Source organism: Macaca nemestrina, chromosome 20 (genome assembly GCF_043159975.1).
Source record: "Macaca nemestrina isolate mMacNem1 chromosome 20, mMacNem.hap1, whole genome shotgun sequence".
NCBI lineage: Eukaryota > Metazoa > Chordata > Mammalia > Primates > Cercopithecidae > Macaca > Macaca nemestrina.
In genome coordinates, this window is record NC_092144.1 from 2,882,213 (window position 1) to 3,011,610 (window position 129,398).

The 129,398-nt window shown below is 55.4% G+C and overlaps 1 protein-coding gene across 5 annotated transcripts; it reads left to right on the forward strand.

The window, feature by feature from the left end:
- The first annotated feature begins 10,643 nt into the window (after nt 1–10,643).
- On the forward strand, nt 10,644–121,101 carry LOC105485585 (nuclear factor I C). 5 transcript variants are annotated; one of them, XM_071085920.1, is made up of 11 exons: nt 10,644–11,107; nt 34,083–34,614; nt 77,963–78,034; nt 87,194–87,268; nt 87,958–88,081; nt 88,753–88,877; nt 103,956–104,081; nt 107,734–107,918; nt 109,017–109,170; nt 111,973–112,058; nt 118,455–121,101. In XM_071085920.1, the coding sequence occupies exons 1-11, from the start codon at nt 11,105–11,107 to the stop codon at nt 118,470–118,472; spliced, it is 1,500 nt and encodes a 499-aa protein (XP_070942021.1). In that variant the 5' UTR covers nt 10,644–11,104; the 3' UTR covers nt 118,473–121,101. The 5 variants fall into 5 exon arrangements, with proteins under 5 accessions (XP_070942021.1, XP_070942023.1, XP_070942020.1 ...); XM_071085919.1 differs by lacking the exon at nt 10,644–11,107 and adding an exon at nt 18,063–18,189; XM_071085922.1 differs by lacking the exon at nt 109,017–109,170 and having other exon boundaries at nt 10,652–11,107.
- The last annotated feature ends 8,297 nt before the right edge of the window (nt 121,102–129,398 follow it).

The following is a 129,398-nucleotide window of genomic DNA, read 5'->3' on the forward strand; positions in this document are numbered from 1 at the left end:
AAGAGTCGTGCTGCGGCCTAAGGCCAAAATAAACCCCCAAATCAGTAATACGTAATCGATCTTTTTGTTTGTTTTTTCTGTTTTTTTTTTTTTTTTTTTTGAGACAGAGTCTCGCCCTGTCGCCCAGGCTGGAGTGCAGTGGCACGATCTCGGCTCACTGCAAGCTCCGCCTCCCAGGTTCACGCCATTCTCCTGCCTCAGCCTCCCGAGTGGCTGGGACTTCAGGCGCCCGCCACCTCGCCCGGCTAATTTTTTTGTATTTTTAGTAGAGATGGGGTTTCACCGTGTTAGCCAGGATGGACCCGATCTCCTGACCTTGTGATCTGCCCATCTCGGCCTCCCAAAGTGCTAGGATTACAGGCGTGAGCCACTGCACCTGGTGTGTAATCAATCTTTATTTAAATATTGATATTTCATTCATTCTGGATCTTCTGCAATCACTTTTATCCTTAGAAAGTTTGTGTTAAAACATGAGTTATCAGTTGGGTAAGGTGGCCTCACCCACCCAGCACCCAGTGTCAACCCAGCATTTTGGGAGGCCAAGGCAGGAGGATCGCTTGAGGCCAGGAGTTCAATACTAGCCTGGGCAACATAGCAAGACCCTATGTCTACAAAAATTTAAAAATTAGGCCGGGCGCAGTGACTCACGCCTGTCATCCCACCACTTTGGGAGGTCGAGGCAGGAAGATCACTTGAGGTCAGGGGTTCGAGACCAGCCTGGCCAACATGGCGAAACCCTGTCTCTACTAAAAATACAAAAATTAGCCGGGTATGGCGGCAGGCGCCTGTAATCCCAGCTACTCAGGAGGCAGGAGAATAGCTTGAACCCAGAGGCGGAGGTTGCAGTGAGCCAAGATTGCACTGCTGCAATTCCAGCCTGGGAGACAGAGAGAGACTCCATCTCGAAAAAACAAAACAAAAAAAGAGAGAGAGAAAAAAATAAAATAAAAGAACTCCAGGCAGGGGAAAGGGCTATGCGTGTCTGAACTCTGGCCCAGCCTGTGGAGCTGCGCAGGGACGGAGGGGCCCCAGGCACAGTGGGGCCGGCTGGACTAACCTGGTCATCAGTCTTTGCTCCAGGAGCTTCAGCACTGAGTTTTCAGGGAACGCACGGCTGCCTCGGTTCCTTCCTAGTGCCAGAGCCCGCTCTCGGGGGCATGACCCCAGCAGATCCGGCCATGCCAGCGGTCCCATTGTGTGACACTGGGTAACCCATTTCCTTCATCTGACGCCTCCTCTATCAAACGAGGTAATAAGGGCTCCCCTGCCTGGCCTGGGGCTGTCTGTGCATGAAATGGGATAATTGCCGGAACTCGCGGCCTGACTACGTAAGCTGTTATTAAGGCTGCAGACCTACCTGTGGGCCTCAATTTCCTCATCTATAAAATGGGCTCATACCTGCTGCTGTTAACCTCTCAGGGTTCTGGAGGATCAAGGGGCACTGAGGATGCCTTGCAGAAGAAACGTCTGAAGGCCGAGCAAATTCTGCAGAAGTGGCCACAGCGGCTTTTCTTGTGAGGCTGCTTTCCCCCCACCCTCAATTTGTATAATGTCCCTTGCAAAAGTGTAGAGAAGGAGGAAAAAATATAACAAACAAACAAACAAAAAACAGCCAACACAGCCATTGTTGCAATTTTTTTTTTTTTGAAACAGTGTCGCTGGGCTGCCCAGGCTGGAGCGCAATGGCCAGATCTCGGCTCACTGCAAGCTCCGCCTCCCGAGTTCAAGCAATTCTCTTGCCTCAGCCTTCCAAGTAGCTGGAATTACAAGTGCATGCCACCACGCCCGGCTAATTTTCGTGGGTTTTTTTTTTAGTAGAGAGGGGGTTTCACCATGTTGATCAGGCTGGTCTCGAATTCCTGACCTCAGGTGATCCACCTGCCTTAGCTTCCCAAAGTGCTGGGATTACAGGTGTGAGCCACTGTGCCCGGCCCACTGTTGCAATTTTAACCTCTTTTCTCCTGTTCCCAAACCTCATCTGTCAGTTTCTTTTTTCTTTTTTCTTTTTTTTTTTTTTTTTTTGAGATGGAATCTTGCTCTGTCGCTCGGGCTGGAGGGCAGTGGTGCAATCTCAGCTCACTGCAACCTCCACCTCCTGGGTTCAAGCTATTCTCCTGCCTCAGCCTCCCAAGTAGCTGGGACTACAGGCATGGCATACCACCATGCCCCGCTAATTTTTGTGTTTTTAGTAGAGACGGGGTTTCACCATGTTGGCCAGGCTGGTCTTGAACTCCTGACCCCAGGTGATCCACCTGCCTTGGCCTCCCAGAGTGCTGGGATTACAGGCATAAGCCACTGCACCCGGCCATCCCTCACTTTCTTTTCCTGCCCTTTTTTGCTGCTAAGAGATAGAAGGTAGAGCCATTGGACCTGAAGATGGGCTTTGTGAGTCAACTTGCCCAAATTCAAATCCCAGACTTAACGTTGGCCGTGTGGCATTGAGAAAGTGCTTCAACTTCTCTGTGCCTCAACTTCCTCATCTGTAGACTGGGAATGATACTATTAGGTTGGTGCCAAAGTAATTGCAGTTTTGGTCAGGCACAGTGGCTCACGCCTCTAATCCCAGCACTTTGAGAGGCCGAGGTGAGTGAATCACAAGGTCAGGAGTTCAAGACCAGCCTGGCCAACATGGTGAAACCCTGCCTCTACTAAAAATACAAAAATGAGCCCACTGTGGTAGCACACGCTTATAATCCCAGCTACTTGAGAGGCTGAGGCAGGAGAATCGCTTGAGCCCTGGAGGTGGAGGCTGCAGTGAGCCGAGCTCATGCCACCGCACTCCAGGCTGGGCAACAGAGTGAGACTCCATCTCAAAAAAATAAGTAAATAAATATTTTTTGGTAGAGACGAGGTTTTCCCATGTTGGCCAGGCTGGTCTCAAACTGCTGGCCTCAAGTCATCTGCCTGCCTTGGCCTAGTTTTTGTATTTTTAGTAGAGATGAGGTTTCACCATGTTGGCCAGGCTGGTCTCAAACTCCTGACCTCAAGTGATCCGCCCTCCTTGGCCTCTAAAAGTTTTTACTTTTTTTTAGATGAGTTCTGCCTCTGTGGCCCAGGCTGGAGTGTAGTGGTGTCACCATAGCTCACTGGAGCCTCAGCCTCCCTGGGCTCAAGTGATCCTCCCTCCTCAGCCTTCTGAGTAGCTGGGACTACAGGTGCGCTCCACACCCACAGCTAATTTTTAAAATTTTTGTGAAGATGGGATCTCTCTAGGTTGACCAAGCTGATCTCAAACTCCTGCGCTCTGGCAGTCCTCCTGTTTCAGCCTCCCAAAGTGCTAAAATGACAACTATGATCCACCCTGCTGGGTTTTGGTTTTTTACATTGTTTAGCGGTTGAAAGAAGTCAAAAGAACGCTTTGTGACACGTGAAAAGTACATGTGATTCACATTTCAGTGTGTGTAAAGTTTTATTGGCACATAGCCACGTTTATTCATGGCCATGCCGTCTATGGTGGCTTTTGTGCACTAGGGCACACCTGAGCAGGTGCAATGGGGATGCTATGTCCTGCGAAGATGAAAATATTTACTCTCTGGCTCTTTACAGAAAAAGTTTGCACACCCCTGAGTTAATGTATCATGAGCACTTTGAACAATGCTGGGCACAAAATGTGCTGGTATTGTTATTCAAAATGTGTTTCAGGTCGGGCGTGGTGGTTCAAGCCTGTAATCCCAGCACTTTGGGAGCCTGAGGAAGGCAGATCACCTAAGGTCAGGAGTTTGAGACCAACCTGGCCAACATGGCAAAACCCATTTTAATCTCTACTAAAAATACAAAAATTAGCCAGGTGTGGTGGTGCGTGCCTGTAATCCCAGCTACTCAGGAGGCTGAGGCAGGAGAATCACTTGAACCCACGAGGCAGAGGTTTCTGTGAGCTGAGATCGTGCCGCTGCACTCCAGCCTGGGCGACAGAGCGAGACTCCACCTCAATAAAGACAAAATGTGTTTCAGGTTGGGCGAGGTGGCTCATGCCTGTAAACCCCACACTTTGGGAAGCCAAGGGCAAGAGGATCATTTGAGCCCTGGAGTTCAAGATCACCTTGGGCCACAGAGCAGATCCCACCTCTACAAAAAATTTTTAAAACATTAGCCAGGTGTGGTGGTGCACTCCTGTAGCCCCAGCTAGTTAGGAGGCTGAGGTAGGAGGATCCCTTGAGCCCAGGAAGACAACGCTGTAGTGAACTATTTTTTTTTTTTTTTTTTTTTTTTTTGAGACCGAGTCTGGCTCTGTGGCCCAGGCTGGAGTGCAGTGGCGCGATCTCAGCTCACTGCAAGCTCCAGCTCCCGGGTTCACGCCATCCTCCTGCCTCAGCCTCCCGAGTAGCTGGGACTACAGGCGCCTGCCACCACGCCCGGCTAATTTTTTGTATTTTTAGTAGAGATGGGGTTTCACCTTGTTAGCCAGGATGGTCTCGATCTCCTGACCTCATGATCCGCCCGTCTCGGTCTCCCAAAGTGCTGGGATTACAGGCTTGAGCCACCGCGCCCGGCCTTGTAGTGAACTATTAATGCATCACTGCACTTCAGTCGGTGACAGAGCAAGACCCTGTGTCAAAAAAGAAATGCACAAAGGTAAAAAAATTATATATGGTTCATACAAAAATGATATCATATGTTGTCCCCTATAAACATCCCATCATCATTATGTCTCCCAGACCACTGACAATTTTTGGAAGCCTCACTGTGCCATCTCGTGAAATGTCCTCCACAGTCCCCTACTGCTGGACACTTAAGCTGTTCCCAGTTGCTAAGATGGAGCTGCAGGAACAGCCTCGCGTTTTAAGCTAGATTTGCTTTTATGTAACAATCACTTTTACGTCATTCACTATGTGTTAAGTCCTATCTCTGGGCACTTTGCAAATATCAACTTATTTCATGCTCTCTCCAACTCCCATAAACTCCCCATTTTGCAGATGTGAAAACGGAGGTTCTGTAGGTTGAGGTGACTTGCCCAGGATATGAACTCAGGCTGGACAGCTCCTGTCAATGCCCTGAGACGCCTGTCTCCTTCCCTACAGTGGAGACCCAGGAGCCAAATCACTCTGTCAAAGGGGAACAAAAATTCTTGCTGGGCGCAGTGGCTCACGCCTGTCATCCCAGCATTCTGAGAGGTTGAGACGGGTGAGTTACTTGAGCCCAGGAGTTTGAGACCAGCCTGGGCAGCATGGTGAAACACCATCTCTACTAAAAATACAAATATTAGCTGGGTGTGGTGGTGCATGCCTGTAGTCCCAGCTGCTCAGGAGGCTGAGGTGGGAGGATCGCTTGAGCCCAGGAGTTGGAGGCTGCAGTGAGCCATGATCATGCCACTGCACTCCAGCTTGGGAGACAGAATAAGACCTTATCTCAAAAAGTAATAATAATAATTATTATATATGTACATATAATATATAATACATACATGAGATTTTTGAAAATTATGTTGTTTTTGCCTAGGCTAGAGTGCAGCAGTATTCATAGCCATGATCATAGCACACTATAATCTGGAACTCCTGGGCTCAGGTGATCCTCCTGCCTCGGCCTCCTGAATAGGTAGGACTACAGGCCTCTGCATTAGGTTATTTATTTATTTAAGACAGAGTCTCACTCTTTTGCCCAGGGTGGAGCGCAGTGGCACAATCTCAGCTCACTGCAATCTCTGCCTCCCAGGTTTAAGAGATTCTCCAGCCTCAGCCTCCCAAGTAGCTGGGATTACAGGCACCTGCCACCACGCCAGCTAATTTCTTTTTTGCACTTTTTTTTTTTTTGAGACGGAGTCTTGCTCTGTAGTCCAGGCTGGAGTGCAGTGGCCGGATCTCAGCTCACTGCAAGCTCCGCCTCCCGGGTTCACGCCATTCTCCTGCCTCAGCCTCCCGGGTAGCTGTGACTACAGGCGTCCGCCACCTCGCCTGGCTAGGTTTTTGTATTTTTTTTAGTAGAGACGGGGTTTCACCGTGTTAGCCAGGATGCTCTCGATCTCCTGACCTCGTGATCCGCCCGTCTCGGCCTCCCAAAGTGCCGGGATTACAGGCTTGAGCCACTGCGCCCGGCCTCTTTTTTGCACTTTTAATAGAGACAGGGTTTTGCCAGGTTGGCCAGCCTGGTTTCGAACTCTTGACCTCAAGTTATCTGCCTGCCGCATCCTCCCAAAGTGCTAGTATTATAGGCAGGAGCTACTGTGCCTGGCCGTTTTTGCCTTTTGCATAGCACAGTCATGAATATCCCGGGTCATATTTCCTGTGGATATTTATCTAGGAGAGCAAAGGCTATGTTATTTGGCACATGTATGTTCAGTGTTGTGGCTAATGTCAGTCTGTTTTGAGAGAGACTGCACTGTGGAAGAGATTTGTGTACCCGTGGCTTCTAACACTTGGTATTGTTGGACATTTTAAACTAACGGGCAGTGAAATGGGAGTAAAACGGGGCCTGTGACTTTATCATACATGTCCTGGATTCCTAACAACGTTGGACATCTCTTCATGTATTTGTCAGATGCTTGTGTTTCCTCTTTTCTAAAATGCCTTCTCAGGCTTTGCACATCTTTTTTTTTTTTTTTTTTTTTTTTTTTTTTTTTTTTTTTGAAGCGGAGTCTTGCTCTGTTGCCCAGGCTGGAGTGCAGTGGCACGATCTCGGCTCACTGCAAGCTCCGCCTCCCGGGTTCACGCCATTCTCCTGCCTCAGCCTCCTGAGTAGTTGGGACTACAGGCACCCGCCACCTTGCCCAGCTAATTTTTTGTATTTTTTAGTAGAGACAGGGTTTCACTGTGTTAGCCAGGATGGTCTTGATGTCCTGACCTCGTGATCCACCTGCCTCAGCCTCCCAAAGTGCTGGGATTGCAGGCATAAGCCACCTCGCCCGGCCTGCATATTTTTCTTTTGAGTGATTGTCTTTTTCTTATTGGAACTCCATTCTTTTTTTTAAGAGATGGGGGAGTGGGGGTCTCACTATGTTGCCCAGGCTTGTTTTGAACTCCTGACCTCAAATGATCCTCCTGCCTCACCCTTCTAAGTAAGGAACTGATTCTTTTTAAAAGACTGTATGAGATTCCATCAGAAGGTTTTCCTTTTCTTTATGGCATGCATTCTCAACAAAGGCAAAATTGGTTCTTGGCAGGGTGGTGTGAAAAAATCTTACTCTTTTAATGTACAAAACACAGCAAAACACAGATATACATATAGTATATAAGCAAATATACAGGACATCTATATTACTAAATTTTCATGTGGGGTGATTAGGAAAAGTCTGAAAAGATCTATGGGGTGATAATGACAAACAAGGTTTTTTTGTTTTGTTTTGTTTTGTTTTGTTTTGGAGACAGAGTTTCGCTCTGTCGCCCAGGCTGGAGTGCAGTGGTGTGATCTTGGCTCACTGCAAGCCCTGCCTCCCGGGTTCACGCCATTCTCCTGCCTCAGCCTCCCGGGTAGCTGGGACTACAGACACCCGCCACCATGCCCGGTTAATTTTTTTGTAGTTTTAGTAGAGACAGGGTTTCACCATGTTAGCCAGGATGGTCTCGATCTCCTGACCTTGTGATCTGCCTGCCTTGGCCTCCCAAAGTGCTGGGATTATAGGCGTGAGCCACCACACCCGACCAACAGACAAAGTATTTTTATACCAATTTTCATGAGTATATGGCAACAAACATTTTTAGGGGCATACATACATTTTCTTTTTTGTTTTTTGTTCTTATTTGGTTGGTTGGTTTTGGGTTTGTTGGGATTTTTATCTAGTTTATTTCTTTATTTTGAGAAAGAGTCTCATTCTGTTACCCAGGCTGGAGTGCAGTGGTGTGCTCTCAGCTCACTGCAACCTCTGCCTCCTGGATTTAAGTGATTCTCCTGCCTCAACCTCCCGAGTAGCTGGGACTACAGGTGCGTGCCACCACATCTGGCTAATTTTTGTATTTTTCATAGTGAAGGGATTTAGCCATGTTGGCCAGCCTGGTCTCGAACTCCTGGACCTCAAGTGATTCACCCACTCGGCCTCCCAAAGTGCTGGGATGACAGGCGTGAGCCACCACACCCAGCCCCTGCTGGTTTTTTGAGACAGGATCTCACTCTGTCGCCCAGGCTGGAGTGCAGTGGCGTGATCACAGTTCACTGCAGCCTCAATCTCAAGGCTCAAGCAATCCACCCACCTCAGTCTCCCACGTAACTGGGACTACAGGTGTGTGCCACCATGCCCAGCTAATTTTTAAAATTTTTTGTAGAGATAAGTTCTCACTATGTTGCCCAGGCTGGTCTCAAACTCCTAGCCTCAAGTGACCCTCCCACCTCTGCCTTCCAAAGCACAGGGATTACAGGTGAGCCACTGAGCCTGGCCCATATTTATGTTTTCTCAAGTTTAGAATAAGCTCCCAAAATTTAGACCGTAAAATCTGAGCCTGTCTTAGGCCTGTGCCACACAAGTCAAACTGCTTTTACAATTCATACACCCATTCAAGCACTGATGAAACTGCCTGTTTCAACACATCCTCACCAGCACCGGTTTTATCCATTTACAAATCTGCAGTGACTTTGAGGAGTGCCAAAACATGGTAGATTCTTCTTATTGTTTTTCCACCTTTCTTTGGTCTCTGTAAGGCTAAACCTTTTCAATATGTTTGCTCATCACGCTGTCCCTGGGGAATGTTCTAGAGTAGAACATCAAGTTGGCCCCTATGAAAAAGAGGGGGTCCCTTCATGTGGAGGGGCAGAAATTTAGCTGTGTTGTAGCCTATAGTTATGCAGAAAGTAGAATTTGCAAGCAGTGCACTTGGATATGTAGCCTAGAGGAATTTCCAGCAAAGTGTTGAAAGCACACGCTTCTTCTCTCTGCTTGTTATAAAATGTGAGAGGAAATAGACAGATTGAGGGAAGAAGTGTGAAGTAAAAAGGAACCAGGACTTGATAATCTGGGAGATTCTAAGCCCATGGAGATCACAAAAGATGCTAAAATTAGATGCTCCCGACCATCACCACTTCTCAACTCGGTGACCTCAGGCAAGTGTCGAAACCTCTCTGAGATGCAGTTTCCTCATCTGTAAAATGGGCTTGATGGTAATAGCACCCACTTCAGAGGGCTGTGGTGAGGGGTAAGTGAGTAGGTTCATGTCAAGCACTTCACGCAATGCCGGGCAGGTGCAGGGGTGACTTCGTAGGGAAAATGATGGGTGAGAGGCACTGCATCAGTGCTCCACTGTCTCTACACCCCTCATTATTTCCTGGCTGCTATCAACCCATCCCTCCTCTCTGCTCCTCACCCGCAGGTACCTAATTCCCTGAGGCAGGGGAGGGAGTGAGAATTCAAGCTGAGGATTAGTAGAGGCCGATTAGGGACAGGCGGGAGTAGGAGGGTCTCCAACCCACTAACCCTTCCCTTGCCGGTCCTGCCTCAGGTTTGCGGGAGGGATGGGGGCCTGCAGAACTTTGGTACCTGCCACACCCCTGGATAAAGCATTAGGCTCCCTGCTGGTTGACCCCAGGTTGACCCCTCTCTGGGCCTCATTGGTTCCTTCTGAACTATGGGGTGAAGACTGCAGAAATGAAATGGGAAAGCCTCAGCGTCTGAAGATGAGGGCACAGGGTAAATGCCTCGGGGCTGGCTGAGACATCCTTCGCGTAGACAACACTTACTGAGCACCCACCATGTGGGCAGAGCTGCTGGCATCACCGTCGCCTAGAACTGCTCAGCTCCCAGAGTGCCAGACTCAACTTCCAGAACCCCCAGACTCAGCCATCGCTCCGGAGGGGCGCTCCGGGGCCTGATCCTCCTCCTGGGGTGCCGCCTGCTCCCACCCTCACCCTGGGCCTCCTCCCTGGGGGAGCAGGGAACCACTCCCCCAAAGGGGTCCCTGAAATCTTGTATCCTCAGTGTGGGTGTGTGAGGGGGGAACTGGGGAAAGACAGACAGAAGGACCATAACAGAACCCCTTTCACCAGTCACCCCCTGCAACCTCCCGCAGCTGCGCCAGACGCAGAGCCGGTGGGGGGGAGGGGGCGGTGCCTACTCTGCGGCTGTCAGAGGAGGGGGACTGCGGGAGAGCGCTTGGGGGGGCGCTGCGGCAGGCGGTCCCAACCCGCAGAGACTCGCGCGGCAGGGGCGGGGGCGCTGACCCACCTTGGCCCGGCCCCTCCCCCGCTGCGGAGGCCTCGCCATTAATCCTGACCGGGGGAGGGGGCGCCCGCTGCCCCCACTTCCTACGGGGGCCGCTGCGAGCACTCCCCTGCCACCCCCCGCCTGGAGCCCCCGCGGGACCCCCAGGGGACCCCCGCCCCCAGGTCTGTCGCCCTCGGTGTCGGAGTCTGTGTCTGTGTCCCCGTCTGTCCCGTTTCCCTGCTGTGCGTGTGTGTAGCCGCGTGTCCCCCGGACACCTGCAGTCACCGGCCAGGGCGGCTGGGGGAGGGGTCCTGGGGGTCGGCGCGTGGGTCTCTCTGAGGTCTGGGTGTCTTTCTGGGACTGTGCGTCGGTGTGATCTCGGGGTGTCAGCCCCACAGGCTGCGAGTGTGCGTCTGTGTCGGCCTCCTGCAGAAGGTGTGTGTCCCAGATGCCTCACCGGCTTCAAGCGTGGGTTCCCGTGTACCCGGCGGACACCCACGGGCTGTGTGTCCGTCACACGCTGTAGGCGCCGCGCGTGGGGATCTCTGCGCGTGTCCGTGTGTGGTGTGTATGTGTCCGTGGCTGAGTCGAGGAGGCCCGGCCCGCCGGTGTCCCCGAGTCGCCTGCGCGCGAGTGTGTGTGTGCGCGTGTGTGTGCGCGCGCGCAGCGGCGAAGGTGGATCCGCTCGCTCCGCAGCGAACCCGGCCGGGGCCCCTCGACCTGCAACCGCCGCCGCCGCCGCCGTTCCCCGGGCCTCCCCTCGCGGGGGCCGGGCCGGGGATGGAGCCGCAGCCAGAGCCGCTACAGCCGGAACCGCGGCGCGGAGCAGCCTGAGGCGCGGGCGGCGCGCGGGACCGGGGGGAGGGCGGGCCGAGGGGAGGGTCCTGCGGGCCGGGGGGGCGGGCGCGGCGCGCCCCCTCCCTGGCGCGCTCGCTCCCTCCCCCGCGCGCCCTCCCTCGCCGCCTCCTCCCGCCGCCTGCGGCCCCCCCTCGCCGGGGACCGAGCGCGCTCGCTCCGGCGCCGGCCTCGCCTCCTCGCAGCAGCGCCATGGTACGTCGCCGCACCCACTTTCGTTTTCGCCCGGGGACTTTTTGGGGTGGTGCGTGGGCTCCGGGCGAAAGTTGCAAGGTCTGGGGGGACAAGGGGCGGGGGCCGCCCGGAGGAGGGGCTCAAGGCGGGGACCCCCAGTAGCCCGTCGCCGCGGGACCCCTACCCACGATCCCCCCCGACCCCGGCTGGGGGCGGAGCTGGCGCGCGGGGCGCCGCGAGAGACCCCAAGTGGGGAGCCCCTGGCGGGCGCCGCGGAGTTGGCGGGGAGGGCGGGGCTCCCCGGAGAAGGCCCCAGCAACCCCAGGCCGGGCCCCCGCCCCCTCCCCGGGCCAGACCCCTGGCGGGAGGGCGCGGCCCTGGGCGCAAGACCCCCGAGCGCGCAGTCCATGGGGGAGCCAAGGCCAAGGAAGGGGCGCACGGCGGGGCGGCGCGGGGGGCGGGGGTCGCGGCGGCCCCCGCGGGGTGCCCCGGCCCGGGCGAGCGCGGCGCGCCAGCTAGCGGAAAATGGCCGCTGCGGAGAGGGGCGGAGAGCGCGCCGCGGCCGCCGCCGGGCGCCTTGAACTTGGAGCCGGGCGGGCGGCCGCGCTCGGCGCCGCGCAGGAGCAGCCGCCCCTCCAGCTCTCGCCCCGCCCCCGCCCCGCCCCTCGGCAGACCCCGGCCCGGCTGCCGCGCACACGGGGTCCCCAGCTGGGAGGGACCCCTGGGACTCGGCCGGGCGCGCCCCAGGCCCGGGAGCGGCGGTGGCTGCACTTGGGGTTCCGGTGTCCGGTCGACTGGCGTCTGTGTCGTGCGCACCTCTAGGGGTGCGTGGGAGCCCCTGCGCTCCGTAACGGGCCGGCACTGGCGCCTGGGGGAGCGTCCGGGGTGCGCGCGACTCGGTGGTCGCATACCTGCCGTGGGGCCGCGGGTCCTGGCGTGTCGGTTCCTCCGCTTTCTGCGTCCGCGTGTGTCTGCACATCCACGTGCTGGCGTGTGTTGTTGTGAGCGCCGCCCGCATTGTGCGGCTGCGGGACACTCTTGTGTCTTTGGATAACTGGGCGACTGTGCGCGCGTCCCTGCGGGGCGGTGTCGTGAAACTATGGCTGGGCTGCGTGTCCGCGGGGCCGTGTGTCCCTGGGTGACCGTGGGGTGTCCCCGTGTGGGTGTGCGGCGGTTGAGGGGGGGTCGCCAGGGAGTGGAGAATTGTCGAGTGGCCGCGTTCCAGGGGACAGTTGGGTGCCGCTCGCTGTGTGCGAGTGACTGGCGCTGTGTCCCCCCAGGGAAGGGTCTGCCTTCCACCCCTGGCCTCGCCTCCCGCAGTTCCTTTTATCCTGTAACTGGGGACTGCCTGGGCGGCGGGGGAAGAGCGCTCCCTCTACCTTTTCAAAACTGTGTCCCTTTACCTCCTCCCTAAGTCCCCTCCACTTCCCCCAGTTTTCGGGGTCCCCCATCCGCTTGACCCAGGGGGTCCTGGCTGGAGGTTCGGGCACGAGGTGGCGCCGGGACGCGATCACGATCACTCGCCTCGCAGACGTCGCTCGCCAGGGGTTGCGCTTGCGCGGGGACCTGCCCCGAGGGGGGCGGGGCGGCGGAGGTTCCCCCCTCCCTGCGCGGCCGTGGAAGTCCCGAGGGTTGGGTGGTTACAGCAGAACAGGGGTTAGGACGGGCCCGGTGGGTGGCTAAAGAGACCCCTCTTATCCTATGCTAGGGAGAGCCCAGGGACGCCGGGACTGGTCCCGCAGTCCCGCCTCCAGCACTTGCCCCCAATGGACCAGAGGCTGTGGGCACAGAGAGCTGTTTTCTCACCTCCAGGGGAATCCCCGCCGCTCCCCACCCCCCCCACCACACCCCCTGTGCGTTTGATATAATTTTCTAAATATAAAAACCCCAAGGCCAGGGGGGTGTCTCTCGTTTTCTTCTTGACGTCCCATCATGGGGGGCTGTTTGGGATTTCAAGAAGAGGAGAAAACTCATCCCACAATGACACGGAGACCTCCCTCCACAACACTCAAGGTCACACTTGGGTCATCACCATCCCCCACACCCACTCCCAGCCTCAGACTCAGCACTCTCCCTCTGCACTCCTGGACGGACGGTGGGACGCCCTGGCCTTCAGCATGCAGCATGCACCTCTGTCCCCATTTTCTGTCCTGTGCACAGTGGGACACACGTGCATGCAGTCATAATTACACACACACACCCCCACGACACTCCCTCACGGTGCCTGTGTCTGTACGACTATGCACACACAACCACACAGAGACTCACATGGACACACAGGCCTGTCTAGAGACAGCTGTCACACACACACAGGCGTGCACAGACACACACGGGCGGACGCACTCACGGACACAAACACCGCACTTGCGGGGGGGAGGACAACCACATGTCACCCTCCTGCCCTTCCCTGTCCCCACCACGCTTCTGCAGGGCCAAGAGCCCAGCCCCAGGGAAGAGCTGGTTCGGGAGAAGCAGGGAGGTGGCGTGCTGTGTGTCATTGTGATGGCGCATATGTGACTCTGTGTGTGCCTGTGTGGGAATACCAGGAGGGTTCCACTTGTGGGTGTGTGTGCTTGTAAGAGTGTGTGGTTTGTGTGGAGTGTGTGTGTGATTGTGGACAAGTGCCCACGTGTTTGTGGTTGTGTCTGCACTTGTGTGGGGGCAGCTGTGTCCCTGTGTTGTGCTTGTAAAGAAGCGTCCTGTGGGGAGTTGGGAGGGTGTATTTGTGACTGTGTGTGCCATGTGGGCCTGTGTGTGTGTGTGTCTCTGCTCGCCCCTCTTTGAGGAGGTATTTGAGGTCAGATGTGGGGAAGGCTGTGATCATGTATGTATGGGTCTGTTTTTGTGTGAATCTGTGTGTGTGTGTTTGTGTCTTTGTATGTGTGTAGGTGTGTGTCATGTGGAGTCTGTGTCTGCAACTGAGTCTGCATGATGTGTGTCTGTGCGTCTCTGTGGGTTGTAGTGTGTGGTGTGTGTGACTCTGTGTGGTGTGTGTGTCTTTATCTGTACCAGCCTCAATGGCCTATCTGACTTTTAACTCACTTGACCTTAACATCCCTTTCTACAGCCTCAGTTTCTCATCTGTAAAATGGGACCATATGGGACACTTGCAAGGTTCATGGGGAGCTGACATTGTGAGCCCCTTGCTGAGTAGGTGTGGGGCAGGGGGAGGCTGAGTGCACACTGCACTGCTGTATAATCATTTGCCTGCAAGATTTATGTCCTTTATTCTCTGGGTGTGGTGGCTGTGGGGTTACCATGGGGGGCTGGGGTTCCTATCTACCCTACCTGAGCTGCTCTGTGAATTGCATTCAACTTTTTAAAAGTTTTCCTTTAATTACTGGAGCCATTAGTGATCATATGAAGACGATACAACTGTATCCAGAGGAAAAAAATCCAGTCTTTCTGATCACCCCCATTTCTGGGTGGAACCCCACTCCAGAATGTTACCATCTATAGTTGAAGCATTTGCAGGAGTGAGAAATACACATTCTTATAGAGGATACATGTGCGTATGTGTATATTTCCATAAAGGAGGTACTTGTGGAAATACTTGTGTATTTCCATAAAGGAGATATGTATGTGTGTGTGTGTATGTGTGTGTATATATATATATATTTTTTTTTTTTTGAGACAGAGTCTCGCTCTGTTGCCCAGGCTGAGTGCAATGGCATGATCCCAGCTCACTGCAACCTCCGCCTCCCGGGTTCAAGCAACTCTCCAGTCTCAGCCTCCCGTGTGGCTGACATTACAGGCACCCTCCACCATGCCCAGCTAATTTTTGTATTTTTAGTAGAGACAGGGTTTTGCCATGTTGGCCAGGCTGATTTCGAACTCCTGACCTCAAGTGATCTGCCTGCCTCGGCCTCCCAAAGTGTTGGGATTACAGGCGTGAGCCACTACACTTGGCCAAAGGATATATATACATATGTGTGTGTGTGTGTGTGTGTGTGTGTGTGTATATATATATATGGACACTGTATATATTTTTATAAATACATGTGTACTCTTTAAAACCCTAAATGAGATCTTGAGTTTCCTTGCTGGGTCTACAGCAGTGGGGTCTCAGCCAGGGGTGATTCTGTCCCCAGGGGACACTTAGCCATGTCTAAGGACATTTGTGGTTGTCACAACTGGGGGGTGCTCCTGGCATGGAGTGGGTTGAGGCCATGGACACTGCTCAGCGCCCTGCAGTGCCCTGGATCGCCCCAACCCAGAGAGCGATCCAGCCCCAGTGTCACAGTGCCAAGGGGGAGAGCTTGGTCTACAGCTTCCTGTCCCCCCGCTTGTCTCTTGGGGACATCACCAGTTGGGAGCCGCTGGTTTTACTCAGTTGCATAGTGTCCCGGCCTGTGCCAGGATTACTAAACTGGTCCCCCACAGATGGACAGCATGGCGGCTTCCAAACTGTGGGCATTAGTTTTATAGGTGGCAGTCAACTCTTTTGTGCTTCTGTATCTGGGACAGTTGCAGAGATGCCGAAGAGTGAAATAACTGTAGAGAGAGTGCTTTAAAAAAAAAAAAGTGAGCCAGATTGTGCTGGAAAGTGCCAGGAGCTAAATCATGCACCCATCTTCCGGGCCCTCCACACGCAGGTCTAAATCCACCAACTGCCTTTTTAAACTACGATGTACGGTTCCCTGCTGTAACCAGGGGCAGGTATTTGCTGACCCGCCTACAACCCAGAGAGTTAGGAGCTGGCGTCGCCCCATTTCACAGAGGGGAAAGCTGAGGTGCAGAGAGATGAAGCTGCTGGCTGGAGGAGACATAGACCCAAGTATGGAGCCTGCGCTGCACTGGCCTGCTGCGTGCATGTAGGGAACCAACTGTGTGTGCTGCGGGGGGCGGGGGGGGTCCCTTCCCACCCAAACTGGGATATAGGCTGCTGTTCATACACTTGCAGAAGCTTCTCCTTGTAGCCACTACCAATAATATTAACACACCCTTCCCACAGGCTAGACTCCAACCTTCCCCACCTTCCGAGATGCGCCCTGTTGCCATAGCCATTTTACAGATGAGGAAACCGAGGTTCCTAGAGGGGCAGTCTGTGCTCTCTAAACTTCACCTTCCAAAGGATTCTAAGCTACTGAATGAAGGTTGCAGGCAGGGTGGGTTGTGCAGGGGAGGGAGGGTGGAAGGCACGGGGTCTGGAAGTCTAGGAGGATTGTCTGAAGTCAACCGCAACTTTTAAACGTCTGTGAATTTTAGATTTCACCCTATATGTGTCCCTAGTGTGTTTTAATAAAATACTGCTTTACGTTATATTGGTAATGTGGATTTCCAGATACACTTCTCACCATTTAATTCAAATGCTCCCCACAGTTGCACGGTGGGTTTAAAACACAGACACAGACACACACACACACACACACACACACATATATTTATGGAGTGTTCGTGATGTGCTAAGCACCGTTTGAATAATGTCACCATCAGGCAGAGAGGAGTCTTGGGGGGGCAGGGGGGGTGCCCAGGGAACCTATGCTCCAGGAATTCTGCTGCCTCCTAGTCTACCTGTCGGGCCCTGGGCAAGTGGCTTCCGTTCTCTGGGCCTCAGTTTCCTCTCCTGCAACACCTGAGGATAATGGGTGCTGGTATCTTCTGTGCCCCTGGTCCTGGGGCACCTGTCCCAGCTTGGTGAGAGGGTATCATTTGTCCTTGGGAAGCTCGGAGAGATGAGGTGAAATGGCCAAGCTTTCTAAGAATATCTTTAGTGGACATGTGACCGAAGGTCAAGGCTCTGCTAAGGTCATTGTCCCTATCCCCAGCAGTCCTACAGGATGGGCACCTGTAAGCCACTTTATAGGGGAGACAACCCTTGGGGTGGGAATGAGAGACACAGCAACCTCTGAACAAGCCTGGGAGGATCCAGGGAGTGAACCGGGGGAGGGTTAGGGCCCTGTCACCAGATGCCCTGGGGGCTCAGACCGAGGCAGGCCAGGTCTCTGCCCTGTTATTCTAGAAGGAGAACAGAATGTGGGCTCCGGGGCCAGATGGCCTGGCTCCAAGCCCCCCTCGCCATACCTCAGTCTTGAGATCTGTGAAAAGGGCACGTGCACCCCTGAGGCAGGTGGAAATTATTGGATACCCAGGGGGAGGCTGCAAGGGTTTATCTGGCCAGCTGGAGAATCCGCCTGGACTCCGTCCTCTGGGGTGCTGGAGAGAGACGCAGGCGAGGCCACCCCGCCCCTGCCCCTTGGGTGCTGAAGAGAGCAAATTCTGGAGCCTCCTATGTTAGCCTGGGCCCTTCTCGCCAAGGAAGGGACGGCTGCACACAAGCCCCTCTAGCTGGGAACCCGCAGCCCCTGCCTGGCTCTGAGGGGAGAAGGGAGCGAGGGTGCTGTGGGACCAGCAGCTCACCATGCACCCAGAGTCGTACATCTTTAAGGGGAAAGAGGCGCGCTGGCCGGCCTCTGCGCACGTCACTTCTTCATTCCTTCCCTCCCCCCTGGCTCGTTCCTCCAACTTCCCGGCCAGCTCGGGGGTGATGGGGGGGTGGGGAGGGGGGGCCTTAAAAATCCACCTCTGGCCCCTCAATGTCCAGAAACAGCCGAGTACCCCCTCTCCGCTTGATCCGAGTGGGGGTCGCCCTGCAGTCCCGGGGTCCGGTCTAGTGCCCCTGGGCACTGCGTAAATTCGGGAGTGGGGGGTCCTGAGACGTCGGGGGAGGCTCTCCTTTCTCGCTCGCGCCCTTTTTTCCCTCGTTTCTTTGAAAGTTGGGTGTTGAGAAGTGGGAGGTTCGGGGTGGGAGGGGAGATAAATGGGGGGTGGGAGGGGAGAGAAATGGAGGAGGGAGGGGGAGGGTGTCAGAGGGTGGAGAGAGAGAGAGACAGAGACGGGGGAGAGAGGAAGAGAGAGACACCGAGAGAGACAGAGGGAGAGAGGGACAGCGAGCGAGGCGGGCGGTGCGAGAGAGGGAGAGCGGGAGGGAGGAGGAGGGAGACCGAGGGAGGAGGCGGCGAGGAGAGCGCGCCGGCCGCGGGAGGGGGGGTGGGGGGGGTGGTTTGGAAAAATGACTCAGTAACTTCAGCGCGCCCGCTCCGGCCGGCCCTGCGCCTCCCGCCGCGCCCGGGATGTATTCGTCCCCGCTCTGCCTCACCCAGGTACGGTCCTCGCCCGGCCCCCGCCCGCGCCCCCCGCGCCCTGGGCCCCGCGCCCCCCACATCCCAGCCCCGGAGTTTTGAAGCCGGAGGAGGCGGGACGAAAAAGGCGCGCGTCCCTCCCGCCATCCCTGCCCGGGATGCCCCCCGGCGCCAAGGGCTGGGGTCCGGTGGGGGGATGGGTCAGGCTGAGGGACCCCCACACACACCCCTACCTACCCTGAACCCCCTAGGCGGGACTCCCGCCCAGCCTCCCCACCCTCGACTCTCGGGACCTCTCCCGGATGTGGGGGCTTGGTCTGCAGATTTGCGCTCCCCCCTACTCCGACGTACTCCCCCCTGACACTCGGAAAGGTCGGGGTGGGGGCTGGTCCCCCTCCAGCAAGGGCTCTGCGGGAAGCCCCCCGCCTGCCTCTGAGAGGAATCTAGGGGGTCATGATTGGACCCTGGGTCTCCCCAGCTGGAGAGAAGGGGACCTCTCATGTGTCTCCCCCATGTCCCCCCACCAAGGTTGTACGGGCCGCCCTGGCCCTGGGCCGTCTTTCCCCCGTTATTGGCCCACGTGTGCGTGGAGGGGGAGGGGGCACGAGAAGTTGGAGGCCCAGGAGGGGGAAGGGTGCTCTGGCGGCCCAGCTCGGTCCCCCGCTTTGCAGCCCCCCCCCCAGCACCATCCTGATATTTTGGCTGCATCGATTCTGGATTCTGTAGCCGCCGCCGGGAGGAGCGGGAGGAGCGGGAGGAGCGGGAGGCCCGGTGCTCCGGGTCTGGCCCGGGCACTGCGGCGCTGCGGACGCCCTCGCCAGCCCGGCACCTGCCCCTGCCCCCTCCCCCTGCCGTAGCCTCTCACCCCTGGCCGCACTCCCAGACTGCCCCGGGGCCCAGCCTTGTGCAATGGCTGAGGGGGTGTATAGGGAGGGGGCGGCCCCCCCAACTCCTTCCAGCCCCAGACTCCCCGGGGACCCCGAGATCTGCAGGTTCCGTTTTCCAGATTGCTGCTTTCCTCCTCATGCTGTGTGTCTTTAGGCTGGAGAGGTTCTGGCCTCAGTTTCCCCTGAAGTGACGTGCGGCTAAGGCTGGTTCTGGAGAGAGGGGCGGTATGGCGGGCAAACTGTAAAGTCCGGGCATGTGGGGGGTGCGATTCCAGCGAGGGCCAGGCCAGTCTTAAGGAGCACTGTGTGGGGAGTATGTGAGTGCCCGGCTTCCGCCCCAGGGCATGGCGCAGTGAGGGACCCCCCCACGCCAGGCATGGCCCTTGGTAGGGTCTTTCTCACCGGCCCCCTGCAGCCGACAGGGAATGTGGGGGCTGGTGCTGAGGGGGTCTGAGGCCTGTCCTACCTATGATCCCCTGAGTGACCTTGGGTAAGTCCCTGCCCCTCTCCCAGCCTCAGTTTCCCTTTCTGAGCAGCTTTGAGGAGGGGTTCCCGAAGAAGGCATCTCTTTGAAGCTCTCCAAGAACAACCAGGGTTGAGTGGGCACGCTGTGTGACCTTGGGCAAGCTTTGAAGTCTCTGGGCTTATGGGGAGACTGAGGTGTCCCCGCTTTGTCCTCGCCAGCTGGAAGGAGCCATTTGGGAGGGCTGAGCGGAGGGGAGGCTGTTCCCAGGCTGGGGAGGTTGGAAGGCTGCCTGTGCACCCTGGAATTCCCCCATCAGGGCTGGTTGGGAGCCATCCTGGTTGCTGGGGTTGGGGGTAGTGAGAACCCCAGACCAGGCATTGCTTCAGAGAATTGCTAACTCAGCCTCAGTTTCTCCAGGAATAGGGCAAGGACCAACCAGGAGGGCTGTCTGTGGAAACCGAAAAATGGAGAGGCTAAAAACTAAAAACTATCCAGGGTTGCCGCGTGTAAGAGACAGAGATGAGAAGACAGAGAGGGGCAGAGAGACGGAGGCAAGAGAGCTCCCAGGCCAGGGTGGGGACAGCGAGTCCCAAGTGCAGGGGGCTCCCTCCTCTCCTGTGATTCTCCTCTCTGCCCCTCCCTCCACCCCAGCCCCAGAGTGGAGCTGGGGACCCCCTTTCGGGTTTCTCTTCAGCCTGAATGTAATCCCCACTGCTCCCCCAAGGCCCAGCCTGGTCTGGGGTAGCCAGCGGGGCGGGCTGAGGGACTCAGAAGGACCCTGAGTGTCCCATGCAGGACCCTCCCACCCAAGTCCTGGCTGCCTGACTCAGTTTCCCAAATCACATCCCCTCGTTTCTCTCATCTTGGTCTATTTTTGTCTATCTCTCTCTCTTTCTTTCTCTCTGTCTCGCTCTGACACTCTCTCTGTGTCTCTGTTTCTCCCTGTCTCTCCATCTGTGTTTCTCCCTGCCTCTGTTTCACTCCCAGTCACTGTTGGTCTCTTTCTGTCTCTCTTTCTCATCCTCTGTCTCTGATGTCTCAGTCTCTCCCTCTGTCTCTATCTCTTCATGTCTATCTCACCATCCCTTTCTCCTGTCTTTGTCTCTGCATGTCTCTCTGATGTGTCTCTGTCTCTCCATCTCTCCCTGCCTTTGCCCTCTTTTTATGTCTCTCCGATGTGTCTCTGTCTCTCTGTTTCTCTGTCTCTGTCTCTCTGCCCCCTTCCTCTCTGTCTCTGTGTGTCTCTCCCATATGTCTGTCTGTCTCTTCATCTCTGTCTCTCCGTCCCTTTCCCCTCTCTCTGTCTCTGCGTGTCTCCCCTTGCCCCCTCTCTCCCTGTCTCTGCATGTCTCTCCTTACTCCTCTCTCTCTGTCTCTCTCTGTCTCTGGGCCTCCCTCTCCCCCCTTTTCCCAGCTAATTTTACAACCTGAGCCCAACCGAAAATAGCTCCCTTTTAGCTGATCCGACCCGGATCCTTCTCGGGAGCCGAGGCTGGTGGAGGGTGGGGGGGCGCCTCAGTGCCAGCCCGCTCTGTGCCACCCAGGCCCTGCCCGCTGAGGGGGGGAGCGGGTGCTGGCGGCCCTGGGGCATTCTGGGAGCCCCGGGCCAGGCTCGGCGGTGACTCAAGCTCTTTTTCACTTTTACTCTTAAGAGGAACTGTGTGGAGCCCGCAGCTCCCATAAATCCTGCCGGCGGGAAGGCCGGCCTCCCCGTGTCTGCTCTGGGCCTCCCTCCCTGCCTCCCTCCCGTCGGCGGCACCGCCACGTTATTCTGGGTTTGGGGCCAAGTCCCTCTTGGCTGCAGCGCGAGGATTCCCCGGGCCACCTCCACCCCGCCGCCCAGTCCCTGCCTCATTCATTCATTCTTTCCTTCATTCCCTCGTCCCATGCCCTCTCAGAGTGGAACATGCTTTGCTGCCATTTCTGCAGCAGGGAAACTGAGGCTGGGAGGGGCTGTCCTCCCACCCCAGACCCCTGACCTTTGTTGGATTTTCTAGATCTTCCTTAAGCATCTCCTGGCCCCCGGGGATAGGAGAGGGTGGGGGAGGCAGCAGGGCCCAGGCCGAGTGTGTGTTCTTAGAGGGAGCTTGGGGGGTGCCTACCAGGAGCAGGGGGCCTGCAGCCCCTCAGGGCTGGGAGAGGGGCTAAGAGTCAGAGAGGGCCAGGGCCTGCCTGAAGCAGCACAGCGGGGCTGGCAGAGCTGAGATTTTCCCTCTGGCGGCTTGGGCAGGTGGGCGCTGTCTCCCTGTGTGCCCCCGACCCGGGGCCTGGTGCCCTCTGATTTACTCTCTACAAGGCGCCACCACTCTCCCGGTGTCTCACCCTGTCTCGGTTTCTCTGTGTGTCTCTCTCTGTTTCTCCCCCTCCCCTCTCTGCGACGGAGGTGCCTCTGCGCGCCAGGGCCAAGCGCCCTGTAAATCACCAAAGCTGGGATTCTGGCAGAGTCAGCATTCTCTCTCTCTCTCTCTCTCCCCCCCCCCACCTCCCTCTCTCCCCCTCTCCCATCTCGTTCTCTTCTCCTCTCTCCTTCTGTCTCTCTCCTCCTCTCTCCCCACTTCTATCTCCCTCTCTCCTTCTCTCTCCCTTTCCATCTTTCCCTCTTCCTCGCTGTGTCTCTCCTCCTCTCCCCTCTCTCCCTCTCTCTTTCTTCTCTTTCTCTGTCTCTCTCTTTCTCCCTCCCTCCCTCCCTCTCTCTCTGTTCCTCTTCCTCCTTCTCTCTCTCTGAGCTGGCCTCCCACCCTGTCTCACACCAAATGGATGAGAAGCGCTGCCTGGGCCTCCTGCCCCTGGCCACGGCCCACCCCCCACTCTCCTGCCTGTGTCCACACCCACCTCACCTGGGTGCCGGTCTGCCCTGCAACACATAGTGTGCAGGCACCCATGTCCTGACCAGGACACATCCATGACCACATGCTGGGCGCACACGCGTGTACACTCCCTGACACCCACATGGACAAGGACACAGCTCTGCCTCCCTCGGATCTGCCCTAACAGGGATCACCAACACATAGATCTGGAGTACCCCTCAGATCTGCCTGAAAATCTTGCTCAGGAGGCTCCAAACCCAATATAGTACCTGGTATAGAGTAGGTGCCAAATAATTGCTATAGAGCGGTGCCAAATAAGTGTTGCTGTGCTTGTGATTGTTGCTAAACTAATTCTCCTGTTTCCTGACTCTGGGTGGGTGACCTGCCCCCACCGCCCCCCCGACCCCAGACTGTTTCTTGCCCTGAAATGAAGTCAGCAGAAACCCCCACTTCCTCAGGACTGCTGCAGATTCAGGGAGGCAACGAAGTTCTTTTCGTTTGTTTTTTTTTCTTTTTGAGATAGAGTCTCGCTCTGTTGCCCAGGCTGGAGTGCAGCAGCGCGATCTTGACTCACTGCAACCTCCGGGGAGGCAGAACATTTCTGAAGTCCACGGTGCAGGGCTTGGTACTCAGTTGGTGCCCAATAAATACCTGTTGCATGAATGAATGAATGAACGAATGAATGAATGAACGAATGAATGAATGAATGAATGCTTTTGGTTGAGAGACGGGACTTTGGTCCTCCCCAGCCTCCCGTTTCTCTGCCAACATAAAATAAGAAACATAATGGCACTTTCCTCAGAGACATCACCTTAGTTCAATGCCTGGTACACAGTAGGTGCCAAATAAGCATTGCTGTGCCTGTGGTTGTTGCTAAACTAGTAATTGCATTAAACACCCCAGAGGCATTTTCCAATTTCCCTCCCTTCCCTCTGTGTGTATTTGCGCAGCATAAGCCGGGCTTTGGGTTGGGTGACAAGGACAATGGTGACTTGGAAAGGCACAGGCTTGGACCCTTCTCCACTGTGGCATTTCTGTTAGTCTTTCTTTTTTCTTTCTTTTTCCTCCTTCCTTCCTCCCTTCCTCCCTCCCTCTTTCCTTCCTTCCTTCCTTCTCTCTCTCTGCACCTCTCTCTCTCTCTTCTCTCTCTCTCTCTCTCTCTCTCTCTCTCTCTCTCGGAATCTTGCACTGTCTCCAGGCTGGAGTGCAGTGGCGTGATCTCAGCTCACTGCAACCTCCGCCTCCTGGGTTCACGTGATTCTCCTACCTCAGCCTCCCAAGTAGCTGGGATTACAGGTATGGGCCACCACGCCCGGCTAACTTTTGTATTTTTAGTAGACATGGGGTTTCACCATGTTGGCCAGTCTGGTCTCAAACTCCTGACCTCAGATGATCCACCTGCCTCGGCCTCCCAAAGTGCTGGGATTACAGGCGTGAGCCACTGCGCCCGGCTCATTTTGGTGTTTTTAGTAGAGACGGGGTTTCACCACGAGCCCGGCCTCTGTTAGTCTTTTCTCCCTGCCCAGCCCTGTCCAGGGTCTCCCTGAGTATGACCAGCCCTGCGTGGGTACCAGCCTTCTTTACACATGGGGGTGCATGGATTGGGGGGGGATCCCAGAGGCAGAGGATGGGAGCATTGCTTCAGTGGTCTGGATGCTGGAGATGCTAACAGATCAAAGCTATGCCCTCGTGGGACTGACAGTCTAGGCCGGGTCGGGGGCAGGGAGGAAACGAGGTGACCAGGACTCCTTGAGGATGTGGCGTGTAACAAACAAGGGGAAGGGAAGCATGTGGGACTTGCAGAGTGTGCACGGTGCAGACCAGGTGTCACTGGACACTCTGGCCCCACACTGTTTGCTCAAGGGGCCCAGGAGTGGGGGTGGGGTGTCAGGAGGCCCAAGGACCGGTCCCAGCTCAGTTCCTTCCCGACTGTGTGGAGGATTTCATGCCTCAGTCTCCTCCTCCAGGCAGTGGGCGCAATGATAGTCCTCACTTCATCGTAGGCTTTTTTCTTTTTTTAATGGAGTCTTGCTCTGTCGCCCAGGCTGGAGTGCAGTAGCACCATCTGGGCTCACTGCAACTTCCACCTCCCGGGTTCATGCAATTCTCCCGCCTCAGCCTCCCAAGTAGCTGGGATTACAGGCGTGCGCCACCGTGCCCAGCTACTTTTGGTGTTTTTAGTAGAGACGGGGTTTCACCATGTTGGCCAGGCTGGTCTCCAACTCCTGACGTCAGGTGATCCACCCGCCTCGGCCTCCCGAAGTGCTGGGATGACAGACGTGAGCCACCACGCCCGTCCCCCATTTCATGGTAGACTTGATAGCTCATCAAATGCTCAGCCTCTAAGAGGCACAGCCTTGCTCCCTGCCTCTCTCCCCCACCTCCTGGGCCCTGTGGCTCAGCCCTCATTGTCCTCCCAGAACATCAACACACAGAGGGAAGTAGGGGGACCCAGGGTTCATTTTGCTGACTCATTACTTTGGCAGGGAGTTTGAACCCTGTGGACTCGGTTTACCCAAATTCCTCACTGTGGCCCACAAGGCCCTGCCCAGCCTGTCCTTGTCCCCTCCCCAACTCTCCCCTCCTCTCTCTTTCCCCCTTGCTCATTCTGCTCCAGCCACATGGGCCTCCTCGCTGTTCCTCTAACACACCAGGGGTGGTCCTGCCCCAGGGCCTTTGCACGACCCATTTCTCCCTCAGAAAATTTCCTGGCCGGGAGTGCCATCTCTCAAGACTTTGTTCAGGTGTCTGCTCCTGGAAGAAACCTTCCTGGACCACCCCAAGCTAAAAATCACCCCCCACCCCAGAGATTCTCTGGTCCTTCAAACTCTTTTAAATTTCTTCAGAGCACTTTGCCCAACTTGACGTTTTATTACATATTTTGCTGCTGTTAACCATCCATCCCTGCCTCAGATCTGGATCCAGGTGAGGGCTGAGCCCAGGTCCCTGCCAAGTCCTCAGCACCGTACCTGGGGCGGGCATGCAGCAGGCACCCGCTAAATGTTTGTTGAGATAGTTGAACGGCCTCTCTGGGAGCCGCTCACATGTCCACGGGCCGTGATTCTCTGAGCTGGGGGAAGGAGCGGTCCAAGGTTAGAGCCTGATGCTGCTGCCGGATGGGCCTGGGATTGTCCCTGTGACCATGGACGAGTCATCTGACCTGGAGAAGAGGGCATTAGAACTAGGGCTTTGAAGGATGCGTAGGAATTTGGGATAAGTGCTAAGTAGGTAATGAGCAGATTCTCATGAAGGATTGTTGAGTCACTTTCACCTGGAAACTTTTGGTTTGGAGATTGGAGTTTCATGTCCTGGTTTGCTGGCCTGGACTTTCAGGGTGGGAGGAGCACAGGGAGGTGACTGAGGGGCATCGCCCAGTGCATGGCATGGTCCTTCACCAAGGGCTTGGATCCAGATGTCTCTCTCCCAGCTGCTGCTGCTCTCTTTGGCCAGGAAGTCCCAGTAGACTAAGCTGGGGTTTCCAGGAAAGACCTGGCCTTGTTCCCCTTCTCCCCATCACTTTGCAAGGAACAAGGTCACCAGGGCAAGGAATGAGCTCCCCTTTCTCCAGCAGGCTGCAGTATCCCTTTCTGCCCATTGTACAGAATGAGAGACTGAGGCCTATCTGAGGTGATCTGTTCCCTAGCCATTCAGACAGTGAAAACAGACATTACTGTCACCCAGCCACCTTCTCTGACACGGGGAGGTGATAGAGCTGGATGGTCCTGGCTAGATCTGGGAAACCCTGGGTTGAGAAGGAAAGGCTGCTTGAAGGAAGGGACACTGGAGATAGGGTGTTGAGGGATGTGTAGGAGTTTGGGAGGATTTTCAGCATCTAGCTTGCCTTGGTTATCTCTTTTGCTGGTTTGGGCCTCTGAGGGCAGTGGGAGGCCCCTGGAGAAGAAGTCCTGGTTATTGCAGGTCACATGGGACAAACAGAGTGACAACCAGCCAACCGGGCCCTGCCTCTCACCTGGTCTGATCCCCTGGGGAGGACAAGGGAGGATGGGGCAGCAGGTCCATGACCCAGTTACAAGCTGTTTGTCTTCCTGCCTCTGTAACTAGCCGGGGTCACCACTGACGTGGGCCCCCCCCCCGCCCGCCTCCCTGGCACCTGTCCCCGGAAAGGGCACAGAGAGGGGGAGGAACATAGAGAGGGGAGGGGCAGTTAGGGAGGAGGAAGGGAACTCAGATCTAGGAGGGGCCAGAATGAGAAAAGGAATTCGCAGGAGGGGGGCTCGGAAGTGGGGAAGAACTCAGAGAGAGACAGAGGTTGGGGAGAGAAGGAGTTGAGGGGGCAGTGATCCCTGCCTCCCTCGCGGACGCCTCCCCCGTCCCTTCCAGCAATCTCTTATCACAGCCCCAGTAAGCGCCAGAGCTTGGGTGGCAGCCACAGCCCCAGCTGGACACCATTGTCCGGGCCTCCTGCCCTCCTGCCATCCCCTCCACGGGCAGGTCCTGCGCCGCCATGGATCCTCTCTGCCGCGTCCCACCGTCACCCCACACACCGCCCCCACCACCCGGCTTCCCTGGCCAGACCATCTGGGCTCTGGTCCCGGCTCTGCTGACCGGCTGTGTGACACTGTACAAACCGCTCTGCATCTCTGGGTCTCGTCCAGGCAGGGGCAGGGACGAGGTTGGACAGGGCCTGGGCCGGGCCCCCTCCATCTCCCCTTTGCCTTAGCAGGTTGGCTGGGGAAGCGGGGGCAGCGGAAAAGGGCCCTGAGGTCCGGTCCCTGCTGCAGCTGTTACGGTGACTCACGCTTCGGGGGACACTGGGGTGGGGGAACGTCGCTGGTACAAGCTGACTCTGGTCTTGCTGGGTGGGAGGCTATTTTCAGAGCTTCAGTAATAGGTGAAATCTGATGTCCCGCCCCTCCCCCCGAAGCACCCCATGGCCGGAGGTGGCCCCAGGGGACGTGGAGCACAGAGCAGGGAGGGTGATCTGGCAGCGGCTGCTCTGCCCATCCTGGCCTGGAAATGGGACCGAGTCCAGCCACATCCGCTGGCACACACAGCGGGAGTCCAGGGTGAACATCTCCCTAACTTCCTGAGACCCCAGCCTCACAGAGAACGGGCTGTTCTGAGAAAGGGACCCATGCCTTCCAGGGGGTCAGGGCCCTGGTTCTTATCGTCACACCGGCCCCGAGACCCTGTGGGACCTCAGCCAGGTCTCCACCCCTCTCTGAGCCTTAGTTTCCATGCCACAGAACGCGCGGCGGGGCCTGAGGCTGTTCCCCGCTTCCTGGAAGATTGTCTGCGTCAAATGATGATCACAGCAATCGTGTCTGTAGTAATGGAAACACGCCAGTGTCTTGGAGGGGCTGAGGCGGGAGGATCGCTTGAGCCCAGGAATTCGAGATCAGGCTGGGCAACATAGCAAGACCCCCATCTCTAGTAAAAGTACAAAAATTAGCTGGGCATGGTGGCGCACCTGGAATCCCAGTTACTCGGGAGGCTGAGATACGAGAATCGCCTGAACCCAGGAGGTGGAGGTTGCAGTGAGCTGAGATCATGCCACCACCCTCCAGCCTGGGCAACAGAGTGAGACACTGTCTCAAAACAAAACAAAAAAAAAAACAAAAAAAAGGAAAGAAAATACCCCAGTGCCTTGGGAGGCCGAGGTGGGAGGATTACTTGAGCCCAGGAGTTTGAGACCAGCCAGGGCAACATAGTGAGTGAGACCCCATCTCTGCAAAAATAAAAATAAAAATTAGCCAGGCATACTGGTTTGCGCCTAGAGTCCCAGCTACTCGGGAAGCTGATGTGGGAGAATCGCTTGAGCCTGGGAGTTCAGGGCCCAAGTGACCTAAGATCGTTCCAGTGAGACTCCCATCTTTTGTTTTGTTTTGTTTTGTTTTGTTTTGAGACGGAGTCTCGCTCTTGTCTTCCAGGCTGGAGTGCAGTTGGCGCGACCTCGGCTCACTGCAACCTCCACCTCCCAGGTTCAAGCGATTCTCCTGCCTCAGCCTCCCGAATAGCTGGGATTACAGATACCCGCCATCACGCCCAGCTAATTTTTTGTATTTTTAGGAGAGATGGGGTTTCAACATGTTGGCCAGGTTGATCTCAAACTCCAGACCTCAGATGATCCACGCGCCTTGGCCTCCCAAAGTACTGGGATTACAAGCATGAGATGCCCATCTCTTACACCAGGCTGAGATGCCCATCTCTTAAAAACATTTTTAAAAAGTAATAAAAATAGCCCCGGTGGCCGGGCGTGGTGGCTCAAACCTGTAATCCCAGCACTTTGGGAGGCCGAGACGGGCGGATCACGAGGTCAGGAGATCGAGACCATCCTGGCTAACACGGTGAAACCCCGTCTCTACTAAAAATACAAAAAAATTAGCCGGGCGAGGTGGCGGGCGCCTGTAGTCCCAGCTACTCGGGAGGCTGAGGCAGGAGAATGGCGTAAACCCGGGAGGCGGAGCTTGCAGTGAGCCGAGATAGCACCACTGCACTCCAGCCTGGGCGACAGAGCGAGACTCCGTCTCAAAAAAAAAAAAAAAAAAAAAAATTGGCCCCGGCACTTTTTGGGAGGCTGAGACGGGCGGATCATGAGGTCAGGAGATCGAGACCATCCTGGCTAACACAGTGAACCCCTGCCTCTGCTAAAAAAAAAAAAAAAAAAAAATACAAAAAATTAGTTGGGTGAGGTGGCGGGTGCCTGTAGTCCCAGCTGTTTGGGAGGCTGAGGCAGAATGTCATGAACCCTGGAGGCGGAGTTTGCAGTGAGCTGAGATCGCACCACGGCATTCCAGCCTGGGTGACAGCGAGACTCCCTCTCGAAAAAAAAAAAAAAAATCCCAATAGCAGTGTAAGTTGTAATGACAACAATAATCGCAGCATTAATAACAATGTAGCCCTTTGAGAGCTAGTGGGAGGAGAACAGGTTTCTGTTCTAGGAAGGGATCACCCCTGTCCGAAATGCCCAGCCCAGCCCTGTCAAGGCAGGGAGATGGCAAGTCAGTTTTGCTTCTCTTTCTCTTCTTTCTCCTTGAATTTATTCCACCTTGAGGCTGAGAAACCAGGTCCCAGATGTTTTAAATTTATTTTATTTTATTTTATTATTATTTTTTTGAGACGGAGTCTCGCTCTGTCACCCAGGCTGGAGTGCAGTGGGGTGATCTCGGCTCACTGCAAGCTCCGCCTCCCAGGTTCACGCCATTCTCCTGCCTCAGCCTCCGAGTAGCTGGGACTACAGGCGCCCGCCACCACGCCCGGCTAGTTTTTTTTTTTTTTGTATTTTTAGTAGAGACGGGGTTTCACCATGTTAGCCAGAATGGTCTTGATCTCCTGACCTCGTGATCCACCTGCCTCGGCCTCCCAAAGTGCTGGGATTACAGGCTTGAGCCACCGCGCCCGGCTATTTTTTATTTTTTTAGAGACAGGGTCTTACTCTACCCCTAGGCTGGAGTGCAGTGGCACAATCACAGCTCACTGCAGCCTCAACCTCTGAGGCTCAAGTGATCCTCCCACCTCAGCCTCCTAAGTAGCTGGGATTACAGGCGTGCGCATGCAGCAATTACGCCCAGCTAATTATTTTTGTAATTTTTAGTAGAGATGGGGTTTTGACATGTTGTCCAGGCTGGTCTGAAACTCTTGGGCTCAAGTGATCCATCCACCTTGGCCTCCCAAGTAACTGGGACTACAGGCGCGCACCACAAAAATTATGCCCAGTTAATTTTTGTAGTTTTTGTAAAGATAGGGTTTTGCCTGCTGGGCGCAGTGACTCACACCTGTAATCCCAGCATTTTGGGAGGTTGAGGCAGGTGGATCACCTGAGGTCAGGAGTTCAAGACCAGCCTGGCCAACACGGTGAAACCCCATCTCTACTAAAAATACAAAAATTAGCTGGGCATACTGGTGTGTGCCTGTAGTCCCAGCTACTTGGGAGGCTGAGGCAGGAGAATCGTTTGAACCCGGGAGGTGGAGGTTGCAGTGAGCCGCAATTGTGCCACTGCACTCCAGCCTGGGTGACAGGAGTGAAACTCCATCTCAAAAAAAAGAAAAAAGAGATGGTTTTTTGCCATGTTGCCCAGACTGGGATTGAACTAGGCTCAAGTGATCCGCCCACCTCTGCCTTCCAAAGTTCTGGGATTGCAGGCATTAGCCACCGTGTCCAGCGGAGATCCCAAATGCTGTGCAGACTCAGTTTCCCTTGCTGGAAAATGGGAAGAATGGGAGGGGTCTGCCCACACCCGACAGGGAGCCAGGGGCCTCCCACTGCCCCACGTTGCTCTCCAAGGGGCTGCCGTTATTTTCGTGGGGAAGTCAGATATCTGAGTGCAGGTTCCAGTCCACCTCTGCCCCCCATGGCCAGGTTCCCCCTCAAGGCCTCAGTTTCCTCATCTGTAGCATGGGTTTTGGGGGGCTGCCCTCAGACACCGATTCATGATGATTTGGGAGTAGGTTGAAGTCCCAGCTCTGGCCTGGTCTCAGCGTCTCCCCAGCCCTCAGACTTCCCATCTCCAGAATGGGTCTGCAGGGAACGGGGTGGCCCCTCTCCCAGCTCTGAACCTTCGTGGCAGAGTGTCTGCTTCTCTGGTCTCTGTTTCTGTATCAGCACGGTGGGTTCATGGAAAGGGGAAAGGAAGGAGAGGACTCCACCTGGGATCTCTCCTCCCTCTGATTAATCCTGGTACCCTTTAATCTCGTATCTTTTGATGCAGAACTCCCCCACCTTTCCATCAGGCCCTGACCTCCAGGCGGGCCTAGTGTCTGCCTGTGGACCTCAGCCAGGCCTGTCTGTACATCTGCTCTGTAGGAATAAACTTTTGTACTCATTTTTTGTTTTCCCAAGACGGAATCTTGCTCTGTCACCCAGGCTGGAGTGCAGTGGCATGATCATCTCGGCTCACTGCAACCTCCGCCTCCCAGGTTGAAGCAATTCTCCTGCCTCAGCCTCCTGAGCAACTGGGATTACAGGCATGGCACCACTACGCCTGGCTAATTTTTGTATGTTTAGTAGAGACAGAGTTTTACCATGTTGGCCAGGCTGGTCTTAAACTCCTGACTTTATGATCTGCCTGCCTCGGTCTCCCAAAGTGCTAGGATTTTTTTTTTTTTTTTTTTTTTTTTTTGAGACAGTCTCACTCTGTCACCCAGGCTGGAATGTAGTGGTGAGATCTTGGCTCACTGCAACCTCTGCCTCCTGGGTTCAAGCAATTCTCCTGCCTCAGCCTCCTGAGTAGCTGGGACTACAGGCATGAGCCACCATACCCAGCTAATTTTTTTTTTTTTTTTTTTTTTTTTTTTTTTTTTTTTTTTTTTGAGACGGAGTCTCGCTCTGTCACCCAGGCTGGAGTGCAGTGGCCGGATCTCAGCTCACTGCAAGCTCCGCCTCCTGGGTTCACGCCATTCTCCTGCCTCAGCCTCCCCAGTAGCTGGGACTACAGGCGCCCGCCACCTCGCCCGGCTAGTTTTTTGTATTTTTTAGTAGAGACGGGGTTTCACCGTGTTAGCCAGGATGGTCTCGATCTCCTGACCTCGTGATCCGCCCGTCTCGGCCTCCCAAAGTGCTGGGATTATAGGCGTGAGCCACTGCGCCCGGCCCATACCCAGCTAATTTTTTGTACTTTTAGTAGAGATGAGGTTTCACCATGTTGGCCAAGCTGGTCTCAAACTCCTGACCTCAAGTGATCCGCCCACCTCAGCCTCCCAAAGTGCTGGGATTACAGGCATGAGCCACCGCACCCCGCCTCATTTTTTTTTTTTTTTTTTTTTTTTTGTGAGTCAGGGGTCTCACTTCGTCACCCACTGGAGTGCAATGGTGCAATCTTGGCTTACTGCAGCCTTGACCTCGTGGGCTCAATCGATTCTCCCACCTCAGCCTCCCAAGTAGCTGGGACTACAGGCATGCATCACCATGCCCAGCTAAGTTTTGTTTTTGTAGAAATGAGGCCTCACTATGTCATCCAGGCTGGTCTTGAACTCCTGGGCTCAAGCAGTCCTCCCGCTTTGGCCTCCCAAAGTGCTGGGATTACAGGTGTGAGCCACCATGCTTGACCACCTACCCTAGTTCTTTTTTTTTTTTTTTTTTTGAGACAGAGTTTCACTCTTGGCACCCAAACTGGAGTGCAATGGCGTGATCTTGGCCCACTGCAACCTCTGCCTCCTGGGTTCAAGCAATTCTCCTGTCTCAGCCTCCTGAGTAGCTGGGATTACAGGTGTGCTCCACTATGCCTGGCTACATTTTTTTGTATTTTTAGTAGGGATGGAGTTTTGCCATGTTGGCCAGGCTGGTCTTAAGCTCCTAACCTCAGGTGGTCCACCAGCCTCGGCTTCCCAAAGTGCTGAGATTACAGGTGTGAGCCACTGCACCCAGCCTTTTCTTTTCTTTTCTTTTTTTTTTTTTTTTTTTTTTTTTGACAGTGTCTCACTCTGTCACCCAGGCTGAAGTGCAGTGGCACCATCACAGCTCACTGAAGCATTAAACTCCTGGGCTCAAATGATCCTCCCACCTCAGCCTCCTGATGAGTTGGGACTATAGGTGCAAACCACCACGCCTGGCTAATTTTTGTTTTTTTTTTTTTTTTGGTTTTTTTGAGACGGAGTCTTGCTCTGTCCCCCAGGCTGGAGCACAGTGGCCGGACCTCAGCTCACTGCAAGCTCCGCCTCCCGGGTTCAGGCCATTCTCCTGCCTCAGCCTCCCGAGTAGCTGGGACTACAGGCGCCCGCCGCCTCACCCGGCTAGTTTTTTGTATTTTTTAGTAGAGACGGGGTTTCACCATTTTAGCCAGGATGGTCTCGATCTCCTGACCTCGTGATCCGCCCGTCTCGGCCTCCCAAAGTGCTAGGATTACAGGCTTGAGCCACCACGCCCGGCCATTTTTGTTTTTTTTTTGTTTTGTTTTGTTTTTGTTTGTTTTATAGAGATGGGGTTTTACCATATGACTCAGACTGGGTCTCAAGTTCCTGGGCTAGGCAATCCTCCCTCCTCGGCCTCCCCAAGTGCTGGGATTACAAGTGTGAGCCATTACACCCAGCCCAAGCCTAGTTGCAATAGGCAGAGAATAGGTCCATGACATCTTTGTTCTCCCAACCTCAGTTTTACCCGTCTGTACAATGGGTCCTCCATGAGCTTCCACTTGGCCCCCTTAGCTTGCTCCATCTGTGTACTGGGGTTCAAGATAGGTCCTCCGTGTTCGGGCAGGGTGGCTCACACCTGTAATCCCAGCACTTCAGGAGGCTGAGAGCCAAGGTGGGCGGATCGTGAGGTCAGGAGATGGTGACCATCCTGGTCAACGTGGTGAAACCCCATCTCTCCTAAAAATACAAAGATTAGCTGAGTGTGGTGGTGGGCACCTGTCATCCCAGCTACTCGGGAGGCTGAGGCAGGAGAATTGCTTGAACCCGGGAGGTGGAGGTTGCAGTGAGCCGAGATTGTGCCGCTGCACTCCAGCCTTGACGATAAGAGCAAGACTCTGTCTCAAAATAAAAAAATAAATAAAAATGATGGTCCTCCACAAACTTCTGCGGTGATTTGTGCCTCTCACGTGGTCTAAGTCTCAGTTTGCTTATCTGGGTGATGGGTTCTTTCAGGTCCCTGATAAACTTCTCCTGGGTCCTCCCCGGCCTTCTGTGTGCCCCCGGTGGCGTGCACCGATCTGCAGCAACCCCCTGCCCACTTCTGCCCAGCCCCTCCCACTCTGCGGGTCTGTCCAGGGCCCCTCCGACCTCAGCCTTTGGGGCCGGGCAGTGGGTCCGCCCTCCGCGTCCCTGGCACCCCTGACCTCTCGCCTCTCCGGCCTGCAGGATGAGTTCCACCCCTTCATCGAGGCCCTGCTGCCTCACGTCCGCGCCTTCGCCTACACCTGGTTCAACCTGCAGGCGCGGAAGCGCAAGTACTTCAAGAAGCACGAGAAGCGGATGTCGAAGGACGAGGAGCGCGCGGTCAAGGACGAGCTGCTGGGCGAGAAGCCCGAGGTCAAGCAGAAGTGGGCGTCGCGGCTGCTGGCCAAGCTGCGCAAGGACATCCGGCCCGAGTGCCGCGAGGACTTCGTGCTGAGCATCACCGGCAAGAAGGCGCCGGGCTGCGTGCTCTCCAACCCCGACCAGAAGGGCAAGATGCGGCGCATCGACTGTCTCCGGCAGGCGGACAAGGTGTGGCGGCTGGACCTGGTCATGGTCATCCTGTTCAAGGGTATCCCGCTGGAGAGCACCGACGGCGAGCGCCTGGTCAAGGCCGCGCAGTGTGGCCACCCGGTCCTGTGCGTGCAGCCGCACCACATCGGCGTGGCCGTCAAGGAGCTGGACCTCTACCTGGCCTACTTCGTGCGTGAGCGAGGTGAGGTGCGGCGGGCCTGAGCGGGGCGACCATGGGGAGGGTGTCTGATGGCGGTGACGCGGCCTGAGGAGGGTCTGAGGGAGGAGGCCAGTGCCTGTCGATGTGATGCGGTGGTCTGAGAGGGGAAGTGGGCCTTGGAGAGCATCTGACGGGGGTGACACGGGGCCAGGAGCGCCTGAGGGAGGAGGCCGGTGGGTATAGATGTGATGTGGTGGTCTGAGAGGGGAAGTGGGCCTTGGAGAGAGTCTGAAGTGTGTGATATGGCACAAAGAGAGTTGGAGAGAGGAGGCTGGTGCATATAGATGTGATCTGGTGGTCCAGGCGGGGCAGCAGGCCTGGGAGAGCATCTGACGGGGGTGACATGGTGCAAGGAGAGTCTGTAGGAGGAGGCTGCTGCATATGGATATGATGTGGTGGTCCAAGCAGGGAAGCGGGCCTGGGAGAGCATCTGATGGGGATGACATGGTGCAAGGAGGGTCTGAGGGAGGAAGCTGGTGCGTGTAGATGTGATGCGGTGGTCCAAGGGGAGAGACGGGCCTGGGAGAGCGTCTGACGGGGGTGACACGGTGCAAGGAGTGTCTGAGGGAGGAGGCCAGTGCATGCAGGGCCCAGGGTAACTGCTGATGGGATGTGGAGGTCAGATGGAGGAGGCAGGCCTAGCAGAGGTCTCAAGTGAGAGATGGTACAAGGAGGTTTTTTTGACGGAGGAGGCGGGTGGGCTGTGGTGCTCCAGTGGTAGAGGCAGGATCTCACCCTCACGTCTGAGGGAGGAAGCAGGAAGGCCCTTGAGGTCTTGGGGGATGAGAATGTCCTGGAGGGTCTTGGGTGCAACGGACGGCCTTGCTGGAAGCAGGGATGAGGAGAGGAGAAGGACAGACCATGCCAGCCCTCCAGGGAGAGCCGGGAGAGTCCAGGCACTGCTTCCTGTGAATGCTTGTTGGTTGATCGACTCTCAGACCACACCAGCAGAGAGGCCTGATGAGCCTGGCCCTGCCAGTGGGCTGTTTGCCGGTGGTCAAATGCCTGATGTTGAGACCAGCAAGCTTTGCGGGGGTGAGGAAATCCAAGCTGGCTTCCCAGAGGAGGAGGTGCAGCTGAGCTCAGCTCTGCAGGATGGCCAGGCTGCAGTGAACAAGGGGATGCCCCAGGGGGCCTGGCAGGATCATGGAGGTGGGAGGCCTGACGCCTGTGCCTCTGGTCCCGGTGCTAAGAGCAGGGTTGGTCCTGTAGCTTCTTGGCTGTGTGGCCCGCTTGGACTTCAGTTTCTCCTGCCTGCCAAATGGTAGAGATGATCAGAGTCCGTAGCTGGATGGGGCTATGGGAGGTTCCAGAAGATCATGCGTGTAGCCACGTGCAGGGTGTCAGCTGCACCCCAAGACCTGAGTGGGTGCACAGCACCCCTGCCATGCCCACCCAGGCTGTGTCTGGAGCACGCATGAACCCTCACACACCCAGGGGCTGCCAGAGCATGTGGGATGGGTGCACGCCAGACGCAGACCCATGCAGGTCACCAGCCCAACCCCAGCCCAGGCAGCACTCTATAGAAAGAGACAATTGCACAGCCTGAGAGGGAGGGGCGTTTCCCGGAACAAGGGGGACTCGGACCAGACTGCCCGTGCTCCAGACAAAACTCTTCTTCTCCCCAGCTGTATGGACACAACCCTTTTCTGTGCCTCAGTTTCCTCCTTGGTGCAATGGGAGTAACAGCCATGCCACCCTCTAGAGCTGGTGCAAGAATGAGACAGGATCACGGGCTCCCAGGCTCTGTGGTGTGTGGAAGGAGAGCAGGGCAGAGTTACCCAGTTTTTTTTTTTGTTTTTTGTTTTTCCTGGAGACAGGGTCTCGCTCTGTCCCCCAGGCTGGAGTGCAGTGGTGTCATCTCGGCTCACTGTAGCCTCCACCTCCCAGGCTCAAGTGATCCTCCTGCCTCATCCTCCCAAGTAGCTGGGACTACAGGTGCATACCACCATGCCCAGCTAATTTTTTATATTTTTTTAGAGATGGAGTCTTGCTATATTGTCCAGGCTGGCCTCAAACTCCTGGGCTCAAGTCATCCTCCTGCCTTGGCCTCCCAAAGTGTTAGGATTACAGCAGGCAAGAGCCACTGCACCACACCAGTTACCCAGTCTTTTTTTTTTTTTTTTTTTTTGCGGGGGGAGATGGAGTTTCACCCTGTTGCCCAGGCTGGAGTGCAGTGATGTGATCTCGGCTCGCTGCAATCTCCACCTCCCGGGTTCAAGCGATTCTCCTGCCTCAGCCTCCCCAGTAGCTGGGATTACAGGCGCCCGCCACCATGCCTGGCTAATTTTTGTATTTTTAGTAGAGACAGTGTTTCACCATGTTGGCCAGGCTGGTCTTGAACTCCTGACCTCAAATGATTCCACTGGCCTCAGCCTCCCAAAGTGCTGGGATTACAGGTGTGAGCCACCGTGCCCGGCAGTTACCCAGTCTTGATCTTGATTCTTTGACCTTGACCTTAGCATCTTTCTCCTCCCCCACCCCCACCAATGAGCAACAAACCTACTGGGGCTGGCTGTGAGGGGGCATTGGGGACGGTGGGGGCAGAGAGGTGGGCCGGGCGACTGCCTGTTGGGGGCAGGAGGCAGAGGCCACCGTGGGGGCGGGGGTGCTCATCGCCACGCAGGGCCAGACCTCTCTGCCACCACACATCTTCCTCGCCCGGCCCCGCCCCCACCTCCTCCACGCTGAGCTGATAAAATTTTGAAGCGAGCTTTCTGCTACAGTCAGCACAACCTCTGGGCACCTCCCCACCCCCACCCAGCCCCTCCCGCCTCTGCTCAGCAGGCAGGCCTGTGCCCCGGGTCAGGTTGGCCTCTCTGAGTGAGGGCTGCACCCTCCCTCACCCCCAGCCTGCCCCCTTCGTCCCCAAGGGAATCCCTGCTTCAGTTGGCCCCAGCAGGCCACACCCCCGCCCCCAGCCATGCCACCTGCCCACTGCGAGTGCTCCATCTCCTCATGGGGGTGAGAGCTGGGCCTGGACTCCAACCCCAGCTCAGCTGCCCACTGGCTGGGTGATCTGGGGCCGGTCACTCACCCTCTCTGTGCTTCATTTCCTTGTCTATAAACTGGGGGGCTCAAAAATGGTTGCCCTGTAGGAAATGTTGCGTGCCCAGGGTGAGGGCTCAGTAAACCACCATGAGGCACCGTGAAGACCAGGCATTAGGCATGGGGCTAGGGCCCTCCATGGTTATCATTACTAACGTTATCCTCTTCAGGATTGGTTGGTTTGTTTGTTTTTGTTTTCGTTTTTGTTTTGAGATGGAGTCTTGCCGTGTCGCCCAGGCTGGAGTGCAGTGGCGCGATCTCGGCTCACTGCAAGCTCTGCCTCCCAGGTTTAAGCAATTCTCCCGCCTTAGCCTCATGTGAGTAGCTGGGACTACACACGCCCACCACCACGTCCGGCTAATTTTTGTATTTTTAGTACAGACGGAGTTTTGCCATGTTGGCCAGGCTAGTCTCCAGCTCCTAACCTCAGGTGATCCACCCACCTCGGCCTCCCAAAGTGCTGGGATTACAGGTGTGAGCCACCACAACTGGTCTTGTTTTTTAGTTTTTGCAGAGATAGGGTTTCGTCATGTTGCTCAGGCTGATCTCGAACTCCTGGGCTCGAGTGATCCTCCTGCCTCGGCCTCCCAAAGTGCTGGGATTACAGGCGTGACCCCCTGCGCCTGGCCCATCCTCCTCATTCTGATTATAATCTCCCACTGCCAGGCCTTTCCTTATGCTGTTCCCTGAACATAGAATGTCTTTCCCATATGGAAAACCCCAACTCTGGCTGGGTGTGGTGGCTCATACCTATAATGCCAGCACTTTGGGAGGCCATGGCAGGTGACTCTCCTGAGCTCAGGAGCTCGAGACTAGCCTGGGCAACATGGCAAAACCCCGTCCCTACCAAAAATACAAAAAATTAGCCACCTGCCTGGCTAGAAATTCTTGCCCATTCTCACAGCTGCCCTGTGAGGCAGGGATCATTGCTGTATGTTTTTTGTTTGTTTGTTTGTTTGTTTGTTTGTTTGTTTTAGATGGGGTTTCACTCTGTCGCCCAGGCTGGAGTGCAGTGGCGCGATCTCGGCTCACTGCAACTGCTGCTTCCTGGGTTCAAGCAGTTCTTGTGCCTCTGCCTCCCGAGTAGCTGGGATTACAGGCAAGTGCCACCACGCCTGGTCAGTTTTTGTGGTTTTAGTAGAGACTGGGTTTTACCATGTTGGCCAGGCTGCTCTCGAACTCCTGGCCTCAAGTGATCTGCCCGCCTCGGTCTCCCAAAGTGCTGGGATGACAGGCGTGAGCCACCGTGCCCGGCCTGCTGTATGCATTTTACAGAGGAGGAAACAGGCTCAGAGGAGGGATCTGACCTGCTGAGGTCACACAGCTGAGACTGGGCCAGGTGGGATTTGGACTCAAGCAGCGTCTACCTCTGCCCTGTCCTTGACACCAGCCTCGTCCTCTGTTAGTGTCGGAAGGGGATGGGCGGAAATTGTGGTGCATGAGGGGGCAGTCTGCTGGCATGGTGTGGTCACCTTCTAGCACGGTTGTGTGAGGATCTCACAGGCTGAGGTCTTACATAGGGTCCCCAGGCTGTGGCTGGCCTCAAGGCCTCCACGCTGATCCTGGCGGTTGTCACCTTGACAGCAGGAGGACTGGCCACCAGCTTCCTTTTCCGAACCGAGAGTCCCCTTGGCTGTGGAGCGTCCTGGCCCAGCCAGAGTGCAGCGTCTGGCTTTCATCAGCCCTGCTGGGCAGCTGAGACCCTGGGATAGATGCGGAGGGAGGGATGGGCATAGGGCCTTGGTTGGCCTCTTGGGGTATGCAGGGTGGATGTTGGTGGAGGGGCACCTGCCACGGGGCTGAAAGCAGCCACCACTTGCAGTGTCACAGGCGAGAGAGGGGGCCGGGCGAAGTGGCTCCCGCCTGTCATTCCAGCACTTTGGGAGGCTGAGGCGGGTGGATCACCTGAGGTCAGGAGTTCGAGGCCAGCCTGGCCAACATGGTGAAACCCCATCTCTAAAAAATACAAAAATTAACCAGGCGTGGTGGTGGGCATCTGTAGTCCCAGCTACTGGGGAGGCTGAGGCAGGAGAATTGCTGGAACCCGGGGGGTTGCAGTGAGCCGAGATCGCGATACTGTACTCCAGCCTGAGTGACAGAGTGAGACTCTGTCTCAAAAAATAAAAATAAAAATGAATAAGAAGAGGGTGTCAGGGAGCGGCAGGAAAACAAAGCAGGGAGGGACGTGGAGAGGGGCTGGGGGCCACTCTGGATGGGGAGGGCTTCTCTGAGGAGGCATCTTTGAGGTGAGGCTTGAAGGGGGTGAGGGAGCCTGGAGAGGCTGGAGGGAGGGGACATTGGATGGGTTGTAGCCAGTACGAAGGCCTGGAGCCCAGGAATAGCATGTGGAGCTGGCTGGATGTTCAGGGGGTAGTGAGTGGCGAAGGCCGCCCTGTGGCCTCCCGGTGAGGGTGACCAGCCGGGGATGGGGCGGGAGAGGGTGACCCGGGTGCTCTCTGACCTGCCACGTGCTGGTGAAGGAGGCTGCAGGAACCAGGGCCCAGAGAGGGAAGCCGCCTGCCCGCCCAGGGACTAAACCCAGCCAGGCCTCCCCACCCCCTCTGGCAGCCCAAGAAACCTGAGGCGCGGGCGGGCACCATGCCAGGGCTGGGTGGAGGAGGGGCTGCCAGGCCCGCCCGCCCCAGCAGCTGCCAGCCCGCCCCAAGCCGCCAGCCCAGATGGTGCCCATCTGCTGACGCCGCCATGGGCCAGCCTCCCGTTCCCGCCTTGCGTCGTGCCAAGCTCCTGCAGTCCAGCGCCTGGAATGGTGCGGTGGGCAGAGCCCTGCCTGGGAAGCTCACAGCATGCCAGAGAGGCTGCCCTGGGTGCCCTGGAGAGGGTGGCAGGAGAAATGTAGGAAGGGGAGTTCCCCAGCACTTCCTGGGTGGAACTGGGGAGCAAGGATCCGAACAGGGATGATGATGGCGGCAAACACACATGGAGTTACCTCTGTGTGCCAGGCTCCGAAGCCACTGTCACCCTAACTGGTTTAATTCTCTCCCCCATCCAAGGAGGAAGGGACTTAGACCTTCTGTCGTGTTCTAGTGGAGGAAGCAGAGACCCAGAGATGGTCAGTCACTTGTCCAAGGTCACACAGCTCCTCAGGGGCAGAGCTGGAATGAGTGTCCAGAACCCCTGTGAAAAAGGGATTGAGGCCGGGCGAGGCAGCTCACACCTGTAATCCCAACACTTCGGGAGGCTGAGGCAGGAGGATCACTTGAGGCCAGGAGTTTGAGACCAGCCTGGGCAACATAGCAAGACCCCCCCCCCAACACACAACTTTTTAAAAAATAAACCGGGTGTGGTGGTGTATACCTGTAGTCCCAGCTACTCGGGAGGCTGAGAAGGGAGGATGGCTTGAGCCCAGGAGTTGGAGGTTGCAGTGAGCTGTGATCTCGTCACTGCACTCCAGCCTGGGTGACAAAGCAAGACCTCATCTCTAAAAACTGGTTTTTTTTAAAAGGGGTGATTGAGGCCAGTTGTGGTGGTTCACACATGTAATCCCAGCTACACAGGAGGCTGAGGCAGGACAGTCGCTTGAACCTGGGAGGCGGAAGTTGCAGTGAGCTGAGATCGCGCCACTGCACTCCAGCCTGGGTGACAGAGTGAGACCCTGTCTCAAAAAAAGGATGGGGGGTATTGAAATCCCTTAAACCTCTTTTCAAAAACAAACGGAAAGTACCTATTTTCTAGGGGTTATCTATTGGAAGCCACACCCTCTGAGTCATCCGGATCATACAGTACAGTCTGTGCACACTCAGGGAGTGAAGGAATGAATGAATGAATGAATGAATGAATGAGGTGAACCCTATGGAAGGGGACCAAGCCCGGGGCCAGGGTGTCCATGGAACTCACCCTGAGCTTGACGGCAGGAGAAAAGGGTCTCAGCCTGTGAGTGAGGGGCCTGGGTTAGCCACAGTGCTGCCCTGGCTTGCTGTGTGGCTTTGAGAAAGGTCCTGCCCTCTCTGGCCTGGGGTTGAGGGGAGAGGAGGGTGGGAACGGGCAGCCTTGTGGGCCACAGACAGGAGCAAGCCGGGTCCTCACGGAAAGCCTCCCAGCCTCTTCCGCTTTTATTGATCTTCATCCCGGCCGTGGGTTGCCGTGCTGGGGAGACAGAGAGGCCGTGAGTGTGGGTGACGGTGCCCGTTTATTTGTACGGTGGACAGAATTTGTGTTTTCGTGTACTCCAGGCGGTGTGGGGCATATTCTCCTCTTTGAGCCTCTGTAGAATGGAGAGAATCAGAGCTGTGCCTGGCGCTTTAAGGATTGGAGTCAGTGGGTCGGCGCGGTGGCCCACGCCTGTAATCCTAGCACTTTGGGAAGCCGAGGCGGGCGGATCACAAGGTCAGGAGATCGAGACCATCCTGGCTAACCCGGTGAAACCCCGTCTCTACTAAAAATACAAAAAAATTAGCCGGGCGCGGTGGCGGGTGCCTGTAGTCCCAGCTACTCGGGAGGCTGAGGCAGGAGAATGGCGTGAACCCGGGAGGCGGAGTGAGCCAAGATCCCGCCACTGCACTCCAGCCTGGGCGACAGACAGACTCCGTCTCAAAAAAAAAAAAAAAAAAAGGATTGGAGTCTATGGTCTCTGAGAAGCATACAGAAGGCACTCAATAAATGCTCATTTCCTCCCTGGATCCTCTCCCCAACCCCAGGAGGGAAGGAGGGAGGCGCCAGTGCTGCCGCAAAACCCCAGGTCTCCTTTTCCCAACCCAGTGAGCCAGCGGGGGCACCAGTGACCCAGGAGTGGTTGTTGCCAGAAGCTGTCACCCTCTCCAGGTGTCTGGACAGCAGAGGGGTTCCTGGTAGCAGCAGCCTGGTACCCCCCAGGGCCGGGCAGCCAGGTGTGCCAGCCGTCTGTCTTTGCAGAGAAGGTGGCTGCCGGGTGTGAGTCGCAGACACCAGCTGATGGTGTATTTATAGCGATGGCAGGAGTCCGCGGGGCACACGTCAGTGGTAAAGAGGGGCGGGCAGGTGGGGTCCAGCTCCCACAGCAGACGAGAGCCCACCAGGACTGGCCAGGGAGCTGAGCAGAGTGTCAGGGAGAATGAGGGGCACGTTCTCCAGCTGGGAGGCCCAGGCTCACACCCCTCCGCTCAGGAACTGCGTGATGTTTGCCAAGCGGCGTTGTAGCTGCAGGCCTCAGTTTCCTCCCCCCTCAAATGGGGATGATAATAATGCTGCCCACCTAATAGGGCTGCATAGGATCCAGTTAGTGCATGAAAAGCGTGAGGACAGGGCCAGATATACAGTTAGCACTCAAAAGTGATTTGTTGCCTGGAAAAGGGAGGGAATCCCGACATGGGCTATAATGTGGATGCACCTCGAGGACGTCACGCTCAGTGAAATAAGCCAGACACAGAAGGACAAATCCTGTGTGGTTCCACTCCTAGGAGGTCCCTGGAGTCGCCAGATTCACAGAGAAAGTAGGATGGGGGATGCCAGGGGCTGGGGCGGGGGCTGAGGAGAGAGAATGTTTCATGGGGACAGAGTTTCAGTTTGGGAAGATGAGAAGGTTCTGGAGAGGATGGTGGTAATGGTTGTACAACCCTGTGAATCCACTTAATGCAGGGTTAATGCCGCTGAACTTAGAAATGGTTAAAAGAGAGGCAGGAGGATTGCTTAAGGCCAGGAGTTTGAGACCAGCCTGGGCAACACAGCGAGCCCTCATCTCTACAAAAAATGTAAAAATTATCTAGGCGTGGTTGCACGCACTTGTGGTCCCATCTACTCAGGAGGCTGAGGCAGGAGGATCGCTTGAGCCCAGGAGTTTGAGGCTGCAGTGAGCTATGATCACACCACTGCACTCCAGCCTGGGCCACAGAGCAAGACCTTGTCTCAAAACCAGAACCACTCCCCACAAAAAAATGGTAAATTTACATTATCTAGATTTTACCACAATCTAAAAATGTAGTTCTAGTTGTGAATAATGACAATAACAAGTAATAATGTTATATATATGGCCGGCTGCAGTGGCTCTACTAAAAATACCAAAATTAGCCGGCCATAGTGACGCCAGCTTGTAATCCCAGCTACTCGGGAGGCTGAGGCAGGAGAATCATTTGAACTGATTCTCAAGTGGAGGTTGCAGTGAGCCGAGATCATGCCACTGCACTTCAGCCTGGGGGACAGAGCAAGACTCCATCTCAAAAAAAAAAAAAAAAAGAGAGAGAGAGATTATCTCATTTAAATTGCTAGGCACCCCCTATGCTCAATTCACAGATGAAGCAGTAAAGCACAGAGTTGGCAAGAAACTCACCCAGGGTTACACAGCTGTCTGCAGGGCAGAACTGGACGAGAACCACAGTGATGACGGTCATGATAATGACAATAATAACGACTGTGCTGTCACCGCAGACACTATTTTTTTTATTTATTGTTGCATGATTATATATGACATGTTGCTAATTATTACATTGTAACATATGTAACTTTTTTTTTTTTTTTTTAAACCGAGTCTCACTCTGTTGCCCAGGCTGGAGGGCAGTGGTGCAATCTCAGCTCACCACAACCTCCGCCTCCTGGGTTCAAGTGATTCTCCTGCCTCAGCCTCCCAAGTAGCTGGGACTACAGGCGCCTGCCACCATGCCCGGCTACTTTTTGTATTTTTAGTAGAGATTGGTTTTCAGTATGTTGGCCAGGCTGGTCTCGAACTCCTGACCTTGTGGTCCACCTGCCTTGGCCTCCCAAAGTGCTGGGATTACAGATGTGAGCCACCGTGCCCGGCCTACGCCTGGCTAATTTTTGTATTTTCTTTTTCTTTTTTTTTTTTTTGAGATGGAGTCTGGCTCTGTTGCCCAGGCTGGAGTGCAGTGGCCAGATCTCAGCTCACTGCAAGCTCCGCCTCCCGGGCTTACGCCATTCTCCTGCCTCAGCCTCCTGAGTAGCTGCGACTACAGGCGCCCGCCACCTCGCCTGGCTGGTTTTTTGTATTTTTTTTTAGTAGAGAGGGGGTTTCAATGTGTTAGCCAGGATGGTCTCGATCTCCTGACCTCGTGATCCACCCGTCTCGGCCTCCCAAAGTGCTGGGATGACAGGCGTGAGCCACCGCGCCCGGCCTAAATGAGACAATATCTATGAAAAAACTAACCCTTTGCACGTAGTGAGTGCTGGGAACTGGTGGGCTCTTTGAGGAGTAGGTCCCTCCACCACCCCGCAGGTGCCCTTACCCAGCAGAATGCTGGTGTCTGCATGAATGCATTTGTGTGGGGACTCCCGAGATAGCCCCTGAGGGGCCCTCATTCACCCGGGTGGGGCCCAGGCCCTCCCAGAGCCAGTGGGAGGGGGAGGCACCTTGTTGCACCTGTGATACCCCCCGTTGTGACTGGGCTGCAGTTGTCACCCTGGCCCCGTGCCCAGGAAGCCAAGGGGAGGCTGAGGGCAGCTAGGGACAGCTCCGTGCCCATGGGCCCCTCCAGCCAGCTGCCAGGCCAGCCCCCTCCCTCCAGCTGGGCGTGGGCAGGAAGTCACTGATGGTCAGGGTTGGTGAGGGGTGAAGCAGGGGGCATTTGGGGACACCAGATGTCTTGTCCAGATGGGGAAACTGAGGCCCAGAGAGGGGCAAGGCATTGCCCAGGGTTGCCCAGGAAGGGTCTTGGCTCTTATCCCTTCTAAGTCCCATCTTTATTTTTATTTTTTATTTTTTTGGAGATGGAGTTTTGCCCCATTGCCTAGGCTGGAGCGCAGTGGCGTGATCTCGGCTCGCTGCAACCTCCGCCTCCTCAGTTCAAGTGATTCTCCCACCTCAGCCTCCCGAGTAGCTGGGATTACAGGTGCCCACCACCACGCCTGGCTAATTTTTGTATTTTTGGTAGAGATGGAGTTTCGCCATGTTGGCCAGGCTGGTCTCGAACTCCTGACCTTGTGATCCACCCGACTCAGCCTCCCAAAGTGCTGGGATTACAGGTGTGAGCCACCACACCCAGCCTAAGTCCCATCTTTAGGTCTGCTTGACTGTTCCAAGGCCACCCAGAGGGGTGGTAGGGACAGCAAGGAGGGACCCCAGGGTCTTAAGGCAGAGCATCTGCCAGAGGAGAGGGAGAAGCAGGTTCTGAGGGGAGGGAGGCGTAAGAATCCTGACGTTGAAGTGGTTTCCAGATTCTCCAGGGCACGAGTCCTGAAATCCCCAAGGCCTGAGTTCTAGAATTTCTTCTACTGGGGTCCTGACCACACAGGCGATTCTAGAATACTCCTAGGTGAATTTCAGACCCAGGGGTCCAGGAGAAATAGAATGTTGGCCGGGCGTGGTGGCTCACACCTGTCATCCCAGCACTTTGGGAGACCAAGGGGGTGCGGATCACTTGAGGTCAGGATTTCGAGACCAGCCTGGCCAACATGATGAAACTTGGTGTCTACTAAAAATACAAAAATGAGCCGGGCGTGGTGGCGCGAATCTGTAATCCCAGCTACTCGCCGAAGGCTGAGACAGAAGAATCACTTAAACCAAGGAGGCAGAGGTTGCAGTGAGCCGAGATCGCGCCACTGCACTCCAGCCTGGGCAACAGAGTGAGACTCTGTCTCAAAAAAAAAAAAAAAAAGAATTCCTACCACACATATAATTTAATATTTTTCTGGTCCTCACACTTAAGCATGTAAATTTAAATATACTGGGAGAATTCATTTTAACATTATTTTTTAACATTATTTTAAATAACGTTAATTTTTTTTTTCTTGAGATAGAGTCTCGCACTGTCGCCCAGGCTGGGGTGCAGTGGTGCAATCTCGGCTCACTGCAACCTCCACCTCCTGGGTACAAGCAATTCTCCTGCCTCAGCCTCCCGAGTAGTAACATTAAAATGTTTAATTTTAACATTATTTTATTTAACCTAGGGCATCCGGAATATTACCATTGCAATCCATAAGCAATAGGAAAAATTATTGACCGGGCACAGTAGCTCACGCCTGGAATCCCAGCACTTTGGGAGGCTGAGGTGGGAGGATTGCTCGAGGTCAGGAGTTTGAGACCAGCCTGGCCAACATAGTAAGACCTTGTCTCTACAAAAACATTTAAAAATTAGCCAGGCGTGGTGGCGTGAACCTGCGGTCCCAGCTACTCAGGAGGCTGAGGTGGGAGGATCGCTTGAGCCCAGGAATTCGAGGCTCCAGTGAGCTGTGATTGTGCCACTGCACTCCAGCCTGGGTGACAGAGCAAGACTTCAACTCAAAAAAAAGTTATCGAGGTAGTTTATGGTCTTCTCTTTTTTTTTTCCCCCTACATTAAGTCTGAAATTTGGACAGACCAGATTTCAAGCACTGGATGGCATATGCGGCCAGTGGCTGTTGTATTAGGCAGGCCGTGCTAAGACATCTGAGTTCTAGAGCCGGGGTTCTCGATGCCCGGGCCACAGACGGGTACCAGGCCTGTGAGGAACCCGGCCACACAGCAGGAGCTGAGCTTCCTGCAAGTGACCATTCTCACCTGGGCTCTGCTTCCCGTCAGATCAGTGGGCGGCTTTAGATGCCATAGGAGCGTGAACCCCATTGTGAACTGCACATAGGAGGGATCTAGGTTGTGTGCTCCTCACGTGAATCTGACTCATGTCTGATGATCTGAGGTGAGGCAGTTTCATCCCAGAGCCATCTCCCCACTCACCCCGTCCCTGGAAAAAAATTGTCTTCCATGAAATCGGTTCCTGGGGCCAAAAAAGGTTGGAGGCTGCTGTTCTAGAGAATTCGGAAGCAGATCTCCAATCTCCCAAGTTGGGTTCTTGAAAATGTGAGGGCAAGTTCTAAACCTTCCAAACTGGTTGCTTGAAAATCCAAGGAGGCCGGGCGCGGTGGCTCACGCCTGTCATCCCAGCACTTTGGGAAGCCGAGGCAGGCGGATCTCTTGAGGTCAGGAGTTTGAGACCAGCCTGATCAACATAGTGAAACCCCATCTCTACTAAAAATACAAAAATCAGCCGGGTGTGGTGGTGGGCGCCTGTAATCCCAGCTACTAGGGAGGCTGAGGCAGGAGAATCGCTTGAACCCAGGTGGTGGAGGCTGCAGTCACACCACTGTACTCCAGCCTGGGCAATAGAGTGAGACTCAATTCTTTTGCCCAGGCTGGAGTGCAGTGGTGTGATCACAGCTCACTGCAGCCATCAACTCCCAGGTTCAAGCAATCCTCCCACCTTAGCCTCCCAAGTTGCTGGGATTACAGGCGCACACCACCACAGTGGAATTTTTGTTTTTCTTTTTTCAGTAGAGATGAGGTCTCACCATGTTGCCCAGGCTGGAGTGCAGTGGTGGAATCATAGCTCACTGCAGCCTCAATCTCCCAGGCTCAAGTGATCCTCCTGCTTTAGCCTCCCAGGTAGTGTAGTACAGGCATGCACCACTACGCCTGGCTGATTTTTTATATTTATTTATTTATTTATTTAATGAGATGGAGTCTCGCTCTGTTGCCCAGGCTGGAGTGCAGGGATGTGATCTCGGCTCACTGCAACCACCTCCCAGGTTCAAGCGATTCTTCTGCCTCAGCCTCCGGAGTACCTGGGATTACAGGCACTCGCCACCACGCCCGGCTAATTTTTGTATGTTTAGTAGAGACGGGGTTTCTCTATGTTAGCCAGGCTGGTCTGGAACTCCTGACCTCAGGTGATCTGCCTGCCTCGGCCTCCCAAAGTGCTGGGATGACAGGCGTGAGCCACTGCACCTGGCCTTATTTTTATTTTTCATAGATAGGAGGTCTCACTATGTGGCCCATGCTGGGATTTCAGGCTCTTTGAGCTTTCTTCCATATTGGCTGGGGCTGGAGCAGGACTCCACTGTGGCAGGAAGTATTTGGGTGCAAGGGGAGCAGTTGTGGGGACTGGTAGTGACCCCCAGTTACTGTCTGTTGTGCTTTGGATGCCAGGCACGCGAAGGCTGGCTGTAAGTGTGTGTTTCCAAAAGGTTGTTATGGGGCCTCGGGCACACCCTCACTGGGTCTGGATCCCAGCCCGTCTACCACCAGGCATCCCTTCCGATGGGCAAAGCTGCGTGAGAACTTCCCACAGGGATGCCATGGCTGCTTGTAGCCCGGAGCTTGCAGAGCTTTGTTTAAAGGCAGTGGCTGGGGCTGAGTGCAGTGGCTCATGCCTGGAATCCCAGCACTTGTGGAGGCCAAGGTGGGCGGATCACCGGAGATCAGGAGATCGAGACCAGCCTGGTCGATGGCTCAAGCCTGTAATCCCAGCACTTTGGGAGGCCGAGACGGGTGGATCACGAGGTCAGGAGATTGAGACCATCCTGGCTAACACGGTGAAACCCCGTCTCTACTAAAAAAATACAAAAAAAAAAAACTAGCCGGGGGAGGTGGCAGGCGCCTGTAGTCCCAGCTACTCGGGAGGCTGAGGCAGGAGAATGGCGTAAACCCGGGAGGCGGAGCTTGCAGTGAGCCAAGATCTGGTCACTGCACTCCAGCCTGAGCAACAGAGCGAGACTCCACCTCAAAAAAAAAAAAAAAAAAAAAAAAAAGAGACCAGCCTGGCCAACATGGCGAAACCCTGTCTCTACTAACCATACAAAAATTAGCTGGGCGGTGGTTGCACACGCTTATAGTCCCAGCTACTCGGGAGGCTGAGGCAGGAGAATTGCTTGAACCCGGGAGGCGGAGGTTGCAGTGAGCCGAGATTGTGTCATTGCACTCCAGCCTGGTCACAGAGTGAGACTCCATCTCAAAAAAAAAAAAAAAAAAAAAAAAAAAGCAGTGACTGTCATGATCGGTTGTGGCATCTAGTGGGAGGCGGGGGTGTCTGCGTGTGTGTTTGGGGTACACTGTGGGGGGATTGCAGGCATATTGAGGGCTTACCAAGTGCCTGGCTCATCTAGCCCTCAGGAAACTACATTGTTGGAAGCTGCTTCACCGTCTTACAACGACCCACTGAGGTTGGAGTGATCATTAACGGCATTTAACAGATGGGGAAACTGAGGCCCAGAGAGGCAAAGTCACTGGCCCAAGGTCACATAGCTAAGGAGTAGAGTCGGGATTTAAATCCAAGTCTGGGAAATCCCAGGGCCCGCAGTGGGCACCAGATAAAGGAGCTGTTTGGGGTATGGCAGGGACTGCCCTGGAGCATTCCAGATCCTGCCTTTGGGCCTACAGGGCTTTGGTGCTGGTGAGCAGGCCGCAGGTTCAGCCGGCTCAAGGAGCAGCTTCGGGGCTGTAGCCCCGAAGCCTGGGCTGGGGGCTGGGCGGGCCTCAAACCCCTGGACCTGGGGAATCAGGGAGGCGTAAGCTGCATCTGAGGTTGGGTGTCTCTATGCCTCTGTCTCTGTCTCTCTCTCTCTCTACCTCTGATTCTCCCCAAGCTGCTTTGTCTCAGTCCCTGTCTATTCCCACCCCACCCCACTGTCTCTTCGGCCTTGCCAGTCTCCTCCCAGCCCCCCATCCCACCCAGTGGGCTGCCCGGAGGTGGCGGCAACAGGCAGCTGAATGGGCTTCTTGTTCGTGGCCACACCCGCCCCTTGGGGTCACCCTGGGCCATGCCCAGGCAGCGTGGCTGCCTTAAAGGGCTAGTACCCAGAAAGAATGCGAGCAGGGGAGGCTGCGTCCATTCCCAAATCCCACCAGCTCCCAAAGGTGGACCACTCATGTGTCTGACGGGGGTGGGGAGCTCTGTACCTAGACACCCTTGTGGCTTGGGGGAGGCCTGTCTGGAGAAGACGATGTGATAGGGTTTGGGTTTGACCTTGGATAAATCTCTTTGTCTCTCTGTGCCTCAGTTTCCCTATCTAGATCAGGGGGCTCCTTGGAGCCACCCCTGTGGGCTGCTGGGCAGATGGCATATTATCCGGGATTCTGCACACAGTTGACGCTCTTCCTGTGCCCACCGTGCCTTGATAGTGCACCTGCCGTTTCAGCCCAGCATTCATCCGCTGTGCAGACTTGGCAATTCCTTCTTCACCTTGCTCCGTGCATCAGTTTCCCCAAATGTAGAATGAGGCGATGGCTGTCTTAGCTTCACAGAGAGCTACGCAAGGATTGAGTCGGTCCGTGGTATTAGAGAGAAGGTCCTGAAACACTGCTGAGTGTCACCTCCGCTGGTGCACTTATTGAGCACCAGCTGCATACCAGGCCTTGCTGAGGAAGCTTCACTGCACAGGCTGCAGTGAGGTGAGAGGGGAAGGCCACCCAGCCTGGATCTCACTCTGGTGTCATCGCCTCCTGCCTCTGCTCAGGGCTGTGCAGCCTCAGGCTGCTCCCCTGCCCTCTCTGGGCCTCAGTTTCACCTTCAGAGCAATGGGAACAGCCCCATCCCTTCACACACTGGAAACCATCACCTTCTGCCTGGGAGGGGGTTGTGTTGTCTCTGGGAATCCCAGGCATCCCCTAGACAGGAGCCAACCCAGAGGCCCTCGGACCCGGGCTGCACCCTGTGACTGCTCCTGGTGGCTGTGGTGCTCCCATGCTCCAGGCCGGCCCCACAGACAGCCCGGGACAGGTTACTGCCAGATAGACAAGCCTGTGCCTCACTGCCTTATGTAACCAGTTTATGCAAGGGCAGCCGGCCCGCTTACATAAGGGGAGGCCGGGCCAGCGCCCAGCTGGGGAGGGGGAGGCTCTTAAAGGGACCAGCATCCCCCGCGGCTCCCTCCACGGGCACTGGTGCGAATTCATGGGCGAGCTGTGGACCCCGCTCTCAGTAAGGCCGCCATGAATGTCATTATGATTATCTTTGTGGATGTTGTTTATCATTACTATATTCTTTTCCCAGGGCGGGGGTTCAGCTGAGAGGAGGACCACGCCCAGCGCTTGGGCAGAGGGCTTGGGCTGTGACGCTGGCTCTGGGTGCCACTTGGTTAAGTCCCTCTCTCTGAGCCTCAGCCTCCCCTTCTGCACAGTGGAGCAGTGCAGGAAGGCATGGGGTCCTGGAAGGTCCTGGCCCTGCTGCCTGTTCACCGTGTGGCCTCGGGCAGGTGGCATCCCTCTCTGGGCCTCAGTTTCCCCATCTATAAAATAGCGCCTGCTCCGTGGAGTTGCGCAGGGAGAGTTGATAAGACACATTAAGAGTTTACATGCCCGCCGGGCATGGTGGTTCACACCTGTAATCCCAGAGCTTTGAGTGGCTGAGACGGGAGGATCGCTTGAGGCCAGGAGTTCAAGACCAGCCTGGGCAACATAGTGAGACCCCCATCTCTACAAAAAATAAAACTTAGCCAGGTGTGGTGATGTGTGCCTGTAGCCCCAGCCACTGGAGAGGCCAGGGCAGGAGGATTGCTCACGTCTGGGAGGTTGAGGCTGCAGTGAGCTGTGATTGGGCCACTGCACTCCAGCCTGGACGACACAGCAAGACCTTGTCTCAAAAAATAAAAATAGGCCAGGCATGGTGGCTCATGCCTGTAATCCCAGCACTTTGGGAGGTCGAGGCAGGCGGATCACTTGAGGTCAAGAGTTCCAGACCAGCCTGGCCAACAAGGGGAAACCCCATCTCTACTAAAAATACAAAAATTAGCTGAGCGTGTGGTGGGAGCCTGTAATCCAGCTACTGGGGAGGCTGAGGCAGGAGAATCACTTAAACCTGGGAGGCGGAGATTGCAGTGAGCCGAGATCGCGCCACTGCACTCGAGCCTGGGCGACAGAGCACGACTCCATCTCAAAAAATAAGTAAATAAAAATAAAAATAGGCTGGGCACAGTGACTCACACCTTTAATTCCAGCCCTTTGGGAGGCTGAGGCGGGAAGATTGCTTGAGCCCAGGAGTTTGAGACCCGCCTGGGCAAATCCCTGTCTCAAAAATTTTTAAAAACATAAAGAGTTTAGGACAGCATGGAATACAGACGCTGTCAGCACTCATCCAGTGGAACCATTTTGCAGCCAATAAATATTTAGTAAGCTCCTATTGTATGCTAGGCACTGCTCCAAGTGCTGGGATACTGCAGTGAACAGGACAGATTAAAAATTCGGCCCTGGCCAGGCGCGGTGGCTCATGCCTGTCATCCCAGCCCTTTGGGAGGCCGAGGCGGGCGGATCACGAGGTCAGGAGATTGAGACCACCCTGGCTAACACAGTGAAACCCTGTCTCTACTAAAAATACAAAAAATTAGCCAGGCGTGGTGGCAGGCGCTGAATCTGAGGCAGGAGAATGGCGTGAACCTGGGAGGCGGAGCTTGCAGTGAGCTGAGATCGCGCCGTTGCATTCCAGCCTGGGCGACAGAGTGAGACTCTGTCTCAAAAAAAAAAAGCCGGGCTTGGTGGCTCATGCCTGTAATCCCAGCACTTTGGGAGGCCGAGGCGGGCGGATCACGAGGTCAGGAGATCGAGACCATCCTAACACAGTGAAACCCGTCTCTACTAAAAAATACAAAAAATTAGCTGGGCATGGTGGCGGGCACCTGTAGTGCCAGATGCTTGGGAGGCTGAGGCAGAAGAATGGCGTGAACCCGGGAGGCGGAGCTTGCAGTGAGCTGAGATCGCGCCACTGCACTCCAGTGTGGGCAACAGAGCGAGACTCTGTCTCAAAAAAAAAAAAAAAAAATTCCGCCTTGGTGGAACTCACAGTTTGGTTGAGGTGATGGGCAAAGAACAAGAAATAAATGTTGGTTTAGGCCAGGCGCGGTGGCTCACGCATGTAATCCCAGCACTGTGGGAGGCCGAGGCGGGCCAATCACCTGAGGTCAGGAATTTGAGACTAGCCTGGCCAACATGGTGAAACCCCGTTCCTACTAAAAATATAAAAAATTAGCCAGGCGTGGCGGTATGGACCTGTAGTCCCAGCTGCTGGCAGCGGCTGAGGCAGGAGAATCACTTGAACCCGGAAGGTGGAGGTTGCAGTGAGCCGAGATTGTGCCACTGCACTCCAGCCGGGGCCACAGAGCGAGTCTCCGTCTCAAAATAATAATAATAAGAAGAAGAAGAAGAAGAAAGAAATGTCAGTTTAGTGATGAGAACTATCAAAAAAATAAAGAAGGCCAGAGGAAAAGAGAGGGATGGGATGTGCTGGGGAGGTCCCTGAAAGGCTGTCTGAGGACCTGCCATTTGAACTGAGACCTGAGGGGTGAGGAGGAACCAGTTATATGAAGAACTGGGGGAAGGCGTTCCAGGCAGCGGGCACAGCCTGTGCAAAGGCCCTGCGGCAGGACACACCTGGCACTTTGGAGGAACAGTGAGGAGGCCCGTATGGCTGCAGCAGAGTGAGGAGGAGGAGAGAAGGAGGACAGGAAGGCAGGGAGGGTATGGGGCAGTTTGTGTAAGGCCTGGTGGACAGTAGGAAGGACTTGGGCTTCGACCCCAAAGTGGGAGCCATAGAGGGCAATGGGCAGAGGAGGGACCGGCCTTGACTCAGGTGCTCACAGGCGCCCTCTGGCTGCTGCAGGGAGGACAGACTGTGGGGGGCGAGGGCAGGAGCTGGGGATCAGAGCAGAGTGGACCGCCCTGGTGCAAGCAGGCAGTAGCAGGGGCAGAGGCAGAGGAGGGGACAGAATCCAGATCAGCTCCGACGGTGTGAGGATTCAGTTGCTCACCTGGGTCGTTTATACCTTATCTGAGTCTGGCTCTTGCTCTCCTTGCCCCGTCTCCTGCCTGCAAGCCGCACCTGCCTGGGCACATGCAGAGAAGGGAGCGGCGCGGCGCTAGTCATGCCCAGGAGCTCTCCTGCAATCAGGACTTTGTTATAGCGGGCAAGCTGGATATGGGTCCTGGTGCCTGGGAGGCCTGTGGGGCTCTGGGCTCCTGCCAGGGTCCCAGCCCCAACCCAGGTACACCACCCACATGGCACGGTTATTCTCATTTTTTTTTTTTTTGCCTTTTTTTAGACAGAGTCTTGCTGTGTCGCCCAGGCTGGAGTGCAGTGGCACGATCTCAGCTCACTACACCTTCCGCCTCATGGGTTTAAGCGATTCTCCTGCCTCCACCTCCTGAGTAGCTGGGACTACAGGTGTGCACCACTTCACCCAGCTAATTTTTGTATTTTTAGTAGAGATAGGGTTTCGCCATGTTGGCCAGGCTGGTCTGAAACTCCTGAACTCAAGTGATCCAACCGCCTCGACCACCCAAAGTTCTAGGATTACAGGTGTGAACCACTGCACCCAGCCTATTCTCATTTATTTTCTTCTTCTTCTTTTTTTTTTTTTTTCTTTTTTTGAGACGAAGTCACCCAGGCTGAAGTGCAGTGGCACAATCTCAGCTCACTGCAACCTCCGCCTCCAGGGTTCAAGCAATTCTCCTGCCTCAGCCTCCCTAGTAGCTGGGACTACAGGTGTGTGCCACCATAGCCAGCTAATTTTTGTATTTTTAGTAGAGATGGGGCTTTTTCATGTTGACGACCAGGCAAGTCTCGAATGCCTGACCTGAGGTGATCCGCCCGGCCTCAGCCTCCCACAGTGCTGGGATTACAGGCTGGAGCCACTGCGCCCAGACTTTCCTTCCTTTTCATGTCTCCTCCTTCCACTCTCCCATGTACCATCTCTCTGTCTCTCTTTTTCTCTCTGCTTCATCCCTCCCTCTCAACTTTCTGTCTACAGATGTTTATTGAGCACCTAGTCTGTATCAGGCCTTATTCTAGCCACTGAGGGCACAACAGAGATCTAGACAGACAAAGCCTCTGCCCTTGAGGAGGTGACGTTCCACTGGGGAGATGAGCAAACACCCGTGCAGTCACTAAGCAACTCAGCAAATCCATAGGCAATCACTAACTTCCTCTGAAGGAAAAAAAACAGAAGACTGAGATTGAGGGTGGCCAGAGGCTGCTTGAGGTGAAGGAGCTCAGGGTAGACCTCTCTGAGAAGGGAGCATTTGAGCTGAGACCAGGAGAGATCTCAAGGGAGAGAGCAAGCAGTTAGCTGTTTAGACAGAGGGAACAGAATGTGCAAAGGCCCTGAGGCAGGACTGGGCCAGGTGCATTGGAGGAACAGCGAGGAGGCCCCTGTGGCTAGAGCAGAGTGAGTGAGGGGGAGAGAGGGAAGAGCGGAGGGCAGAAAGGGGACAGGACAGGTTGTGCTGGGCCTGTGGTCCTAGTACTTCACTTTGAATACTCCCCCAAATCTCTTAAGGTTCCTCATGTTCCTTTCCCTGACAAGCATTTATTTTGCACCTGCTGTATACCAGATCCTATCAGGAGAATCCCAAATATTCATGCAACAAGTTCATATTGGGTACCTATCGTAGGCCGGGCTCTGCTGGAGTAATCACGCTCATTTGACTGCAAGCATTCATTGAGTGCCAGCTGTGTAAAAGCATTTATCAAGCACCACCTGTCTACTAGGCTGTGGGGAGAGAGGCCACATGAAAGCTTGGGAAGGAGAAAAGTTTCCTTCCACTCCCTTTCAGGTTCGTGCCCTCTGGTTTCCAGCCCCCTCCCACGTTCAGGGCAACACTTAAACCTCTGGGTTCAAGTTCTGTTGTCCACTGCGTGGCCGTGAGACCCAGGGCAAGCCCCTTCCCCTCTCGGATCTTCCGTTTCTCCCTCTGTAAAGCAGGGCACTCCACAATCTGATGTGTTTACAACTCGACATCTACTTTTTGTGGTAAGGGAAACTGAGGCACAGCAGAGTGGAGATGTGTATCTCTTCCTCCCCAAGCAAGACTGGCATGGAGTCCATTCTTCTGACCCCACGCCAAAGCCAGGGCGTTTGGTGTTTTGTTTTTTTCTTGGAGGCCCAGAGAGGGGCAGGGCTTGCCTGAAGCCACACAGCACCGGGCAGGCCTCAGGATTGCGGAGAGCCTTCCCCTCGGCGCCTGCCCGGGCTCCCGTGTCTTCCTCCTGCCTCCTTTGGCTGGGCCGCCAGCCTGGCCTCCCGTCCTCTGGACTCCCCAGGGACTGCCCAGTTGGAGACAAGGCCCAAGAAATATCAGAAGGAAGGGGAAGCCAGGAGGGGCCTCCGCCTCCTCCCGCCACCCCCCACCGCGCCCAGCTGCCCCCACCCAGTGCCCGACATTGGCAGAGTGTCCTCGGGCGCTTCCGCCTGGCCCTGCCTGCCTCGTGTGGCCACTGATCCCTTCCGGAGCCTCTCCATGGGGACGCCCGTGTGTGCGCTCGGCCCGTGGGCACATGTGGCTCCCGGGGCTCCCCCCTCCACCCCGCAACCCCCTGCCTGCCCCTCTCCCCCCATCCCTTCCGGAGCCTCTCCATGGGGACGCGTGTGTGTGCGCTCAGCCCGTGGGCACATGTGGCTCCCGGGGCTCCCCCCTAGGCCTGCCCTTCTCCCCCCCCCCACAGCCGCCGAGCCAGGCCTGCCAGGAAGATGTTGGGCGGGGGGTGGGGGGGGCGCGGGGAGGCCTCGGCTTGGCTGCTGGAAAAGCCAAGAATTTGCTCCAAATGTAAACAGCGAGTTATTTTCAGTCCACTCCCTTCCACCCCGGGTGGCGTTGACACATTTGACATTGGCGGGACCGGGAGGGGGTGGGGGTGAGGGTGTGCGTGCGGGTATTTTTAACCTTGCTCCTCACATGCCTGGAGTTTGGCTGGTGCCGAGTGGCGTTTAATGGGGAGGGGGCGCGGAGGCGTGGGGGGCCCTGGGTGGCCGTGCGCGGGTGGGCGCTTGGCAAGGCCACCCTGCTGTTGGTACCACGTGTTTAACCCCTGAGAGGCTGCAGAGGGGCTGGGGGAGGCGACCCAGGGTCCAGGGGTGCCCCCGAGGCTCCCTCGTCACCTTCTCCTGGTGTCCCCCCCCCCCCCGCAACCCCACCCAGGAGGGCAGGGCCGGGTGCCTGAGGCCGGTGCCAGCCCGCGCCGCCCAGACCCACAAAATGGCCGCCAAGGCCAGAGAAACATCTGGAACAGGGGAAGGGAGAGGCGAGAAAATGGCCGCCAGAGGGATGATGTCATGGGCGGCGTGGCCTCCCAGAGCGTCCCCAGCACGGGGCGAGTCCCTGCCCGCAGGCCTCCGAGCAGGGCCCTGCGGCCTCCAGGGGCCTCCGGACCCACTGTCCAGGCCGGACACCCTCCAAGAGTGACACCGGGGTCCCCAGGGATCCCCAAAGGCGGCCCTGAGACCTGGGGGAGGGCCTGGGCCTCCAGTCCCAGCAGCCCGATGCTGGGGACGGTCCCGGGGCGGTGGTGGCCGCTGACCTGACCCGCAGGACACCGAGGCGTCCACTAGCGCCCGGGAGGGCCCGGAGCCAGGCCATGGAGCTGGGGGGGGGGCCGGGTGGAAAGAAAAAAGAAACTTTTCTTTGAAAGTGATTCCGAAGCAGGTTGGCTCGGGCCCAGGCGGCCCGGCGGCGGGGGAGAGGGAGATGGAAAGTATGGGCCAGACTTGAGGAATGCAGGAAGGACGAGGACGGGGAGGCCCGGGGTGGAGGCCGGCATCCCGGAGGTCACCCCGTCCACGCCTCTCTGCCTCTCGGGCCCCCCCAGGTCTCATCCAGATTTTCCTCCCTGTCCCTGGTGTGGGCGGGGAGTGCCGAACATCTATGGGGGCTTGTGTTTTTTCTTCCTTTGATTTATCCAGACAGGCTCCGGAGGAGGGCTGGGCAGGGGTTTTAGGTCATCTGCACTGCCAGGATGTGGCGGCTCAGAGAGGGAGAGTGCTTTTAGTGAGGTCACACAGCACTGACAAAACTGATGGTTGCTTCTCTCCTTTGAGCACCTTGGGGAGGAGGAAGTTCTCTATGGAGGATCAGGGTCTGTATTGGAATTCCTTTATATTTTTATTTTTTTTATTTAATTAATTTATGTTTGAGGCAGAGTTTCACTCTTGTTGCCCAGGCTGGAGCGCAATGGCGTGATCTCGGCTCACTGCAACCTCCGCCTCCTGGGTTCAAGCAATTCTCCTGTCTCAGCCTCTTGAGTAACTGGGATTACAGGCGTGCGCCACCATGCCCAGCTAATTTTTGTATTTTTAGTAGAGATGGGGGTTTCACTGTGTTGGCCAGGCTGGTCTCGAACTCCTGACCTCAGGTGATCCACCTGCTTCAGCCTTCCAAAGTGCTGGGATTATAGGCTTGAGCCACTGCACCCGGCCCCTTTTTCTTTCTTTCTTCTTCTCTTCTTCTTCGTTTTTTTTTTTTTTTTTTTTTTTTAACAGAGTCCTGCTCTGTCACCCAGGCTGGATTGCAGTGACTTGATCATGGCTCACTGTAGCCTCGACCTCCTGGGCTCAAGCAGTCCTCTCACTTCAACCTCCTGGGTAGCCGAGACCACAGGCATGCACCACCATGCCCAGCTAGTTTTTGGGTTTTTTGTTTGTTTGTTTGTTTGAGACAGAGTCTCACTCTGTTGCCCAGGCTGGAGTGCAATGGCATGATCTTGGCTCACCGAAACCCCTGCCTCCCAGGTTCAAGCGATTCTCCTGCCTCAGCCTCCCAAGTAGCTGGGATTACAGACACCCGTCACGATGCCCTGCTAATTTTTTGTGTTTTTAGTAGGGACAGAGTTTTGTCATATTGCCCAGGTTGGTCTCGAACTCCTGACCTCAAGTGATCCGCCTGCCTCAGCCTCCCAAAGTGCTGGGATTACAGGTGTGAGCCACCATGCCTGGCCTAGTTTTTGTATTTTTCGTAGAGATGAGGTCTCACTATGTTGCCCAAGCTGGTCTTGAACTCCTGAGCTCAGGTGATCCACCCACCTTGGCCTCCCAAAGTGCTGGGATTATAGGCATGAGCCACTGTGCCCTGCCTATTTTTTTTTGTAGAAATAGGGTCTCGCTATGTTGCTCAGGCTGGTCTGGAACCCCTGGCCTCAAGTGATCCTCTTGCCTTGGCCTCCCAAAGTGTTGGGATTACAGGCATGAGCCACTGCATCCAGCCAATGTCTATGTGTTTTTCACTGCTCTGTCCCCAGTTCCTAGATCAGGGCCTGGTACACAGTAGGCGCTCAAGATGTGTGTTGGATGAAAGCATCACAGTTTTCTCCTGAGACTGGGGTTTGTACAGATGCTGGCACAGGATGGAGGCAGAGGCTCGGGAAACGCAAAGCAGGTTGCAGTGTAACTGGACGCACACGGGAACCCTGTGGTCACATTTCTCAGGAGGGACATGAGGAGGCGAAAACTCAAACTTCCCTCACTTCAAGCGCAGATTCTGTGCCAGGAGCTGTGGACGATAAACCACATTTGAACAGAAGCCTGAATAAAGCAGAAGGGTGAGCCAGGCAGGCATTTGCAGGGATGGTGTTCCAGGCAGTGCTCACAGCCCGTGCAAAGGCCCTGAGGCAGGACCGGGCCTGGTGCAGTGGTGGAACAGCGAGGAGGCCTGTGTGGCTGGAGCAGAGTGAGCGAGGGGGAGAGAGGGATGAGGGGAGAGGAGAGAGGGGGCAGAGGCAGGCTGTGCAGGGCCTTGAGCGCTGTGGGGAGATGGGGAGAACTTGGACTTGTTTGGTTTTGTTTTTGGTTTTTTTTGTTTTGTTTTTGAGACGGAGTCTCCCTCTGTCTCCCAGGCTATAGTGCAGTAGCACAATCTCGGCCCACCACTTTGAACCCTCTGCCTCCTGGGTCAAGCATTTCTGCTTCAGCCTCCTGAGTATCTGGGATGACAGGCATGCGCCACCACGCCCGGCTAATTTTTGTGTTTTTAGCAGAGACGAGGTTTCACCATGTTGGTCAGGCTGAGCTCGAACTCCTGACCTCAAGTGATCTGCCCGCCTTGGCCTCCCAAAGTGCTGGGATTACAGAGGTGAGCCACCGTGCCCAGCCGAACTTTTACATATTTGTAGACCCAGACACAGTCCAGGGTGCTGGGGACTAGAACAAAGGTTTGGAGAAAGGGCTGGGGAGGGTGTTCCAGAGAAGGAGACGTCAGAGCTGGGCTGCGAAGTATGGCTGGAGGTCTCCTGAGAGGGAGAGGGGCAGGGAAGACAGCATAGCCGGAGCTCAGAGGACTCAGGCCCAGGTCACGTGTATGTTCCATTGCCTTCCAGGACAGAGAAAGTTGAACCTTCACCGGGTAATGTTTAAAAATGGCCGGTGACACCCAGTAGCTGGGAATTCCAGGCCCTGGCTTTGGTTCTCTCTTTAGCTGGCTGAGGTTGGGAGGCGGACGTGGCAGCCGGCAGAGCCAGCAAAATTTGGAAGCTGGCTAACATTGGAAAATCAACCAGGCGAACTCACGGTGGCGGCCGATGCTGGAAACCTGGGCTCCGTGAGGTCCAGCAGATGCCCTGCTGGGGCCCAAGTGGACATCCTAGGCCTTCTGACAACCCGCCAGGTTTTTAAATAAGTGTGATTATGGTTTCAGCAAGTCCTGTCCTTTCTACAGCCAAAAGATCATTCAATATGGCCACTCTGGGCAATGCCGGGCCACCCTGCTGGGCCAGGGCGTTGTGTTCAAGCCAAGATTCGCAACACCCGAGAGTCCAGAAGTCACTCGGCAGCCAGAAATTACTTTAAAAATTGCTTTAACTGTGGTAAGACACACATCACACGATTTTTTTTTTCTTGAGACACGGTTTCACTTTGTCACCCAGGCTGGAGTACAGTGGCACTATCTATTGTAGCTCATTGCAGCCTCAAACTCCCAGGCTCAAGCAATCCTCCCACCTCAGCCTCTTGAGTATCTGGGACCACAGGTGCAGTACACACCACAACACCCTATATATATGTGTGTGTGTGTGTGTGTGTGTGTGTGTGTGTGTGTATGTGTGTGTATGTATATATTTTTTGATACGGAGTCTCACTATGTTGCGTCATCCCAGCTCACTGCAACCTCCACCTCCCGGGTTCAAGCAGTTCTCCTGCCTTAGCCTCCCGAGTAGCTGGGACTATAGGCACACACCACCACACCTGGCTAATTTTTGTATTTTTAGCAGAGACGGGGTTTCACCATATTGGCCAGGCTGGTCTCAAACTACTGACCCTGTGATCCACCTGCCTCAGCCTCCCAAAGTGCTGGGATTACAGGCGTGAGCCACTGCGCCTGGCTGACACCCGGCTAATTAAAAAAAATATTTTATAGAGATGGGGTCTTGCAATGTGGTCGAGGCTGGTCTCGAACTCCTTGCCTCAAGAGATTCCTCCCATCTCAGCCTCCCAAAGTGCTGGGATTCCAGGCGTGAGCCTCTGTGCCCGGCCCAGAGACTTTTGAAAGTCTAAAATGGATTGTCTCATAGGCCACATCACTCGTCTTCACGCTGTGGGATAAAACCCAGGCTTCTCACTGCAATGCACACGGCCCTGAGTGGTCCCGCTCCCCTCCCCATCCCTTCCTCTTTCCTTTGCCCACCACGCTGCAGCCTGGGGTCTGTCGCTGCCCCTCCCACATCCATCTTCATTCCTGCCCCGTGGACCTTGCCCTTGTCACCGAATCTGCCTGGAACGATTTCACCCCAGCTCTCCACACCGCCGGGCTCCTTCTCCTGCTGGAGAGCCACCGTCACATCCTCGGAGAGGTTCTGCCTGAGTCCTCCCTCCAACGCCGCCCCCAAAGCCATTCCCCCTTCGGCCGGCTTCATCGCCTCCATAGAACCTAGAACCATGTGAAATGATCTGAGGCTTCCTCTGTGTGCTGGTTCTGCCCTTCTCCCTCCTCACTTCCTTCTCTGCCATCCCCCCAAGGCCTGGCGAGTAGTAGGTGGTCAGTAAACACCTGCTTTGTGAGTGCCGGCCTCCTAGTCACCAACGGCGGAAGCTTCAGCCACCGGATGCAAGGAGTTGTCCCTCGCAGAGGGGGTGGGTGCTCCCGAGCGGGAAGGGTGGGGCCGGAGCCCACGGCCATGCCTTTGTCATGAGCTAGGACGGACCGAATTTGGGCTCGTGGCCACAGACAGGAGAGAACAGTTTGTCCGCACCGTCAGTGCCATCCAGCGTGCATGGCTGTTGTTGTGCCTCGTGTGTTTGCTTGAGCAAAGGCTACAGGGTGCAGTGACATTCCTGGCTGTCCTTGACACCCCACGGACTGGGAAGTCAAGAGAACTGGCTCTCGGCCAAAGGAGGGTGTCATTCGAAATACAATTTGCTGGCTGGGTGCGGTGGCTCACACCTGTGGTTCCTCCAATGTGGGAGGCAGAGGTGGGAGGATTGCTTGAGCCCAGGAGTTTGAGACCAGCCTGGGCAACATAGCAAGATTGCATCTCTAATTTTTTATTTTTATTTTTATTTTTTTTTGAGACGGAGTCTCGCTCTGTCGCCCAGGCTGGAGTGCAGTGGTGCGATCTCGGCTCACTGCAAGCTCCACCTCCCGGGTTCACGCCATTCTCCTGCCTCAGCCTCCCGAGTAGCTGGGACTACAGGCGACCACCATCACGTCTGGCTAATTTTTTGTATTTTTAGTAGAGATGGGGTTTCACCGTGTTAGCCAGGATGGTCTCGATCTCCTGACCTTGTGATCTACCTGCCTTGGCCTCCCAAAGTGCTGGGATTACAGGCATGAGCCACCGCGCCTGGCTGCATCTCTGTTTTTGTTTTGTTTTGTTTTTTAAAGGCAGCCAGGCAGTGTGGCTCATGCCTGTAATCCCAGCACTTAGGGAGGCCGAGGCAGGTGGATCACTTTGAGCTCAGGAGTTCGAGACCAGCCTGGGCAACATGGCAAAATCCCATCTCTCCTGAAAATACCAAAATTAGCCAGGTGTGGCGGGCACCTGTAATCTCCGCTGCTTGGGAGGCCGAGTCAGGAGAATCGCTTGAACCCGGCAGTCAGAGGTTGCAGTGAGCCGAGATCACATCACTGGACTCCATCCTGGGCAAGAGAGTGAGACTCTGTCTCAAAATAAATAAATACATAAAAAGTAAAAAGTAAAAAAAGAAATACAATTTGCCTTGCAGAACCAGGGCCTCTCTTACACTAGCATGTGTGTGGTTATCCATGCTAAATGGTGCTGAAAGAGCCATTTGTGTCTCTCTGAGGAGATGTTTGAGGAAAGTCCTGAATGAGGGGAGAGAATGAGCCACGTAGATAGCTGAGGGAACAGTGTTCCAGGCAGAGGCACAGCCTGTGCAAAGGCCCTGAGGCAGGACCACGCCTGGTATGTTGGAGGAACAGTGAGGAGGCCCTCCTGACTGGAGCAGAGTGAGGAAGGGGAGAGAGGAAGGAGGGGAGGGCAGGAAGGGGACCGATCGGGCCATGCAGTGCCTTGTGGGCCACGGGGAGAAGATGGGATTTTCCCCACAAAGAAGGTGGGAGCCATGGAGGGCTATGGGCAGAGGGCGGCAATGGTCATTTAACTCCTGGAGCTTGGCAAAATGCTATCATCAAAACAGACGTTAACACAAAACCTATAGCTATCCCCTTCCCCTCCGGAAGCTCCTCTGAGCATAGCCACAGAACTGTAAGGTAAGGCAGCGATTGGAAACGCCCGCTTTATAGATGGGGAAAACCAAGGCTCTGGCAGAGGAGGTGACTAGTCCAGGGCCACATGGCCAGATTTGTGCTGGGGCTGGAACTCCATCGAACTCAGGTTTCAGGATGCAGCCCTCGTTTCCATGAGATACTTTGAAATCACACAAGTCTGAGACTTGCCACCTCTTCTTTAAAAACCCCAGTGCTTTTTTTTTTTTTTTTTTTTTTTTTTTTAGATAAGGTCTTGCTCTGCTGCCCGGGCTGGAGTGCAGTGGCACAATCATAGCTCACCCACTGCAGCCTCGACCTCCTGGGCTCAAGCAATCCTCCTGCCTCAGCCTCTTGAGTAGCTGAGACTAACAGGTGTGCACCACCACACCCAGCTAACTTTTTTTTTTTTTTAAAGTAAAGATGGGGTCTCCTGTGTTGCCCAGGCTTATCTCAAACTCCTGAGCTCAAGTAATCCTCCTGCCTCGACCTCCCAAAGTGCAGGAATTACAGTTGTGCGCCGCCACGCCCAGCCCTCCAGTGCTTTTTTATTATTCTTTTTTATTTATTATTATTATTATTATTTGAGACAGAGTCTTACTCTGTCGCCCAAGCTGGAGTGCAGTGGTGCGATCTCAGCTCACTGCAACCTCTGTCTCCCAAATTCAAGCGATTCTTCTGCCTCATCCTCCCGAGTAGCTGAGACTACAGACACCCACCAGCACGCTCGGCTAATTTTTGTATTTTTAGTAGAGACCAGGTTTCACCATGTTGGTCAGGCTGGTCTCGAACTCCTGACCTCCAGTGATCTGCCTCCTTGACCTCTGGGGATTACAGGCGTGAGCCACCACTCCCGGCCCTCCAGTGCATTTTAAAGGCTCGGAAAAGTCCTGCGTTGTCCTGAAAACTCAGCGATGCTGAACCTTTTTGACCTGCGAACCCCAGGTTTGGGTAAAGTCTGCTGACGTCTAGCGGCACACCCATAGGAAAACCCCAGTGACTTGATTCACCAGGTCCTTGGCCTGGCTTTAGTTTCTCCGGTGTCCGTGTTTGCTTGTGCAATCATGAATGTATATTGACCAGCACCAGGTGCCAAATTGAACGTCTGGACTGAGCTCAACTGCAGAAGGCAACAAATTTGAGAGGGTGTCTACCAGGCCAGGAGAACACACACAAACCGCAAACATTTGAAAGCTTGCAATCGACATCGTATAAAATTTGAAAAGATGTTCATTTGTATGTTTTGTTTTTGTTTTCTTTTTTTTTTTTTTCTTGAGACGGAGTCTCTCTCTGTCGCCCAGGCTAGAGTGCAGTGGTGCGATCTCGACTCACTGCAACCTCCGCCTCCCGGGTTCATGCCATTCTCCTGCCTCAGCCTCCCGAGTAGCTGGGACTACAGGCGCCTGCCACCACGCCTGGCTAATTTTTTGTGTTTTTGGTAGAGGGGTTTCACCATGTTAGCCAGGATGGTCTCGATCTCCTGACCTCGTGATCCGCCCGCCTTGGCCTCCCAAAGTGCTGGGATTACAGGCATGAGCCACTGCGCCCGGCCTGTTTTTGTTTTCTTAAGACAGGGTCTCAGTCTGTCACCCAGGCAGGAATGCAGTGGTACGATCATAGCTCACTGCAGCTTCGAGTTCCTGGGCTCAGACGATCCACCCTCCTCAGCCCCCAGAGTAGCTGGGACTGCAGGCACAGGCCACCACGCCAGGCTAATTTTTACATTTTTGTAGAGACGGGGTCTTGCTCTGTTGCCCAGGCTGGAGTGCAGTGGTGTGATCTCAGCTCACTGCAGACTCCTGGGTTCAAGTGATTCCCCACCTCAGCCTCCCAAGTAGCTGCAACTATAGGCACATGCCACCATGCCCAGCTAATTTTATTTTTATTTTTGGTAGAGAGGGCGTCTCCTTATGTTGCCCAGGCTGAATTCCTGACCCCAAGCAATCCTCCCGCCTCGGCATCTCAAAATGCAGGGATGACAGGTGTGAGCCACTGTGTCCAGCCTGTTCAGATGTTTTAAAGAGAAGTGCAGACAAAACTGGGTTGGTGCCTCCACATCCCTCTCTGTGTGATGTTGGGTAATTTTCTTACCCTCTCTGGGTATCCTGGAGATTGTCGGCCCCAGCCAAGGATGGTTATAAGGCATTAAACAATACCTAGGGCAGAGCCTGACATCTAGAACTCATTAAACCATCTCTACACGCAGATGTTGTTGTAATTATTATCAGTGCTATTCTCTCGGTCCACACCCCGACTCACACCTCAGTGGCCCCAGGTGGGAGTGCTCTGAAATTTCTCTGACCTGTGCAGTAGCTGAGGAGGAGGGGCCGGGGGTTCTGCTGGAATAAAGCACAGAGGAGGAAGCTTTGAAGGATTCGTTCTGTCCCAGCTGTCCCCAGTATCACAGTTAGCCACGTGGATGGCAGAAGGGACCTTTGACAGTGGACACAGGGGCCGGAAGGTCCCAGCCTGGGGCTCACTGCAGTCTCTGCCTTCCAGTTTCAAATGATTCTCCTACCTCAGCCTTCCGAGTAGCTGGGATTACAGGCGTGCCACCACGCCTGGCTAATTTTTGTATTTTTAGTAGAGATGGGGTTTCACCGTGTTAGCCAGGCTGGTCTTGAACTCCTGACCTCAGGTGATCCACTCACCTCGGCCTCCCAAAGTGCTGGGATTACAGGCATGAGCCACTGCGCCTGGCCTTGGGGCTTTATCTAACCGGCCAGAGAATGGGATTCAAACACCAGGAACCATCCCAAACCGCCAACAAGAAGGAGTCCTGGAGTGAGGGGAACCGAGATCCCTCCTAAAAGGATTTGCGAGGTGTCACAGAATCAAAATTACAGCAAGGGCTCAACTGTGAGACCCCGGGGTGCCCGCTTATTGGCTCTAGACCCACCAGCTGGTGTTCTGTGAATTTGATGCCATTGCTGTCTCACTTTGTGCCTCAGTTTCCCCGGCTGGCGATTACCGTCCCCATATGGGGACATGTCTGCTGCAGAGGAGTTAACGAAGATTTGCGAGGCAATGGAGGCAACATTTGCAGCCCAACCTAGTCAAAGGAATTACTCACTGTGCATTAATTTGTTGTTGTTGTTTGAGACGGAGTCTTGTTCTGTTGCCCAGGCTGGAGTACAATGGCGCGATCTCGGCTCACTGAAACCATCCCCCGGGTTCAAGCAATTCTCCCATCTCAGCCTCCGGAGTAGCTGGGGTTACAGGCATGCACCACCACGCCTGGCTAATTTTTGTATTTTTAGTAGAGACAGGGTTTCGCTATGTTGGTCAGGCTGGTCTCAAACTCCCGGCCTCAGGTGATCCTCCCGCCTCGGCCTCCCAACCTCCCTAGCACTTCGACGATCTGAAATGACCCTCTTGATTTATTTGCTGACTTGTTCATTTCCTGTCGTGTTCCCATTAGAACATCAGTGCCTCGAGGGGAGGGATTCTTGTCCTCTGTCACCGCTGTGTCCCTCGGGCGTCTGGCATCCGGGTAGCTCTCTGCAATCCGTTTGCTGAGTGATCAAAGGAGAGAACTAATGGCAATATAGTGCAGCTCCAATGTACAGATGAAGAAATCCAGCCTCATAGATGTGGAAGTACTTGTCCAAGGCCACACAGCCGGAAGCCCGCCAACTCTTTTAGTAAAGGGCCAGTGACACTGTAAACATTTTAGGCTTTTAGGCAGGTGACACGCGGTCTCTGTTGCATATTTTTTCTTTTGTTTACAACCCTTTAAAAATGGAAAAGACAGGCCGGGCGCCGTGGCTCACGCTTGTAATCCCAGCACTTTGGGAGACCGAGGCGGGCGGACCACGAGGTCAGGAGTTCGAGACGAGCCTGACCAACATGGCAAAACCCTGTCTCTACTAAAAATACAGAAAGTAGGCAGCCGTGGTAGCGGGCACCTGTAGTCCCAGCTACTCGGGAGGCTGAGGGAGGAGAGTCACTTGAACCCGGGAGGCGGAGGTTGCAGGGAGCCGAGATCGCGCCACTGCACTCCAGTCTAGGAGACAGAGCAAGGCTGCGTTTCAAACAGAAAATAAAATAAAATAAAATAAATAAATAAAAATCTCCTAGTTTTCCCACTAATGTCAGTACCCACAGACTGATTCCAAAACCCTGCACTGAGAATCTAAAATGCTGCCAACCCCAACTCTCATGCTGGGGAGAAAGTGCTTGGTTTTTTGTTTTTTGTTTTTCTGTTTTTGTTTTTGTGTTTTTTGAGACGGAGTCTCGCTCTGTGGAGTGCGAGGCTGGAGGGCAGTGGCGCGATCTCAGCTCACTGTAACCTCCGTCTCCTGGGTTCAAGCGATTCTCCTGCCTCAACCTCCCAAGTAGCTGGGACTACAGGTGCCCGCCACCATGCCCAGCTAATTTTTGTATTTTTAGTAGAGATGGGGTTTCTCCATGTTGGCCAGGCTGGTCTGGAACTCCTGACCTCATGTGATCCACCCGCCTCTGCCTCCCAAAGTGCTGGGATTACAGGTGTGAGCCATTACGCCCCGCCAAATCCTTGGTTCTTTAGGCTGGAGTGCAGTGGTGCGATCTTGGCTCACTGCAGCCTCCAGCTCCCAGGTTCAAACAATTCTCCTGCCTCAGCCTCCTGAGTAGCTGGGACTATGGGCGCATGGCAGCACACCCAGCTAAATTTTTTTTTTTTTTTGGTACTTTTAGTAGAGACGGGGTTTCACCCTATTGTCCAGGCTGGTTTTGAACTCCTGACCTCAAGTGATCCGCCTGCCTCGGCCTCCCAAAGTGCTGGGATTACAGGTGTGAGCCACCGCGCCCCGCCGAGTGCTTGGTTCTTTCTCGACTCAATCCCGTTTTCTTCTGCACAGATCGGGTCTGCCTCTACTCCCCTCACCCCATGCCCCATTTCACCCATTGACCTCTGAAGCCCAGAGATGGGCAGGGGTTTGTCTGAGACCACACAGCAAGAGGGGCAGCAGAGGAGGATGGGAACCCAGATCTGGTTCCCTCCCAGCCTACACCCCTGCAGCCCCCTGGCCCTTGCAAACTTGTATTTAAGCCTCCTCGTTACAGGGGTTTGGAGCCGAGGAAGCCCTGCTGTCTTCTAGTAAATGCTCTCCCTAGACGGCAATCTTTGATGGAGGCTCTGGGAGAAGTTATTCAGGCCTGTGCATTTATTGAGTGCCTACTGTATACCTGGTGCGGGTATAGGGTTGGGTGGAAGGGTCTTGTCCACTACAGTGTTTCAGAACCCTTTTTTTCTCCTCCATTATTGTCTTCCCTGGCCAGGCAAGGTGGCTCACGCCTGTAATCCCAGTCCTTTGGGTGGCTGAGGCAGGAGGATCACTTCAGCTCTGGAATTTGAGTTCAGCCTGGGCAACATAGTGAGACCTCATCTCTACAAAAAAATGGTTTTAAAAAATTAGCCGGATGTAGTGCCACAAGCCTGTAGTCCCAGCTACTTGGGAAGCGAAGGCGAGAGAATCGCTTGAGCCCAGGAGGTCAAGCCTGCAGTGAGCTATGATGACGCCACTGTACTCCATCCTGGGCCACAGAGTGAGGCCCTGTCTCAAAAAAAAAAAAAAATCAAGACAATAATTGCCTCCCTCTAAAGAGCCCTTTTAAATATTGTTTCCCTAATCACTCCCCTGTGAAATTTTAATGGCATTAAATATATATTATATATTATATATAGGTATATAAAGTATACCTATTTGCCATATAGATAGGTATATAAAACGTACCTATATGGCATGTAGATATGTAAAATATGCCATATAGGTATATAAAGTATACTTATGGCATTAAATATGTATATATATAATATACAAATATACCGTATATGTTCTTTTCTATACTGTAACTATATATGTCTGTACATTATTATTATTATTATTATTATTATTATTATTATTGAGATGGAGTTTCACTCTTGTTGCCCAGGCTGGAGTACAGTGGTGTGATCTCGGCTCACTGCAACCTCCGCCTTCTGGGTTGAAGCGATTTTCCTGCCTCAGCCTCCTGAGTAGCTGGGATTACAGGCATGTGCCACCACACCCGGCTAATTTTGTATTTTTAGTAGAGACAGGGTTTCTCCATGTTGGTCAGGCTGGTCTCGAACTCCTGACCTCAGGTGATCCACCCTCCTTGGCCTCACAAAGTGCTGGGATTACAGGTGTGAGCCACCGTGCCCAGCCTACATTTTTTTAAAAACACAAAATTCTGGCCAGACGTGGTGGCTCACACCTGTAATCCCAGTGCTTTTGGAGGCCTAGGCAGGAGGGTCACTTGAGAGACCGGCCTGGGCAACATAGTAAGACCCCTGTCTCAAAACAAAACAACAACAGAACTTCTGAGTTAGGCAGACAACTTTACTCTGCATCTGACACCAGCTTTGGGAAATACGCTCTGTGCACTGGGCCTTGGTTGACCAACCTCACAAATTGAGCAGATTTAATCAGATGGGGCCAGGAAGTGCTATTTCAGCACAATAAAAACTCAGCAGATGGAAGCTGCCCACTGGGGTCTGGGGAATCTTGGGGCCTTGGAAGTTAGCCAACCTGAGACATTATGCACTTATGCACATCTGCTCAGATCGAAAGAAGGTCCATTTTAAGGCTGGGTGTCTACTAAGTAGGTGGAGGAGGAGGAGGAATTATCTGTGCCTCTTTTTCTTTTCTTTTCTTTTTTGTTTTTGTTTTGTTTTTTGTTTTTTGAGATGGAGTCTTGCTTGGTCACCCAGGCTGGAGTGCAGTGGCTCGATCTCGGCTCACTGCAAACTCCGCCTCCCGGGTTCACGCCATTCTCCTGCCTCAGCCTCCCCAGTAGCTGAGACTACAGGCGCCCGCCACCTTGCCCGGCTAATTTTTTGTATTTTTCGTAGAGACGGAGTTTCACCGTGTTAGCCAGGATGGTCTCGATCTCCTGACCTCGTGATCCACCAGCCTCGGCCTCCCAAAGTGCTGGGAGTACAGGCGTGAGCCACCGCACCCGGCCCCTCTTTTCTTTTCATGGAAGCAGCCAGGGCAACACAGTGCGCTAGAATGTTCCTTGCTGATGGCAAAATATTCTGTGCTGTCCAACTTGGTCACCACCAGCAGCCACATGTGGGTCTTTGGTGCTTGAAATGTGATTTGTGCAACTGAGCAACTTAATTTAATTTTCTTTCTTTTTTTTTTTTTTTTTTTTGAGACATAGTCTTGCTCTGTCACCCAAGCTGGAGTGCGGTGGCTCCATCATAGCTCACTGCAACCTCCACCTCCCAGGCTTAAGCAATCCTCCCACCTCAGCTCCCCGAGTGGCTGGAGCTACAGGGATGCCACTACAGCCAGCTAACTTTTGTATTTTTGTAGAGATGGGGTCTCGCCATGGTGCCCAGGCTGGTCTGGAACTCCTGGGCTCAAGTGATCCTCCTGCCTCGGCCTTTCAAAGCACTGGGATTACAGGCATGTGCCACTACGCCCCGCCTAATTTTATTTCAGTGTAGCTGACTTAAATGTAAAAAGTCACATGTGGCTGTGACTCTCATACCGAGGGCTCTAGAACATGGGGAGTTTTCAGGAGCCAAATGATGGAATAACGGTCAGCAGGTGGTTGGGAGACATTCCCAGGTTTTAGAGATGATTTAAAATGAGACGGCCAGCTGGGCGCAGTGGCTCACGCCTGTAATCCCAGCACTTTGGGAGGCCAAGGCAGGAGGATCACTTGAGGTTGGGAATTCAAGACCAGCCTGGCCAACGTGGCAAAATCTCGTCTCTACTAAAAATACAAAAATTAGCCAGGTGTGATGGTGGGAGCCTGTAGTCCCAGCTACTCAAGAGGGTGAGGCAGGAGATTTGGTTGAACCCGAGAGGCAGAGGTTGCAGTGAGCTGAGATCGTGCCATTACATTCCAGCCTGGGCAACAGAGCAAGACTCCGTCCCCCCCCCCAAGAAAAAATTAAATTTAAAAACACATAAATTCCTAGGACTGTAGGAAAAGAAGAAAACTTCCTTAACCCAAGAAAGGGAGCTACAAAACCCCACAGCTAACCCCATTACTTAGTGGTGAGAGACTGGATGTTTTCTCCTGTGATCGGGAACAAGATAAGGACACCACTCTCACCATTTCTATTGAACATTGTACTGGAAGTTCTGCCAGACCAATAAGGCAAGAAAAGAGGCGGGACGTGGTAGCTCACACCTGTAATCCCAGCACTTTGAGAGACCAAAGCCAGTGGATCGCTTGAGCCCAGGAATTCCAGACCAGCCAGGGCAACATCACGAAAAACCCGTATCTACAAATAATACAAAAATTAGCCAGATGTGGTGGCGTGCACCTGGGGGCCCAGCTACTCGGGAAGCTCAGATAGGAGGATGGCTTGGTCTCAGCAGTTTAAGACTGCAGTTAGCTGTGATTGTGCCGCTGCACTCTAGCCTGGGTGACAGAGCAAGATCCTGTCTCAAAAACAAAGAAGAAAAAGAGATCATCCTGGCTAACATGGTGAAATCCCATCTCTACTAAAAATACAACAAAAATTAGCTGGGCGTGTGGGCGTGGTGGCGGGCGCCTGTAATCCCAGCTACTCGGGAGGCTGAGGCAGGAGAATTGCTTGAACCTGCAAGGCGGAGATTGCAGTGAGCTGGATCGTGCCACTGCACTCCAGCCTGGGCAATGGGAGAACAAGAGCGAGATTCCATCTCAAAAAAAAAAAAAAAAAAAAAAAAAAAACCAACAACAGATACAAAATAACACCATGGAAGACAGTAACAACAGTGCTATTAATCAAATAGCTATAGTAGTGAAGCCACTCTCTGCCTGGTGAAACGCTGACTATGGCAACCATGGTTCTGGGAGTTTTATTAATAATTCATTCATCACCTTTTTTTTTTCTCTTTTTTTTTTTTTTTTTTTTTTTTTTTTTGAGACGGGGTCTCGTTCTGTCACCCAGGCTGGAGTGCAGTGGCCGGATCTCAGCTCACTGCAAGCTCCGCCTCCCGGGTTCACGCCATTCTCCTGCCTCAGCCTCCCGAGTAGCTGGGACTACAGGCGCCCGCCACCTCGCCCGGCTAGTTTTTTGTATTTTTTAGTAGAGACGGGGTTTCACCGGGTTAGCCAGGATGGTCTCGATCTCCTGACCTCGTGATCCACCCGTCTCGGCCTCCCAAAGTGCTGGGATTACAGGCTTGAGCCACCGCGCCCCGCCTCTTTTTTTTTTTTGAGATGGAGTCTCATTCTGTCACCCAGACTAGAGTGCAGTTGGTCCGATCTCGGCTCACTGCAACTTCCACCTCCTGAGTTCAAGTGATTCTCCTGCCTAAGCTTCCTGAGTAGCTGGGACTATAGGCATGCACCACCACACCCAACTAATTTTTTTTTTTTTTCGGAGACAGAGTCTCACTCTGTCGCCCAGGCTGGAGTGCAGTGGCGCAATCTCAGCTCACTGCAAGCTCCGCCTCCCGGGTTCACGCCATTCTCCTGCCTCAGCCTCCCCAGCAACTGGGACTACAGGCGCCCGCCACCACGCCCAGCTAATTTTTTTTTGTATTTTTAGTAGAGACGGGGTTTCATTGTGTTAGCCAGGATGGTCTCGATCTCCTGACCTCATGATCCATCCGCCTCGGCCTCCCAAAGTGCTGGAATTATAGGCGTGAGCCACTGCGCCCGGCCCCAACTAATTTTTTTATTTTTAGTAGAGGTGAGGTTTCACCATGTTGGCCAGGATGGTCTCGAACTCCTGACCTCTTGAGCCACGCACGTTGGCCTCCCATAGTGCTGGGAATACGGGCGTGAGCCACTGCGCCTGGCCAATGTTTTATTCATTACCATCTTGTCCCTCATAAATAGCTTCCAAGAGAGGGTGCTATAGCTGTGTCCATTTCACAGATGAGAAGAGTGAGGCGTGGATGCATCTGAGACCCCACTGCCTGGCTGTCCAAATTGCAAGCTCATGCTGGGAGCCACCGTGGGGGCCTGGCACTTAGTAGGTGCCCAAGAAACATTCTTGCTTCCCAGGGAAACATCCGGACGCCAGCTGGACACTGCAGCCTGCTGAGTCCATGTGGGCTCTGGTTCCAGAAGAGGGTCCTGTGCCCACAGCCTGGAGCCCAGACGGCCGGCTGCCCAGGCTGGGCCCTTCCCAACATCATGGCCACCGGTGCCCAGCCTTGAGGCAGTCCAGATGGAACTGGCCAGCTCCGAGGGGCCGCTGGCTGCCCCAGCCTGGGATCGGCTGCAGGGCTCGGGGCCGAGCTGGGCACACTCCCCTCGGCTGCTGTCTGGCCCAGTTGGCCACGGCTGGGGCAGCCTAACTGGAGGAAGGGCTTCTCTCATCCTCTGTTTCCTGATGAGGAAACTGAGGCACCGGGCCTTGCTCCTGTGCTGTTTATGGCACCTTTGGTCGTGGCAATCAGTGGGTGCTGGACACACAGTGTGTGCAAAGCCGTTAGCACAGTGCCAAGCTAACTCCAGAGGCTCTGTGTGCCAGGAAATATCATTGCTTTGATCATTCCCACGGCAACCCTGAGAGTGGTCTTCATTTATTTTCTTTCATTTATTTATTTATTTATTTTTGAGACAGAGTCTCGCTCTGTCACCCAGGCTGGAGTGCAGTGGTGCGATCTCGGCTCACTGCAAGCTCCGCCTCCTGGATTCATACCATTCTCCTGCCTCAGCCTCCCGAGTAGCTGGGACTACAGGTGCCCGCCACCACGCCCGGCTAATTTTTTGTATTTTTAGTAGAGACGGGGTTTCACCGTGTTAGCCAGGATGGTCTTGATCTCCTGACCTCGTGATCTGCTCGCCTCGGCCTCTCAAAGTGCTGGGATTACAGGCGTGAGCCACCGCGCCCGGCCGATTTATTTTTTTAAAAGAAGGTCTTGCTCTGTCACTCAGGCTGGAGTGCAGTGGCATGATCACAGCTCACTGCACCCTCGACCTCCCAGGCTCAAGTGATCCTCCTGAGTAGCTGGGACTACAGGCATCTGCCACCACGCCCAGCTAATTTTTTTCTTTTTCTTTTTCTTTTTTTATAAGATGGAGTTTTGCTCTTGTTGTCCAGACTGAGTGCAATAATGGTGCGATCTCAGCTCACCACAACCTCCACCTCCCAGGTTCAAGCAATTCTCCTGCCTCAGCCTCCCAAGTAGCTGGGATTACAGGCATGCGCCACCATGCCCGGCTAATTTTGTATTTTTAGTAGAGACAGGGTTTCACCATGTCGGTCAGGCTGGTCTCGAACTCCTGAGCTCAAAGTGATCTGCCCGCCTTGTCCTCCCAAAGTGCTGGGATTACAGGAGTGAGCCACCATGCCTGGCCTATTTTTTTTTTTTTTTTGTATTTTTTGTAAAAACGGGGTCTCACTATGTTGCCCTGGCTGGTCTCAAACTCCTGGCCTCAAGCAATCCTCCCGCTTCGGCCTCCCAAAGTGCAGAGATTACAGGCGTGAGCCACTGTGCCACTACCCCTGGCTTAATCATCATCTCATTTTGCGGATGAGGAAACTCAGGCCTTGAAAGGAAAGTAACCTGCTCAGGAACGCAGAGACCCAGGGACTCTCAGAGACAGTACTTGGCTCAGGTGTCTGATCCCAGCACAAAACTGGATAAAATAACCCTGGTGAAAAAGCCCATCGCAGGGCCTGGGAGGGAGAACACTGCTGATGGTTCTGACCCGTAGCTTTCCTTGTCTGTGAAACAGATACAGCCAGGCACGGTGGCTCACACTTGTAATCCCAGCACTTTGGGAGGCCGAGGCAGGTGGATCACTTGAGGTCAGGAGTTCAAGACCAGCCTGACCAACGTGGTGAAACCCCGTCTCTACTAAAAATACAAACATTAGCCAGGCGTGATGGCAAGTGCCTGTAATCCCAGCTACTCTGGAGGCTGAGGCAGGAAAATCACTCGAACCAGGGAGGCAGAGGTTATAGCGAGCTGCGATCGTACCACTGCACTCCAGCCTGGGAGACAGAGTGAGAGCCTGTCTCAAAAAAAATACAAAAAAATAAAAGAAATAGAAGAAAGTAGTAACAGGGCGGACTCTCGTGATTGAAGTCTCCACATGCCCTCAAGTGCTTCAGGAGTATGCTCTCCTCACTACCTCCCAGCTCTGATAAGGCCTGGGCAATGTTTGTGCCATGTGGAAGATGAGAAACAGGCTCAGGACAGTTAGGCAACTTGCCTGAGGTCACACAGCAATTGCATCCTGGCCTTGGGGTCTGGCTGGTGGGCCGGAGGAGCATGACTCTCTTCCTGCGGCCTTTGATGTTGGTTCCTGCCACCTTTGTCTTTGACCTGGGCGATCCATGGGTGGGGCTGGGGAAGGGGGTCTGCCTGGCTGGGCTTGTCCACCTGCCCCCCAGCTTCAGCCCTCCATGGAGGGGTCAGGGTTCCAGAGGGGGCGGATGTGACTCGTCCTGCATCCAGGCTGCCAGAGCTGATAACGCTGAGCTCAGCGTCTGTCTGCCTGCGCGTCTGCCAAGGAACCTGATTATTTTTAGATAAGATGGAGGGCCAGGCGCCGGGGCAGAGGGAGCACCCAAGCCGGGCGAGCGGTGGGGGCGTCGCCATCACAGAGACCACCCCTCAGCCTCCTCTCTCTGGGGTCTCTGAATGGCAACCCAGGACGAACAGTCGGGTCCCTGGGACTACAGGGGCAGAGGCTGAGGCTGAGGGACCTGACGTCTCCAGGACTCACCTCTCTGGTCCTCAGTTTCCCCGTCTGTAAAATGGGCACAGTGGTAGGCCTCCCGCATAGAGGCGGGGCTGAATGACTGAACCTCATTTTATTTTATTTACTTATTTATTTGTTTATTTATTTATTTATTTATTTATTTATTTTGAGATGGAGCCTTGCTCTTGTCGCCCAGACTGGAGTGCAGCGGCATGATCTCCGCTTGCTGCAACCTCTGCTTCCCGGGTTCATGTGATTCTCCTGACTCAGCCTCCCCAGTAGCTGGGATTACAGGACCGTGCCACCACGCCCGGCTAAGTTTTGTATTTTTAGTAAAGACGGGGTTTCGCCATGTTGGCCAGGCTGGTCTTCAACTCCTGACCTCAAGTGATTTTCCTGCCTTGGCCTTCCAAAGTGCTGGGATTACAGGTGTGAGCCACTGTGCCTGGCCGTTTTGGTTTTTTTTGTTTTTGTTTTTTGTTTTTTGTTTTTTTTGAGACAGAGTCTCGCTATGTCGCCCAGGGTGGAGTGCAGTGGCCGGATCTCAGCTCACTGCAAGCTCCGCCTCCCGGGTTTTTACGCCATTCTCCTGCCTCAGCCTCCCGAGTAGCCGGGACTACAGGCACCCACCACCTCGCCCGGCTAGTTTTTTGTATTTTTTAGTAGAGACGGGGTTTCACCGTGTTAGCCAGGATGGTCTCGAACTCCTGACCTCGTGATCCGCCCGTCTCGGCCTCCCAAAGTGCTGGGATTACAGGCTTGAGCCACCGCGCCCGGCCCGTTTTGGTTTTTTGTTTGTTTGTTTGTTTAATTTTATTTTCTGAGATAGGGTCTTGCTATGTTGCCCAGGCTGGCCTCCAACTCCAGTCGCCCAGACTGGAGTGCAGTGGTGCAATCTTGGCTCACTGCAACCTCCGCCTCCGAGGTTAAAGCGATTCTCCTGCCTCAGCCTCCCGAGTAGCTGGGATTACAGGTCCGTGTCACCACACCTGGCTAGTTTTTGCACTTTTAGTAGAGATGGGGTTTCACCATGTTGGCCAGTCTGGTCTCAAACTCCTGACCCTGACCTCAGGTGATCTGCCTCCCTTGGCCTCCCAAAGTGCTGGGAATACAGGCGTGAGCCACTATGCCTGGCCTGAACTTCATTTTACAGATGAGGCTCAGAGAGGGCAAGTGACTTGCTCAGGGTCACACAGCAAGAAAGCAGCAGGGCGGGGATTTGAACGTCGGTCTGTTAAGACTCCTGGTGTCTAAGTTCTTACCCATGACTGAGCCACCCCTTCAGAAGCGGAGGGCTTACCCCAGCATACAGGTACACTGGCGCTCACAGGGGCCTAGCTGGTGACTGCAGGGTGCCTGGCCAGATGTCCGTGACCCTCTAGGGCAGCAGCCAAGGGAAGGGCCCAAGCAGAGACCCCGGGGCCTGGGCGTGTTTCGGGGCCACTAACTGTCTCCACAGCACTGGCCCAGCCCAGGACTGGGGCACCAGTGCCAACACCTCATCTGTTCCTGGGGTGGGGTCTTTGTGACGTCACCAATGTTTCTTCCCTCTCTTTGCAGATGCAGAGCAGAGCGGCAGTCCCCGGGCAGGGATGGGCTCTGACCAGGAGGACAGCAAGCCCATCACGCTGGGTGAGTCTGGGGGCATCGTGGCGGTGAAGGGTGGAGGGCACAGCCCTGTCCTTGTCTTTTATTTAGGAATCATTTGCTTGGCACCACTCGTTTTACAGAGGAGCAGACTGAGGCTCAGAGAGGTTAAGGGGCCTGCCCAGAGGCGACCAGGGAGCTGGGTTGGAACCCACGACTCTGAGCTGCCAGCTTCTGGGCTCTGAGGTGCTCAGCCCATGGGAGACCCCGGAGGGTTCTACAGTCCCATGGGATGTTTGGGGGGTTTTGTTTGTTTTGTTTTGTTTTCATTCATTTATTTATTTTGAGACGGCGTCTCACTCCGTCACCCAGGCTGGAGTGCAGTGGCGCGATCTCAGCTCACTGCAACCTCCGCCTCCCGGGTTCAAGTGATTCACCTGCCTCAGTCTCCCAAGTAGCTGGGATTACAGGCACGCGCCACCACGCCCGGCTAATTTTTGTATTTTTAGTAGAGACAGGGTTTCTCCACGTTCGCCAGGTTGGTCTTCAACTCCTGATCTCAGGTGATCCACCTACCTCGGCCTCCCAAAGTGCTGGGATTACAGGCATGAGCCACCGCTCCTGGCTTGTCTTAGAAACAGTCTCACTCTGCTGCCTAGGCTGGAGTGCAGTGACACCATCGTAGCTCACTACAGCCTGGACCAGCTGGGCTCAAGCAATCCTCCCACCTTAGCCGCTCAAGTAGCTGGGACTACAGGTGTGCGCCACTGTGCCTGGCTTTTTTTTTTTTTTTTTTTTTTTTTGAGATGGAGTCTCGCTCTGTTGCCCAGGCTGGAGTACAGTGGTGCGATCTCAGCTCACTGCAACCTCCGCCTCCTGGGTTCACGCCATTCTCCTGCCTCGGCCTCCCGAGTAGCTGGGATTACAGGTGCCCGCCACCACGCCTGGCTAATTTTTGTATTTTTAGTAGAGATGGGGTTTCACCATGTTGGCCAGGCTGGTCTCAAACTCCTGACCTCATGATCCGCCCACCTTAGCCTCCCAAAGTGCTGGGATTACAGGCATGAGCCACCGCGCCTGGTTTTTTAAAATTTTTTTGTTTTTGTAGAGACAAAGTCTCAGTATGTTGCTCAGACTGGTCTCAAACTCCTGAGCTCAAGTGATCCTCCTGCCTTGGCTTCCCAAAGCGCTGGGATCACAGGTGTGAGCCGCCACACCAGCCCTCATGGGATGTCTTAATAGATGGGTAGGACAGTGTAATTCTATGTTGTAGGGATAGGAAGTGGGAAAATTTAGCTCACCTAGACCAGAGCAGTCACTTCCATCCTAGCCCCCAGCTCCTGCCCTTGTCCCCCACCGTTTGTCTTTCTCACTATGGCCAGAGGATGCCTGTGAGCCCCCAAGTCAGGGCCCATCCCTCCTCTGCCCACAGAGGCTCCCACAGCCCTCCATGCTCCCACCTCTCTCGAGATAAAAGTCCAGGTCCTCCCTGTGGCCCACAGGGCCCTGCACAACCTGTCCCAACCCCGCCCTGTCGTCCCCTCCTCCCTCTCTCCCCCTCGCCCACTCCTAGCCACACAGACCTCCTCGCTGTTCCTCCAGTGCACCAGGCCCAGTCCTGCCTCAGGGCCGTTGCACATTCTGTTCCCTCTGTCTAAACAGCTAACTAACTGCTCACTTGCTCTCTCCAGATCTCCTCTGGTCTCAGCTCAAATGCCCCTTCTCAGAGAGGTCTACCCTGAGCTCCTTTACCTCAGGCAGCTTCTGGCCACCCTCAATCTCAGCCCTCTGTTTTCTTTCCTTCAGAGGAAGTTAGTGATTGCCTATGGATTTGCTTAGTTGCTTAGTGACTACATGGGTGTTTGCTTATCTCCCCAGTGGAACGTCACATCCTCGAGGGCAGAGAGGCTTTGTCTGTCTAGATCTCTGTTGTGCCCTCAGGGCTTAGAATGGGGCCTGGTGCAGAGTGGGTGCTCAATAAATATTTGTAGAAAGAAAGGAAAGAGGGAGGGATGAAGCAGAGAGAAAAAGAGACAAGAGAGGATGTGTGAGGAGAGGAAGGAGGCGAGATGAAAAAGAAGGAAGGGGCTGAGTGTGGTGGCACACACCTGTAATCCCAGCACTTTGGGAGGCCAAGGAAGGCAGATCACCTGAGGTCAGGAGTTCAAGACCAGCCTGACCAACACGGCGAAACCATGTCTCTACTAAAAATACAAAAATTAGCCGGGCATAGCGGTGCACACCTATAATCCCAGCTACTGGGGAGGCTGAGGCAGGAGAATCGCTTTAACCCAGGAGGCAGAGGTTGTGGTGAGCCAAGATTGTGCAGCCTGCGTGACGCAGCAAGACTCTGTCTCAAAAAAAAAAGGGGGGGCAGGGTGTGGGGGCTCACGCCTGTAATCCTAGCACTTTGGGAGGCTGAGGCGGGTGGATCACCTGAGGTCAGGAGTTTGAGACCAGCATGATCAACATGGAGAAACCACGTCTCTACTAAATATACAAAAATTAGCCGGGCGTGGAGGCACATGCCTATAACCCCAGCTACCCAGGAGGCTGAGGCAGGATAATTGCTTGAACCCAGTGAGCTGAGATTGCGCCATTGCACTCCAGTCTGGGCAATAAGAGTAAAAACTCCGTCTCAAAAAAACAAAAGAAAAAGCAGGAAGGGGCCAGGGTGCCGTGGCTCACACCTGTAATCCCAGCACTTTGGGAGGCCAAGTTGGGCGGATGACCTGAGGTCAGGAGTTCAAGACCAGCCTTGAACATGGCGAAAGCTTGAATGGTTCAAGCTTGGCGAAACCATCGCTTGAACCCGGGAGGCGGAGGTTGCAGAGCCTAGATCACGCCACTGCATTCCAGCCCGGGGGACAGAGTGAGACTGTGTCTCAAACAAAAAAACAAAAAAAAAGGAAAGGAAAAGAAGGAAGGAAGAGAAAGCGAGTGGGTGAGGTGTCCTTCTTGGAAGGACCGGAACAGGCGTGCACAGGGAGGCTGAAAGGTTCCCGGAGGTTCACAGGCCTGAGGCCACTCCTCACTGGCCCCTGGTGACTCCTCCGTCTGTGACCCAGGTCCTCCTCGGCCTCCTGTGATCCCCAGACGCCTTTCTCCAAGCCAGATGTTGGAGGGAGGTGGGGGCAACGGCGCTTGGCCTGGTCCCCTGGGGAGCTTGGGCGTCTGGTAGAGGAAATCACATCCTCCCAGCTCGCCAGGGAGTCCCCCAGAGATGGAGCATAGCAGGCGCTGCACAAACAGGAAACCCCGGTGGGGGGAGGCGGAGGGGGCGTGCTGACACCAGCTGGCCAGCTGGGTCAGCAGGAAACGGCTCTGGCCACTTCTTCTGGACACTCGGGGGCCACCGCTCTGTCCTCCTCAGAATGTGTGGCCCTGAACCTCCCAGCATGGGGCAGGGTTCACTGCCTTCACTCAGCAAATGACTGTAACAGGGGGCCGGGTGTGATGGCTCAAGCCTGCAATCCCAGCACTTTGAGAGGTCGAAGCGGGAGGATCACTTGAGCCCAGGAGTTCAAGACCAACGTAGTATAGCAAGACCCTATCTCTACCAAAAAAAACCCAAAAAAACAAAAAAACAAAAAATTAGCCAAGCATGGAGGTACATGCCTGTAATCCCAGCTACTTGGGAGGCTGAGGCAGGAGGATCGCTTGAGCCCAGGAGTTTGAGACCAGCCTGGGTAACACAGCAAGACCCTATCTCTACAAAACGTAATAATAATAATACAAAAATTAGCCAAGCATGGTGGTGCGTGCCTATAGTCCCAGCTACTTGGGAGGCTGAGGCAGAAGCATCGCTTGAGCCCAGGAGTTTGAGACCAGCCTGGGTAGTATAGCAAGACCTTACCTCTACCAAAAAAACAAAAAAAACAAAAATTAGCCAAGCATGGAGGTACATGCCTGTAATCCCAGCTACTTGGCGGGCTGAAGCAGGAGGATCACTTGAGCCCAAGAGTTTGAGACCAGCCTGGGTAACACAGCAAGACCCTATCTCTACAAAACGTAATAAAATAATAATAATAATAATAATAATAATAATAATAATAATAATAATACAAAAATTAGCCAGGCATGGTGGTGCGTGCCTGTAGTCCCAGCTACTTGGGAGGCTGAGGCAGGAGCATCGCTTGAGCCCAGGAGTTTGAGACCAGCCTGGGTAGTATAGCAAGACCTTACCTCTACCAAAAAAACAAAAAAAACAAAAATTAGCCAAGCATGGAGGTACATGCCTGTAATCCCAGCTACTTGGCGGGCTGAAGCAGGAGGATCACTTGAGCCCAAGAGTTTGAGACCAGCCTGGGTAACACAGCAAGACCCTATCTCTACAAAACGTAATAAAATAATAATAATAATAATAATAATAATAATAATAATAATACAAAAATTAGCCAGGCATGGTGGTGCGTGCCTGTAGTCCCAGCTACTTGGGAGGCTGAGGCAGGAGCATCGCTTGAGCCCAGGAGTTTGAGGCTGCAGTGAGCTATGATTGCACCACTGCACTCCAGCCGGGGCAACAGAGCAAAACTTTGTCTCCGAAAAAGAAAGGAAAGATTGTAACGGGGGACTGGCGGGGGTTTGGGTCTGCAGAACCGGACACAGCCATGAGCTCCCTGCAGCCCGTGCTGCCCCCTGGGGAGCGGGAGAGGAACTGCTCCCACCGCCACCCAAAAGCCAAGAGCCTGTCCCACCTCCAAACGGACCAGGCTCCCTGGCTCTTTCCGTTCCAACCCTGCTGGCCTGCAACTTGCCAAGTGCGTTTCAACCCGGGGGCCTTTGCACGGGCTGTTCCCAGTGCCGGGAACATCGTGGCCCTCAGGGAGGTGATGAAACATCATCCGCATCAGAGAAGCCAACAGTCACGGGGCGGTTGCCAGGCGCTGTTCTCGGAGCTTTGCAGATTTTAACAAGTTCCTTCCTCTTATCCAGTCTCATCTTGAGGTCTTTGTAAAATGCTGCCATCTCGGCCAGACTCTCTCTGAGCCCTGGGTGTAAAATAGCCTCCCTCCCCACCCTAGCTGGTTCCCCACCCGCTGCCTGCCTTACCACAGGCTGATGCACCTCGCATTTGACTTAATGAACTTTTAATTTGTAGTAAAATGTGCATAATGTACAATGTATCATTTTAACCATTTTTAAGTGTCCAAGTCAAAGTGCACTAAGTACATTCACCTCTATGTAATTCCAGAACATTTCTTTTTTTTTCCCCCCCAGGCTGGAGTGCAGTGGCGCAATCTCAGCACACTGCAACCTCCGCCTTCCTGGTTCAAGCAATTCTCATGCCTCAGCCTCCCGAGTAGCTGGGATCATAGTCACATGCCACCACACCCAGCTAATTTTTATATTTTTAGTAGAGACAGAGTTTCACCACGTTGGCCAGGCTGGTCTCGAACTCTTGATCTCAAGTGATTCTCTCACCTCAGCCTTCCAAAGTGCTGGGATTGCAGATGTGAACCGCTGAGCCCGGCCTAATTCCAGAACATTTCATCCCCCCTAAAAGAAACCCCGTCCCCATCAGCCACCACTCCCCATCTCCTCTCCCAGCCCTGATGCCCACACATCCCCTTCCTGTCTCTGTGGCTTGGCCTGTCCTGGATATTTCAGAGAAATGGCTCACGCCTGTAATCCCAACACTTTGGGAAGCCAAGGCGGGTGGATCACGAGGTCAGGAGTTTGAGACCAGCTGGACCAAGATGGTGAAATCCTGCCTCTACTAAAAATACAAAAATTAGCCAGGTGCGGTGGCAGGTACCTGTAATCCCAGCTATTTGGGAGGCTGAGGCAGGAGAATCGCTTGAACCTGGGAGGCAGAGGTTGCATTGAGCCGAGATTGCGCCACTGCACTCCAGCCTGGGCGACAGAGTGAGACTCCGTCTCAAAAAAAAAAAAAAAAAGAAAGAAATGGCATCACACACTGTGTGGCCTTTTGTGTCTGGCGTCCCTCATTGAGTGATGGCCTCAAGGTGCATCCATGTTGTACCCTGTGTCAGAGCCTCGTTCTTTTATTTTTATTTACCTTTTTTGAGACGAAGTCTCATTCTGATGCCCAGCCTGGAGTACAAAAGCGCGATCTCGGCCTGTAGCTGGGATTACAGGCACCCGCCACCATGCCTGGCTAATTTTTGTATTTTTAGTAGAGATGGGGTTTCACCATGTTGGCCAGGCTGGTCTTGAACTCCTGAGGTCAGGTGATCCACCCACCTCGGCCTCCCAAAGTGCTGGGATTACAGGCGTGAGCTACTACTACTGCGCCCAGCCCGGCTCCTCATTCTTTTTCTCTTTTTTTTTTTTTTTTTTTTGAGATAGAGTCTTGCTCTGTCACCCAGGCTGGAGTGCAGTGGTGGAATCATAGCTCACTGCAGCCTCGACCTCCAGGGCTCAAGTGATCCTCCCGCCTCGGCCTCCCAAGTAGCTGGGACTACAGGTGTGCACCACCACGCCCGGCTAATTTTTGCTTTTTGTAGGGATGGGGTTTCGCCATGTTGCCCAGGCTGGTCTCAAACTCCGGGGCTCAAGTGATCCACCCGCCTCAGCTTCCCAAAGTGCTGGAACTACAGGCACACGCCACCATACCCAGCTAATTTTCATATTTTTTGTAGACACAAGGTTCCGCCATGTCGCCCAGGCTGATCTCAAACTCCTAAGCTCACGAGATCCGCCCACCTCAGCTTCCCAAAGTGCTGGGATTACAGGCATGAGCCACCACGCCCAGCATCCTTTTCACGGCTGAGTCCTATTCCAGTGTGTGGATAGGCCATGCTGTGTTTATCTCTTCAATTTTTTTTTTTTTTTTTTTTTTTTTTTTTTTTTTTTGAGACAGAGTCTCGCTCTGTCGCCCAGGCTGGAGTGCAGCGACGTGATCTCAGCTCACTGCAAGCTCCGCCTCCCGGGTTCACGCCATTCTCCTGCCTCAGCCTCCGAGTAGCTGGGACTACAGCTGCCCGGCACCACTCCCAGCTAATTTTTTGTATTTTTCATAGAGACGGGGTTTCACCATGTTAACCAGGATGGTCTCGATCTCCTGACCTCGTGATCTGCCCACTTCGGCCTCCCAAAGTGCTGGGATTACAGGCGTGAGCCACTGCGCCCGGCATCCTTTTCACGGCTGAGTCCTATTCCAGTGTGTGGATAGACCACGCTGTGTTTCTCTCTTCATCTTTTGAAGGGGTATTTGGGTGGCTTTCTGGTTTGAGCTGTGAAGAGTGCTGCTAGGAACACTCGTGGACTTTTGCTGACCTATTAATCTTGGCTGCTGTCGCTCGCACTGGACTTTGAGTCTCACGGGGGCGACTGCTTCCGCCTGTGTTATCTCCTGCTGTGTCGGGGCCCAGCTCAGAACCAGACACTGTGGATGCTTAGTAAACGCCTGTTGAGTCCATGAATCCCTCCAAGGGCGTCCGAAGGCAGAACAGGGCTGTCCCCAAGCTGTCTGAGGTTGGCCAAGGCTCCTGACCTCTCGGGGACAACTTCGATTTCCAAATCTGTGAAATGGGTCCAAACCACTCCAGTTAAGAGACGACGATCTCCCTTCCTTTGGCATTAGGTAGGAGCGGTGCTGGGGACACGGGGTGGGGAGTTTAACTAGGGCTTGTGGACCCGCCATTCAGCTCCCCATTTTAACTGACCCATTGCTGGGTGCCAAGCTCTGGTCTAGGTATGAAGGACACTGCGGGGTCAGGGCAGACAGAAATCCCTGCCCACACGGACCTCCTGGTCTGGAGGGGAGAAGAACAAGAAGCCAGAGTATCTCGAAGGGTGACAGCGTGCAAAGCAAGCCAGTCGCCCCTCCCAGGCAGTTGGATGCAGACCTCAGAACAACCTCGACAGTGGGATTGATGGTTTCCACTTCTGCGATTAGGAAAACATGGAGGCTGAGAGAGGGAAAGTGGCCTGCCCCAGATCATACACCGAGGCGGGTGATGGAGCCAATGTGAGCCCAGGTCTCCGCTCTCCTTTCATTTTGGAGTGCAGTGGCACGATCTCAGCTCACTGCAAGCTCCGCCTCCCGGGTTCACGCCATTCTCCTGCCTCAGCCTCCCAAGTAGCTGGGACTATAGGTGCCTGCCACCACGCCCAGCTAATTTTTTGTATTTTTATTAGAGACAGGGTTTCACTGTGATCTCGATCTCCTGACCTCGTGATCTGCCTGCCTCAGCCTCCCAAAGTGCTGGATTATAGGCATGAGCCACCGTGCCCGGCCTCCACTCATTTTTTAAGACGAGGTGTCGCTCTGTTTCCCAGGCTGGAGTGCAGTGGCACAACAATGGTTCATTGCGGCCTCCACCTCTCAGGCTCAAGTGATCCTCCTGCCTCAGCTTCCTGAGTATCTGGGACTACAGGCACGCACCACAACACCTGGCTAATTTTAACACTTTTTTTTTTTTGAGACGGAGTCTCGCTCTGTCACCCAGGCTGGAGTGCAGTGGCCAGATCTCAACTCACTGCAAGCTCCACCTCCCGGGTTTATGCCATTCTCCTGCCTCAGCCTCCTGAGTAGCTGGGACTACAGGCGCCCGCCACCTCGCCCGGCTAGTTTTTTTGTATTTTTTAGTAGAGACGGGGTTTCACCGTGTTAGCCAGGATGGTCTCGATCTCCTGACCTCATGATCCACCCTTGAGCCACCATGCCCGGCCAATTTTTTTTTTTTTTTTTTTTTTTTTTGAGACAGAGTCTCGCTATGTCGCCCAGGCTGGAGTGCAGTGGCCGGATCTCAGTTCACTGCAAGCTCGGCCTCCCGGGTTTACGCCATTCTCCTGCCTCAGCCTCCCGAGTAGCTGGGACTACAGGCGCCTGCCACCTCGCCCGGCTAATTTTAATACTTTTTGTAGCAATGGCGTCTCACTGTGTTCCCCAGGCTGGTCTTGAACTCCTGAGCTCAAGTGATCCTCCTGCCTCGGCCTCCCACGGTGCTGGGATTCTAGGCGAGCCACCACGCCCGGCCTGCTGTCCACTTGAAGGCAGTGTTCCACAGCATGGGGGACCCAGATGAAGGCTGTGTGAAGGCCCATGCGGGACAAGGCCCCCCCCACCACCGGGGCCTTCCCCATCGGACTGGAGCTGTCATTCCCCCACTGCAGGAGATAGACAGGGTGAACACCCAGGCTCGGGCCAGCCCAAGGAGTCCAGGCAGCCCTGGAGTGTGGAGAAGGGAAATAGGCCCGGCTCAGCCCACTGACCCCACTGTCTTCCTGTTCCAGACACGACCGACTTTCAGGAGAGCTTTGTCACCTCTGGCGTGTTCAGCGTCACCGAGCTTATCCAAGTGTCCCGGAGTGAGTGTTCCCGTCAGCCCAGAGCTGGGTCCTGGAGAGGGGAGGAGGCCGCAGGGAGGAAGGAACTCACCCCCTCACCCTACTCCTTGTCGTTTCCAGACACCCACTGTGTTATCAAGCCAAGGTTCCTAGAAAGGGAGGGGGCCAGGCCCTTCCCAGAGCCCAAGGTCAGGGCTCCCTCCCACCTCCCCAGGAAACAGAATCCAAATGCTGGATGGCAACTAAGGAACCTTCTGCCCCAGCATCCTTCCTCCTCCCTGGGGCCTCCACTGTCCTGTCCCAGGAGACCCCAGAGGACCCCCCCACCCCCACTCCTCCTGTCCCCTTGCTTTCCCTGCTGACCTGCTGGGGACCCAGCGAATTCCATCCCACACTGTCTGAATCCCACCCCAGCAAGTCCTGGGCGCTGTCCTTCTTTAGCCCTGACTGACACTCTCCCTGTCCAGATCCACAGAGCCTGGCCTCGAGCTCTGGCTATGCCTCTGCCTCACAGTGTACTCTTGGCCTCTCCCCATGACCTTGGTCCTCTGATCCATAGAATAAAACTGGTTTCAGCCACCCTAGGAACTGGGCCAATATGGGAAGGGGGTCCCCCTTTGGACTGCACCCAATGGCTTTCCCTACCTCTAAAGCAAACCACAGCACAGGACACTGCTTCCTGCCTCACTCTCCTCTCTCACCCTCTGCAGCACCTGTGGTGACCGGAACAGGACCCAACTTCTCCCTGGGGGAGCTGCAGGGGCACCTGGCATACGACCTGAACCCAGCCAGCACTGGCCTGAGAAGAACGCTGCCCAGCACCTCCTCCAGTGGGTAAGTACCCAGGTCCCCACCTCTGGGCATTTCACAACCCCATTCATCAGCCCATCCCCTCTGGTCCGAGCCGACTCATTCCTCTCCCTGGAATACCTCTTTTCACAATTCACCTGGCCTGAGAAACTCCTATTCATCCTTCAAAACCCAGCCAGCCCCATGTGCCTCTTCCCCTAGCCCTGACAGCCCACCGTGGGCTCCCCCAGCCTCAAATCCTGCTGGCTCAGCCAGCCCTTAGGACGCCCCCCCCCGCCCCCGGAGAATGCAGACACAGGCTCTTGCTGAGATATGCTGTGTGACCTCGAGCGGGTCACATTGTGCCTCAGTTTCCCCATCCATAAAATGGGATCATACCCCTAACAGGCAGTTCTGAGAACTACAGGTGGTCAGGGGATTAGCCAGGCTGCCTGGGTTTTGGTCTCCACCATGCTAGCTTGGTGTCCGACCTCTGCTGAGACCCTCCCTGCCTTGGCCCGGGTGTCCCATCCAAGCAGTGGTTGGAACAGGGGTTCATTGGGAATGGGCTGAACGCCCGCGGCTCCCGCGATGTCTCGCGGGACCACCTCCCTCGCCCTGCCCACTTAAGGACCGGAAGTAGCAAAGCCCGCGGCCGCGCCCCCCGCCCCCGCGTCTCCCTGGTAACCAGCCCCTCCCCCTCCCTCGCCCATAAGGAGCAAGCGGCACAAATCGGGCTCGATGGAGGAAGACGTGGACACGAGCCCCGGCGGCGATTACTACACTTCGCCCAGCTCGCCCACGAGTAGCAGCCGCAACTGGACGGAGGACATGGAAGGAGGTAGGGCTGGTGGCGGGGGCGGAGCCGGCCTTCCGGTAGGAGTTACCGCGGTGGGAACTACGTCTTCCGGCAGCCATTGCGCGGGCGCCGCAGGGCAGGAAGCCAGCCTGGAGCCGCGGGGCCTCCTGGGAATGGTAGTCGCATCGAGCTGCGCGTGGCTGGAAGTACGGTCCGGGCTCGCGTTCTCGGATCTCTTTGGTTCTGCTGAGGCTGGAGAGGGCAGAGACTGTCCGGTCTGACTTTCCTGCCCTCCATCCTTGAAAGCCACATCTGTGTGGGGTCCCCGAGCTGCAGGATGGACTAGTAGTTACTCTGATCAACAGGGCGTCTCCTCCTGGGATCTGTCATAGAATCCCTCTTCTGTAAGGACCCGTTTGTCCTCTTCCCCGCTAGAAGATCCTGAGATGCTGGATCCCTTCTCATTGGGGTCCTTCTTGAAGTTACTTTTTTTTTTTGAACCAGGTTCGCATCTCCATGGGATCTTTCTCCGTGTGGTTCTGTAGGAGACTCGTCTCTTTTCTGTAGGGTCTCCATTCCCACGGCGTCCTTTTCCAGGAAGATTTTATCCTCTTGCTTTTCTGTCTTCAGAATGGTCCTCTCTGGAGTGTCTTTCTTCCTTTCTTTTCTTTTCTTTTCTTTTCTTTCTTTCTTTCTTTTTCCTTCCTTCCTTTCTTCCTTCCTTCCTTTCTTCCTTCCATCCTTCCTTCCTTCCTTCCCTCTCTCTTTCTTTCTTTCTTTTCTTTCTTTTCTTTTCTTTCTTTCTTTTCTTTCTTGTTTCGCTCTTGTTACCCAGGCTGGAGTGCAGTGGTGCAATCTCGGCTCACTGCAACCTCCGCCTCCCGGGTTCAAGCAATTATCCTACCTCAGCCTCCCAAGTAACTGGGATTACAGGCACGCACCACCACTGGGATTACAGGCACGCACCACCACGCCCGGCTGATTTTTTGTATTTTTAGTGGAGACGAGGTTTCTTCATGTTGGTCAGGCTGTTCTCGAACTCCTGACCTCAGGTAATTCACCTGCCTCCACCTCCAAAGTGCTGGGATTACAGACGTGAGCCACCGCTCCCAGCCTCCTTTTTTTTTCTTTTTTTTGACATGGAGTCCCAGTCTGTTGCCCAGGCTGGAGTGCAGTGGCACAACCTCGGCTCACTGCAATCTCTGCTTCCCGGGTTCAAGCGATTCTCCTGCCTCAGCCTCCTGAGTAGCAGGGATTACAAGCGCGTGTGCCATCACACCCGGCTAATTTTTGTATTTTTAGTAGAGACGGGGTTTCACCCTGTGGGCCAGGCTGGTCTTGAACTCCTGACCTCAAGTGATCTGCCTGCCTAGGCCTCCCAGAGTGCTGGGATTCCAGGCATGAGGCACCACGCCTGGCCTGGGGTGTCGTTCTTATAGAGTTCCTGTTCTTTAGGGTCAGCAGCTTCACAGGGTCTTTTTTCCATTGAACGCCAGCTCCTTAGGATTATGTGTATTCCCTGTCTCCCCAAGCGCTTTCTCTAAAGATTTCCCTTATTTGGGGTCCGCATCTCCACTACAGTTCTCATCTAAAGAATCACTTTCGCTCTAAGGTCCTGCTCTCTGGCCAGCCGGCACCCGTGACTTTCAGGAAACTGTGCAAAATGGCCTGTGGGCTTGTGTCACGCTGAAGAGGGTGTCCCTGGCATCCATCCTCAGATTCTCAGCCGACTTTGTGCCCCTAAATTTTGCAAGCATTGCTCTGTGCAGTACCTTATCCTCAAGGGCCCCGGGGGCAGCCCAGTGGATACATGCGTGGGGTCCGTAGTCCACCTACGGGGGTCTGTAGCTCAGCCCTTGCAGCCTCCTAGTGACTCAAGGTTTCTGAGCCTCCCTCGCCCTGCCCACTTAGGGACCCGGTTTCCTCATCTGTAAAATGGGTGTGTTAGTACCTGCAGTGCTGCTTGCCTGGGGTTGTCATGGGAATTAAGTGAATTAATGCATCTCATGTCCATAAAACAGGCCTGGCACATAACACATAGGCACCCGATAAATGTGGAAATTTGTGGCTTTGTTTTTGAGACAGTCTCACTCTAGCCAGGCTGGAGTGTGGTAGCACGATCATGGCGCACTGCAGCCTCAACTTCCCCGGCTTAAGCGATCCTCCCACCTCCGTCTCCTGAGTAGCTGGGACTACAGGCAAATGTCACTATGCCTGCCTAATTTTTTTCCTTTCCTTTTTTTTTTTTTTTTTTTTTTTTTTTTTTTAAGAGATGGAGTCTCACTCTGTCACCCAGGCTGGTCTCAAACTCCTGGGCTCAGGTGATTCTCCCACCCCAGCCTCCTGAAGTTCTGGGATTATAGGCACGAGCCATTGCATCCAACCAGATTTGTTTTGTCTCCCTTCTTCCTCTCTCTCCTCCCTGTACCCATGGGGCCTAGTTTATTTTTATATTTGAGACAGGGTCTTCCTCTGTCACTCAGGTTGGAGTGCAGTGGTACAGTCACAGCTCACTGCAGCCTCGACCTCCCAGGCTCATGTGATCCTCCTGCGTCAGCTTCCCAACTATCTGGGATTACAGGTGCATACCACCATGCCCTGTTAATTTTTTTAATTTTTTGGTAGAGATGGGGTCTCACTGTGTTGCCTAAGCTGGTCTTGAACTCCTGACTTCAAGTGATCCTCCCGCCTTGTCCTCCCAAAGCGTTGGGATTCCAGGTGTGAGTCTTCATGCTGGGCCCCTCTTTTTCTTTTCTTTTCTTTTTTTTTTTTTTTTTTTTGAGATGGAGTCTTGCTCTGTCGCCCAGGCTGGAGTGCAGTGGCAAGATCTCAGCTCACTGTAACCTCTGCCTCCCGGGTTCAAGCGATTCTCCTGCCTCAGCCTCCCAAGTCGCTGGGGTTACGGGCATGCACCACCACGCCCGGCTAATCTTTATCTTTTTAGTAGAGACGGTGTTTCACCACGTTGGCCAGGCTGGTCTCAAACTCCTGACCTCAGGTGATCCACCCACCTCGGCCTCCCAAAGTGCTGGGATGACAGGCGGGAGCCACTGCACCTGGCCACCTGTAGGATTTTTAGAAGCAGTATAACATTAGGACCAAGAAGTCAGACTCAGGCATTGGAGAGACCTGGGTTCACATCCCAGCCCTGCCCGTATCTGGCTCTGTGTGCTATGTAACCTGGGGCACGTCATTTAACTTCTCTAAGCCTCAGTTTCTTCATCTTCACAATGAGGGTGATGTGAATAATTGTTCTTTAGGAACTACGGGAGGAGGAAGGGGTAGGACATGTGTGAAGCAACCGTCTGGCCCATGCGACATAACCGGGAAACGGGAGGTCATCGTTGTCCGTGTCTTTATAATATTCCTGTCTCTTTCTGGAGCTCTCAGACGCATCTGGTTGTGACATTTCAGGTGCGAAGGCCCCTCCCTCCCACAGTGTGGGCTCCCAGAGCAGGAACATCCCTAGAGAGTCTCCATCTCTCAGGGGACCTGCCTCAGTATTTATGAGGTTCTTTTGTTTGTTTGTTCGTTGTTTTTGTTTTGAGATGGAGTCTTGCTTGTTTTGAGAGATCATGCCAGTGCACGCCAGCCTGGGCAACAGAGCGAGACTATGTTTCCAAAAAAAAAAAAAAAAGTCACTTCTGGTTTTTTTTGTTTTTTTTTTTGTTTTTTGAGACAGAGTTTCACTCTTGTCACCCAGGCTGGAGTGCAATGGTGCGATCTTGGCTCCACCTCCTGGGTTCAAGTGATTCTTCTGACTCAGCCTCCCGAGTAGCTGGGACTACAGGCATGCACCACCACAACCAGCTAATTTTTGTATTTTTAGTAGAGACGGAGTTTCACTATGTTGGCCAGGCTGGTCTTGAACTCCTGACCTCAAGTGATCCGCGGACCTCAAGTGATCTGCCCGTCCTAGCCTCCCAAGGTGCTGGGATTACAGGCGTGAGACACACCAGGCCCAGCCATCACTTCTCATTAACTCTGGAATTGATGAGGCTGTTGGAATGTAAACCGCACGCCAATTAAAGTGAAAGACCACCTCTGTGATGAGCCAAAGCATCCCTGAGAGGAAAACTCATAGCTTTAAGTCTATTTTAGGAGAGGAGAAAGGTGGAAAATAAAGAATCTAGCTTTCAACTAGAAAACTCAAAAAGAAAACATTTCAAGAGAGAGGAAATGTTAGAGTCTCTGAAGCTCCGTTGGACTTTTCTTCCCGGCTGCTCGCCGGCAACCCCTTCCACTGGGGAAAGACGGGATAGCAATGGGAGAGGACAGAGAGGAAGCCTCCACCAGCTTCTGCTGTGTGATCAGGAATCAGAGAGCGAGCAGGGAATGTCAGAGGAGGTCTGTGCTCCTGCAGCTTCCACTTGATTGCCTCAGGGGATGGCAAACTCACTCCCTCCTGAGGGTTGCATCCTCCATGTAAAGCCCTCCTGTGTGCTGGCCCTACCTGAGGCCCTGGGGACACAGAGATGATCCAACCCACTCCTGTCCCTACCTTCCAGGGGCTAACAGCCTAGGGAGGGAGATGGGTTCTTACCCAGGTCACTACAGCCCAGAGGAGGCAGCACAGAGGACAGTCAGGGGGCACAGGGGGACCCTGATAAAGCCTGGAAGAAAAGGGAAGACTTCCCAGAGGAGGAGAATCAGGGTGACAGCAGTGAGGAGCTCGGGCAACTGGCTTCTCTGCATTTCCAGCTGTGTGACTTTTGGCAGGTTCCTTAACCTCTCTGCCCCTCCGTTTCCTCTGCTGTAGGATCAGGTTGATGGCCAGGTGCAGTGGCTTACAACTGTAATCCTAGCAACATGGCAAGACCCCAACTCTACTTAAAAAAAAAAAAATTAACATGGCATAGTGGCGTACACCTGTAGTCCCAGCTACTTGGGAGGCTGAGGTGGGAGGATTGCTTGAGACGGGAGGTCAGAGCTGCCGTGAGCTATCATCATGCCACTGCACTCCATCTAGGGCAACAGAGAAAGACCCTGTCTCAAAACAAAAAAGAAGAAAAGAAAAAAGAAAAAGAAAAAAGGCTCACCTATAATCCCAGCACTTTGGGAGGCCGAGGCAGGCAGATCACTTGAGGTCAGGAGTTCGAGACCAGCCTGGCCAATGTGGTGAAACCCCGTTTCTACTAAATATACAAAAAATTAGCCAGGCGTGGTGGCGGGCGCCTATAATCCCAGCTACTCGGGAGGCTGAGGCAGGAGAATGGCTTGAACCTGGGAGGCAGAGGGTGCAGTGAGCCGAGATCGCGCCACTGCACTCCAGCCTGGGCCACAAGAGCGAAACTCCATCTCAGAAAACTCTGGCTCGATATCGCAGTGAAGAGAAAACATTAGAACAATTTTTTTTTTTTTTTTTTTTTTTTTTTTTTGAGACCGAGTCTCACTCTGTCGCCCAGGCTGGAGTGCAGTCGTGCGATCTTGGCTCACCACAACCTCCGCCTCTTGGGTTCACGCCGTTCTCCTGCCTCAGCCTCCCAAGTAGCTGGGACTACAGGCGCCCACCACCATGCCCGGCTAACTTGTATTTTTAGTAGAGACGGGGTTTCACCACGTTGGCCAGGATGGTCTCGATCTCCTGACCTTGTGATCCGCCAGCCTCGGCCTCCCAAAGTGCTGGGATTACAGGCGTGAATCACCGCGCCCGGCCAAACACTGGAAGAATTTTAACACCCATGGCCCAGGGCTGGACGTAAAGCACGCACTTGGGGTGTGAGAGCTGGGTTTATTATTAATTCGTGGCTAAGCTACAACCGGGATGATTTAAGTGGATTTATCCGCAGGGAAAATGATGGGAGGGCATTCCCAGAAGGGAGAATCGTGGTTTCGGGAGTTGCACTGTGGATGCTTGGGGCCAGATCATCCTCTGGGGCGGGGCCGTCTTGGGCACTGTTGGGTGCTGTGCAGGGTTCATGGCCTCCACCCACTCCGTGTCAGGAGCACCCCCCAGTGGTGACAACCGTAAATGTCCCCAGATCTGGCCAAACGTCTTTTGAGGGCAGTCTCCCCTATATATGGCCAGTGGCATATGCAAAGGGCCTAAACCGAGCAGGGAGAAGGTGCGTGACCCCTGGTCTGGGCCACTTTTTTTTTTTTTTTTCTTTTTGAGACAGGGTCTCTCCCTGTCGCCCAGGCTGGAGTGCGGTGTCACAATCTTGACTCACTGCAACCTCCGCCTCCCAGGTTCAAGTGATTCTCCTGCCTCAGCCTCCCGAGTAGCTGGGATTACAGGCGCCCGCCACCACAACCGGTTAATTTTTGTGTTTTTAGCAGAGGCGGGTTTTCACCATGTTGGCCAGGCTGGTCTGGAACTCCTGACCTCAGGTGATCCACCCGCCTCGGTCTCATCTCCCAAAGTGCTGGGATTACAGGCGTGAGACACTGCACCCAGCCTTTCCCCCCCACCCCCCAAATAGCGACTTGCTGTGTCGCTCAGGATGGAGTGCGGTGGTGCAATCTCCGCCCTCTGGGCTCAAGCTGTCCTCCTTCCAAGGCTCCCAAGTAGCTGGGACTACAGGCACTCACCAACACACCTGGCTATTTTTTGCATTTTTTTTTTTTTTTTTGTAGAGACAGGGTTCCCTGTGTTGCTCAGGCTAGTCTTAAACTCCTGGGCTCAAGGGATCCTCCTGCCTCTGCTTCCCAAAGTGCTGGGATGGCAGGTATGAGCCACCACACCCAGCTGGCTCTATGTCCCTTCCCAACATTTTAGTCCCAGACAGCCCTGCGGAGGGGACTGGCAGGCTCCTCATTTTGCAGAGGGAAACCCCGAGGCTCAGAGAGGTGACGTCACCCGCTCCAGGTCACCCCCACAGGAAGCAGGTGCACAGGGACACAGAACCACGTGGCCGTTCCCAGCGGCCCCACTCAGGGCACCTCGCTCTCTTTGTTTTATGGGACATCTGCGATGTCCTAAGCTGGGTTATTTCCCCTCCCCGGCAACACTGAGATCTGGGCTGCCCCGGCCATCAGTTGACAAGTGGGGAAACTGAGGCCCAAAGGTCCCACAGCAAGGAAGGGGCAGAGCCCTGAGCTTACGCCCAGTGCTTCCTGGGCCTCTTCCCATCGCTGTGGCCTGCATCGATAAACATTTCGCAGCCTCTGAAGTCCCAAGGAGGATGCCTCAGAACAGGCCTGGCCCCTGGGCTGGAGTGGGGTTCCTGAGGTTCCCAGCTGTAACCTCGTTGCTGGACCGAGGCAAGGGCCAGGGGGCCCAAGGGAAGGGCCAGAGGGGCCGGGGGCATGGAAGGTTCAGGCTTACTGCTGCAGCCTGCAAGGTGGTCCCAGGCTGGGTGCTTCCGCAGAGGGAGGACACAAAACAGGAACCCAGGCGGGCAGGGTCTCTCCCGAAGGTGCCCTTGGCCCCTGGCCACCACCCTGGGATGTTCCTCCTCCTCCTGTGCTTCCTCCCCCTCCTCCTCCTCCTCCTCCTCCCAGGCCTTTCCAGCTTCCTGTCTAGACAGTCCCCAATTAGCCGCTCATTAAGGGGGTTAAGCTGATTAGAGCAGTTCTCCCTTCCTCTGGCAGCCTTGGGGCCTTTTCTCCGGGCAGTGCTCAGCCAGCCCCCCACCCTGAGGCTCACAAAGGCCTGGGGTGGATCCTGCCAGGCAAGACCCCCACAGCACGCCTCCAGGCCCCACATTCCAGCCTCTAGGCTCTGCCCGCTTGGGGCCTGGGCCAGGAGTGCCCTTTCTCCTGGCCGCCTCCCCCTGAGGCCTCCCTGCTTACCCGGCTGCGTGGGGTGGAGGGAAGGCGTCTTCGAGCAGCCCCCCGGTGCTTTGTTTTTGCTGCTGGTGTAGCCCCCACTTGAAGGTGACACAGGCCCCATCCACAGGCAGTTACTACACAGGGCAGGGCAGGCAGCCCCCATCCATTCCTCTCCTCTGTCACCCTGGGCTTCCCCCATCCCTTTTTTTTTTTGAGTCAGAATCTCGCTGTGTTGCCCAGGCCGAAGTGCAGTGGCATGATCTCAGCTCACTGCAACTTCTGCCTTCCAGATTCAAGCGATTCTCCTGCCTCAGCCTTGCAAATAGCTGGGACTGGGACTACAGGCACCCACCACCATGCCCAGCTAATTTGTGTATTTTCAGTAGAGATGGAGTTTCACCATGTTGGCCAGGCTGGTCTCGAACTTCTGACCTCAAGTGATCCTCCGAGCCACCGAGCCTGGCCTGCCCATCCCTTTTGGAGCGTGGCCTGGGGAGGGACAGAGTTGGGTTCCAACTCCACCTCCACCCCCGCTTGGTTCTATTGCTTTAGGTGAGTAACTTCTCCCATCAGGCCTCAGCCTCCACATCTGTGAAATGGTTGCAGCTCCTGTAAGCTCTGCACAGGGCAGCTGTGAGGACCACATTATGCGAGGAGGCTAGTGCCTTCACAGAAGGTCCTCACCCAGGGCAGTGCTGCCCCACCCCCAGGGACACTGGCCGGTGTCTGGGGACATCTGTGGTTGTCACAACTGGGGGTGCTCTTGACATGGAGTGGGTGGAGGCCAGGGACGCTGCTCAGCACCCAGCAGTGCCCAGGACAGCCCCTCCCCAGAGAACGAGCCAGCCCCAATGTCTACGGTGCTGAGGCTGAGAAACCTGTGTTAATTAATGTGAAAAAAAAAACTGAGGCTGGGCACGGTGGCTCATGCCTGTAATCCCAGCACTTTGGGAGGCCAAGGCTGGAGGATCACTTGAGCCCAAGAGTTTGAGAACGCAGAGAAACCCTGTCTCTACAAAAAAATACCAAATGGGCTGCACGTGGTGGTATGTGCCTGTGGTCCCAGCTACTGGAGAGGCTGAGGTTGGGAGGATCTCTTGAGCCCAGGAGATCAAAGCTGCAGTGAGCTATGGTTGCCCCACTGCGCTCCAGACTGGGCAACAGAGCGACACCCTGTCTTAAAAAAAAAAGTCACGGTGGCTCAAGCCTGTAATCCCAGCACTTTGGGAGGCCGAGACGGGCGGATCACAAGGTCAGGAGATCGAGACCATCCTGGCTAACATGGCGAAACCCCGTCTCTACTAAAAACACACAAAAAAAATTAGCCGGGCGAGGTGGCGGCGCCTGTGGTCCCAGCTACTCGGGAGGCTGAGGCAGGAGAATGGCGGGAACCCGGGAGACGGAGCTTGCAGTGAGCTGAGATCCGGCCACTGCACTCCAGCCTGGGCGACAGAGCGAGACTCCATCTCAAAAAAAAAAAAAAAAAAAAAGGTCTGCCCCGCACTCACACCAGAATAAACTCTCAGTGGGGCAGACGGTGTAAACCAGGGGACCCCCAGCTCCTGGGATTCGCCTCCTCTCTCCCACCCACTCAGGGTGTGGATTTCAACATGTGCAGCCTCCTGGGACCTCAGCAGGGCCGAGGATCATGGGACGCAGAGTCTCTTGGGGGTCCATGGAATCCTCTAAGCCAGGGGGTTTTACCTAGGGGTGATCCTGCCCCCAGGGGACACTGGGTGACATCTGAGGACATTTGTGGTTGTCACGACTGCAGGGTGGTCCTAGCATGGAGGGTGGGTCCAGGGACACCTGGGAGGCCAGGGACACCGCTCAGCACCCTGCAGTGCCCAGGATGGCCCCACCCCAGAGAACGATCCAGTCCCAAATGTCTACAGAGCCCAGAGGAGGCCTTGGTGCACTGTCAACGCCCAGTGGTCACTGCTGTCCTCAGCAGATTCATGACCTGCGTCGGTGCTTCTGTCCACTCCACGCGCCCTGCGTAGGGCCCCCTCCTGACCCCAGACCCTAGAGGCCCAGCAGGAGTGGGCCTTGGCCCCCTTGGGGAGCAGGCATTTCAGTGGGAGATGGGCTTGTTTGTTGAGCACACAGATGGCTGCCCCGACAGGGGTGATGAGGGCCTTTCGTTAAATACAGAGAGGAGGTCAGATGGGCGTGTGTGTTAAACAGACATGAAGAAGCTCCGACGGGGGAGCCCGCGGGCCTGCGTGCTCCCTACAGTCAATATTCTCAGACCAGGCATGCAGGATGCGGGGCGGGGCATACGGATGTGTTCCCTGAGAGGAAAAATGGCCACTGAGATGGGTGGGGGACGCACAGGCCCGCTGGCTGAACAGGGAGGTCCCACCGGGGTCCCAGGCATGCCTGCTGAACAGACGGAGGATGCTTGGAGGCAGGGTGCAGAGTCAGTGTCTGCAGAGCCTGCCGGGAGCATGCTGGGTTATTCTTTCTCGCAGTGCCTGGGCTGCGCTCCCCCCTCCTTCCTGCCCTGCCCTGGCTCCCGCTGGCCCCATCTCAGGAAGCTCTAGCGGTGTCTGCAGGGATGTGGCGGCAGGGGGTGGAGTCTGAGCCAGACTATTTCCATCCAGGACAAGCTGTTCTAGGAAATCCTCCTAAGTGAGCGTCTGACAACCCTAACCTCATTCCCGCCGTGGCCCGCGCCTGCAGGGAGCTGCCAGCCCCTACACACACTCATACACACTTGCACACACACGTGCATGCTCATTCATATATGCACGCACCTGTGCAAGGCATGCACACATGTATGCATGCATGCTTGCACACATGTGTACATGTGTGTGCATGCATGCACACATGGACATGAACATGCAGGTGCGGGCACACACGTGTGCATGTATTCACATGCACATTGCACACGCATATGCGCATTCACATGCATAGACACATGCACAGACATGCACGCATGCATACACGTATGTGCACACACAGGCATGCACACATACACAGACATGAACGTGCATGTGCAGGCATACACATGCAGGCATGCACACGTGCACAAACGCTCACATGTGTACACATGTACACAGACATGCACGCATACGTGCATCTATGCACATGCATGCAGGCATACACACATACATGCATGCACATGTATGTATTCACATGCACACGTGCACAGGCATACATACCCACACATACATGCCGACAGGACCAGCCCGGCCTCCCTGCCTCCAGGCCACTCTCATTCCTGCCACATCCTCCTGCCCTAGAAAAGCCCAGGCCTGGCTGCTGGGGCCCAGCTTGGTCACAGACTTCATGGCATCCCACTGGGCAGTGGGGCCTCTCTGGATGGCTCAGCATCCATGCCCAGGGCCTCCGGAGTGTTCCCCCGTGAGTGTTCACAGACTGGGCATGAGTGGAGGCGTCATCCTTCCTGCCCCCCGTGTGGGTGTCCTGGGTGCCAGTCTCCTCCAGAGCCGGGTGTTCCCGGGTCCCCGCAAACTGCTGACCTGCTTCTGGGATGTGTCCCGGCGACACCTTCACTCCTCACAGCATGATGTGTGCAGGGCCGTGGGACATCTGGTTCCATAGCGACAAAAGTAGATGAAGAGCCGCGTGTCCCCCTGGCTGGGTCCTGGATCTGGGCTCCCTCTGGGCTGCAGCCATCAGAGAGGACAGAAGTTCCCTGAGTGGTAACCCCATTCGGGGAAGGATACAGCGATGCTGGGAGGACAGAGGAGGTGGGGACAGGGCTGGGAAGGGGCTGTGCCACACAGATGCCTGGAGGTACCTGTGGAACCGTCAGCAGGAGACCCAAAACACGGTGACACCCTCACCGTTTCTCATCAGGGCATCACCTGGGGATACCAGGTCACATTTGGGGACATCTATGGTTGTCACCGCTGAGGGGTGCTCCTGGCGTGGAGTGGGTGAAGGCCAAGGATGCTGCTCAGCACCCTGCAGTGCCCAGGACAGCCCTCCACAGAGACCGATCTGGCCCGCATCAGCAGTGTCGAGACTGAGAAATCCTGTGCGAATTATTTGGAAATACTGAGTTATGTCACTGCTCACACCAGACACCAGGAGAAGCTCCTGACAGGGCAGACGGTAGAAACCAGGGGGACCCCAGCTCCTGGGATTCACCTCTTCTCTCCCTCCTCACTCGGTGTGGATTTCAGTGTGTGCAGCCTCCTGGGACCTCAGCAGGGCAGAGGATCATGGGACACAGTCTCATGGAGGGTCCATGGGATCCCCTAACCCAGAAGGTCTCACCCACAGGTGATTCTTCCCCAGGGTGCTTTTGGTGATGTCTGGGGACATCTGTGGTTGTTACAACTGGGGGGTGCTCCTGGCATGAAATGGGTGGTGGCCAGGGACACTGCTCAGCACCCTGCAGTGCCTAGGAGAGCCCCACCCCAGAAAGCGATCCGGCCCCGGTGTCCGCAGTGCCCACCTGAGACACCCTGGAGGTAAGGAACTCCAAGGGCCAGGTCGAAGGGATGCTAAACTCATCACCCTGTTTGGATGGTCTCAGTAGATATGTTTTACCTTCAAAGAAATGTAAAAATCCTTTCTAAAACTGTGGCTCTCCAGGGCACGCCTCCCTGAGATTCCATTTCCAGGGATAGGGTAGGGCCCAGGACACTGCATTTTTCAGGCGAGAAGTGATCCTTAGCCCTCACTTGAAAAAGCTTCCCTGGGGCCAGGTGCTGTGGCTCACGCCTGTAATCCCAGCACTTTGAGAGACCAAGGCAAGGGGATCGCTTGAGGCCAGGAGTTTGAGACCAGCCTGGGCAACATAGCAAGACCTCGTCTCTAAAAAAAATATTTCCTGGGCATGATGGTGCATGGCTGCGGTCCCACCTACCTGGGAGGCTGAGGTGGGAGGATCACTTAAGCCCAGGAAGTTGAGGCTGCAGTGAGCTGTGGTCGTGCCCCTGCACTCCAGCCTGGGTGACAAATAAATTGGCCGGACGCAGTGGCTCATGCCTGTAATCCCAGCACTTTGGGAGGCCAAGGTGGGCGGATCACCTGAGGCTAGGAGTTGGAGACCAGCCTGGCCAATATGGTGAAACCCCGTCTCTACTAAAAATACAAAAATGACCCGGGCGTGGTGGCAGGCGCCCGTAATCCCAGCTACTCAGGAGGCTGAAGCAGGAGAATTGCTTGAACCTGGGAGGCGGAGCTTGCAGTGATCCGAGATCACGCCATTGCACTCCAGACGGGGTGACAGAGCAAGACTCTATCTCGGCCGGGCGCGGTGGCTCAAGCCTGTAATCCCAGCACTTTGGGAGGCCGAGACGGGCGGATCACGAGGTCAGGAGATCGAGACCATCCTGGCTGACACTGTGAAACCCCGTCTCTACTAAAAACTACAAAAAACTAGCCGGGCGAGGTGGCGGGCGCCTGTAGTCCCAGCTACTCAGGAGGCTGAGGCAGGAGAATGGCGTGAACCCGGGAGGCGGAGCTTGCAGTGAGCTGAGATCCGGCCACTGCACTCCAGCCTGGGTGGCAGAGCGAGACTCCGTCTCAAAAAAAAAAAAAAAAAAAAAAAAAAAAAAAAGACTCTATCTCAAAAAAAAAAAAAAAAAAAAGACACCGCCCCAGAAGGCCAGGCATGTCCGCTCCAGAGCCGGGACTCCACCCCAGCCTCCAGGAAATACCCAAAATGGCCCTCTTTGGGACTCTGTGTTCCCACTTCATTTTAAAGACAGGGTGCAAGTGTCAAGGGGCACCCTGACATCTCCCCACTCACCCCAAATAGCAGCAGCAGTGGCTCCTGCAGTAACTAACATTTTTCGAGCTGGGTGGCTGACGTTCCCTCGGAAAGCTGGGCTGAAGGCATCCTCAGAGAATGCCCTCATGCCCAGGGATCCGGGACGGCCGTGGGCTTCACCCACACAGGCACCCCTGGCGCAGTCCTCACAGCTGCCACTCCCACACTGCTCCCGATGGAAATGCCAGAGCTTCACAGAATCCCCTGTTTTATGAAAAGGGGTGGATGTGGCGGCTCACCCCAGGTTGCACAGCCCCATGGCCAGCCGGGGTTTGAACCGTGGACCACCTGCTTCCCCCACACCCAGGGGCTTTCCAGGGGGGTGCCTGGAGCGGGAGGGAAGCCAGCATTTGGTGGGTGAGCCTATCTGAGTCCATCCATCAGTTTTTGGTTGGTTTGCTTGCTTGTTTGTTTTTGAGACGGAGTTTCACAGTTTCGTTCTTGTTGCCTGGGCTGGAGTGCAATGGCGCAATCTCAGCCCACTGTAGCCTCTGCCTCCTCAGGTCAAGCGATTCTCCTGCCTCAGCCTCCCGCATAGCTGGAATTACAGGTGCCCACCTCACACCCGGCTAATTTTTGTATTTTTAGTAGAGACAGGGTTTCACCATGTTGGCCAGGGTGGTTTCGAACTCCTGACCTCGTGATCCGCCCACCTCGGCCTCCCAAAGTGCTGGGATTACAGGCATGAGCCACCGCGCCTGGCTGTCCATCTGTTTTTTCTGTGTTTGAGACAGAGTCTGGCTCTGTAGCCCTGGCTGGAGTGTAATGGCGTGATCTGGGCTCACTGTAACCTCCGCCTCCCAGGTTCAAGCAATTTTCCTGCCTCAGCCTCCCAAGTAGCTGGGATTACAGGCACCCGCCACCACGCCCACCTAATTTTGTATTTTTAGTGGAGACAGGGTTTCACCATGTTGGCCAGGCTGATCTTGAACTCCTGGCCTCAAGTGATCTGCCCACCTCAGCCTCCCAAAGCACTGGGATTACAAGCGTGAGCCCCCGTGCCCGGCCTCCATCTGTTTCTTCATTTGTTGATTCACTGAGGAGGGTGCGAGGGGCTGAGCTGCTGAGTTGGGGGCTGTCCCGCCTTCTGTCCCAGGCAGCCTGGGAGGTAGTAAGGCCCCTGTCTGCAGAGTGACGCCAGCAAGGCACTGCAGAGGGTGGATGCACCTCATTTCAGACCCCGGGAGGCTCCATTCCTTCCTCCCGTGTGGATGAAGGAAGGCAGAGCTGAGCTGGGGCTTGTCTGCACACACTTAGCCAGTCAGGGTCTAACTGGGCTTCGGACCTGACTGTCTCTGCCCTCCCTGCGCCTTCTCTAGGGCTCGGGTGACTTCTAGGTGATGGGGCAGTCGGGAGCCTTCCCATTTCTCTGGAAGGAGAGTAGGCAACAGGTGGGAGCGAGGCCCAGGGGCACGTGCTGGTACCCAGCTCTCCATCCCCTGGCCGTGCCGCCTTGGCCAGCCCCTTCTCTGCTCTGAGCCTCCGTTTACTCCTCCGTGTAATGGGCTCACAGCCTCTCCCCTTCAGGATTCTAGGGGAAGAGAAGGCAGGGTGATGAGGCTTCCTATCCCTTCGGAGGCTGGCTTTGGGGAAGGTCCAGGGCTCCTGGGGTGTGACCAGCCTGTGACTCTCTCGTCCCATCCCCTCCACAGGCATCTCGTCCCCGGTGAAGAAGACAGAGATGGACAAGTCACCATTCAACAGCCCGTCCCCCCAGGACTCTCCCCGCCTCTCCAGCTTCACCCAGCACCACCGGCCTGTCATCGCCGTGCACAGCGGTGAGCGCCACGGGCCCCTGGCAGGGAGGGGCAGCGGGCCCTGCGCTCAGGCCTCTCACAGCCAGAGAAGTCCCACTGGATGTCTGACCATGAGTCGTATTGCTGTAGCCTTCTAGGTGGGCAGAAAACCACAGAGGTGCCGTAGTGGACAGCGCCCGGGGCCTTGTCCCAGCCCAGCTGAGAGGTTGGACTCAGTCTCTTTGGGCCTCAGTTTCCCCCTTTGTATAAGAAGAGGCTGCAACCCGGGGCTTACCCTTCACCTCACTCCCCTCACCCCGTCTCAATCTAATCCCCGCATTCCAACCCCAGACACTGATGGACAGGCAGGATCAGAAGCTGCCAACGAGGCCCGGCGCAGTGGCTCACGCCTGTCATCCCAGCACTTTGGGAGGCCGAGGCAGGTGGATCACGAGGTCAGGGGTTCGAGACCAGCCTGTCCAACGTGGTGAAACCCTGTCTCTACTAAAAATACAAAAATTAGCCAGGCATAGTGGCACGCACCAGTAGTCCCAACTACTTGGGAGGCTGAGGCAGGAGAACTGCTTGAACCCGGGAGGCGGAGGTTGCAGTGAGCGGAGATCGTGCCACTACACTCCAACCTGGGTGACAGAGTAAGATTCCATCTCAAAAAAAAAAAAAAAAAAAGGCTAGGCTCGGTGGCTCACGACTGTAATCCCAGCACCTTGGGAGCCCGAGGCAGGTGGATCACAAGGTCAGGAGTTCAAGACCAGCCTGTCTAACATGGTGAAACCCCATGTCTACCAAAAATACAAAAATTAGCCGAGCATGGTGGTGTGCACCTGTAGTCCGAGCTACTTGGGAGGCTGAGGCAGGAGAATCACTTGAACCCAGGAGGCAGAGGTTGCAGCGAGCCGAGGTCACGCCATTGCTCTCCAGCCTGGGCAACAGAGCAAGACCCTGTCTCAAAAAAAAAAAAAAAAAACAAGGCCAGGCACGGTGGCTAACGCCTGTAATCCCAGCACTTTGGGAGGCCTAGGCGGGTGGATCAAGTGGTCAGGAGATGGAGACCATCCTGCCTAACACAGTGAAACCCCATCTCTACTAAAAATACAAAAAATTAGCTGAGTGTGGTTGGCGGGTGCCTGTAGTCCCAGCTACTCGGGAGGCTGAGGCAGGAGAATGGCGGGAACCCGGGAGGCGGAGCTTGCAGTGAGCCGAGATCGCGCCACTGCACTCCAGCCTGGGTGACAGAGCGAGACTCTGTCTCAGAAAAAAAGAGAGAGAGGCATCTCCACCTCGGCCGGGCACGGTGGGTGGTTCACGCCTCTAATCTCAGCACTTTGGGATGCCAAGAAAGGCAGATCACCTGAGATCAGAGTTCAAGAACAGCCTGGACAGCATGGTGAAACCTTGTCTCTACTAAAATATGAAAATTAGCTTGGTGTGGTGATGCATGCCTGTGATCCCAGCTACTCAGGAGGCTGAGGCCCAAGAATTTCTTGAACCTGGGAGGCAGAGGCTGCAGTGAGCCAAGATCGTGCGCACTGAACCCCAGCCTGGGCAACAGAGCAAGACTCCCATCTCAAAAAAACAAAACAAAACAAACAAAAAATCACCTCCCATGGTTGCCATTGGGATTAAGCGGGACCAATTGTAGGAAGCCTCAAATATTGCTTACTACCCCACGTTCTAGTGATAAAATATTTAGTTCTTTACGCAGTCATGCACACAGAGAGGCAGACCCAAATCAAAGCAGTCATTTGGCCCAGGGGTCAGCAAACGCCAGCCCCCCGGCTGCCTGTTCTTATGAATAAAGTTTTATTGGCACACAGCCACGACCACATCTTTGTATATGTCCCGTGGCAGCTCCCACCCTGCCTCAGCAGAGCTGAGTAATAACAGCAGAGACCACGTGGTCAAAAGCCAAAAATATTTACTATCTGGCCAGAGGCTAGGGAGACGGGGGAGTGACTGCTATAAATAGTGAAAATACTAAAAATCACTGAACTGTTTAGAAAGAGGAAAAGGCAGGCATCACAATAGAATATGACTCAGCCATGAAAAGGCACGAGGCTCTGACGCAGGCCACCTTGAGGACGTCACGCTCAGTGAGAGAAGCCAGACACAAAAGGCCACACAGCGTGTGATCCCATTTCTATGAAATGTCCAGGACAGACCCAGCCACAGAGGCAGGAAGGGGATGTGTGGGTGCTGGGGCTGGGGGAGGGGGTGAGGAGTGATGGCTGATGGAGACGGGGTTTACATGCTGGATTTAGGCCGGGCACAGTGGCTCATGCCTGTAATCCCAGCACTTTGGGAGGCTGAGACAGGTGGATTGCTTGAGTCCAGGAGTTGTGAGACCAGCTTGGACAACATGATGAAACCTCATCTCTACTAAAAATACAAAAAATTAGCCAGGCGTGGTGGCACATGTCCCTGCTACTCGGGAGGCTGAGGCAGGAGGATCACCTGAAGTCAGAAGGTCGAGGCTGCAGTGAGCCATGATCATGCCTCTGCACTCCAGCCTGGGTGACAAAGCGAGATTCTATCTCTTAAAAAGAAAAAAATCACTATTCAGCCATTTGCAGAAAGAGCTTACCAACCCCAGGTTTACAGTATAGACCATGGAGCCAGATGGGCTGGGTTCAAATTCCGGGACTGCCACCTGATACTGTGTGGCCTCAGGCAGGTGACACATCCCCTGAAGGCCACCCTGTCATCTTCTGTTAAAAAAAAAAAAAAGGGCCGGGCGCGGTGGCTCAAGCCTGTAATCCCAGCACTTTGGGAGGCCGAGACGGGCGGATCACGAGGTCAGGAGATCAAGACCATCCTGGCTAACACGGTGAAACCCCGTCTCTACTAAAAAGTACAAAAAACTAGCCGGGCGAGGTGGCGAGCGCCTGTAGTCCCAGCTACTCGGGAGGCTGAGCCAGGAGAATGGCGTAAACCCGGGAGGCGGAGCTTGCAGTGAGCAGAGATCCGGCCACCGCACTCCAGCCTGGGTGACAGAGCGAGACTCCGTCTGAAAAAAAAAAAAAAAAAGATGGGGCCGGGCGCGGTGGCTCACACCTGTAATCCCAGCACTTTGGGAGGCCGAAGTGGGCAGATCACCAGAGGTCAGGAGTTCGAGACCAGCCTGGCCAACACAGTGAAACCCCATCTCTACTAAAAATACAAAAGTTAGCCGGGCGTGGTGGTGTGCACCTGTAATCCCAGCTACTGGGGAGACTGAAGCATAATTGCTTAAACCCAGGAGGTGGAGGTTGCAGTGAGCTGAGGTCATACCACTGCACTCCAGCCTGGGCGACAGAGCAAGACTGTCTAAAAAAAAAGAAAAAACCCAGGCTCGGTGGCTTACACCTGTAATCCCCGCACTTTGGGAGGCCGAGGAGGGAGGATTGCTTGAGCCTAGGAGTTCAAGACCCGTCTGGGCAACATAGCAAGACCCCTACATCTGCAAAACTAAAAGATTAAATTAAAACACAGGATAATATCACAGTCCCATTGGGGTTGCCGTGGGAGTCAGGGAATTTGGGTGTAAATGTGGTCAGTGCGGCTGGGGTTTTTTTTGGTTGTTATTAAACGCACTGAGATGCAGGCAGGAATCACACCCGCAGACACACAGTCACACGGTCACAGAGCAGACCGGCTGGAGCCCCCAAGTAACCCCCGCTTCCCACTGTCTCCGCAGGGATCACCCGGAGCCCCCACCCGTCCTCCGCTCTGCATTTCCCTACGACGTCCATCCTGCCCCAGACGGCCTCCACCTACTTCCCCCACACGGCCATCCGCTACCCACCTCATCTCAACCCCCAGGACCCGCTCAAAGATCTTGTCTCGCTGGCCTGCGACCCAGCCAGCCAGCAACCTGGACCGGTGAGTCGGGCGGGGCGCATTGGGGCCTCTCCTGGCAGCTCCGGGTGACCTCCCGGGGGCCACGTGCTCACACGAAGGCACAACTTGTGCTCTGAAGGGTCTTGGGGACTCGGCTCTGAAGTCCCCTCCTCTGTCGTTCTGGGAAGCAGCTGGATTGGGTCAGAATTGAGATGCTTTCGGATGCCAGGGTTTCAGACACGTCACGTCGCACCCTGTGGGGTCTGGGTAGCACCCACAGGTCCCAGCAACTGCGTGAGTGGTACTCGTGTTAACACAAGGCAGGGAGGGACTGGGCATAGCGGCTCAGGCCTGTGATCCCAGCGCTTTAGGAGGCCAAGGTGGGAGGACTGCATAAGCCCAGAGTTCAAGGCCAGCCTGGGAGCATAGCGTGACCCTGTTTCCACAAAAAAAAAAATACTTCAAAATTAGCCAGGCATGGTGGCGGGTGCCTGTAGTCCCAGCTACTCAGGAGGCTGAGGTGGGAGGATCGCTTGAACCTGGGAAGTCGAGGCTGCAGTGAGCTCTGATTGTGCCACTGCACCCCAGCCTGGGTGACAGAGCGAGACCCTGTCTCAAAAAGGAAAAAAGATTTGGGGCGGGGGGCAGGAAGAAATTGATTGCAAAAAACCCACCAAACTCAGTTCAAGCGAGACAGCGTTTGCCAGACTCCACAGGAAGCTTTGGGTGTTCAGAGCTTTTCGGACTTTAGAACCACGGGCCGGGCCGTGGATGATGGCGGATGATGGCGTGCTCGTAATGAATTAGGAAAAACGCAGAGACCCTGCTGTTAGGAGGCAGTGGCACTGTTTGGAAGGAACTCAGTCGAGTTGGCGTGCAGGGGATTTACGGAGGAGATGCAGTGAGCGTGGCCCCAGCAGTGCCGGGCTTTGAATGACACCAGTAAGCGGGCGTCCCTAGGCCCCTCCACCTCCGGCCGTCCTCAGACCCACCAAACCCGCCATGGTCACACCCACACTCTGGCTCCCCCAGCCTGCCATCCCGCCCGGGGCCGTGCACAGAGCCGGGGGCGGCCGGCGCCAGCAGCCCGAGGTAGAGGGGGAGCCCACCCCTTAACCACGTGTCTCTCTGTTCCCCCAGTTAAATGGAAGTGGTCAGCTCAAAATGCCCAGCCACTGCCTTTCTGCTCAGATGCTGGCACCTCCGCCCCCGGGGCTGCCACGGCTGGCGCTCCCCCCTGCCACCAAACCCGCCACCACCTCCGAGGGAGGAGCCACGTCGCCGACCTCGCCTTGTAAGCACGCGGGAAGTGGTGCCCTGGTGGGGCGGATGTCCGCAGGGGGGCCTGTCCCCTCCCCAGCCCCACTGCCAGGTCAGAGGTCAGGCCCGACCCTGCGGGGCCTGGCGAGTTTGGTGGGTCTCCGGAAAACAGCCCGGGGCCATGTGGTTGGGCCCATGTAGGGCTGAGGCAGCCTTAGGGGCTGACCGGACCAAGCCACGGGCCAGGATGAGAGTCCAGGGTCTGTCCCCTTCGCCGAGTCGCCTGGGGGACCCCGGTGCCCACCATGGGCCATCAGAAATGCTCCCTGGTGTGTCATGCAGCTGACAGTGGACATGGATCTCACAGTGGTGGCCCGAGGGCCAGACTCCACCCCCAGACTGGTCTTTTGTGGAAAAGGAGAACAGTTGTTATAATTTTAAAATCAGGACGTTTTACATAAACATTTCCAGAGTTCTGGCTTCTTGGGGAGGAAGGAGCTACGCCAGGCGCAGTTCCTTTGGGTGATCTGGACTGGACCACACCTTTAGATGGGACCCTCTTTGCCTGTCCACCTGACCCAGAAGCCCCTGGGTTGCTGGCCACTGCACCTTCTAGACTTTTCCGCCCTCTGGATGTGGTTCTGGGTGGCCGCTGGATGGCCCCTCGGTCCTGGCATCCTCGTCCTGAGGTCCACCCTGTTCGTCCCCAGTGGCTCTATCCCCAGACTGTCCCGTGACCCCCATGCAGGCTTGGGTGGGTCACCCACCCTCACAGGGCGCCAGACATCTCAGAACCCAGAGACTTCTCCCCATGGACTCCATCTGCCCCTCACCCCCCTTTTTGAGCATCTCTGTCCCTCACTCTCCAAATGAGACCCCCCCACCCCACCCCACCCAAGCAGTTGGTGGCCATGGTTCCTTCTGTGCGCCCTCAGCTCCTCTTCCCCCTGCCCCGGCGTTCCTCCCCGCCGGCCCCACTGCCTGCCAGAACCCGGGCTGCCTGCCCATAAAAACCGGCTTCTTTGGCCGGGCGCGGTGGCTCAAGCCTGTAATCCCAGCACTTTGGGAGGCCTAGGCGGGTGGATCACGAGGTCAGGAGATGGAGACCATCCTGGCTAACACGGTGAAACCCCGTCTCTACTAAAAAATACAAAAAAATCTAGCCGGGCGAGGTGGCGGGCGCCTGTAGTCCCAGCTACTCGGGAGGCTGAGGCCGGAGAATGGCGTAAACCCGGGAGGTGGAGCTTGCAGTAAGCCGAGATCGCGTCACTGCACTCCAGCCTGGGTGACAGAGCGAGACTCCATCTCAAAAAAAAAAAAAACAAAACAAAACAAAAAAAAAACGGCTTCTTCTGAGCACTGGCTGGAGGAGATCGGCCCCAAATCCACCCTGGGCTGGAATCCCGCCTCTGCAGCTCTCTCCCTGTGTGACCTCAGGCAGGTGTCTTCCCCTCTCTGAGCCTCAGTTTTCTCAGCTGCAAAATGGGTTCGCCTTGGTGCCCAATTCCCAGGGCAGTGGGAAACAAGCCGGTGACGTGGGTCAGGGAGGCAGGGAGGACGTTCCTTGTGGCGCCTGACGCTGCGTGGTGTCAGGCAGCTGTGGTCATTCTTGCCCCCCGTCCCTGCCTGCTCATCTGTGAAATGGGAGCATTGACTGCATAGGATCCACTCAGGGCTCAGTGGGATCATGCCCAGAGCCTGGTATGCAATAGACACTTAATAAATGCAGGATCCTGCAGAGGATCCACTCAGGGTTCGGTGGGATTGTGCCCAGAGCCTGGTATACAGTAGACACTTAATGGATGCAGGATACTGTGTAGTATCCACTCAGGGCTCAATGGGATTATGCCCAGTGCCTCGCATACAATAGACACTTAATAAATGCAGGATCCTGCATAGGACCCAGTCAGGGTTTGGCGGGATTGTGCCCAGACCCTGGTATACAGTAGACACTTAATAGATGCAGGATACTGTGTAGGACCCACTCAGGGCTCGGTGGGATTATGCCCAGTGCCTAGCATACAATAGACACTTAATAGATACAGGATGCTGCGTAGGGTACACTCAGGGCTCAATGGGATTATGCCCAATGCCTGGCATACAGTAGACACTTAATAAATGCAGGATAGGCATGGATTCCACCCCCCTTTCTCTGCACGGGGGCTCTTAACTGCAAATCTACTCCTGCTTCTCCCCCTGAGCCTCGCTGCCTCCAGCTCCCCCAAGCCCCAGCCAGGACAACTTGGGGACCCCACCTGTTGCAGCTTCTTCTCCCCCTACCTGGGTCCCGGCCTGTCTGAGGCCCCCATCCCCGCTGTAGCACCAGGCCGTGAGTTACTCACACGCCGACAAAATATAATCGCTGAGACTGAAATATAAATATGCACATCTGTATGTATGCACACACCCAGCCCGCCCTCTGCCCTCTCCGGGAGGAAGATTAATAAAACGCCCTCAATAATTCATGCACCCCGCGCGGAGGCAGCCCTCAGTGGCAGGACCGGGCGGGCACGGCACACCCTGAATAATTCATGGGCGGTTTTGTGCATTACGGAGCCATCCTGCCTTCCCTCTCAGCAGACACCCTGCCCACCTGGGCGATGTCAGCCGTGACCCCCGGGCCCCTCGAGTCAGGATCCCCGCCTCCCAAGGACCTCGGGCCTTTCAGGGGGGCTCGGTTCAGCCGAGGGAGGGCGGCAGGCTCGGAGGCCCCAGGCACCGGGTGCGGAGGCACGGCTGCGTGACGCCTGGCGGTGGCCACCATCTCTGGGGCCAGGGCTGCCCCGGCTCCCGCAACCCCTCGCTAATGGGCTCTCGGTCTCTCTCCTCCCTGCAGCCTACTCTCCGCCCGACACGTCCCCTGCAAACCGTTCCTTTGTGGGATTAGGACCAAGGGATCCTGCGGGCATTTATCAGGCACAGGTAGGGGCCGAGAGGCCGGCTGGGGGGTCGGGAGGGGCAGGGCAGTGGGGCCGGCCCGGGGGGCTCAGGGCGAGGAGGGCCTGCTGGGTCCCACGCCACACCCCCGGCACAGGGGCGCCAGCCTCCCACACCCCACCCGGGCCTCGAGCCCCCGCCTGGTCTCTCCCTGAGGCCAAATTTCCCTCCACCTTGGTCCTGGGGGGATGGGGTGTGGCCCCAGACTCAGCCTGTGGGGTCCCCAGGGGCGTCTCCTGGAGACCATCATGGTACCATCATGGTAGAGCTATGGGACCAGTGTCGTTACCATTTGCTTCCCATTGCACAGATGGGAAAACTAAGGCCCAGAGAGACAAGGGGATCTGCCCAGGGTCACACAGCGCATCACCCCCCGCCCCCAGCCTCCATCCCCCATCCACACTGAGGCCTAGAGGGACCAGCCGGGGAAACCGAGGCAGCCCATGGCGGGGCGTGGGGCCTCCCAGGACAGCATCTGAGCCCCCACCCCAGGCTCCAGCCCACATCAAAGCCAGTGTGAGGGGTGGGGGCAGAGGGGCTTTGTCAGTAGAACAGACAAGATGGGGCAGGGGCCGGCGTTCGTGTCCATGCTGACATTCATGATCAGGCAGCTGCGGCTGAGTGAGCGTGGCCAGGGTCCTACCACCCCCAGAAGGCAGTCGGGCAGGCAGGCGGTGGACAGAGGAGGTTCAGAGAGGGGAAGTGAATTGCCTGAGGCTGCATAGCAGTCTAGGGAGTAGGGGCGTGGGAGGGCAGCCTTAGCCCCAGGCCCAGGTGTCCCTCACCCCCGACCCCCGCAAGAGGCTCTGTGCAGGCCAGGAGTGTGTGAGCGCGTCTTCGGGTTGTGGGTGAGCAGCCGGACCTTTGAGCCTCTGCTGTCTCCCCGGTTTCTGTTGGGGAGAGGGTTGGAGGATGTAGGGGCGGCTGCCGCAGGCCTGGGAGGTCCAGACGCCGAGAGAAACGAGCTCTGGTCTACCCAGCAGCCAAAGAACTGCAGAGCGTGGAGATGTGTGGGGTCCCCAGGGGCCGTGTTCAAATCTTCCGGCCACTGCGGGAGGTTTCCTGATGCAGAGCGCACAGGCAAGGGTCAGGGGGCCTCCCCGGGACCCTGCGGGGCTGTCCTGGCTGAGCGGATGGGGTGGGGGAGGGGACATGGCATTCCCCCTCCCTCCCTGTGCTGGGTGCCCAGGACGCCTGTAGGCGGCCCCTCCCTCTCCTCCCAGGCTCCACAAAACCAGCCAGAGAGGAAGCAAGGATTGAAGCTGCTTCTGAGTTCAGAGGAGACCCGCATGCCATGGGTGTAGGGAATCCTGGATCAGGAGCCAGGGCTGCAGCCCAGCGCTGCTCTGAACCTCTGTCTCTTCCTCTGGCCTTGGGTACCCACACCAGGAGCCTTTGAAGGGCACTGGGGGATAGAAAGGGCACAGATAGGTTCAGACTTCCCCACACCCCCTAAACATTAAGCACCCTGCCTTGCACCCACAGAGCCCCGGTGAGGGGAGTGGCTTGGTCAGGGCCCCCTGCGAGCAGACATCCAGGACTCCTCGCTTTGGGATTTGGGCCACCTATGACCGACCACCCTCTCCCTCGCCCGGTGCTGATGGAGCCAGGCGTTACCTCTGCCACCCCCACCCCGCATCTCTCCCTGCCGGAGGCTGGGAATGTCTTAAGTGGTTCAGAACCCAAAGCTAATAAAAGCTGCGGCGGGAGGAGGCCGCCCGCTTAACCCTTCCCCAGCCTCTGCCTTGGATGAAACTCTGACCGGGCAGTCCTGCCAGGGCCCGGGACCCTTCTCAGACTGCACTGGCTCCAGCCCCACCCCGCTCGAGCCTGGGAGGGGAGGGAAACTGAGGCAGGCAAGGGCGGCATCTTTCTTAGCATCCCTCTCTTGACTGGCTGGACCCCTCTGGGAACCCAGAAGGAATGGGAACAGGGCTGGTGGAATGGGGTGGGTGGGGAGGCACTGGCAGGGGTCTCAGCATAGGCAATGTTGTTGTGGGGAGGCGATGTGGGAAATAGCTGGAATGTGAGAGACCTCCGATGGCAGGCGCCAGACAGATGACCTGGGCTGGGTTTTGCTCTGGAGTAGTGGGGAGCCACAGAAGGGTTCAGAGGGAGGGAGTGGCCACCCGCCAGGCCTGGGAGTCAGAACTTTCTGGGGCACAGAGGGGAGGTGACACATTGTCAAGAGGCTCTCAGGGGAGCATGAGTTGGGGGGAAGGCGAGGTCCCCAAAGTGGGTGTCAGGGGAGGGCAGGTCTGGGGAGGACCCCAGCGCTGCTGCCCTGACTGGACTAAGAGCACCCGGGGTGAGGCCGGGCACCGCTGCCTCCCTGCAGACCCCAGAGAGAGGGAGGGAAGAAGCAGTGAGAGCAGCTCTCCCCGCTCCCGCTCAAAGGACCCTGAGCTCAGAGGCCTCTCATTTCCGATTCTGGCCAGTCAGCACTTCTGCCTCCGCCTCCTCTATTCCTGGCAGGGATTCGCTTCCCTCTGCCCCCTCCTCCCCCGAAGCCTGGGTGGGCGCCCCTTCCCCTCTGCCTCTCCGGCTCCCGACACCCCCCAGTCCACAGACTCTCCCCCGATCAATATCCCTCCCTCTGATCAATGCTAATTGATCTCGCCCTGGTCAGTTACCCACCCATCCCCCCTTGTCCTTCCCCATTAATCCCCCCACCGTGAGGCTGAGTGGCTCTGATGCCCCGGCCCCTCCCCTCTGTGATGCCCTCCACGCCCCTACATTTCTCCTGCACGGGGGCCCACGTAAGCAGGTGGGTAAACCGAGGGTGGGGGACAAGGCAGGCGTTGAGCCACATGCCCGGAGCCACACAAGCGGCTGCAGCCAGGCCAGCGGGATACCAGAGCCCAGACCTCACCCTACACACCCGCTGCCTCGGTCTCCCCTCAGCTGAGTGGGAGGATATGGAGTTGAGGGTACCTCCCCCATCACCATTGCTGGGGCCAGAGCCAGGCAGGAAGGGGAGGGGAGGGGGGAGGGAGAGGAAGGGCTGAGGGGAGGCTGGTCCACCACGGGAGGGTCACGCCCAGAGTCTGTCGGTTGCCAACAGAAACCAGACATGAGGTAATGGCCAAGATGAACTTGAACTTGGCTGGAGGTGGGACGCTGGGAACCATGGTGGCGCCAGTTCCATGGGCTGGCCCAGCAGCTGCCCGGTTGGAGGGGCTCTGTTGAATGATTTGCCACAGGGGTGGGGGGGCAGCCCCGCCTCTAACCTCAGGGGTCTTCCCCGGTCCAGAGGCACAGCCCTCCCCTCACAGTCCACACTGGATGCTCCATCCAAGGTTGCAGTTTGCATTTCCAGTGCAGGGGTCTGGACAGCGGCTTCTCTGCAGAGACTGAGGCCAGAGCTGTCCCCAAATTACATGACCCTGGGTACAGGCCCATGCAGACCTCCCCCCCCGAGCCTCAGTCTCCCGCCTCTGGTAGGTTGAGAGCCATCCTCAGCTCCCCTGCGCTTAGTGAACTTCTGTGGGGTGAGAGGGGGGCCATCCGGAGGTCCTGTGACAGGATGGGCCCTGAACGCCCAGGACAGTGCTCAGAAGATGCCAAGGGGGTCCTGAGAGGCAGGCGAGGGGGCTGGCCTTGGGCAGGAGCAGAAACGAGAGCCAGAGTCAGACAGGCCTGAGTTCAAGCTCCCACTCTGCCACTTCCATGCTGGTGACCTTGGGCAAGTTCCTTGACTTCTCTGGGCCTCACTTTCTTCCCACAAAACAGAGCAGTGGAGGGAGACCTACTCCCTCCTTCATGGGGGGGCTGGGGTCATCATTAAAGGGGATAAATTTTTTTGTTTTCTCTCGTGTTTTTTTTTTTTGTTTTGTTTGTTTTTTTTGAGACAGAGTCTCGCTCTGTCGCCCAGGCTGGAGTGCAGTGGCCGGATCTCAGCTCACTGCAAGCTCCGCCTCCCGGGTTCACGCCATTCTCCTGCCTCAGTCTCCCGAGTAGCTGGGACTACAGGCGTCCGCCACCTCTCCTGGCTAGTTTTTTGTATTTTTTAGTAGAGACGGAGTTTCACCGTGTTAGCCAGGAGGATCTCTATCTCCTGACCTCGTGATCCACCCATCTCGGCCTCCCAAAGTGCTGGGATTACAGGCTTGAGCCACCGCGCCTAGCATTTTTTTTTTTTTTTTTTTTTTTGAGACTGTTTTATGCTGTCCAGGCTGGAGTGCAGTGGCGCGATCTCGGCTCACCACAACCTCCACCCCCGATTCTCCTGCCTCAGCCTCCCAAGTAGCTGGGATTACAGGCACGTGCCACCACGCCTGGCTAATTTTTGTATTTTTTAGTAGATAGGGTTTCACCATGTTGGCCAGGCTGGTCTCGAACCCCTGACCTCAGGTGATCCGCCCACCTCGGCCTCCCAAAGTGCTGGGATTACAGGCGTGAGCCACCACACCCGGCCTCTTGTTTACTTTTTAAAAACATTCTCAAGGCTATGCGCACTGGCTCATGCCTGTAATCCCAGCACTTTGAGTGGCCAAGGCAGATGAATAACCTGAGGTCAGGAGTTTGAGACCAGCCTGGCCAACATGGAGAAACCCCATCTCTACCAAAAATACAAAAATTAGCCAGGTGTGATGGTGCATGACTGTAATCCCAGCTACTCGGGAGGCTGAGGCAAGAGAATCACTTGAACCCGGGAGGCAGAGGTTGCAGTGAGCCAGGATCGCGCCACTGCACTCCAGCCTGGTGACCAGAGTAAGACTCTGTCTCAAAAAATCAACAACAAAAAAACTCTTTATGAAGTAAACAAGGCAGCTGGTGTGGTGGCTCATGTCTGTAATCCTAGCACTTTGGGAGGCAGGAGTTCAAGACCAGCCTGGTCTACATGGTGAAACCCCATCTCTACAAAAAAAAACAAACTAGTCAGGTGTGGTGGTATGTACCTGTGGTCCCAGCTACTTGGGAGGCTAAGGTGGGAGGATCACTTGAGCCCAGGAGGTGGAGGTTGCAGTGAGCTATGATGGCACCACTACACTCCAGCCTGGGCAACAGAGCGAGACCCTGTCTCAAAATAAAATAATAAATTGGCCACAGTGGCTCCTGCCTGTAATCCCAGCACTTTGGGAGGCCAAGATGGTGGATCACTTGAGGCCAGGAGTTCAAGACCAGCCCGGCCAACATGGACAAACTCAGTCTCTACTAAGAATACAAAAATGAGCTGGGTGTGGTGGGGCATGCCTGTAATCCCAGCTACTCGGGAGGCTAAGTTACAAGGATCACTTGAACCCAGGAGGCAGATGTTATAGAGAGCCAAGATTACACCTGCACTCTAGCCTGGGCAACAGAGCAAGACTCTGTCTTATAAATAAATAAAGATAAATAAAATAAAAAAGAAAATGATTTTTAAAATATAAAATAAAGGCCAGGCACGGTGGCTCACGCCTGTAATCCCAGCGCTTTGGGAGGCCAAGGCGGGCGGATCACGAGGTCAAGAGAGTGAGACCATCCTGGCCAACATGGTGAAACCCCGTCTCTACTAAAAATACAAAAATCAGCTGAGTATGGTGGCACACGCCTGTAATCCCAGCTACTCGGGAGGCTGAGGCAGGAGAATTGCTGGAACCTGGGAGGCAGAGGTTGCAGTGAGCCGAGATCATGCCACTGCACTCCAGCCTGGCAAGAGAGCAAGACTCCGTCTAAATAAATAAATAAATAAATAATAAAATAATAAAATAAAATAAGATTGAGTTCCAGGCTGGGAGTGCGGGCTCACACCTGTAATTCCAGCACTTTGGGAGGCCAAGGTGGGTAGATCACTTGAGGTCAGGAGTTTGAGACCAGTCTGGCCAACATGGTGAAACTCCATCTCTACTAAAAATACAAAAATTATCCAGGCATGGTGGTGGACGCCTGTAATCCCAGCAACTCGGGAGACTGGGGCAGGAGAAATGCTTGAACCCAGGAGGCTGAGGTTGTGGTAAGCCAGTATCACTCCATTGCACTCCAGCCTGGGCAACAAGAGTGAAACTCCATCTCAAAAAACAAACAAACAAACAAATAAATAAATAAAATATAAAATACAGTTCCAGATAAACAGATCGTTTTAAGTATAAGTATATCCCCAATGTTGCATGGGCTAGACTTATACTAAAAGAATTCTGTGTTAACCAGAACTCGGGTTTTACTGGGCATCCACAGAAGGCTGTGTCTGGCAGCCTTCCTCAGAGACAAAGTCACTTGCCCTGGGTCACCCAGCAGGTTGTTAGAGCCTGGGATGGGGAAACTGAGGTCCCAGGGTTGCAGGAGGTAGGGGGGGAGCGTGGGAAGAGGCAAAACATGTCTGCAACAGAGTCTGACCCCTTGACTTCTCTCCCTTTCTCTCTCTCCCCCTCCCCCTCTCTCTGTCGCCACTGGGCCACTCAGTCCTGGTATCTGGGATAGCAAAGGTCTTCTTCCCTCGCCCCTTCTCCATCGTCCCGGGAATCCCAGGGGGCCGCACAGCTGGCCCCCGGCCCACGTTTTCGGTGGAAAATTAGAGTGAACAAGAACACCCCCCGCCGACCCCCAGCCCGGCCGAAAAGACAAAACACACAGACGCACACACGCAGGAGGAAAAGAAAAAACAAAGGAAAAAGAAGAAGAAGAAAAACTAAAAACCCACCCAAGCAAGAAGACAAAAGGTAAAGACGCAACGTTTCCAACTCTCGGGACGCCAAGGCCACAGGACTGGAGGGTCAGGCCCCGCCACCCCACGGGAGACCCGGGACAAGGGCGTCTTCCTAAATTATTCATCTCTCCGCCTGCTGCTCGGGAAGGACAGACGCCTGCCACCCGCCCGCGCCCCGGAGGCCCTGGCTCTGTCCGGAGACCAGGTGAGCACAGCCTGGAGCCTGTGCCCAGGGCCGACAGGCGCGACACCCAGCAAAACCACCTCTCCCCGGGCCCCCGCGCCTCTGCCGGACACGGACCGGCCCCCGCCCTCCCCACCGAGGACGCAGCCACTGGGGGGAAAGGGAGACGCAGCGGACCCCGGCCGGGCAGCAGAGACCGCGGAGGCGGGCAGGGTGGGGCAGGCGAGTGGTGATGTCATGGGGGTGCGTGGCGCTTGCTAGCCCTGGCCAGGGGAGGGAGCGAGGCCCAGGCACCTGCTGGCCCTCGAGGGGGCCCTGCCTGCTGTGGGGCCTCCCCACACACCCCTCCCAAAGCGCCGGCCGACTCGCTGTCTCGCTGGGGACTCTTTCAGCCCTCGCGCCCGCCCGTTTGGGAGGAGAAGTCTCTATGCAATTATGCAATTGATCCCGGCCCCCCCCACTCTCCCCCCCCCACCCCCGGCATAGGAGGCCCCCCCTCACCTCGCCCGGCTCACACCCCCAAAGGGAGGGACCCACATTGCACACACTGTAAGAAATGCACTTTCCGAAGAAGCGGATGGAGGAGCCGGGACATCCAGAGCTCCCCGAGTTGGGGGTGCCCGTCTGGAGCCCCCCCCCATCAGCCCCTGGCGGTGGGAGGTGAGAGCGAGTGGTTTAAGTGCCTGATTCCCACCACCCGCCCCCCCCTCTTTGTCCAGCTGGGACACGGAATGGCCACGGGCCTCCTCCCCCTCCCCTCCAGCCCCTCCACCAGCCCCTCCAGTCACCCCTCATCGCCGTGCCCCCCCCCCAGAGCTAGAGAGATGGGGCCCCTCCGTGGCCCAAGGGGCAGAGCTGGGCGTCACCTTCCAAGCATCCTGCCCTGCCGGGGCGCGGGGATGGGCTCTGGGGAAGCCCGTGCGCCCCCCACGCCTCCGCTGCCAGTGCCTTACATTCTGGAGCGACCCCCCTCCCTGGTGCCTCCCAGCGAAGGGGGACTGCCGTTTGCACTTTCATCGCCCCCCCAAGCGGGGCCCAGCCGGGGGACGTGCATAACGGCTGAGCCCCCGAGGAGAGAGGAGGCCGACGCCAGCGGTCCCCGCTCGGGACGGGGAGGGTTCTGGGGGGGTTCGGCGTCGCACCTCGGGGCCCCCTCGCGGCCGTGCAGGGGGCCTCCCATCTGCTAAGCGTTTTTCCGTTGAGCCGCTCCAAAAACACTAAGCTGGGGAAGCCAGGTGCCCCCCACCCCGGCTCCCCGGCCCCATCCACACCTCCACCCCCACCCTGGGATCGCCATCTTTAGGGGAGGCCTGGGAGGGGGTGTCAGGTGTTTTAGGGCCAACGAGCTCAAACACAAGGCCCCCTCCCCGGCCCACCCAGCCCAACCCCAACTGACCTCCATGCCTAGGGAGAATCTCCCCCCACCACGGCCCCCTCCCCGCACCCAGGCCAAAGCCAGGGCAGGTCTCCGGGTCTCACCTGCTCCTAGCCTCACCCCCCTGCCCCCGAAATCCAGACTCTCCTCCCAAACTAGCCCCAGGAGCTTGGCGAACCCGCTCGCTCCTGAAGAGAAAGACCCAGGACCCTTCCCCATCACCCCCCAAGAGAGGTTCGCCATCCTCTGGCCTCGAGCCCTTGGTCCGTCCGTCCGTCTGTCTGTCCTCAGGGCCCCGCCCCCCGGTGGCCCTTGGGGACCAAAGCGTGGGCCGCTCTCCAGGAGGGCGGGCAGGGGAGGGGGTGGTAGGGCTGTGCCATTGGGGTGTCCGGAAGCTTCTCAGCCAGGGTGGGGGTCGTGGGGTTGGGGAGGGGGGCCAGCCGGGCTCCCGAGGGTCAGGGCGCGACGAGAACCAACTCTTTACCTAACTTTGCATGGTGCTTAGTCAAGGACTCCTGCGACCTGGCTCCCGAGGTCAGCTGGCGGCGCTGACACACATGCATGGCAGATTATACCTGGCTCTATCTCCCTCCCCCTCGCCCCCCCTCTGCCCCCCACTTCCTCTTTAAAAAAAAAAAAAAAGATACAAAAAAAAACCTTAAAAAAATTCCATGTTTCCTAATTTGCACGAAATTTTCTACCACAAGATGTGCCTTGCCTTCCGAGAATAAGTATTACCTTTAAACAATATCAGCGCACACACATAGCTGCATGTTCTGCTCGTGTAGTTTAAAAAAAAAAAAAGACAAAACAGTGACATGAAATAAAAAATAAAAATTGAAAAGGGATGTATTTCTATTTGTAAAAAAAAAAATAAAAAATAAGAAAGTGAGAATCTAAAAAAAAAAAGAAGAAGAAAACCCACACTAAAAATCAAGCCACTGAAAACAATTGCCCCCAGGTCTACCCAGTCCCTGGCTGTCCTTGGTCCTGTCTCCCCTCCTGCTGTATTCAGGGGGTGCCCCCTGGTGCTCAGCCTCTACCACCCCCAACCCTGCTCTCGGGTACTCAGAGGGGTCATTTCTGAACCCCTGCCCAGAGGACAGACCTCCAGGGCCCACCTTGGCCCTGGGAAAGGGCTCTCCTCTCTGATTGGTCCCTGGGCCATGGGCCGGCCCCCAGACACCATTCACTGACCCACTGCAGGTTGTCCCCCCAACTGTGGGGTGGCTACCCCACCTGCAGCCAGACTCCCCACTCCTCACTTTTCATGCAGGCTGGCATACCCCTGGCTCAGGGTCAAATGCTGTTCTCACACCCACCTCAGAGGCACCCCCTCTCCCCTGCCCTGTGTACCCCCACCCTTCTTGCCAAAGGACCTCTTTTCCCCTATCCAGAGACCACCCCAGGTGGCATTCTCTCCCACTCTCTCCTTTGTCCCCCATCCCCTGTCTCTGTCTTCCAGCTGTGAATATGAAGGGTATCCGGTATGAAACAAACAGAAACAAAACCTGATATATGCAATATCTGTCTGTCTGTCTGTGTGTCTACCCACGGGCCTGACTCAGCCATTGGAGGCCCAGCCGAGGGTCCGGCAGGGCGCAGGGACAGCCAGGCAGCACCGAGTCACAGGCCGTGGTCCGGTGGCTGACCATGCTGTTGTCTTGTCCTTGATTTTATTTTCTCGTGTTCTTTCTTTTTCTTTTCTTTTGGTTTTTAACTCCAGCTTCCTTTGCTTTTTACTTGACCAAAGATAAGACAATAGCCAGATGGTTAGTGGGGCAGCCAGGCAGGGAGGAGCCAGGGCTGGGATTCTCCAACCTTAGGCCATTCCTGCAGCCCTAACCACCTCCGGCCCCTCCCGGGCCCTCCAGGCATCTCGTGTAGGGACCCACGCAGATGGTCCCGTTCATTCACCATGGCCCCCCACCCTGGGGTTTCGGGTGGTCTCCACAGCCACCATCACTCATGCCATGTTTTCTTCCAAAAAGTCACCTCAGCGGTCTCCCCAGGCGACACAGAGGGAGAGCCCAGACCACCACAGCTGGCCACGACTTTGCCCTTAAGTACTATCCATTGGCCAGAGAGCACAGACTGGCTACACACAGCATCCATGTAGCTGATTTCTGGCTTTTTTTTTTTTTCTTCCTGCCCCCCTCCTGATCAAATCTGTCTTGCCAGGGAACTGGGAGCAACCGGTGGCAAAGGGAATGGGTGGCACCATGACTATCGGGACCATCGAGCCCCTGTGCAGCCCACATCTGGGGGCCCTGAGTCCTGGGCTGGGCGCCACCTTTCTCGCCCCGAGCTTGCCTCCTGGGCTCACTTGGCACCTTGGCTGAGTATAGCAGGCAGAAGCCCATGCCGGGCAGCATGTTGTGGTTGGTTTAGTTCTCCCCGCCTCCCCCCATTTATTGGAAAAGATATAGGGTCCCTGTAGGGCAAAATTCCCAGGCACCTTGCTGCAGACAGAATAAGACAAAAACACCAGGAACCGGGATTCCATGCACACCTCTGCAGTTTGGGTTCACAGAAGGGGGTGCTGTCATCCCTGGGTGGAAGAGAGAGTGTTGGTTTGGGGTTTGTTTTTCTTTTCACATGTATGAAACTGACATCTTCTCAGACCTTGTCCCACCCTCCTCCCAAAGCCCCGATCACCCACCCCTGCTATGGACACCACACCCATGCCAGGCCCCCCCAGTCTCACTCTGGGGTCTGCCCATTCTGTGGGAAAGAATAGGGAGGCCTCCCAAGTATATGCAAATTGTCCCCATTCCGTGGGGGCACCTGACCCTGACCCGGGTGGAGATGGGGCATGGAGGAGTAGGAAGACCCAGCCCTATTTGTCTGGGGAGAGAGGGATCTGGAGTCCTTCATGCCCAGGTCTGGAACCCAGGTTCTGACCCCAAAGCCCCACCCTGGGCTAGACAATCAGATCGCAAAGGAATGCCAAAGGGGACCCTGTTGGGAGATCCGCTTAGGGGCCAGACCTGGGTCCCCCTGCAGGTCCCCAGGCAGCAGGCAATTCCACCTTCCGTGCCCCAGGACCTTCAGAGACAGCAGCATCCCAGGCACAGACAGACTTGGCTGCATCCCACTGTCCCTTGCAAGAGAGGTCCTGGAGCCGGTAGCAACTGTCCAGCCCTCCAGAAGAGACAGCAAGCAGGCCCCCTCTACACCCTGACTTTCCCGATGGTACTTCGACCTCCAGTGTAGGGCTCTACTATACATATATATAATTTTGGAATGTGTTTCTCATAATACAGAGTATACAGTGGCTACCTTTTATCTTGGTCTGGATTCTCTCTCTGAGACCCCGGATTTTACTTTCTCTTCGGAGGGCGCTGGGACATACGTCTGTCAATCCAGCTTCCTCCGCATCCTCCCACCTTTCCCTGTTTCTGTCCCATCAGACACTTCCTGAGAGTCTCACCTCCAAACTGACACCACTGCCCATCCGTCGCTCAGTGGTACAGAGTGTGGGGTCAGTCCACCACCCTTGACCTCCCCACAGGGCGAGGGGAGGAGGCGGACCCAAAGCACCACCAGCAGGACTTGTTGCCAGTGATACCAAAACAGACTTTTCCCCAGCAGTGCCTCACATGTCTACTGGTGTAGCTTTGGGATTCTCCTGCCGCCCCCGCCCCGAGTCCCTGGCAGCCCCCTCCCCAAGGCTTTGCTCACACCTGAGACAGGAAGGAGGAAGGGGATCCAACAGGAATAAGGGCCCCAGAGAGGAAGGAAGTCATGCACCCCCAAGCCACCACCTCCCAGCTGTCCACGCACATCTCCTGGCTGGAAGAGAGCCCTCTGAAAAGGGGACACGGGCTGCTCCGGCCCCTCAACTGCATCCACACCGCATCTTCTCATCTTGAGTCCCAGCCAGGCCCCCCCCAAAACCAAAGTCCCCTCAAGTTCAGGAGTCCCAGCCTGTGCCCCCAACTTCCTACCCACCTGGCCCCGAGCATCCCCACACAGAGAAGGAACAAGCAAAGGCTCCGGGGGGACAGGATGGGGCAGGGCATACAGTGGGGGGTCGGGGGGCAGCAGGAAGGAGGGAGGAACAAAACATTTTCCTTTGGGTTTTTTTTTTTTTCATTTTTTTTTTTTCTTTCTTTTTTTAAACCCTCCTTACTCTTTGGGTGGTGTTGCTTTTCCTTTCCTTTTCCCTTTGAGATTTTTTTTTGTTGTTGTTTCCATTTTGTATTTTACTGATATTACCAGGATAGTTTACTCTCCTTCTAGCTTTCTGCTTACCGCACACCGGATAACACACACGTACACACCCACAAAAATGCTCATGAACCCAATCCGGAGAAGGTTCCGGCTGGGTCCCCCGCCCTCCCCACCTCCTGCTACTCCTCCCGACGGTGAGGACAGGAGGGGGACAAGGGGACACCTGGGCAGACCCGCCGGCTCTCCCCACCCCGCCCCACCCCTCACATCATACTCCAATCATAACCTTGTATATTATGCAGCCATTTTGGTTTTCGCGGACGCGCCTACCTAAGTACCATTTACAGAAAGTGACTCTGGCTGTCATTATTTTGTTTATTTGTTCCCTATGCAAAAAAAAAAAAAAAAAAAAATGAAAAAAGGGGGATTCCATAAAAGATTCAATAAAAGACAAAAAAAAAGAAAAAAGAAAAAAATGTATAAAAATTAAACAAGCTATGCTTCGACTCTTTCTGGCTGTCCCGGGTCCTCTTTTCCGTGTCCCGTGTGGGTTGCTGTGTGTCCTTTGGAAAAGTGAGGGGCAGAGGCTGCAGGGAGCTGGTGGGGGGGACCCCGAACCCTGTGGATGGGCAGGCTGGGATTCTGAAGGCTTCAGATCAAGTGTCCCCCGGGGGCATTAGACAATGTCTGGGGACATTTGTGGTTGCCATAACTGGGGGATGCTCAAGGCATAGAGTCGGTGGAGGCCAGAGACACTGCTCAGCATTCTGCAGTGCCCAGGACCAAGATTCATCCACACAAGACGTCCACAGTGCCTGGCGGGGAGAGACCTGCTTTGATTATTTGGAGGAAATAAAAAAAATCAGATTTGCGGCCGGGCGCGGTGGCTCAAGCCTGTAATCCCAGCACTTTGGGAGGCCGAGACGGGCGGATCACAAGGTCAGGAGATCGAGACCATCCTGGCTAACACCGTGAAACCCCGTCTCTACTAAAAAATACGAAAAACTAGCCGGGCGAGGTGGCGGGCGCCTGTAGTCCCAGCTACCCGGGAGGCTGAGGCAGGAGAATGGCGTGAACCTGGGAGGCGGAGCTTGCAGTGAGCTGAGATCCGGCCACTGCACTCCAGCCTGGGCTACAGAGCGAGACTCCGTCTCAAAAAAAAAACACAAAATCAGATTTGCTTCCTGCTCATGGTAGACACCAGGGTAAGCTCCCAATGGGGTGGATGACAGAGACCAGAGAGACCCCCAGCTCCCCCCTCAGGGTGTGGATTCCAATGTGTGCAGCCTCTTAGGACCTCAGCAGGGTGGAGGATCATGGGACGCAGTCTACTGGGGGGTCCCTGAAATCCCCTAACCCAGGGAGTCTCACCCAAGGTTGATCCTGCCCCCCAGAGGACACTGGGTGATGTCTGAGACATCTGTGGTTGTCACGACTGGGGCATGCTCCTGGCATGGAGTGGGTGGGGGCCAGGGACGCCGCTCAGCACCCTGCAGTGCCCAGGACGGCCCCACCCCAGAGAGTGATCCAGCACGGATCTCCACAGTGCCCGGGGGTGGGGGAGACGCACTTTAGATGGTGGCTTTGAACGAGCTCCTGAGGCCAGACCTGTCCCAGCAACGCCCCTGGTGGCTGGTAACCTCTTCGCCTTTGTAGGATGGGCTGTTTCACATACCCCTGGGCCTTTGCTCATTCCTGCCTCCCCATCTGTGCAGACCTTTTCACACGGGTGTCCTCCTCTGCGAGGAAGCCTTCCCACCTTTCTCCAGCCTGGTTCCCTCCCGCAGCAGTCTCAGAGCTATCGGTGAATCCCATGAGGCATCTATGGGGCACCCACTCCATGTCAGGCACAGGGGATTCCGCCCCCTCCCTTACGCCTTGGAGTCGTCCAAGCCTGGCACACAGTCGGTGCTCAATAAATGCACAAAATGCCTTCTCTTGCCACCTGGCAAACTCCCAGTCACGGAGCAAAGACTTCCTGAGTACAAGCACTGAGACCCAGCAGTGAACAAAACACTGAAAATCAGGTCTCCTCTTGGAACCTACAGCTTCCTCCAGGTGAGGAAGAACAATAAACAACAAACAGATGTGGCCGGGTGCAGCGACTCACACCTGTAATCCCAGTGATTTGGGAGGCCAAGGCAGGAGGATTGCTTGAGTCAAGGAGTTCAGGACCAGCCTGGGCAACATAGTGAGACCCCATCTCTACAAATAAACTTAAAAAGTTAGCTGGGCGTGGTGACACACCTGTCGTCTCAGGAGGCTGAGGTGGGAGGATTGTTTGATCCCTGGAGGTTGACGCTGCAGTGAGCTGTGATTGCACCACTGCTGTCCAGCCTGGAGTGCAACAGAGCAAGACCCTGTCTCCAATCAATCAATAAAATAGAAGTAAAAGATGTCAGAGGAGGTAAGTGATGAGTAGGCCATTGAGCAGAGGAAGGGTGGGGGGTGGTCCCATCTAGACAGAGGCCCGGAGGGAGGGAGGGAAGGAGCGTCCTCAAATTCTGGCAGAAGTCACAGCCCCTGCAAAGGCCCCAAGGCGGGACCATGCCTGCTTCATTGGAGGAACAGTGAGGAGGCCCGTGTAGCTGGAGCAGAGTGAGGAGAGGGATGGAGGGACGACTGGAGGTTGGGGGGTGGGGGGACGGGGCAGGTCATGCAGGGCCTTGTGGGCCACAGGGAAAACTTGACTTTTCCTCTGAAGGAGGTGGGAGCCATGGAGGGCTGGGGGCAGAAGGATGGGCCCCAACATGGTTCCAACACGCCCTCCTCCAGGAAGCCCTCCCCACCTGCCCCAGCAGAGCTTCTATCCCCGATCCCTCCTGACCCAGCTGTGACCACTCATGGGCATGACCGTATCCAGCTCTGTCCCCTCCACCCCGGGAGCCCCTCCCACATTGAGGTCAGAGAGGGAGGGAGGCTGGGGCCCGGGAGAATCAGGAGTGTAAGAGGGGCTGGCTGCGGTGGCTCACGCCTGCAGTCCCAGCACTTTGGGAGGCCAAGGCATATGGATCCCTTGATTCCAGGAGTTCGAGAACAGCCTGGCAACTTGGTGAAACCCCATCTCTACTAAAAATACAAAAATTAGCCAGGCGTGGTGGCGCACGCCTGTAATCCCAGCTACTCAGGAGGCTGAGACACAAGAATCACTTGAGCGCAGAAGGCAGAGGCTGCAGTGAGCCAGTATCTCACCACTGCACTCCAGCCTAGGGAACAGAGTGAGACTCAAAAAAAAAAAAAAAAAAAAAAAGTGAGAGGGGACAGGTGTGGTAGCTCATGCCTGCAATCCCAGCGCTTTGAGAGGCAGGCAGATCACTTGAGGTCAGGAGTTTGAGACCAGCCCGGACAACATGGTGAAACCCTGTCTCTACTAAAAATACAAAAATTAGCCGGGTGTGGTGGTTCACCCCTGTAATCCCAGCTACTCAGGAAGCTGAAGCAGGAGAATTGCTTGAACCTGGGAGGTGGAGATTGCACCACTGCACTCCAGCATGGGCAATGGAGCAAGACCCTAACTCAAAAAAAAAAAAAAAAATTAGCCAGGCATGGGAGTGCATTCCTGTAGTCCCGGCTACTTGGGAGGTGGAGGTGGGAACATCCCTCGAGCCCGGTAGGTAGAGGCTACAGTGAGCCAAGATCGCGCCACTGCACTCCAGCCTGGGCGACAGAGCAAGACCCTGTCTCAAAAAAAACAAGAGTGTGAGAGACTATTTCTTGGGGAGCTGAGATGGGGCCCTCCATTCTGTCCCCCACTCCAAAACCCCAGGTTGAGCCCTTTGGGGCAAAAAAAGCTCTTCGCCCCATGGGCTGCTTCCGTCTTACCCACAAGACCACAAGGCAGGGATGATCCTTTTTGGCAAATGGGGAAACTGAGGCACAAAGAAGCGAGGTAAGGTGCATTAACAGGGCAGCAGGCACACAGACACACGGCCCCACGCCTTCCTGGTGACAGGCACCGAGGACACCGAGGATGGGGGGTTCCAGGCCCCTTCCACGTCCCCCTCCCAACTTCGGTGGCCCCCACCACCCTCTGCAGCGAGGTTTTGGCGCCCCCTTGTGGGCAGACCGGGAACCCCACCCACCTTCCCCATCCCTGCTCCTCTCTGCATCCAGAAAGGGGGGCTCCAGCCAGGCCAGAGGAGGCTTCTTGTAGAGCAGGGGTTGAGCCGAGGTCAGGGGGTCAGCCGGGGCTGGGGTGGAAATTCAGAGGGGTGGAAACCTAGCCTCCCCTTGGATCTTACGGAAAACCTCGGTCGTGTCCAGCCTTTGGCTACTGAGTGATGAGATTCCTGGCTGGGAGGTGGGGGCCGTCCCAGCACTGCAGGCTGTTGGGTTGGTCACCCCGACTCCCCACCCTAAAACGGGGGCAGGCTTGTGACAACCCAAAATGCCCCCGCAAAAAAATTCCAAATGTGGCCGGGTGCAGTGGCTCATGCCTGCAATCCCAGCAATTTGGGAGACCCGAGATGGGAGAATAACTTGAGGCCAGGAGTTCGAGACCAGCCTGGGCAACATAGCGAAACCCTAGCTCTATCAAAAAATAAAATTAGCCGGGCACAGGGGCTCATGACGGTAATCCCAGCACTCTGGGAGGCCGAGGAGGATGGATTGTTTGAGCCTGGGAGTTTGAGCCCAGCCTGGGCAAGATGGCGAAACTGCGTCTCTACTAAAAACATGTAAGTTAGTCGGGTATGGTGGTGGGTGCCTGTAATCCCAGCTACTCAGGAGGCTGAGGCATGACAATTGCTTGAACCTGGGAGTTGGAGGTTGCTGTGAGCCAAGATCGTGCCACTGCATTCCAGCCTGGGCAACAGAGGGAGACCCCGCCTCAAAAAAAAAAAAAAAATTAGCTGAGTGTAGTGATGCGTGCCTGCAGTCCCAGCTACTCAGGAGGCTGAGGCAGCAGGATTGCTTGAGCCCGGGAGGTCAAGGCTGCAGTGAGCTATGATGGAACCACTGCACTCC

Bases quoted from the DNA above. Each gene is read 5' to 3' on its own strand.
- LOC105485585 (XM_071085919.1), top strand. From the start codon at position 18,160: ATGTATTCGTCCCCGCTCTGCCTCACCCAG. The intron at 87,269-87,957 runs GTGAGTGTTCCC...CACCCTCTGCAG, and splicing joins GCTTATCCAAGTGTCCCGGA to CACCTGTGGTGACCGGAACA. The intron at 107,919-109,016 runs GTGAGTCGGGCG...CTGTTCCCCCAG, and splicing joins CCAGCCAGCAACCTGGACCG to TTAAATGGAAGTGGTCAGCT.